This window comes from Stegodyphus dumicola, chromosome 9 (assembly GCF_044657685.1).
Source record: "Stegodyphus dumicola isolate Sdum_Otavi_A_Nest chromosome 9, ASM4465768v1".
NCBI classification, from domain to species: domain Eukaryota; kingdom Metazoa; phylum Arthropoda; class Arachnida; order Araneae; family Eresidae; genus Stegodyphus; species Stegodyphus dumicola.
Window position 1 is genome coordinate 71,300,379 of NC_140776.1, and position 144,179 is coordinate 71,444,557.

At 32.2% G+C, this 144,179-nt stretch overlaps 2 protein-coding genes and 1 long non-coding RNA gene across 13 annotated transcripts in view; 1 reads left to right on the top strand and 2 right to left on the bottom strand.

Moving 5' to 3' along the window:
* Positions 1–15,051: 15,051 nt before the first annotated feature.
* LOC118199241 (clavesin-1-like) lies at positions 15,052–84,892 on the bottom strand. Of its 6 annotated transcripts, none has more exons than XM_035371043.2 (7): positions 84,656–84,892; positions 74,949–75,167; positions 32,318–32,504; positions 27,491–27,736; positions 24,220–24,413; positions 18,840–18,950; positions 15,052–15,472 (listed from the first exon to the last, which is right to left on the bottom strand). In XM_035371043.2, exons 3-7 carry the CDS (start codon positions 32,478–32,480, stop codon positions 15,299–15,301), a joined length of 888 nt encoding a protein of 295 aa, XP_035226934.1. In that variant the 5' UTR covers positions 32,481–32,504; positions 74,949–75,167; positions 84,656–84,892; the 3' UTR covers positions 15,052–15,298. The 6 variants fall into 6 exon arrangements, with proteins under 6 accessions (XP_035226934.1, XP_035226937.1, XP_035226938.1 ...); XM_035371046.2 differs by lacking the exon at positions 84,656–84,892 and adding an exon at positions 84,482–84,637; XM_035371047.2 differs by lacking the exon at positions 74,949–75,167.
* On the top strand, positions 28,263–90,570 carry LOC118199242 (uncharacterized). The gene is made up of 3 exons (XR_004759914.2): positions 28,263–28,574; positions 56,467–56,608; positions 90,395–90,570. It is a non-coding gene; the product is annotated as an uncharacterized LOC118199242 (long non-coding RNA).
* Positions 90,571–103,050: 12,480 nt separating this feature from the next.
* The window catches only part of LOC118199239 (alpha-tocopherol transfer protein-like), a 61,569-nt gene continuing 20,440 nt past the window's right edge, over positions 103,051–144,179 (bottom strand). For 2 of the 6 annotated variants that reach the window (XM_085823600.1, XM_085823598.1), the window contains 5 exons: positions 134,279–134,499; positions 117,964–118,209; positions 112,368–112,561; positions 109,459–109,569; positions 103,051–104,824 (listed from right to left, as the gene is read on the bottom strand). In XM_085823600.1, the coding sequence (XP_085679726.1) occupies positions 104,645–104,824; positions 109,459–109,569; positions 112,368–112,561; positions 117,964–118,209; positions 134,279–134,441 (894 nt within the window). In that variant the 5' untranslated portion in view covers positions 134,442–134,499 and the 3' untranslated portion in view covers positions 103,051–104,644. Of the gene's footprint in view, positions 104,825–109,458; positions 109,570–112,367; positions 112,562–117,963; positions 118,210–134,278; positions 134,527–136,826; positions 136,981–144,179 lie in introns of those variants that run through there. The other 4 variants (XM_085823596.1, XM_085823597.1, XM_085823595.1 and 1 more) reach the window with 3 other exon arrangements.

The window sequence follows — 144,179 nt, forward strand, 5'->3', positions numbered from 1 at the left end:
AAAGTTACGTACAGCGCATTGTTTCTTTGCAACTTCAAGGTTATTACAGAGCATTGTTTCTGCACAATTTCAGTTAGTTAAGATTCGAACTTCTAGCGTAGCGTACATGTTTTTGATCCCGTATGGTCGGGAATTTATCATTTTCGATTTAGATTTTTAGTTATATTACAGTCCAAAAAATAAAATTGGTTGTTGTTGTTATAAAGTTGCTTTTAATATATAGTAGAACCAGCGACCTCAAAACAGTTAAAACTGACCACATGGGGCATAATTTTTTATTGTATATGGTAAATGCAACTTATGTTATAAAGGCGCTTAGATCTGATTGACGGGGGTGTGATTTTTATTTATGAGGAAATGTTGGAAAGCAATTTATTCATAGCATGTATGTTTAAGATGTTGCTGTCTTTTGTGATAGGGTTAAGTAAAAATATACAGCATTCGGGATCTCACATTAATGACAGGTATCAGTGAAGAACAAAAGTCTTGCACAAAAATAGGCGAAATGTTCGTTACCTGAAAACTACGGTTTAAAAATTGCTAAATGGTTTAATTGTGATCGACGTTTGGTCGAAGAAAGCACATTTTTTGTCTTCGTGGGATCTTATCTCACTCCTTTTTCCAAACTTTCCTCAATAAAACTCTCAGACGATTTATTTAAATTTTTTTCGGCTAGAGTGAGTGGATTTCGTTATCAGTTTGATAGAGGGTTGCAACGTTAATTATCTTGTAGGGTGCCTGTTCCCAAATTCTTTTCTATGACTAGTGGAAAGAAGCTTCCTTGTTTCTTATTATACATGAAGGAAACGTTGACAGTCAGATCTTACAAGCAGATGTTGTTCGAACATTTTTAACGGTATCTCGCAGCTAATTCTGCTTTTTTGCTTTTGAGCCCTCTTATAGGTAATAGGGAGAAATGAATGTTTATGCTTCTTGAAATCTGGAACTGAATCCTATTTTCTGATAACTTTATATCCATGCGGATTTCGGGGCGGTGCGGAGAGGTTGGGTTGAGGCTTTAAATATTATCGGAAGAAAAATGTGATAGTGGTATTCCTTTGGGGTCTTTATTTTACAGTTTGCATTGATACATATCCTGTGTTAATTTGAATGTCTAAGAGGATAGTGTTAGTAAAAGTTTTGATTACTAGAAGTCAAGTTGTGCCATAAACCACGATTATGTTTATTATAATAAGGTGAAAAGCCTTTGAATTTAATCAAGAGAACGAAGTTTATGAATTGTAATACAAATGGCCCAAATATCAGCTTCACAATAATGTCCTTCTTAGGGATTGAAGTCGTGTGGGAAGTTCATATCCCAGTTGAAACATCTCCATTTATACATAGTGCTTCATACGATATTGAAGCGTTCCTTTCAGTGTTAATGATGGATACATCATATGAAGTTCTGGTACCAGATATAAATTATATATTTTAGTTTTAATTCTGTTGCTGTCGTTGGGAAGTAATCAAAATTCGAGTAGTAGTGATTTAGTCGTGGTGGAGAAATACGCAATACAGAAGGGCATAACTATCGTGAAAACATATTTCAAATAAGAGTAACTTTCAATGGTGCACCTTATTAAGAGATGATAACATAATTTTTGTGGCCTCATTTGCAACCCATGGGCTCTGATTTTGATGCTGAAGAGATAGTCTCCCAGCAGAATGGCGCTACATGGCATACAGCGCGATACTATTGCGTTGAGACAGCAGAAATTTCGTGGGCGGTAGATTTCGAGAAATAGTGATCACAAGTGGTCACCATGCAATCTTATACCGAGGGACTTTTATTCCTGGAGATTATTAAAGACTAACGTTTGCAATAGAGGCACACCAACCGTTCCTTAATTAAAAAAAAAAAAAAAAAAAAAGATGATAAGACTGCGCGAGTGTCATATAAGACGTGAGGACATTTGGTCAGATATTATTTGTTTAATCCAATTATTTACTCTTTCACATTTAATCCAATTATTTACTCTTTCAGAGTATGTCACAACTTTGCCAATTCATTCATAAATTAAGGTTCATTTTGCAAATTTAAATCCTCCGTTACTTTTTTAATATCCTATAATAATAAAATGTGTTTCATCTGTTTAAAGAGATCTTCCGCTGCCTGTGTTTTGGCCCTCTGTCTGGATCAATAGTAGAAGAAATTTCTCCGCAATGCGCCCACCCAGATGAAGAAAATAAATAACCCTTGCCTTTTAATATTACTTCTCATCTTCTTTCAAACAAATAGCAACGACAAGAAAGCATTGTTTGTGTTACTTTTTTACATAGATTACGAATAATCATGACTCCAGGTTTAAAATTTGAGACTCAGCTTCTGTTAGAAAGTTGAAAATTTCTAAATTTTGCTTATAGTGATTAAGGAATTTTATCATGTGAGGTCGATAATCAAAAAGACAAAAACTTCTTTCAAGAGACCCAATTAATTTCTTTTCTTTCTCACAATTCAATAAGATAATAAGACCAAATTATAAACACATGTACGAAAACAAGTGAAGTGCAACAACATTTTGTAAGAAAATAACATCAAAATATATAATTTTTAAATTAAAATAAAGGAATATTAGTTGTTTATGCTTCTGATCGAAATTTCATAATAGAAGTTAAAACTAAAATCTAAAAATTTCTAAGCATTCTTAACCAGAGTATAAAAAAATATGATTTTGTTCATTTATTAATTAGTAGAACTGGCATGCCGGTATGCGTTTCTCATTGCATTTAGATAAGGCAGGCTATGAAACATGCTGCACCTTTAATGAAACTGAGGAAAACACAAAAATTCTCTACATTTCTCGTGTATGAATCTGATATCAGCTGTCCACAAGCTAACCTATCAGATGTAGTTTTTTTGTCGCAAATATCCCTCACCAGTTAGTTCTCGTTTTGCATCAATTGAATTTGCACCATTTCCTCAATCTAATGGGATACCGAGTGCAAATAATTGCTTTGTATCCTTCTTGTCTTTAAGGAATCCCTCAGGTCTGTTATTTTTTTAATAAATAAAGCATCCGTACTAGTTTTGATTTTTATTGCTTTTCGTATTGCTTTACAAGAACAAAATCGATTAAACGGACATTCTTCTTCACCTTTTCCTACATCTCAACAAGAATCAAAATTTTTCAGCTTATCACAAGACAATAAAAGGTTTACATTAAGAAATGTACTTTGAATAGTAAAAGGATTACTATTATTCGAAAATCTCAGCCAAAATTATAATTTGTTTCTTAAAAAATGGAATTTCGTATAAATTTGCTTGACACAAATGAAAATAAACAAATAAAACAGGCACAGATAAAAGGGCTTACAAATATAGAATTAAACATAAGATGCTCAAATAATCTGTAAATACAGCTATAACATTTAGCAAAATTGTAACTTTTTTTGTGTCATCCATTACATACTATACTTTTTTTTTATTTTTCTTCTACTATCCAGATACTAACATAAAATAAAACAAGTCAATTTAATATTACATTTCTCTTCCCTTCCTTGAAATGATCTAAGTTCTGTCTTTCTAGTAACAGCAATGGGTTTTAATAGATTTCACTGATGCCTTTTCTGGCTTTAACTCTTTTAATTTAAAAGGTATAAAAATTTTAGAATGCTACGCAAATCTAGCAGTTCCTTTTGTGAATAAAAAAGCTTGGCGTGCAATAGTTTTCATCTGATTTGTGAACTTTCATAGAAGTCTAATTTCTGTTTGTGAAGATAGTTTTTCAAAGAACTGTCAATCTCAGAGAAGTTTGAAAATGCTACTACTGTGGAAGATCTAGTAAAATAAAATCACCATATGACCTTTTTCTAGATGGAATTGAATATCTTCCAATATTTTAAAAATAAGTTCAGTTCAAAATATCTTCCAATATTTTAGTTCGGTTAATATTATAGCAAGTTTTGTTTATGTTAGATTTTTCATGTTTATTTAATGAGCAGATGGTCACTAATTGCGACTGAAGTCATTATATCATAAAGTAGTGCAGAACAGAAACGATATCCAGTATGTGAGAAATCGTAATTGAAATAGAATTTTAATTTATTGTTGCGAAACGGAACATAAACTGTACTTATGAAGAAACTCCTACAACATTCAGAGCAGCTGAAAGAGAAAACAATAGAAAGAAAATGGTGGATGTTTCTTTTTAAGATAAGGTCGTGTGACGTGTGTTCTTTTAGAAACTCAAAGAATAGACACATGTCATTTCGTATCTATGGAAATGCCAAAAGACTACAGCAGACTACTAGACAAGACTATTAGCAGAAGATTAGAGCAGACGACTAGACAAGACTATTAGCAGAAGACTAGAACTCATGGTTTAAGCATGACAATGCTATGGGTCACATCTAGCTCGAACTCTTGAATTATGTAAAGAAAAAAAAAGCAGCTGATTGTTTGGTTGATCTTCCTTGCAATTCTTTCAATACTTCAAGTGTAAACCAAATTGCAGAGAATTGGACTTTTATCTCTAAAAGCAGTAATTACGTGCACATGAAGAAAACATAAAGAATATGCCAACAGAACAATGGCAGGATACTGCCATATTATAATTCCTGGGATTCAAAAGCATACAACACTTTTTAAAATATGCTCAAAAAACTTATCTGAAATAAACTGAGCATTTAGAAACTTTCTGAATGTCCCTTGCACGCAATGGAAGCAACTGAAGAAAATTTGAACTCTTGTTTAATGGAAAAGCTGCAGAATTTATACTAATGTGCATTATTCAAAATAGATCTGTTTGTAGTAACGCAAACATCTGAATGATCCGGCAACAAATCTCTACATATAATAAAAGAAAGAGTCTGTGTGTGTGTGTGTGTCTTTCGTTCGGCTAATAGACCCACGGCTACAAAATTTGGTACATATGTGCGTCTAGACAAGAGCCAGTGCACCTTGAAGCGATTTTTTTAAAATTCGAATTAGAATTTTTTTATTTTATGTTTTATGACTTAATCGTGTCATTTCGAGACATAATAGGCTATAGAAAAGCGAGATTTTACTCTACACACTCCATTTTCACATCGTCATGAAACGTAGGCACTTAGCTATTTTACGAACTTAAAATAAATTTCGTGTTTCAATAAATCGATTAAATGCGAATTTATTTAATAAAGGGAGCTTAACACCTTTTCAACGGGATTTTTTCTGAAAAAGTTTATTTTTAAAAATGCACAGTTTATTTTTCTTTGATTTTTGGACACGTTAAACTTTCATCCTTGCGACTGCTTTTACAAAAAGAATTTTGGAAAAATGATAATATTTTGTGTTTTTTTTAAAAAATTTAAATGGAGCTTCCGAGTACACTTCTCACATCTCACATCTTTAAAAATGTGATTTTGGCAACAATTTTCCTGTCTTGTTGATAAATTTTTGATGAAATCGCATCATTTTGAATAGTTTCATTCTTTTAGAAATATGGGTTTGGCAACAATTTTCCATCGTATTTCTTATGCTACTGTTTTTGAGAGATTGGCATATTTCATTGTCTTTTTTTTATATATATATAATACATTTTTATTGATTTTTTTTATAACGTTGTTCTGCAGAGTAAAATTCTGCTCGGAATTTTATGTTTTTTGAGTTGCTTTCATGTTATTGTTTGCTATTTCACTGTTTGTAAGATATTGAAAAGTTTTGCACGATTTTTTTCCTCCAACGGAAAGTTGGTTAATTTTTTATTAGGATAATTAATATTTGTATTAAGGGATATAGCTTATTTCATTGTAATTTTTTTCTCTTGAAAATAAGATAAAATATCATTATACTTTGCTTTTCAGAATTTTTTGTTTTTTGTATTCTTTTATGTTATTTATTGCTCATTTCACTGTTTTTAAGATGTTGAAAAGTTTTGAGTGATTTTTTTAGGAAGCAAAGTTCTTAACCTCCTTTATACCATTTGAGTTCTTAAAATTTTGCAAAGAGAAGTTGGTTAATTTATTTATTGATAATTGATATTTGTATTAAAGGATATTGCTTATTTCATTGTAATTTTGTTATACGTAATAACTTTTTTTATGAAGTTGTACTGCAGAGTAAAATTAAGCAGTTTTTAAATTTAATGTTTGGTGTTCCCTTCAGACATTTTTCCGGTACATTTAAAAGCCAGACGAAGGCTGGCGGCGAAGCTGCTAGTATAAAAATTTTTTCCTTATTTATACAATGAACAAAAATAAATGAAAAAAGCTATTAGTTGTTTAGTTTCGCTTTTTTCCCAGTAAGTATTGTTTGTTAACAAGCTTTATATTAAACTGTATTAAAGAATATTTAACACCTGATTTTTGGATGAAACTATAAGGAGAAATCTTAACGATTTCGTTAAGATCTTATATGGAGAAATCTTAACGAAATTGCTACTCTATATTACAAGCAGAATGAAAGTTTATGAATAAGACTAGCAAGGAAAATGTCTTCTAAATATCCGAATATTGCTCAAACTTGAATTAACTGAGATGAATAATAATTCTTCTCACACATTATTAAGGCAATGTTATGGGTATGTTTTCAAATCTCTCTAATTTTTTTTTTTTTAATTTACGTGCATAAGCGGCGAAACAGAAAATGTTCAGCGGCACGTGTAAATGTAAAAGCTTTCAGAAATGAAAGGAAAACGCCATTTTAAGAACTTTATTGTACACAATATTGATAACAATGACAAAAATAAAGTGGACATTCTAACAGAATTGCCTTTTAATTTCTCAATGGTCAAACAGTGTTTCAAGTATGTCAAACAAATTACCCATATTTAAACAGTATATTACGAACCACAATTGAACACACACGAAATAAATATGACAAACTAAATTTTATTATTATACTGCAATACGAAAAATGGAGCATTAGCACTCCAAAAAAATGCAATAACATTTTTATGGTTGTCATTTACGAATTTCTCTTTCTTAAATGAGTTTTGTATGATTATCACGAACGATATATTGAAAACGAAAATTTCAGGTTTCACGCTAATTATTTCACCTGATTGAATAGATCAAAAAATTGTGCAAGCAAACTATTTCAGTATTTCAATTATTAAATCTATTTTAGCCGTTTTACAGGACTCTGCTTAAACATTTTCTAAAAGAAATTTTTAGTGGGTCAAATTGTAAGTTTATGAAATTCTGAATGTGACTATAAAGAAAATATATTTTGACGGAAAAACATTTAGCCTAGTAAATATAACTCAGATTTCGTAGTTGAAAGTTATGAACAAACAATACTTAATTTTTAAGCTGATGGTCAACGCATACGCTATATATTGTTGCGTGAGTACGGGTTCGCAATAGAATGAATGCACAAGTCCTGTTGGTTTCTAAAAACCACCAAGAGGTTATTAAGGATGGTTCGATTAAATCTCTCTACCATGCCGTTTGACTGAGGATGTAAAGGTGTGGTTTGGGTTTCTGTCAATACCGAATAGCTTCCAGATTTCTTTAATTGCAGCCGAGGTAAAATATCTTCCTTGATTGGAATGTAACCGAAGAGACCTTCCGAACGTTAAAATCCAATCTTGCATCATAACCTCTGCTACGGTGATAGTATCTTGATCAGGAATAGGATATGCTTCAGGTCACTTGGTGAAGTAATCAATGAAAACGAGGATGTATTTGTTGCCATCAGCAGTTAGTGGCAGAGGTCCCAAGATGTCAAAGGCGTTACGTTCAAAAGGTGCTCCTACACTGTAAAGTTGCACCTTGCCTTGGCTGCGTTTCTTCGGCCCCTTCCGACCTGCACAGGCAACGCAAGATCGCACCATTTTTGCACACCATTCTTTGCATTACTCCAATACAAGCTCTCTCGAGCTCTCTGCAAAGTCTTCATTATTTCGAAGTGGCCTCCTGTAGGGCTGTTATGTAGTTCTTTAAGGTGTTCGAGATCCGGGATTTCCATCCTCCGATTCGAATTTCCGGTACAAACACCGTTTCGAATATGGAGTGAATCCCAGAGAGCAAAATATTCTTTTGTTGTAGGACTATAGATCAAAATGTCCTGCCAGGTAGGTTTTCTGTTTGAAGACTCCATTAAATCAATTATGTGCTTAATCTCGCCGTCTCTCAGCTGGTCGTTCTTGACTTCTTTGTCATTCTATTGATCTCGATTAGCCGATGTTGATGTTGTAATTTGTCGTGCGATTGGATAAATCTGGTCGTATTTCGCTTCGATCGTGGAACAATATCGACAGCTTTCTGAACAAGGTCTTCTAGACAGGGCATCGGAGTTTCCGTCGTGTGATGATCCCTTCCGGTGACGGATAGTAATGCTATATTCCTGGAGTCTCTGTATCTACCTAGCAATTTGATCTTCAGAATTCTTGAAATTTAAAAGCCAGGTCAACGAAGTATGATCCGTGCGGAATAGGAATTTCCTGCCGTAGAGATAATGATAGAAATGCTCTACGGCTTTAATTATGGCGAGCAACTCTTTCCTGGTAACACAGTAATTCCTCTCCAGTTTCGATAGGCCTTTTTCTCCAGTAGGCTATGATACGTTCTTGGCCGTTTATTTCTTAGGACAAAACACCACCGACACTCTCATTGTTCGCAACGTGTAGAGAAGAAATGGTTTGTCGAGCTGAGGATACGTCAGAATTGGAGCGTTAAAGCGTTCTTCAAGTTGATAAATGCATCCTCACATTCCTTGGTCCCCAAGAACTTTTGTTTGCTTTCTGTCAGTTTGTGAAGGGGGCTTGCGACGGAAGAAAAGTCCATCACAAATCCGCTATAGTAGGTGCAAAGTCCAGGAAACTTCTTAGATGATGAAGATTTTCGGGATGTCTCCAGTCTTTAACTGCTGACTCATTTTCTGGATCTGTACACACATCTTTGGTAGAAATGACATGTCCGAGGTAAGTCACTTCTTTCTGAATAACCTACATTTGGCAAGACTTAACTTTAGATTGGCTTCTTTCAGTTTCTGAAGCACTTTTCTAAGATTTTCTAGGTGTTCTTTAAAACTTTACCCTACGATGATAATGTTTTCCAGGTATATCAGACAGGCTTTGTAAGAAAGTTCATACAAAACAGTCTCCATGAGGCGCTCGAATAATGCCGGCGGATTATAGCGTCCGAACGGCGTGACCTTGAACTACCGAAGTTCTTGTCAGGTAGTAAATGCCATCTTTTCTCGATCATCAGGATGTATATCTATCTGCCGCTTTCCAATCTTTAACTTACTGAGCGGCATGACCGGCTTTATGCGGTCATGAGAAGTTTTGTTTCTTGACATATATTAGCATATAAGTTAATATATTTAGCTTTCTTACTTTCTTTAATAATGCAAATATCATCTTAATAAATATAATTTTCTAAAAATAGAGACTAAAATAAGTAACTATACAAATTCATTTAATAAATGCTGTTTGAATACCGTTCGGTAAAAGTTTACAATTGGGTACCCTTGTTTTTTTGCGATTCTTTCTTGACGCCAAGATCCGCGCCAGGAAAGCATAATTTCAAGATGGCCGTTACACAAAACCAAAATAAAAAGTCAAAGAATTGTGCAAACACTACATGTACACATCGATCAGTTTTCACTTAAAAAACAATCCAAAAATTGCACAAACTAGGCATTACGCACTACCTTAAATTTGTCCATGTAGGCATTAATAATCTATTTTCATTAAAAAAATCAGGAAGCTAAAGCAAAGTTAAAACTATCATGGAAATCAGAAATGAGGTTTCATCGCCAAAATTTAAAAAAATGTTTATCGCTAATCGAAGGAGCACCCAATTCTACACTAGAGCCTACCGATCTTCATAACAAATCTAAAATCCTGCGCTGCTCAGAGAATCAAGTGTCGAAAAGCACTTGCTTCCAGAAAGAGTGTTCAGAATATCGTCAGTTCTAGGAAAAGCGTAGCGGTCTTTCTTCGTAGCCTCATTAAATCGGCGACAGTCAACGCAAAATCTTGTTGAACCGTCTTTCTTTCTGACGAGAATGATGGGAGATACCCATGGACTCGCTGAAGGCTCGATAACATCGCTTTCTTTCATATTCTTTAGAAGTTTTCCTACCTCATCCTGTTTAGGTATCGGTGAACGTCTTGGATGTTGCTTAATTGGTTGATGAACCCCAGTATCGATTCTATGCTGTGTCAAACTGGCTCGAACCACGTCAGAAGATGAGCGGGAGAAAACATCTGGAATGACACGTTCGGCAGCATTCCTCTCTTCATTGTTTAATTGTTCATTTTGCAATAATTCTGATGTAATGCTTTCTGAAGACAAAGATTCTGGGGTGTTATTCTTTTGTTTAATACTGGTCACTGGAGTACATGCTGCAACCACTTTATCTTAATAACTCTAGCCTTCTCAGTCACATTGGCAACTCTCGCCGGGATAGCGGTCCTCGATAGGTCGACGAGAGCTAAGGGTATTATTACTCCTTTCGGGCTGTTATAGTTCTTGGGACATTCTATGATGCCGTAGCAGAAATTTCTATTTTTGGTTATTTTTCGCTAAGAAGTAAAAATTCTGCTCTTGCGGGTATTGTGATATCTCTTGAGCAATGATTTTGAGGATAGATTTCACACCTTCGTCATTAATTCCGAATAGGTCTATGTCCTCAGAGGCAGAATGCAGTTCGTTATTTTTAAAGTCTGAGGAAAAATTGCATTTCCTTAGAAAGTCCAGTCCGAGTATGCAAGGATATGTATCTCTGCCACATATGCCGTGTAGTAGTTGGCGGCACTTCTAAACGTGATGCTAACGCTAACTTTCCGGTCAATGTCGATCTTTCATCTGGAGGGTAACGCAGGGCGGCGTCCAGATAGTTTACCTTCCAATTGTTGAGCCAAATAACTTCGGATGATGGTAATATTGGTTCCTGTATGGACCGTCATATTGCAGGGAATTCCATTGATATGACCCATAAGGAGGAGTCTATTACTGCCGCCTTTTTATTCCAGAAAATTGAAGTGCTTTAAAATTGAACTTCTCATTATTTGGAAATCTTCGCCCCACGAGATGGTCTATTCGAATAGCTTCGCCCCCAAGAGATTAGTTCTCTGTTTCTTACTAGGAGCGGTCTTAACATCCGTGCCTTGTAGTATTCTGCAGTTTCTTTGTATGTGCCCTTCAGCACTGCAATTTCTGCATTTTACGGCCGGTTTCTTGTCACTAATATTCCGTCTCAAGGTATTTAGTTGTCTGATTAAATTGTCTAGACGAGCAGTGACTTGATCCACTAGCTCATGGGCTCAGCAGATCTGATTGGGCGTTGGTCTCTACGAGGTACTTGCTGCGCTGCCTCGAATTTCATGGCGTACACCAGAGCGCTTTTAAGTCCTTGACAGCTGACATTCGCAGTGCTTTCTGTACTTCAGGATCAGGGATGCCGTCGATGAAGTACTGGAAGGAAAGGATTTCTCTTGTTTCTGTCGGGCATTCCGAAAAGACGAGATGAGACAGCCTTCCGATATCCCTGGCTAATTCCTGGACTGTTTCCGTGGTCTGTTGTTGTCAGGATTTTAATTGAAGCCTGTAGTCTTTGAAACATTTCTCCCAAAAGCTCAGCTGAGGGACGAACAGGCATCGGTGTAAAACCATCAGTATTGCTCCCCGTCGTCGCTACTAATTTCTTCAAGCTATCAATTTCTTTGGAGACTGCAGAAATCCTGTCATCAATTTGCTGTTCGATTTGTTGTGTGATGGCAAAATCTCTTCCTTCGATTCGTAGTTCCAAAACAGAAAATCTCTCTTCCATTTATTCTCTGACAGAAGAAACTTTAATCGGTTTGTTGTTCCACGCCCGAAACTCTCTCTTCTATTTGTTTTTTGACAGAAGAAACTTTTTCTTCAATTTTTAACTTTATTTTCAATCGCGTCTATTCTGCCTTCCATAGCCTCAAATTCGTTTTCTATTATGCGGGTAATTTCTGTTTTTATTTCTTTTTGTCCTGATTCAATCTTTTCTTGAGCAGTTTCCATCTCCTTGAACGGCTTCCATCTGTTCTTGAACTGATACTTGACCAGATTTCATCTTTTCTTGAAACGCAGCAAAGGCCGCCACCAACTGCCTTAATTGTTCTTTCATCGCTCTTGTTACTAGCATTCGACCCTACTCCTGACACCAAAATCTATTGCGTGTGTACGAATTCGAAATAGATTGAATGCCCAATCCGATAAAATGTTAATACAATTTATTCTTATCAAAAGAAATATAACAGAACGCTGGAATTTTCTTCAGACATATTCGTATAAGTGTTCACATTATCAGGCAGTAAGTAACAATCAGTAGAACGCAAATACGTTCAACAGAACGCAGCACAAACAGTAGCTAAACTATTAAAAACGTTTAAATGCAACGCAGTTCAAAGAGAAAGCTAATTCAGATATCTCAGTTTTCGCGAAAATAAACAAATCGCATCAACAGTAACTAAGCAACCGAGCTGAGATGTCTCTCTCCGGCTTTTTAAAGCTTCCAATCGGTCGCGAGAGAGAGCTAGTAATTTCTTTGTTTCTCGAGATTTCTGGAAAGCAAAAGTGTAGAATTACGGTTACAACTAACACAGTATTCAATTACATTTATTCAAATTAAATATTTACCAATATAAACTTTTATTCAATGTTAAATGCACATGCTCTTATATTATTAATTTTTCGGCGCAGGTTTCTCTTAAAATGTATAACGCGCTGCATTGCACAGGGAAATAAAATGATTTTAATTATAATTCTGCTAAAATTAGCTATCTAAATACAAAATTCGTAACAATATATTTCGGAATGTAAGCTGATCTGCTATTTACAAGTTAGAAAGTAAGATTTCATTGTAAAAATTCAACCAAAACTGTGCATTGTATTTTAAATACTTTTTAGTATATTAGTGTGAAGAGAGGAATAAAATATATATTAAAAAGATTAAATATTAACGAGAATTAAATATTAGAATATATAATAGAAGAATAGAATTTATATGTAATGTTATTTTCATTTAAGAAAAAAATAATGCCTGTGCAAATATTTAAATTAAAATTGCCCTATAAGCCAAACTACTTGTTAAAAGTTTGAATAATTATTCTTCTAACTTAGCTAGATCTATAACACGAAATGGATGTGAGTGCCAATTAATCACCAGTTCTAAAAATTGTAATCATCTACTCTAATAGGCCAGAAACGATTCTTCCAGCGTTCAAAAAACGTGTTTCATCTAGCAATTCTATGAACGGAAATAAATATAGTCATATTCATACTTGTGAAATAAAGGAAGATGCCATTTACACAGATTACACTGTATTCACTGTAGTAAGCAGAAATAGAAGGCTACTGAAAAATTTCGAAGCGAATGCTGATACTGAGAAATTTGAGTAAATGTTAAAAGAATTAAATCAAATAAGAACTAATGAAAATAAATAAGAACTTTTCAACTAATTTACAGTTAGTAATATCTTTCAGTTATTCATCATTATAATAGAATTATTTGTACGTAAATATTTTTAAACTCATACATATGCCGACCTACTAAGTTCAGCTGCAAGACATTTTCAAAAAATCTACATGGACGTATACGGTAATTTTTATATACGTCTTTTGTGTGCAGATATCTCAGATTCTTATAAATTGCGTCATACTATCATTAATAATATGATTAGATGCTAATTCGATAATTAACTGACCAGAATGATTAACATGGTTAAACGTATAAAATATATATGAAGTTTAATTTTTCATTGCAAGAAAAGGATCATGTATGCGTGTAATGTTAATTAGTTAATAGAATTATTGAAAGCTTTACTTCAGAATTTTTACCCATTTCGCATGTACGCCTATTATTTATCTAATTATCAGAAATGTCAGAATTTGTTGCTTTTTTTTAATTCGTAAGCTCCATTTTTTTACCCAAAGTACTGTTTATTCAAAACAGATGATGTGTCTTAGGGAGCCAATTTAAAATTTCCAGTTGGGTGAACTACAAGGTTGAGCTTCCAACCAATTCCTTATATTAATTATGAAATGAATTATCAGTAATATGAAGGTATGTCAGCGCTTTCTAAAGAAATGTATCGAAACCACAAACAGAAATTAGAAAAAATTTTCCCAGTTTAACCATTCTCTTACTTCAATTTTCTTTAAAATATCTTCTCCACTTGAAATTTCAATTAAACTTTTTTTTACTAGCAAATTTGTTTCTGATCTACTTTATTTTTTAATCATTGTAATCGTTTTCATTGTATATTTGGAACATTTTAATACAGTACCTATCAAGTAATACTACAATATTCTGTGTCCATTGCATTATATATAAGACACTTAAAGCGGAGGGTTTGAGGGGGGAAGTACTCATTGAGAAAACTGAAAATTAGTTCATAAATCTGTAATATATCTGTAGCATGTTTTTATCGTTAACATATTCCTCCTGATTTAAAGCAAGATGATTTCCATTTTAGATTATATTATTTTCTTATGACATTGCGCCAAACTTTCTGTAACCTTGCATCTTTCTTTGACAATTCTGTTTATTTAAATGACAATTCTGTTTCTAGTTATCTGTTATTCTGTTCAATTCTGTTATTATTGTTTCATTCTATTTATTTATTCTGTTATTTCAAATAAAGGGCTTATTCCCGCTCTCCAGCTTTTACCCAAAATCTATTCAACTTTTGATATGAACGTAGGAAGCTTAAATACGGATATAAGAAATGTTGGGGACAAAAAATTTCATCACTCGCAGCCAGACAGACATTATTGTAAAAATAGTAAAAACGCCTTTTGGAGGCCCTAATTTGTACTTATTCATTGAACACTCACTATGGAATGTTTGAACCGAAAATATTATTTCCCTTACCTATATATATATAGATTGACGGAAGGTGAAAGGAAAAGTTGTCCTAATATTTCTATAATTTATTATTTATTCAGCATATTGTATGTTAAATGACCCAGCAATACCTAGAATTTTGATTTCTTTTCTGATATCTAATTTATATTGTAGGAAAGAATAAAATAAATGAAAATTTTAATTATCAACAAAATATGTAAATTCAAATTCTGTAACTAGTAAAAAATGTCTTCTTCAATTTTAAGGTTATTTATTAAATTACAAAGTCATAATTTTTTATCATAATAAAAGATTTTATTATGATCATGTCTTGTTACTATATACATGGCAGATTAAATTATTTCGCCTTTAAATGTCTCTCTTTAGGCACGTATCTGCAGTGATGTTACAGCTGTATTTCTTGTTGTTTTAATATATTTACATAAAGGGCTTGTAATCAAAAGATAAATTACACCATAATTTGAGGTTACTCGAAAGTTTATAAGAATACTGGCACTTTTATATTCAACTACCTAAGTTTCACTTCCTAATTGGAACTGATTCGCCTCGGAGATTAGCTATTTTTTCTGGCTCCATAACATCTTTCAGCCATTTCGTCATGTCATAAGAAATTATATCACCACCATATTTCATGGGCAAAGCAGAACGAGGAAAATACTTCAGAAGTTTTTCTGGACTAGAGTGAAAATGAATCTAAAAATAAATAATCATTTTTAATTCATTGAAAAAAAGCATTAATTAAATTGAATTTGAAAATTAATTAATTGAAAAAGATTTAAAAAATATGTTATTGGCACCACGCCCAAACCACGAATCTACATTTATCTGCAGTTTTAAAAATTTTCTAATGGCATCCAATTCCTTGATTGGTTTCGAAGTTTTATATGGTGCTAAAAGCGAGAAAGCGATGCACACATAAAAAACTTTATGCGGAAACCATTATTATTTTATTTTGGAAAGGAACTTCTTGTATATTGCCCCCAACAACGATTTTTCAGAATTTGAAATTTCCAGCGCGTGGTGACAATTACATAGTCTTTATTTCTTTTTTCGATGACACAAAATCCACATTTCCTATTTGCTTGTATTAATATTAACATTTTCTTCTAAGAAATTATTTCATTTAAAATACCATTTGTTTAATTTATTAGTCAGTTATTTTCTGTCAGTTAAGAATGATTAAACTTCATTTTTAGTCTCTTATTTAATTCACATGCTTCTAATGCTAATTTTATACTGATATATCCAGTTCGTCGTAGCAGAAAGAGTTCATGATATTTCATTACTTTCTGTAATGCAACAACATTTTGTTAAATAGAAAAAAATTATTTCGTTTGTTTAAATACCTTTAAACTTTAAACTTTGCTGCAAGGTGCCGGACAAAATTAACAAAAAAAAAAAAAAAAAAAAAAATCAAAAATCAAATAATTCAAAACATTCAAAATCTATTTCATAATAATCAAATATCATATCGACATTCTTATAAACATTCGTATAGTAAATCTATCAATCAATCGTATATCATATCTATCAATCAATCGTATAGTGGTATAGTACAATTTAACTTTTAAGGTTTGCGTTGTGAGTAACCTATGTAAAAGGAAATATCAATAACTCCAAATTCAATTAAACTCCATGTTTTTTAAAAGTCTCCCGGCTCAAACAAATGGAGGGACATGACAGACCACAGTAAATTATACGCTACATAAATACACAAATGCAATTAAATTTTTAAACACACATTTATTAAATTCTTGACTATTTTATATAATTAAATAATGGATAACTGCTCAGCAATGCATATTTTTTCTAAGCAAAATAACACATAATACTACACCAAATTACAGCTTATATTAATTAAGATTAACATTATCAAATTCTACTGTATCATAAGTGTAACACTAGTATTTTCTCCCATTTCATCTTCTAACTTTAAGTATTTATCATGGTAATTCACTTTAAGAACACTGATAATTTTCACATCGATTAATTAAATTAAGTAATTGCTCAAATTTCAACAAACATTAAAATGACGACTCTTACTTGAGTATTAAGATAATTATTGAAGTAAAGCAAATAAAAAAAAATCACTCACGGGGTGATGTCCAAACTGCAACACTCACTTTACTCGGGAATACTTTCGTATACTGATTTAATAAGGTGATTTGACAGCTCCACAGATCGTCCAGCGTCCAAAGTTTACTCGAGCACCACATTATTCCTGCTGTCCTTTATTCACAAAATCATCGTTAATGGAGGCAGACAGTTCTTGCGAATTTTAAAGATGACTTGGTTGCAACACCATTGAAGCTGTCCTTACAATGAATAAATTCCAGAGCATGGAATGATGAAAAACAAATCGACGCAGGCAGAATAAACAGCAATGCACACCTTAGAAGGGTCCTACACGAGTCTCTTTCATTCTGGAAGCCCCGAAACTCACCATAAGCGTAGAGCACCTTTGGAACAAAATCTAATTAGGAAGTCAAAGCCGGTAAAAACAGGAATACCGCATCAGGATGTCAGGATCACCAAGAGAATCTTCCGAACAATTCTTGGGATAAGAGAAATCGAAATTCTTCTGCTGAGCTCTATGCCTTATGCCAACGCAAATTCTCGCCAGCTAAAAGCCGAGAGAAAAATCATACCCTCTGCCGGCTGTTCACGCGGCTCGCGAGAAGCAAGACCCGAAGGGTCAAGCCCACACCTTTTCTCCTCTTACTCTTCTTGAAAATCAGAATCAGAATGAACTCTAGCCTGGTGCAAGCACCCAGGAAAACTCGGTTTCTCCGCCTCTGTGAGTTCATAGGCTTTCAAAAAAATCATCAAATTAAATCTTACCAATCCCGGAATTTTAAATTATCTAAATTGAGAAAATGACACACCCATGACGAATCAAACACCAGAAAATCTGACAATGCAATCCGAAAAACATCTGCACTCACATAACGTGAGAAAAAAAATAGACCCCCCAACTAACAAGTGAAACTAAGCTTTTACGAAAATCCAATTACCAGCCACCCCCACTGTCTTGAAGTAATAAAACTGCAAACTTACAAAGCGACAGGAAAGCGCTTTCCGTTTCACACGCATTAGCTAAAAGGCGACAATACATACCCTACTACCTTCATTGTTGGAAAGGTCATAAACCAGATGTGTGTCCTCGCAACCGTCTCTCGCCTTTGTACAATTCCCACTCAAGAATAATGAGTTAAATAAAGCCTTAAGAGCTTAAGAATACTTTTTTCCAGATTAAAATACACATGAATACAAATAAAAATATTAGAATAATAATAATTTAAAACACATATTAATAATTTAAATTTGCTACATAACAATTTCGAAAATTTTGCGACTATGTATTATAGAGACTTGGCTAATTACAGCCTTTTTTTAGTTAAAAGTTTTTCAAATTCCTGATTTATTTCATAAAGAGAATTAATTTTTTTTTTTGTGCTTTTAGTTCTTGTCATAGCATTTCTTAAAAAATGCAGCAGCAACAGTATATTTTTGATATCGTTTACAATTACACATTGATTAATACTATTTGTATATATGTTTGAACTGTTTTCGAAAACATAGCTTATAGATTTTAATCGTTTGTTTTATTAAAAAAATTGAAAAGTAGTGCATTGAAGTCTGTAATTAAGATCTTCAAAAATGTAGTTCTAACAGAACAAAACTATAAATTGTATGAAAAATGTCCATTTGAAATGGGAGCAAAGGGGCTTTTTTTAATTTAATGTATGTGCTTTGAAAACATTTATATAAGCACAAATCTTAAACTAACATGAAAGCATAGAACTGGGGTTTAATTGAGAATAAACTTTTTTTTTTTGTTTAATATACTTTTACATGAAATCTTTTCAAATATTTTGGACGTGGAGCAGAGTAAAATGCAATTACAAAAAGGAAATAGTTACAGTACGTAATATCATTTCATAACATTTAGTGTACATAAATGTAACAGTTACAGTACGTAATATAGTACTTCATAACATTTAAAATATATTGATTGAAATGATTTGTTACTTAAATTTAATAAATAAATATTGCCTACCCTTTTCTTTAGCTTCTCTGACAAAAACTGCTTTATGATAAACCATCCAATCTTTGATGTCACAGAGGAGTTTATGATATGAATGCTTATATATCTTGCAGGAGCACACTCCTATTGAAAAACAAAAATCTTCCTTGGAGAAAAACGACATTCAAGTGATTAAGCATGCTATATTATTCTTAAAGTTTAAAATTAATTCTGCTTTTGATACAAAAGGCTTAATCCTATTGAAATATTTTGATATCTCAGACTTTAATTTTTCAAATTAAAATTGAAATAAAAGCTTGAAATTTTAAGTCAAATAATGCACACACATAGTACTGTTCATAGTTACATTATACATAAGCATGAAAACGCTTTTTATAACACGATCGTTCTCTAGGACTCGAAGCCAGGACAAATTACTAGCAGTAAGTAGTTTTAACTATTCAGTCACTGATAGCACAAAAAGTTTGAGAGATTGTTCATAGTTTTCAATTTAGGAAATGAGTGAAGCAAGACAGACTTTTACAGTATCCTAAATTTAATAATTTTAATTAATTTAAGACGGCGGTCATAACTGAGTTCATTTAATTTTATTTGTTATGAAAAATCTTGTAATTAATTCTTGATTTTAAGTAATTTCAATCAATTGCTTTTTATTTAGCATTTTCTGTAAATATTGGAATTAAACTACGCTGTTAATTCAACTATTTCGCTCCATTGCCTTCTTAAACTTTTGAGTGTTTGTTGTAAAGTTTATTTCGTATAGATGGCGCCACCTTCTGATAACATTTTTATCATTTTTCGTTTGAAATATATTATGCCACTGAAATAAAATTTTAGAAGCACTACCTCTTCTATTTTATTCCTAAAAACTTATATTTTTTCATTTGCATTTAAATCAACACTTTGAACGGCATTTATTATTTATTTATTCTCTTTTATATAGTTTCTGCTGTCATTATTGCTGCATATCGTCTTATAGTGCCACTAGATGGCAGCATGTATAGGCTCAATGTTCTTAGGCGGTTCTCGTTCGAATTGCTAAATATTTTAGTGATAACGCAATATAATAAACCCTTTGTAATGAATGCTATCGCTATCACAAATGTTGTCTTCTAACGAAATCAAAGTTTTGCAGGTAAAATGAAATTATAATAAGCATGTTTCTGTGCTATTCAAATCAAAAGTTATTATAATTTCAGAAATACTTTATGAAAAGCAATTTATATTTTTTAACGTAGGACTACATTCCTCAATGACGGTATCAGGAACAAAAAAAATTTTTAGAAGCGAAACATGTTTTAGTAGAACACGTGTCTTCCCAAAACCCGAAAAGTTAAAGTTTTCGTTTAGGGCTCATTTCATAATTAAAGGAAACCATTACAAAACACAAAAAGGAAAAACTGAAAATTGGAATTGTGATTCAGCCACAAAAAGAATCTCATATTTTGATAAAAATACACTGATGATATCCCAAGTGCGTGCGCACTAGCCACATTATAGCACCGTTTAGTTCCAAGGAGGCTAAACTCCTTGTTTAGTTTATGTTGGAGTCGACGGCGACTGCTTGTGGGAGCGACGTACTGATTTTGTTTGTATAAAAATAAATGAGTCGACGGCGACTGCTTGTGGGAGCGACGTACTGATTTTGTTTGTATAAAAATAAATATAAAATGTCGAAAAATAGAGATGCTCTAAAAATAGAGCACAAGAAACATTTAAGAAAGATTTATTGAAAGAAGATAATGAGGAACATTTAGCTGTAAAAGGGAAAGAAGGCAACAAGCTATAGTATGAAAATATTAATAATAAAATAAAATAAGCTGAAGGTACTTCAACTTCTTCTACTGCTGCCAATAATAAACTGGCAAATTTCGGTGTACCTTTCCTAGATTATAGTGGAGAGATTCTTCAACAGGTTTGTAGAATAAAAAACATTAATCAGTTGTGTACACAATATTTTATCAAAAACTTCAAAGATAATAAATTTGGACATGTTTGTGACAGATTGTGGTTTATGAAAAGCATAATGCCGCCTAGTACAAATGAAAAATTCTTAGCTTTGTTGCGAGCGTCGAGAAGAATATACCAATGAATATTATAGACGGTTTAAAATACCAATGTAAAAAGATATGAGAATGAAACCACATTTTATTCTTACTATGTTACCAACCAAATATCCAAGTACTTTAGGTAATTCATATATAGATCTTAGTTTTACAAGAAACTTCAGTGCCAAACTATTGAATTATATTTTTTCTTTTTCGTATCATCGACAAATTTTACATAAAGATTTCGTTACTCCACATTGTATTCATAAATAATGTTAAGAAATAAATAATGAATACATTACTATTAGTTTCCTCTTATTTTTCCTCCAAATTTCCTTAAACATTTATTCTTTAAAGTAAAAAATAACATGTAAAATAAAAAATATACACTTAAAGTCAATGAAATAAAAATTAAGAAACATTAAAAATCTCAAGAACAAGTCCTACGCATCTAAACTCAGCGGCCCTTTGGAACAAATGTAACAGACAGTGTCCCGTCAATCTATTCTTTTTTTTAAAATTTATTTGAGCTTAAGATTTTGATTCATTAATTCATTTCATTGCCATTCGCCACTTCTTTTTTTTTTAGTATTGGAGATATAAGGCAACACTTTTTTCGATTTAATAGAAGAATTTTGCCAAGTATTAAATGTAAGAACAATTCTCGTCATAATCATGAATTTCCTTATGAAATGAATAACAGCAATAATCTTTTTAATATGGCGCCATCTATTGAGCAAAATTCCAAGCAATAAGAGAAGTAATGTAAAAGAAAGAAAAAGTAATGTATATCTTGTTTTTGCCTTGTGTATTCTACCCTTTACATACTTTCCCTAGCTTTTAACACAAGGTTCTGAAAATTTTTATTTAAGTATTCACATAATTTTGCTGTTCCTCAAGGCGTTCAGAAAGCGGGAAAAAGAATATAAAAACTACAGAAGCAGTTTTTAAAACGAAGACTTTGCCGAAACCCCCTCCTCCACCTGATGGTCTCATAGTCACCTAATGGTCTCATCTCATAAATGATAATGAATGGATGTCGTCCGATTGAATGAAAGAGAGGTCGAAATTGTAGGAGCTCGTAGTCTGGTTCCCCCCATCCCTACACAAGAAGTCACCGCTAAGGTTAGACAGCTTGCATAAGCATCTCGCAGAAGATTTAAAAAAAGAAAAAAAAGTCGAAAGTGCAAAACAAGTTCCTGTTACTTGGATAACTTTTGCAACCATTTATACGTATTAATTAATTACATTGTATTTATACGTATTTATTAATTTTATACGTATTAATTAACTGTCCAAAGACTGTCTCCGAAAATTTTATAATGAGTTGTTGTCAGCAAGGCGGTTCCGTTTTACCAGAAAAACAGAGAGCCCTTCCATTTAATGGAACCGGAAAAACAGAGAGGCCTTCCACTGAATACATATGCTCGTGAAAATTTTCTGCATCAGCTTTTATTGATGAAACAATAGGAGTGAGTAGATCCATGAAAATAGGTAAATGGAATGCTCCTGCTCGCTCCTTGCTCGTGGGAAAAGACGATGAAAATTGACGATGGTGACGATCTAAAAGCTGTAGTAGATGACACAGACAGCATTACCAGCAATACTGGATTAGCTGAAGCCTAGGGTATACTGTAAAACAATCATAGAGAACGAGATTCAAGTTACAGGGAAACTGAAATAAAGAAATCGTATTAGATATTGCAATGTTAATTTAACTATTCATTCTAATTGCAATGTAGAATACTTTAAATATCGTTTCATAGTTATCAGTTTCTTATCCAGAACTGCTTTTAATTAGCTATGTTTTTAATGTAACAGCATCTTTTGTAAGTTAAATTATTCGCGTATTTTGTCCCTCTGAGTAAAATTAATAAGAAAATTAAAGGGAGAAAAATACGCGACTAAATACTGTATACGAGTTAATCCTCAGGTTCTGCTGAAACATCTGTTTTTGACTGATGGCTGACAAACTTTACACAAATAAAGTCGTTGTTCACAAATTTGTCTTGAACTCGTTTTAAAGAACAATTTACTCTCGTTTTCAGTTGGACGAAAATGTCCCATCCCACAATTCAATTATCGTCAACCAATTTGCAGCAAAGAAACTGTCACAATTCTGACCTCCCCATTTTATCAGATTTAGCACCTCCATATTATTTTTCCTCTCTTAAAATAAAGCCCGACATAAAAGTATTGGGTCAGTCCATAAATTCGTGCGAATTTTTTGATAAATTTTTAAATAATATAAAAAACACAATTTAACATTTTAATAAATTATATATTTTCCTCCATTATCTACAATGTCTCGCCATCTTACAGGCAGCTTAGAATTTAATGTTTTTCCCAGTGAAAAATTTTATGAGGCACGAAATAAATGAAAATCACTTGGGGCAATATATGAGAAGTAAGCAGGGGTGTGGCAAAAGCTCCCAATTAAATTCACTAAATTTTTGCAGCGTTGTTCGAACCGTATGCGGTCTAGCGTTATCAAGATGAAACAACACTTTCTTGATATTCACCAGTCGTGGGCGTTTTTTAATCAATTCTGAGTTTAGACGGCAAAGTTGTTCACTATAAACTTCTGAATTAATCGTTTGATTTTGTTCTAACAGTTCAAAATGTCCTGAACGGGGTTCATCATCAATGCTGTTTTTTCCAACTTAAATTTTTTTAAACCATTTCTGGGTAGTCCTTACACTAATAATGTGTTCACCATGTACACTATTAATTTTTATCGCTGCAAACCTGGCAGATTCACAACACGAAAATAAAAAATGTCGCACAGCAGTTTGTACTAATTATCTATATTAATCTTCTATGGGTAGTAAAATGCGTTCAATATTTACGAAAGTTGGTGTTGAACTGAATAATATGTTAGTCAAACGATGAAAAGTTTCAACAGGTTCAAAATTGTATTGTTTTAGTAAATGCGTCATTGGGAATTCCACGTAGACTCCGCACGAACTTATTTATTGACAAGTTGTTTTAACGGCACTGACGAGATTCAAAAAAGTAAAGCCAGACACTTAAATAATATTCCAAAAGCTGAGAAGAGAACAAGAAGAAGAAATCACGAGAATCAAGGGGGAGATCAAGCAACTATATTAACGCAACAAACATTACATAGATTTGCAAGAATTACATCCTGAAGGCTATGTGTACTGTTTTCTTCGAGTTTCGTTTTGTATGAATTTATTCTAAAGCTTTGAAAACACACTATTTATTTTAGCGTTAAAAATTGTTCTAAATCTCTCCTGTATTTCCCATGTTCAATATTCTGATGGCAAACAACTCAAGCTGGTGATAATAGTAAGGTTTTAGAAATATCATGAACAGCTTACCTTTCCGCCATAATATAACAAATAAAGGTTTTCGGGTGTACAGTATTTGAGATGCTTGATAGGATTACTCTTAACGTCTGCAATTATCTTAATTCCATTTATCTGCGTCATAGGACTGCGTAAAGATTGCCCAATATAAACAAGTAGTAGACGTTTCAAGGCTTCAACAGAAAGCTCATCAGGATTCCATTTATCTGAAAGAGGAAGTACTTAGCAATCTTCGTTACCAACGCTTTCAAGAAAAGGAGCTAATTATCCTCCACAGGCTCTACAGTTATTAAGCCAAATAGCTAATTAATCACACACATACACACACACACACACACACCAAAAAAAAAAAAAAAAAAGACTGCAAATGAATGTCAAAAAACAGCTACATTCTGCTTAATAAGAGTGAATGTAAATTGTTCACTGACCTTTTACACTACCGCTTAATCCTTTTTATTTCCTTTAAAGTAATGTGAATGGATTTACTATATTTGAATGTGATTATGTTTGGTTTTGCATGTTTAGTGCAGTTACAATGAACCTTTCGTACTATTACATCTGAAAGTGACCAGTATTAAATAACGGGAATCACAGTCATCTTTACGTAAGAACAAAATTATCTGAAACTGTGAATGGACACCTAAAAGAATTCAACATACTTATATAAATAATTTCTAACGTTTAAAAATAATGCATCTCTTTCTGGGAATGTTCTTTTCATAATGAAAGTGTTAGGCAAAAAAATCATTAAATTTATAAAATAATTGATTGAATTACCAACATTCATAGATAACTATATTCAGAATATACATATTTAAAACAATAACACATTTGGGAGGAAGAAATAATACTATCTGCATGGTTCATTGTAATTTTCGCTTTTGTTTCCTGAAAAGCCATTTATTAGAACGTGTTGTCTTTTTAGAAAACACGAGATAATAGGAATAAGAAGCCAATCATTTAGATGGAAGCATCAGTTATAGAATTATCTAACTGAAAGTAAATCTATAATTTTACATTTATACACTCAGTTATCTTGTTTCAAAATCTATTAATCTCCATATTGCGAAAAGTTAAAGTAATCTTTAAGTATGTCATCGTATAATTAAGATGGCCATCCAATAAAATACCCTGCAAAGTTTCTAATTCTTTATACAAGACATTCACTTGTATTTGTTCTTCACGCATTTACATTTATATTTCCAACATTTTACTTCTTTTGACTTTTCAAAAGTTTTTGAAAGCTGATCTTATTAATGTACAAATATTGTTTACAATATATAACAACTGGAATATAGATAAATTCTAATTAATTTAGAAGTTAGAGTTATGATTATAAAATTAAAATTCTTGAAGCTTTTATTCGCTAAAAACTCTATCTACGTCATTAAGCATACGACATTTTATCAAGAACTTCATGTTATTCCTATCAAACCTGAAGCATATGATAACTGAGAGTATAAATCCTATAAATCTTCAAACAGTGTGCATAATCAAGTAATGTACTTTGACTTCATCTATCCTATTAATAATACACACAAGTGCAATATAACTTAATTTATCAAAGAATATTTTATTAAATCACAATCTTAGTTTTCATTATAATTATCGTCTCAAGAAGTTTTTTCTCTTGTAATCAATAAAAATATTCATGCACTAATTTCTAAATAAATGCAATGATTATTGTTAGACAATTACTATTATTAGACAAATATTTTACATACTGCTAAAATGTTTGTCATAATATTTAATTCTGTTGATAGCAATTTAATAATACTTCAGTCTAATAATACTTAAGTACATTTATAGTAATAATGAATCATTGATAGCAATTTATGCTTCAATATCTTTAATTTAAATTTTACATTTATATTAGTAGTTCTGATTTATAGTATTCGTTAGAAAACTGTAAGATTTTGTTTTAATTAATCCAAATATCTTATTACTTTCCCTTTTCTGCGATTTTTACTTTTATCAACTTCCCCCAGAAGGCAAATTAGTTAAATTATAAACAAGCCTTAAACGTTTTTGCGTGTGTTTGGTAGTGTAGGCTAGCATTGACTCTTCTTTTGTTTTTCTGCTGTTGCCAATTTAGCATGCTAGAAAATTTAGTTTTGGTTTTCTGCTTGCAGCTATTTCTTTACGAGCAATTAGTCGAAGGAACGGAGCTTTAGGCCAGCCATCATTAATGTCGTGTTCACTGTTTGATTTAATTTGAAGTTAAACTGTTTGTCTACCAAAATCTAACACAGCGCTTTTTAGAGGTGTTTGCATTATTAGATCGGCGTGTTAATAATAAACAACTTTGTTTTGGGTTTTCAATTGGTTGTGATCAGCATAAGAAGTCGGACAGGAAGGAAAGTCGTCCGGCGATCTTATGTTTGTATTGCTAATTTTCTAATTTAAATTTAATAGCGTTAATTGTATAAAATTAATAAAATAGTTAGTTTTTTTCACTTTGTAATTTGTCAGGGCAATAATGTTAATTTAAATTTTAAAGGAAGAACAATGATTTAATTTTGTGATGATCATACAATAACTCATTTTGATTTTTACCTCTAAATTCATCGAATGAGAACTGATCTCGGATGCTATTATTTTTCTCTGAAAATAATACCTTTTCATTTTCACTTAGAGGTGTTGAATAAAATTTTAATAATTCTTCAATTGTACTTCAATTTTATAATATATAGTACATTTATTTAGATTTTACTTAAAACGATATGTAACTATAACTATTTTGCATCCAATTTTTAAATTAGAATTATCTAACTGGAATTGCTTTTTCATAGAAATATGTGTAGAAAATATGAAAAACATGGCTAGCAATAAAAGTATTTATCATCAATTTGAATTTAAAATACATTTATTGAAACCTTAAATTATTGTTCAGTGATTATTAAATTAACAAATTTCACTTAAAAATTATAGAATTGGTTGGACGTTTATTTTTTTGCTTTTTTGCAAACATTAATTATCGTTAGAAATAGAAAAAAGCATAGGCGTTTTCTCCTTTCAAGGTTGCTGAAAATTAATTGCATGAGATAAAAATTCATTGATTGTTAGTTCAAGTTCAAATGTTGGTTTCATTTACATATTTTTCTGATATCAAGTTTGTCTAATCATTCCATTTAATATTTTTAGCTTTAAAATTTCCATATAAAATATTTATCGTTTCTTAAAACTCTTTTAAGAAGTAAAAAAACAGTTACTTAAAGCTTTGTTGGTAAATTTCATTCAGGTTCTCTATGTCTTTAAAGGTTTTATCTGTAGAAAATATTACCTAATTGTACAAGTAAAATTGCACATCCGTCTGGACACCTCCATGGAAGAAATGAAATAATTTCGCTGGTTATTCCCTTGACACACTCTTCAAAGTTTATTTTCTTGAAAGAATCTGGATTCTGCTTTCGAAAATTATCAAAAATTTTTAAATGAGAGTAAGTTCGAGACAAATTAAATTTGTTAAACCTCAGGAACACAAGTAAATACATATCTTCCAATTCTATGGCAGCTAAGTCTTCATCATCTGTTTAAAGAAAAGGAAGAGACGTAAATAACAGATACAAGAAGTCAATAACAGATACAAGAAACATCAATTTTAGAATTATAAATTGCATACAAAAATTTATACATCATTACAAAATAAGCATTATTTGTTACAATCTTTCTAAATATAAGTGGTATATATCATATCCGTGTAAATATGAAACAAATGCAAGAACAAGCAAAGAAATTTCAGGTAGTCAGCTATTAAGTGGTATAATAAAAAGTTTGAGCACGATTTTTATGGTCTGATCCAATCGATCAATAACCAAAATTGTAATTGCGTACTTTCGTGGGCACTTTTCAATTATATAATTAGTTACATGGATCTAGGAATGTAACATTGTTTAAGAAAAAATTGAATTTCACTGAAAAACTAGACGTAGATAATAGAGATTTTACAGTGTTTTATTTTAAAAAATGTTTTTGAATCCTAATGCTAGTTAGAGGCTGTATAAGTATAAATTCAATTAACAAAATATTTTTAAACACTTATTATCCAGTTCCCCAGGTGATCCGCCACAGAATTGAGGTGAAAGTAGAAGTCCAACATCCTTGAGGATCTGACAACCATTCTACTATGAAATACATAGAGAAGACGACAACAACAAACACTTATGATATATTCTTGTGTTCATGAAACTTCATGCATCGCAACATCCATAGAGAAGGAAGGAAATAAAAGGTCCGAAATGGTTTTTGTATTCGCTCCCTTGAAGCAGTGACAACCCCCTTCCGTGTTTATCAAAACATTCAATGACTTAGCACTAAGATAAGACTTGACTAGGTGGAACTTGATCTAGGTTTTGACATGTTTAGAGGTAAACATTTTATATTACATTATAACATTCATAAATGTAAGTATGTGTGCATATTTTCTTTTTCTACAGTATTTAATTCTTCTACAGTATTTGATTGATTTGAAGTATGTGAAAGAATACATTTTTAAACAACATTTCACTCTGAACGGAATTAAAAACTATACTTTTGTCAACCTCAGAACAGTTTTAACAAATTACGTTAGAAAGAAATTTTAATGCAATTCGATTTTACTTGTTGAACGATTACAAAATTTAAACGTCAAAGTTTTATTATTAATGTAGTAAAATTACTCTTATTTTTTTCTATATGAAGAACCTCTTTTTGAAATACTTTCTCAAATATGAGATAATATCAGCTTCTGAGCTATTTTTTAAATCAAAAAGCACAGTCACTCTACAATTAATGCTATGTTTGGCTTATTTCAAATTACAGCACTTTTTATTTTATTTTTTATACATAAATATGTTAAATATTATTGATGATTACTGATTTTCATGTACTTAATTTTCTATAAGGATTTTGTGAAGGGATAAAAACGTTTTTTTTAATATTATTTAAAACTAGTAAATGAATTATTATAAAATATAAAGAAATTATTCTTTTAATACTTATAAAAAAATTCTTCTATCCCTTGGATTCGCCATTGCACATTATAAAAAAATTCTACCGTACTACTTCTTTTCGTAAGCGTCTCGCTTTACAACACCTATTAATAGATTGTTTTCCAGTACGTACAATTCTTGCTTAAATAATTTTACAAGTGTATTTGTCAAGCGAATTTCAGTTTCTGTTTACAATTAAATGTTAAGGTCATTTACATACTTAGATAATATTTGTAATCAATTTATGTTTAGATATATTAATTTTATTCATAGTAATATTCGCAGGAGTTGAATTAAAAACCTTCTTCGTTTCCAGATACATTTATGAATAATTTTACTTATTTAATCAGCGGCAAATGCATTTTTTAAAGGCATAAATGCTCGTATTTATTTAATATTTTTCATTTTAGGCACAGAGAAATAATTCTTTTAATACTTGTCAAAAAATGTTATGATCTTTGAATTCAGCAATACACATTCTAAAAATTCTACTTTATTTCCTCTTTTAAGTACGTATCTCATACACAGTAACTCCTACTAATGTTACTATGAAAACAAAATTTAGTTATTAAATATATCTAAACATATAATGATTATAAATATTATGTAAATATTTGACAAGTACACTTATAAAATTTTTTAAGCAAGAATTGCTGGTACTGAAAAACAGTCTATTAAAAGGTGTTGTAAAACGAGATGCGTACTAAAAGAAGTAGTAAAGTAGGATTTTTAGAATGTGCACTGGTGAATCCAAGGGGCAGAAGAAATTTTCGATAAGTATTAAAAGAATAATTTCTTTATGTTTCATAATAATTCATTTACAAGTTTTAAATAATATTAACAAAACGTTTTTAAGACGTTTCTAGTTTTAAGACAGTCTCCAAACGTTTTAAACGTTTTCCAGTTGAATAATTCTTTCTTAAACAGTTTCGTAAACATATTTGTGAATTCTAGGTACATTTATAAATATTTTAATTTAATATTTGCGCATTTAATTAGAGACAAATGTACGTTTTTAAAGGATATTCATAAATACTCATATATATTTAATATTTTTCATTTTCAACTGTTAATATACTTCAAATATTTCAAATAAAACTGTTTATGAAAAGCCGAGACATAGTCAAGAACAAAGCTCAGTTATAATATCAAAGCAAGATGTTGAAAAGATGTTATTCACATGGTTTGAAACAAACCATACAACTAAGTGGGCACAAGGAATAAAATTCATTTAGTTTATGAAAAATAGAGCACATGCCTCTCGATCGGATAGAGATCAGAATCCATATGAACCCTATATTTAGTTGTAAGGCATATGAAGCTATAGTTAGTTGTAAGATCTTTGCTGTTTTAAGAAATCAGTCTAATGATGATTTTCAAATTCAGGTATTAATCTCAATTAGGCATGAGTATACAGGTGCAATGAATGATGACAATATACAAATGTAACTAGGTCATTCGAGTGAAGACTTAGAGGGAATTATTGTTGCAGGTCCAACAAAGAAAAAAAAAAGAAATAAGAATGTAGACAAATAGAAGAGGAATAGCATATTATGAAATAAAAACAAACCGGCATTAGAAGGGGGAAAGTAAAACTTTTCATTGTTTTCGAAATGGTATTGCAAAGAAAACAAGGAAGAATATTCTTTTGCACCCGATGAAGTCTCAGGAAAGTGTTCAAGAAGCTGTACGTTTTGTTAAATATTAACTAAATAAAAAAGCTGAAAAAATATTACAACTTTCAAAATAAAATTTTTTTATATCAAATGTAGAGCAAACCGTTCGGATAAGATTACGAGAAATACAAATGGGTAAGCTGTAATATTATAGATGTCGTATTTTCTGAGGAAAATGAAAACTTGTATAAACTAGGTACAAAAATGGCTTTTTAGAATAGCTCTAAATACAAGAAACAGTTTTACTGTAAGGAAAATTTTATTTCAATTAGTGAAGTTGAAAGTATCAAACTAAGTCTTAACGGACTGTAAGAATTTGTAAGAATTCAAATTTAAAAAATGGTCAAAGATTTAATACTTCAACGCTGCAAGCAGTTATAACTCTAATCGTTGTAAATGTAAAATTAAATTAAAAAATCCTCTATAACTCCAAATGCTATAGGCGCTTTTTCTGCCAAAATATAAACAATTTAGCAAATTAATAATAATATTGTATTTGTAATGTAATTTGCTTGAAGTTTGTTATCTATTAGAAATGTAATTATGCTGTTGTAATATTTCACTTGTAATGTAATGTACTTGTACTGTTGTAATTAATCGCAGAATCTGGGTTTTCAGTTTTTTGTGCCTAATTATAACATTGACCAAATTTTGTTGGTAATTATTATTATTTAACGCTAAATGTGATTTATCACATTTATCAAAAGGCGGGGTTGTTTTAAATACTAATCGGACTTTTTACTTCAATCGTATGTTTATGATAAAGTATAATCATTTTTCGAATTTGAAATTATTTTGATTTCTAGCTTTTCATTTTTGACAGATATAAGGTTTCAAGATTAAAGCTTGCAGTTAAAAGGTCATTTAGATAAATTATATGGTAACCATACAAAGTTCTTTTCAAAGTTTTAGCTTGTTTACACAGAGTTAATTAAGCTGGCATTGCAGTGAACTATCTGAATTAATTTACGGGTAATGAATTCCGAAGAAAATTAGTCTTTCTGAGGAAAAACCATTTTTTTCGTTCTTTTATTTTACCGTTGCTTCACTTTTTTCTATTGCACAGACTATTCTAAGAAACTAACAGAGTTAAGTTACAGTGATAGCATAATAGACAAATAATTAATAATAAGCGCAATAAAACTGCAAAAAAGAATAGAAATACAAAATTAAATAATATTAAAAAATAAAATTTTAAATTAAAAAAATGTAAAAATTTTAAATGGCAATGAATGCTCTAAAAGTGAAAATTAATCAATAATAGTTCAGATAAGCACAGCTATGTCTTAGCGTTATTTTTCAGTTATATGAACTCGTGTCTAGCTATATTAGTATACTGAAATATAAAACAGTTTAATGTTTCAGCAGAATTATTTAATAGATGAAACTACAATAGTAACAAAAGTGTGAAGATGACATTTATTATCCAAAGTTTATAAAATTTAATATGAAATCGCAAATAACCTTTGATCATTTCTCTTAATTGCTTCATACTTTGTTCCACACGGTCAGGAGTTTCATTCAGCTTTATCTCAGCTTTTTTCTTGAAGAACTCTGGGACATAATCAATATGGAATGGTAAGATATTAACGCCAGTATCTTCTAGAGTAGATTTCAGAGCACGCATATTCTCAGGCAAAAACTTATAAATCTGAAATTCAAGAAAGGTATGAAATGCTTCGCTTCTGGGGAAAAAGCCATTAATTTATATTTCAATAAAAACATTTTTCCTTGAATAACTGTTTCATTCGCGTGTGCTTTTTTAAGAAAATCCAATTACACTTTCTAAAAATGTTTTTAGATCTTCATTTATAGCATAAATATCTTTCAAAAGTACGTCATGAAATCTTAAATAAGTATACAAGAAATTGCATTGAGTGCATCGTTCCGAAAAACTCTGATTATTTTATCCTGTCTGGGTTATCGCCCGTTTGGACTGAAAAAATTAAGGAGCTATTGCAAATTAAAGTTGGGATTTTAACTTCTTATTTTTTCTTATCTATTTTTATCTTACATGTAAATTTACTTATATTGTTACAGCCACAAATGTAAGGTAAAATTACATGCATACTCTTACAACCACGGATGTAAGATACAATTACATGCATTCTCTTATAACCAAGGATGTAAGATACAATTACTCTAACAACCACATTTTAAACTATAATATAATAAGCAGTTAAAATTTAACGTGTTAAATTATAGGTATTTTAGGAACCTTATAATAACTACTGTCCAAGCGGTAAGAGCGCTCAAGACTTGTAGTTAGACACAAATTTAAAGCTCGGCGAACGAGACAGGTGCGTGGGAGTCTTCGTGGTTTTATCCATGCGTAACGCGAATACGAACTAGTTTCTCTTAAAATATCCTTCCCAAAGTCATCCGGCCTTACGCAGCTCCCAGTTTTTTCCCATAAATCTGTCTGTGATATTTGTTTAGTCTGTGGTATTTGTTTAAATAAATATCATCGCCCTGTATTACATGTAAATAATAATACAAACCTTAGGAAACTTACTTTAAACTAAAAATATGACTAAACGGCCATTTGCAATTTAGAGTGATTTAATCTCTTATGGTAATGTTTTACACAATAGTAATTTAATTTTACCATGAGTCACTATGAGTCAGTTCTTAAGCCGCTATATTTCTGTGTAATCCAATGTAGCCAAAGCGGAAAGCATGAGTCTAAGACACCACTAGCATGAAGAAATGCGTTGGAGGGCTGTCGAAAGGGTGCAAGACATTAGACGTTGCGAGAGAGCTGAATGTGCATCTTAGCGTAATTAGTAAGCTGTGGAATCGTTACCACAAAGACTAAAACACATGTAAAAGGCACGGGTCTGGATGGTGGAGCATTACCAGAACTGCAGCCGAAGCCCACTGTTGCTGTGTGCAAGACGCTGTGTGCAAAATGTCAGAAAGACGCAAAAATGTAAGTAGATCACTAACAGCACGACAGCTGCTTTCGCATCGCTTTACTGCTGCAGAAAGACCCATATCCCGTCAAACTATATCGCGTCATCTGCATGAAGGTGATCCATACGCCCGACGACCTATGCTTTGCATTCGTTTGTTCCCATCGCATGTCAGAGTGCAGTTGAATTGAGTTCATGAACATCGCAGTTTGACACCGGCGTAATGGGTCTACATAGTCTTTACAGATAAGTCTCAATTTAACATCCCGAACGACTTTTGAAGATATGGCAAGAGGCAAGGACACGCTATCGGATACCAAATTGTCGAAAGGAACCATTACAAAGAAAGAGGCCCACTTGTATGGGCTGGGATAGGCAATGAACTGCCGCACCGACCTCTACGTGATTCTTTGTGGTTTCATCACAGCCGTCGGATATCGTGACGAAATTCTACACCCTGTTGTGCGTCTTCTTATCGCTGCAGTCGGTACTGACACGATACAGATGATAACGCCCTCCCACATAGAGCTCGAGTGGTGAGGGTTATCTGGAGGGTGAATGTTTTCCTGCTAGGTCATAGGACGTGAATATCATACAGCATGTGTGATGAGACGACGGACAGCAGGTCGCAGTGTGTCGTCAGGCACCCTTCACGAGCTCGGACATGCATTACAATAACAATGGGCTCTATTACTACAACAAGTGATCAACTACACTATTGCCAGTTTGCCTCGCCATTGTCAGTCATGCATTTCAGCTAGATGGTATCATACCCGTTATTAACGTTATGTTTCCATTGAACATTCTTCCGATCCATTTGGTCTTTCGCGATGCAATGGTCGTAATACATGTGTTTCTGTATGTCTTTGCTATACTGTTTGCTGTGTAGTCTAAGACAATGGCTTAAATATTTGATTATAATGGTGGCGTACTAATATTTTTCCTCTGTTGGGAAACCTAGAGTGTTTTAACACTCCAGGTAATTTTACGCCTTTGATCCACAACCATTTTACATCATCAGTGTAGTCATCATTAGATTAGTTTTCATGTATAAAGCTGCTCAAAATTTTGATTTTATGATTCGAGATATCAGTGCGAAAATTCGTCATATCTGCACTTGAAGTTAGTTAGTTACTTTTAGATGGGGATGTATACCCGTTATTGTGTTAATCCAGGGGTTCCCAAAAGTTTTCAGTATGTGGCGCACTTGCAGTTTTTTTATTTTCTACGGCGCCCCAGTTGCAATATTTCTACTACAACGGTTAATCAGACACAGAAATAAAAGCGACATTTTAGTGGAAAAGTATAATTTTAATTGATAAGAAAATATACGAATTAAATACAGATAAAAGAAATCTTCAGTGGCAAATTAGGAAGTCAATGTGACAGGTGATAATGTGACAGTTTTTCAAATTGCGGAAGGCTTGATACAGCTATTCTCATTTCTTGCTCCACAATGATCTTCGAACGGTATTTGGTCCTTAATACAGGAACTGCTTCAAATTCATCTTCACGTTGATAGGATGTCGCAAAGGTAATGAGGATACTTAAAGCTTTAGAACTTTAGAAGCTGTATAATACACAGTATGTATTAGCTTTAGAAGCTGAATAACACATAGTATGTATTAGTACAATGTAGGGAAACTATCTTAAGTACCACAATCTTTCAATTTTCTTATCCACAACTTCAACGTTTTCCTAAACTCTGTAATCTTTTTTACAAGTTTGGAGATGCGCATAGATTGCTTTGTACAGGCAGATTCAAGACATTAGTTTCTCAGGTATGCCGCGCTAATATACTAGCTTTAGCAAAATGTCTGGTTAAGCAAAATTACTTAGCCATCGCATGACCTTCCTCTTGCAGAAAAGTGTGAATTTCATGATGCAACTCAAACGCACAAGACAGGACATTGTCAAGTGAAAGCCATCGTGAATAGCAATAAGGATGTATGTTCAACTTACAGGTTTCTATGACACATTCCAACGCCAAATTCAATTAAGGATTGAGCGATTCCGACGCAAATGCCTCTCAGTAGTCTACACAGCACGCGGTAATTTGCTGCAAATTAGTGTCTACAGTCCTTCATAGTGATCGAACACTGATCGAGTGCCATCAGTACATACACCAGCGCCCTATTTCCAAACTAATTCGTTTTCCGTTATAAACTAGTCAAGCATTTTGAACAAGTCAATCCTTTGGGTTTCCGATAATAATCTTAGAACAGAAGATCTTCAACAATAACACTACCATCCAGGAAGTGTATATAATATATAAGATTTGCATTTTTTTTACAGTAAGTAGCCTCATCTAATTGCAGACTGAATTCATTTCATTTAATTTTCGATATCAACTGAACATTGAGTTCCTGAGCTATATATTAAATGCAAAGACTAGTGTTGTTGGATAGAGGTATGTTAGAAATGAATTTTCCCGCAACTTTTCCCACTAATATTAACCACGTCGAGAGGTAGCCGGTAGAATAAGTTCTGTGACAGCGTGCGGTGTTTTTCAGTTCGGTCTTCGCAGACTTAATAGAAGACTTAATAGTTCGGTCTTCGCAGACGGTCATTAATATGCGTTATTCGGAACTAACACTTATTTAGTGGATACAGTACTTTGCTTCGGTAAATGTTGCAATTTCTTACCCCCCTCCCGAAAAAAAAAAAAAAAAAAAAAAACACCCGCTAAATTTGTCGATGAAGTTAGGATGAATGGATTCAAGATGTCGCTTTAACTTACTTGGGAGCATAGTTTCGAGTGCAAAGATTTTTTAAGCAGACAATGCATCTGCCATCGTTGACTTTCATCATTGATTACTTCTATCGAAGTAAAATAATAAAAGTAACTATCATTGAAGTTACGGCATTTTTACTTCTTTTCTCCTCCGCCACTTGGCGATGCTTTATCATTCAAATTTGAGCGGTCGTTACTATAAATTTGTTCGTTTAATAAAAGTCTTTTCATTTTGCGAATCATATCTTTCATTTTGCATTAAGGACTCGTCGATTTATTGCAATATTTCGTCGAGATCACGACTTTTTCTTCATAGACGTATAAGACTGTACGACTTTCCCGCACGCACGAATTCGATACTAATAGTCGCGAGCGGCAAAAAGAAATGCCAACAGATGTCAATGCTGAGAAGACAAATATTGCAATCTTGTGACAGTAAGTAACAGATGCAAAAAATATACGAAAATAACTTAATACAAATCTGACTCAGTAGCATGGAATTATTTGAAAATTGAAAGAACTAAATGATAAAATAAAATGAGGCTTTAAGAAATGAAATTGATAGCAAGAATTGCTTTATATTAAAATAGAAATAAAACTGTTAAAAATGTAATTTAAATGGTATTATATGCACAAAATAAATATAAGTATTGAGAAAAACTTCAAGAACTATTGTCTCAAGAAATGGTATAAAAATTACTGAAACGTATTAATGAATGCATAATTAATGAAAACTTAGTGAAAAGCATTAATGAACGTATAATTAATGAAAAATATGACCGAGAGTTCAACGCGCCTTGTCTGTCCGTGATACAAGGCAAGAGGCGCTTCGCGACGCACACTTTGGAAAGCCCCGTATTAGTCATTTCGTTTTCTCGCTATTCTATTGCAAGTTCGAATTTGGTATATTACTTGATAACAAAAAAAAAAAAAAAAAAAAAAAAAAAAAAAAAAAAAATTGATGCGATAACTATTAATGCCTGCCATCATAAATACAAGCTGAGTATTTTAATAACAAACTTCAGAGAAACACAAACCTGCACTCTTTAGAGATAATGGATACCTTTTTCATTAAACATTTATTTCATTTTAGCCACTTACCAAACATGCCATCATAACTTATGATTTACAGCTCAAAATATCCTGTGATCTTACAACATTAATTTTATTACCATAATATTTCATATGGGTAATACGTTATATTTCTTCATAAATACAATGCACTTAATAATTTTACGTGAGACAATGAATTTATTTCGGTTGCTTATAATGAAGTTGGGATCACAGAAAGTTTTTGCAGAACAATTAGTGAGGTTCAAAACAACATTTATCTTATAAAAAAAAGATGTGACATTTTCATCGGTAAATGATTTGCATTTTCATTTCTTCTTGATTTCAGTCAAAAAAAACGGGGGGGGGGATAGAAGATCCCAGTGTTCAGATAAATTCCGACAATTTATTGCATGGTTTCATATAAATGCTAAGAAAATTAAATAGCAGGCTAAGAAAAAATGAATCTATATATATATTATAAATTATTATTTATTATTTTACATGTATTATCAATTATTATTTATATGTATTATCAAGGAAGTTACGTGTATCGTAAACTTATTTTTACCATTTACTAAACTTAAAATACAGAAAAATTTATAAAACATCACATTTTATAATATATACCACATCAATGAATTATAAAGTAATACTTGCTTATTATAATTTGTACAAGTGTTGCATGCATAAATGGCTCAGAAAGTCCTATGGATATTGTTATGAGTGTTTTCAAATATCCTGTTGATGGTTTTAAATATTACAGTTTTTCGCAGAATGATCAATGAGTTTAACACAGCATAGTTACAAAAAGGAAGGTGTAAAAGTTTTATTAGTAAACGATTTGAAACTGCATTTATTCTTGATTTACTTATGAAAAGAGGCGAAGAGAATTTATAACAACTTATTTCGGAGTTCACTACAAAAATGTTTATACAATTTATTCCATGGTTTCATATAAACGTTAAAATGACAATCTAATCTAAAACAAGATTTAGATATACTGCATCAAGTATTTTTCCAATTTACCATAAGTTAAAAAGTAGAAAATATTTTAAAAACATCGCATTTTATAACATATACCATACTGATGGATTACAAAATTTTACTTACTTATAATTCATACTTATTATAAATTATACAAGTATTGCATTCAGAAATGACTCGAAAGCTCCTTTGGATATTTCTATGGGCGGTTTCAAATATTACTATATATTAGCTCTTAAAAACATACCGTAAGGAAAAAGAAATACTAAACTTCCTTATTCAGAGAGAAGCAAGTTAGCTTACCTTTGAATTTCTACTGTTATGCACTTAAGTTTCCTATTTCTAACACAGAGAATTCAAGTAATTACCATACGAGTTTAAGTTGACAGTCTTTTATATTTCGTTAAAAGAAAATAACATTATTCAAACTTCTGCTATGCACTTTGCAGTTTTCAACAGTTTTGAAACGTTCAGCTGATTTCTTTTCAGGTATAAAAGTTTTGTGGAAAGGCGTTATTTTGAACCTAATTGCATTAAGAAATGAATGCTCGCAAACAATAAAAGGAAAAGGCCCGTGACATCATTAGGATTAATTTGATCAAAACACCTTCAACAAACCATGGATGCAACCACCTTCGAGAAACCAAGATAAAATCATATTTTCCTTATACATGACGTTAAAATGATGTTGATTTTGAATGATAACAGAAAGGAATTTCATTGTGCATGACATTCAGTATTTAAGTTTAATTTTCTGACGAAACTTTTATTGTAATTTGAAACCTGAGGAAATAATTCAAGGTAATAAAATGTTCGACAGAAACTCACCATAAATCCTGATGCATAATTAATTTTGATGTGTTATTGCACGCAGAATTGAAATCGCAACCACAAATTCATCGAACTATATATAAACTTCCATACTTAACAAAAGAAATGTGAGATTAAAAGAAAGGCAGATTTGAAACTGTAAATCTTTTACATCTGTCTACCAGTACAGTATACAGAAATCTACTGCAACAGCGAGTTGAAAATTGCATAAAAGTTTGAAATTTAAAATTAGAAAATAATATTTGTTTTTTCTTGAAATTCAGATTTTCTACGACAAACGATGGTCTAATCATAAGTTTGATCGAATAAAGTCTGAGGTATTTTCTCCGCCTTTCCAGCATGCCTTAGTGGTGTAATGGTAACACAGGGCGTATTCGAGAGGTCTAAGTTCGAGTCCGATGAGGGTATTACATATTTTTTACGTCTCCTGCTTTAAATTAGCTTAATGACTCTACAAAACTAAAGAATCGAATCTCAGATGTATTAGACAGCTGTGAGTAAACCAGTACTTTCATATTTTCTTCACCAAATTTTAGATATTTGGTGATTTTCTAAAATGCTGCAATCATCTGAGCTTTCGGAAATTTTGAATAAATCCGTGAATTCTGATTTTTCTATTATTTTTTATTTTGTATTCCAATATTTAGATTACTTTTAAATTTATGTAATTTTACCAAAATATTCGAACTTCGTCTACTGATGTTACACAAAATAGATCTCGTAGTTGCTAATGCTATGTCGTCATCAAGAAAATAATTTAAGTAATGCATGTCTATTTTGTATAGGTAAACATAACAATAACGATTGTTTTAAATTCTTTAAAAGTTCACTGACACAAAACGTATTAAAAACAAAAAGAAATCTGAAAGGTTTCAGATTTTAAATTACGTCCAAAGAGGCGTTTTTTAACGTTTTGTACCTTTATTTATTAAATACCATGTTCTTTGCACTTAAACCATAAAATTCAGTTCAGTAGCATAGTCTCAAAATAATTTAAAATGAGCATATCTTCAGAATTTCCGATACACAGTTCCGCGCTCCCTGGAGATAAAGAGTTTAGTCGTAGAGTGTTGCCATTGCTCACTTTAAAATCGTTGAGTTTGTTACTCAAAAATTTGTTAAAGTTTTACAAAATATGAAATCGATAATAACACAAATTTCAAATTTCAAGTTTGGTCTTCCACATGCCCATATTCGTAGAAGAATTACGTCATTCAAAATTCGATGGCTCTATGTACCGTTGTTTTATCACAATACGAGAAATAGACATACATTTATGCAGATTTTTCATTATTTAATTTCTTCAAATATAATGCAAGAGTCTAATATTTGGTGGCAACAGTTTGAAAAGTGAAACGAATATTTGTAGCGATTCAATGCAAAATCGCAAAACGAAACCAATAGTCCTTCAGGAACAAAGCCCCTTTATACTAATAAGGAGAAAAGTTCTATTTGATTCTAAAAGATTTTGTTTTGGTTGTCTGAAATCAGGGCATAATGTAAAGAAAGAACTATAACGTTTCTGCGTTAAATTCAAAGAGACATTTTTTTTCGGTAGTATATCCGAGCACAAACCCTTCGAGTTACTAAAAGAGAATGCGTAATGTATTGATACATAATATTCAAGTTCTTTTTTAATCTGAAATTTTTTATCAAACATCGTAATAAAGTTAATAAGACTAATACTGAGTGTGAGTTTTGTGCATTAATCGATACGGAATTACAGAAGTCACATATTTTAAAGACTTCATCTTTAAATATGAATTACGAGCTAATTAAAGAAGGAATTGCACAAAATTTTATTCGGAGGGACAGAAACAAATGAATCGAAACCTAAATTTTATAAGATTTATTTAGGTATACTTTATGGCAAGCATCTTTTTAATCTGGAAGCACTAGATCAAGAAATGCTTTCTGGTGACATCCCTCGAATTAACTATGGATCCAGGATTTGACAACTTAAAATTTCTGGTATTCTTATAAGTGACATGATGCAAAAAACCCAAGTTCTATTTAAATATTAATTAGATCAGATATAGCAAGGAACATCGTTACAAGTAAAGGAAAGAATTTAAAGAAGGTTTAGTTTCCATAAAAATTAAATTAGGCTGGACATTAATAGGAAAAGATACTGAAAGTCACAATAGAAGGAATATAAATGTGACTCGAGCCTGTGTGCTCGCGAGCTTGATACGGCTCTCGCAAGCAATTTGTGCGGCTCCTGCATATAAAATATATGCATGAAATATGGTAAAATAAAATTATTTATTGACCAAAAGGAATTAATTAATTAGTTTAGACTCTTTTTACAAAGTTATCAGGGATTTATTTCTATTTAAAACCTCCTCCATTACTTCTATAATGATGTAAATATGAACTTGTGGCTTTTAGAAAATCTAGATGCGGCTCTAGAACATTCTTGAATTCAAACGTGCGGCTCTTACTAACATGAAGTTTGGCCAAGCCTGATCTATAGTGACATTAGAAGTACTTTTATAGGATAAGCTAGTGCTTTAAATAAGTTTAACTGTAAAGAAATTGAAATTTCAGCTCTTCAAAGAAGATCCGGTGGAAGTTCATTCCTCCTTCTGCATCATGGGGGAGTGCATGGTGGAAGGAGAATGATAGGTGTTTTTAAACAACTGGGGCTAAGAAAAGTTGTTGGGAAAGCTGTACTGGGTTTTGGAGAACTACAAACATTCTCTATGACTGGGAAGGAATCATTAGCGCTTGACCCTCTGACTTGTAATTTCCGAAGATCAAAGTAATCCAGTTCTCTTGACTCCTAATATGTTTCTGAATGGTGTTGAAGAATTTGGAGTACCTATCTTAGTTAGTAGAAGACTTAACTTAGTAGCAATTCAGAATCTCAATAAACGATTTAAGTACAGACTAAGATTGAGAGAAAATTAATAGCGAAGATTTCGTAGTGAATACTTAAGCCATTTGAAGAAGAAGATCAATGAAAGATTGTCGAAGAAAATAAAAGTCGATGACATCATATTCATCTGAAGATCTTCATATAAAAAAAGTTTAGACTAGACATTTGCGAAAGTGAATGAGTTTCTTCCAGAACACGATAGTAAAATTAGACTTATACGTGTCAAGACAACATCGCGTATATTGTTACAAAAAATGCAAAGAATCTGTCCGTTGGAAATTGTTGGGCATCAAGATGCTGCTGAAGTAACAGAAGACTTAGCTCAGTCCAAAAGAGAGAAGAAAGAGAAGGAAAGAGAAAAGGTAAAAGAATTTTGTGAGACTCTACCAAAGCATGCGGTAGTGAGATTAAAACTCCTAAGAGACTGAATTTATAAAATATTGTTTGTTTGTAGTAAAGTAATTTTTAGTAGTGTAGAATTCCTACTTTGTTTAAGTATTAGTTTGTTTCTAGGAAATAGAGACTGTAATGATAAAACTTATGCCAAGCAACTGTTTTCTGTTAAGTAACTTATGCCAATTTTTTTTTTGGCCTTAAGATTTTTTTGCCTTAAGATAGGATAATGTTGGCTATCGATCAGCCACGCCTTTTGAAGTTACTTTACTTGGTTATCCATAAGTGAAGTGCTAGATGATTACATCTTTGTGGCAGAAGCTACGATCATTTACTTACATTCTGTGAGACTCTACCAAAGCATGTGGTAGTGAAATTAAAACTCCTAAGAGACTGAATTTATAAAATATTCTTTGTATTGTAGTAAAGTAATTTTTAGTAGTGTACAATTCATACACTACTAAAAATTACGACGGAAACGGTTTATTTGTATTACTTGGTTGCAGAGGATTGCCAACAGTGTGTTTTCTTCTCTCGTAAGATAGCGGCATGTGAAACCGAAATGTACCTGCATTCTTGAAAGTAAATTTATGTTTTATTACTCTTGCCACAGAACATGATCCGATAAAGTCTGTTTTACCGAAAGTAAATGATCGTAGCTTAATCATCTAGCACTTTCGCTTATGAATAAATGTTTATCTCTCGAACCAGTGGAGAACATTTCAAATTTAAAGCACTGGGTAAATTGTTATAAAGAATTTAAAATCTTTATCCGAAGCTTAGAATCGTTAAACGATATCTCTGCAAGTTATGGATTTATACTCTTTTTCCCGTAAAAATAACAGGAAACACTGGCGTAGAAAGAAAATTGAACTTTCTTATGAAATATTAAAGACCCTGAAAATGCATAATTCTTGAAGTCGCCAACATTCGGCATTACATTAACAGATACCAGCGGCGCCGACGGAATAAGTTATATGAAATGCATGTTTTTCATTTAAATTGCAGTGCAGAAAAAGGCTTTTAAAACGTGTCGAATCATTTTAGGAAATGGACTCTATAGGAAGAAAATATTTCATATCAGGAACAAAATGAACTGGCTTTACAAGCATTTCGAAACTCGATAACTCTAAAGGGAGATCGATGTGAAGTTAGACTTTCATGAAAAGATGAAATATGACTTTATATGGCTATTTTTGAATTTTACCTGGCAATTTAAATCAAACTTGACTTAAACACAAAAATAAAGGCAAATTTGAAAAAATAAAGAAATATTTGACTTGACATAAGAGAACTTATGCACATCATAAAGGAATAATAGACAGTCAATTTCAGGAAGGCTTAATTGAAAAGGTCGATCCTGATACTGCATCGGGGAAAAGAACTTATTATATTCCTTACCTTGCTGTCTTCTGTGAAGATCAGAAAGCGATAAAACATCTCATTGTTTATGATGCTTCTTCAGAGGAAAAATTATGAATTTCAAAAGGTAATTTATTTCAAGGACCAATTCTTCTTCCTCAACATTTGGAAGTGTTAATAAATTTCCGAGACTTAAGTATTGTTAATGATTTGAAGTCTAAAGGTGCACTAGTTTACACGACTACAGCAGCTACAGTTAAATTTGTACTTTTACATTATTATTAAAATTTTTTATTATTACTCCTTAATAAATGTTTTTTTACAATGCATTTCCAAGCTGTTCGATTAATATTAACTTTGAAAGACGAGGATTAAATATAGACCCGTTTGTTTAAATAGTCTTTGCTAAAGCATCAAGATTAACAATATTGGTTTATTCCATATCAATCCTCCGTTTAAGCGTTACATGATGTAATAGATGTACTTAGGGAAAATAAAGGAAATACGTAGCCTTCGTTTCATTTGATGTCTCCAGTACTTTTGTTTCTATAAGATGGCAGTATCTCTTTTGGGCTTTTTTTTGAGACAAGAATACCTGGTTATTGTTGTTTACTTGTCCATGTATTTCATGGAAGAATAGTTGACAGAGTCTCAACGAGGTTGGATTTCTACTTCCATTCTAATTTTGAGGGAGAGCAGCCATGGGGAGAACCAAGGGTCTCCCACTCCCCTTCCCTATCACCAAATCACACGAGAGGGCTTTCGGCTTGCCATATACGTAATTAGAATGCCTCCATGCCGCAAAGACACTATACATTCTCCGGGATTCGAACCCGGGGCCTTTCGGTACCGCAGTAGGCTCCCCTAACGACTAAACCGTCTGGTCGGCAGAATGCTTGGTTATAACTACTTTTTGGAGGTACTTTGAAAATAGATTTTTTATTTTTATTACTAAGTTTAAAAATATCGAGATAATGATGCTGGCTTGCAAAGAATATTCCGAGGGTTCTTGTTGCTCGTCTTTATTCCGTGGCCTCATAATGGACAAACTGTTGCAAGTTCCTTTCTCTGATAATATTAAATTTTCTGCTATGCTATTGTTATTCTCTTTATTATATCTAATACAGCTGTGGAAAGAATCGAAGAAAACTCAGCTTTAATTTTTTTCGAAAGGCGACAAAATTGCGTAAGACTTCTCATGTTCAGATTTGGGAAAAGACTGATTAAATCAGTTCCTTGTCTGAAATATTTGGAGTTTGCATTGATAATGAATTAAATATTAATGAGCATTTGAATTAACGGCATAAAAATGCAGTAATGTACTTGTGCGTTCTATAAGTAATTTTATAGCTCAAGTTCTTTTTATTAAGGAATATGTCCTTAACAATATATACTTCAGTGTGATTTTGTCTGCTATATTTCATGGAACTGCAACATGGGCTGAAGTACAGTAGAATTACGTACAATTTAATGCACAGACACGTATATTTTCAGCTATACTTGCGGTCAACGTGCCATGAGCTAATTTCTGTTTAACACATACTTTACTTATTAATTTAGGACTTTAGTTATTCTACTTTAAGAGACAGGGAAAGCGCATCAGCATTATTTTCTACAGCTTTATGGTACGACACAAGAACTTGGTTTAAATGCGAACAAATTTTTAACTAACATACTTAATATGATTTATTCTAAAAGTAATATTGAGCACACACACAAGCACAGCTTAGAGGGAACTTGCGGTTGGCCCAGTCGTTAAAGCCGCTATACACCAATAATTTGCTCCAGACTAAAACTTCTGTAAACAGGCTGGATGCTCAAAGTTTCCATGGTTTTTCTTATGTGTTCTTATGTGTCAGAATGGACAATCATTTCTATTAGAAAATACCCACTAAAGTATCTCTCTGTATAGGCCAGTGTGCTGTCAAAAAATAATCTAAACTCTAAATTATGTTTTAGTTCCACAATAAACACAAGAGCATTTTTGGAATTTTTTATGGTGTGTGTGTGTGATTATGGCAAAGCCTCGAGGGCTATCTGCCTAAGGGAAGGGATGCCTTCGTGGAGGACTTTCTAAGGGAAACTGGCTCGTATACACGTTACACATGGGGAAAACCACGAAAACGCCCATGCAGCCAGCCCGTTCGCGGGATTCGAACATCGGGCCGAACTACCAGTGTTCAGCGACTTTACCGCTCTTCCGCTGGTGGGCGGAATTTTTTATATTTTCCGTGCATTGACAAGACTTGCATTATTCTCAGTATGGCTAACTGATAAATTTTAGACTATATTTCTTATTATAAATCTCATATTTATAAAGAAAATTAGGTTTGGAAGTATTAATAGTAAGCAATAAAACTAGTCTGCAGAAAGTTGCGAATGTTTAAAAAATTGATATATGAAAATAATGTTAAAAATAAGAAAGCTAAGCAAAACAAAGTGAATGAACAAAGGAAATTCGTACTTACCTCTTTCCATATAAATTCTGAAAATTCCAATCCGCGTTTTAGATCGTGAAAAGAAAAAGCTCTTTATCTGCGCACGAAATTACTTTCGCTTTCAGTTTTCCTCCGGATTTTCAAATGTGTTGATAATGATGCTCTCTCATTCTATTCTGGTTTTACTGCCCTATCACCTCGACCTGGAATCGGCTATTGGAGGGTTTGCTAAGATCATTGCACTTTCTATTGCTTCAGGCTGTAGTTCAAGGACAACGAGCAGTACCGTTACTTTTAAAAATTTACAACTGATATTCATACATGACATTGAATCTAGACTATTAGATAAAGTAATATTTCTCTGAGGTAGCGCAGATTGAAAAGTATTTTTCTCTCGCTCATCATGTATATATGTAACGTGTTTTTAAATAAGTTTATTCTTCTTTCTACCATATTATCTTTTACCGGCTACAATATTTTTTCTGTATCGTCTTGAATATTCAAGAGAAAGCTTTGAATATATTTTAACCTTTTCTATCTTTTCTTGAAATCTGTCCTAAGCATGAAAATCCCTAAGAAAGAATGCATTTAAATGAAAATCGAACAATTGCTTTATTTTCTACTAATCGTTCTTCGTCATTATAAGTTGCTTAATACATTCTCTTTAAGAAATAATTACACGTTCATACAAAGATTGTTGCTGTAAACAATGAGAACAGAAAGTTATCTAGTGAAAGAGATAGAACAGTAGATTTGAGAAACCGAAAATATCACAAAGTTCGGCGACGAAAAAGTAAAAATAAATTTTTTGTAAAATGAAATAGAACATATGCTGCGCAAGGATGGCATAATTTAAAATGTCAAAATTCGAAATGTCTAGCTTTTAAAACATTCGTTCTTTTTAAAGTGTAACTAATTAAAAACCAAATTTAAAATGCTTTAAATTCCAGTAGCCGTATTTCAAGTGTATAATTGCTATACGGGACTAGAGATGATTGCGTCGTATAGTACGAGTGTATGCAATGTACAGGGCAGGAAGAACTAACAGAATTATCACTTTTTCCTGCTTTTTCCCTTCATCATGATTTATGGTAACCATTCTGATCCAAATCATCAAAAAAGTTATTTCTCAGATATTTTACGAATAAACCTCTGGTAAACAAACAAGGGTATAAATTGGGCAGTTTAAGAGCATTTTACAGCAAACGAGGAGCAACTAATATTACTAAGATATCTGTTTAGAACATTATTTGTGAAAAGAGACGAACAACTATTAGACATAAAGAAGTTTAATAACGTGTTGAAGTTTCGGAGAACTGTAGCATGAATCAAACATTTCGTTTGCAAAAACAAACAAGAAAACTGTCTACTAACGGTGGTCCATTAAGTGCTTCTGACACTCAAGACCTTAAAATATTTTGTGTGTGGAAAGCTCAGATGGGTTTCTTTGCACCTGAAACTAGGGCATTTCAGTCTGGCAAGTCAATTCCTCCGAACTCTATATTTTCAGCTTGGCACTGTTTCTTGATGAAAGCCAATTTTTTCGAATTAAAGGAAAATTAAAAGAAACCGAACATACAGTTGACGAAAAACGTCTAGTTCTTCTTTCTAAAGACTCAAAATTTACTAAATTATTTATAAAGAGAGAACATAACAACATTTTATGCGCACAAAAATCATAGGAAGCTGGCTAATATGTCGAAACATTGCAGTAAAACCAGTGAAATAAATTACAGCTCAGTTACTTAAAAGATCAGCTCATACTTTCTGTAATTGCAGAAAAACCAGTGTGGGTTTCACAGGTTCTGTACGTCAAATTTGGAAATTACATCCAAAAGTCATACATTATATTGTTTGCTTGTGCTGTTACACGAGTATTACATCTGGAACTCTTTTCCGGTATGTTTGCAAAACAAATTCATTTTGACACTTCGACGTTTCATCTGAAGAAGAGAGACATGTTGTACCTTTTATTTGGACAATGCAAAAATATTAAAATATCCTGCCAAAGTTTCACAGGTGCGGGTAGAAGCAAAACCAGACTATAATTTTACAAGTTAATTAAGGAAAGCACCTTCAAATTTTTCAAGCAAATTAAAGCTTGAAATGGAAATTTATTATAGAGCTTCCGCCATGATAGGCAGGATTCTAAAAACGTCTTTTGAAAACCATTAAAGAACCGTTAAAAATATCCTGAGCAGATATGAACTTAACTTTGAAAAATTCATTACTGATCTCATGGAAGACGAAAAAACTGTGAACAGACGACCTTTTACGTACATTTATAATGACTTATTATGAAACCGAATCACATACACCAGCTCATTTTCTATTGAGTGGACATAACTGATAGCAATACAGCTTTGCTGATATTGTTATTCAGTTTTATGTCCTAGCAAAGAAAAATTAATATCACAAATGAATACTTCTCCAGCAAAGAAATTTTAATAAAAACAAAAGCAGTATCAGAGAACATTTATAAACAGATTTTAGGGAAATGAAAAAAGTCGATATCTTATTTTATTTATGAAATACTCACTTCTTCGGTACTTTTGAAACTAAGAAAAACCTTGACTTAAGGTTGACTGATGATGCAGTTTTACTTAACGAGCAACCTTATTTAAGTACCTGTGGGATTTCAGCCGCAATAGTTCAAGTTTTGAAAGGGCGGTGAAGTTCTTGCACGATAATGCGTGATGAAACTAAAAGACGGAACTTTAAGGAGACCTGTAAAAGTGATATATCCCCTTGACTCAGACTAAAAAATGAATTAAACGACCAAATTTCAATAAATATTTTTATATTTCACGTATAATTAATTATGTAACTTGAATTAATTATCTGAATTTAGAATTTAATACTTGTAATTAAATTTAATATTTATTTACTGGATAATTTTTAAATTTTTGCGCTGTTGGTTATGTTTGTAATTTTTATGGAATTTCATTTTTTCCTATTATGTTTACATCAGCTGAATGTACTTGATATTGATCTGTAAGTTGCTTTTTGCATTTGAATTATTATTTTTTTTTTTTGTATGCCGAAATAGGGATATTGATTTCAAAATCATCATGTGGGAAATATTGCGAAAATCCCCAAAAGGTTAATTTGTAATGCCGTTCGAGGGTGCTTCTCTTCTGCATGTTGAGAATTTTCTGCTTTGACGATCTCGCAGTGATTAAGATATTGATCAGCGATAATTTCCTGCTAACTGAAATAAATGTTTTTTTTAAATATGTTGCCTTCTCTTAAATTTTATTGAAGTTTAGAAGAAATGCTTATAAAAATCATTTCATCATTCTGGTAAATGGAATCTATATAGGAGTATAAAATATTTCTGATCCAGAAAAAAAATGAATTTGCTTTTGCAAGTATGGGAAAAGGCCCATCAGAAGCCGAGCGGTAAGTGCCGCTGAACGCTAATAGTTCGGTCCACGTTTCGAAGTGATGTATGGAGTGATAAATCTCGATTCCGACTAATTAATACCGGTAGAATCCTGAAAATATGGCGTCAGACTCATGGAGCCATGAATCCTGTATGGCTGATTGAAACTGTACAAGGCAATGGTGGCTTAATCATGGTCCGGGGTGTTTTTTCTTCCCAGTGTTTGGGTACTTGTGTAAGGATCCTAAGTTTTACTAACGTTTATTTTATTTTAAATCTTTACTATCACTTCTTATTTTCTACTTCCGGCCAGAATTAAAAGCTTTAACTTATTTATGCAAATTTGTCTGGCCAATGCCAAGTACTTAAGTTGTGGCTTTTTGCCAAGCGAGAGAGAGGAAGGAGTTAGTCGAAGCAGGCCGCTTGCCTTAGCAGTTTTACTCGGTTGCTGGTTGCCTTCCAGGCCAGAGGTTTAATCCTGTTAATAATTTTAAACGTATTGTAGTGTTAAGAGTTCTCTGTACTACATACGGCTTCCTGTTAATATACGGCCAATCTTCCACGTAGGCCCTTGTTTATTATTCCAAAGTTAAGTTAGAGTTTAGTTAATATTTTTATATTCTTACGTTCAGACCACAAGTGTTTGGCCTCTGTATTTAATTTAATAAATTTTAATTTAATAATAGTGTCTAATTTAAATAAATATATTTTAAAATACGGGGCGCCCCTAAAAGTTATATCGGATAATGGTCCTCAATTTGTAAGTAATATATTTGAAGACATGTGCCAAAAACTGGGCATACGTCATTTAAAAATGGTCCCGTATCGGCCGCAATCAAACATAGCGGAACGGGTCAATAGAAATATAGTGAAAATTATCCGTAGTTATGTTAAAAATTTTCATGAAAGCTGGGATAACTATGTCAATGAATTTGCTTTCGCGCTTACGACCGCAAAACATGATACAACGGGCAAAACTCCTGCTGAGTTATTTTTAGGCAGAAAGATTATAACGCCGTTAGATAAATTATTTTATGTGCAACAAAGAGCCCCAGAATTTAAAATGGGTGATATAGAAAAACTAATTAAGGAAGCAAAGAAGATTACGGAAGTAGCACAAAGAAAACAGAAGCTCTATTATGATTTGAAACGACGGGGAGTAACTTATAAAGTAGGAGATGAAGTATTAAAAATTAAGCATTCACTTTCTTCAGCACCAGAAGATAAAACCGCCAAATTGTTTCCACGATTTGAAGGACCATATGTCATAGAAAAAATAACTCACGCTGTACTGGTGTTAAAAGCCAGGAATGGTGAAACATGCTCCGCAAACATTGACCAAATAAAACCATACTATGACCGTAATAAAATGCAAATATTCAAAGATCATTTGCAGGATCCGGCACGGCAGGCACTGCAGGCACAAGCTCCAGAGGTGGAACAACGACAAGTACAAGGGCAAGCCATTAGGAGGCAGGAGCAATTGAAAAGAAAGTTTCCCCGTTGGAAAATTGAAGGTAACAAGAAAAAGAAGCCGTTGCACCGACCACAAAAGAGAGCGCACGACCAGCCCCAGAATAAAGAAGGGAGAAGTACGACGAATGCAAAGAGAGCCAGGAGAAATAATGGCAACTATAACCCGGCTCCCAAACGGAAGATCTACTCATCGGACAGGACTCTACGCAGCAAATGTCGCCGAACTGCGGAAGGACCACCAGCGGCGGAGGAAAAGATACAAGGAAAATTTGAACGGCCAGCAACGAGATCCAAGCAGGAACGAGAGACAAGTGTTCCGGTTCCGCCAAGACCAGCGGCCATCAAACGGCCAAGACCACCGGCAGAGGCGAAAAAGAAGGTATTCAAGGGTGACCGAACTGGAGGGAAAAGAAAGCTCCTAGAGGAAGGCACTGAAGGGCGAGCCCGCACAAGAAGGAGGATAAATCAAACAAGAAACTTCGCTACCTTCCAGGACTGGGCAGAGAAAAGAATGTCCGAATATCACAAAGATAAGTAAAATTTTATGTTACTTTGCAAACTTAAGTTAATCTTTCATTCTTACTGCAAGTGGCAGATTTCAAGACGTTTTACCTCATGTGAGGTCTAACCTTATCGCCAAAAAGGCGAGAAATGAGTTGTTACCTATTTTGGTATTATGTTTTTCATTTACTCGCGAGTAAAACTAAAGTTGATGTATAATAGGAATGTGTAAATACTTGAATATTGTAAAAGTTATTGTATAAATTTTATTTAAAAGATTCTGGCAAGAAAGAAGTTTTAGTCTGAAAGACTTTTGAAATGTAATATTTCAATGTAGAACAATTGGCACTTGCTTGGAAAAGAATAGAAGTTAACAATGTACTACTAATGTATGTTTTAAAATGCGTAAAATTAACGGCATGTTAATATGTTCTTATATACAATGTGAACTGTTATTTTAAATGTTAAGAAATACTGTGATATGTTAAAAGTGAAAGTAATGCCAAAAAAAGTTTAAACTTATTCGTGTGACTGAAAAAAAAAAAGAGAAAAGTATTGTGAATATGTGTTAAAGGTTGAATGAATGTAGTTAGGCTCTCTGACGCTACACTTCAGAGTTAGCCACTTTCAGAATAGTACCTCAGGGTTTAGAGTTGAAGACAGGGTGTGTTACGAGGTCTTGTTATGTTGAATTTTAACACGTCAGTGCTTTGATTGTAGGCGGCAGTGTTGAACACGTTTACATAAACACATTCGTGTTTGGTGTTTTCTCTTACAACACATGTCAGAGAGCATGGGGAGAGATAATTAAAATAAAGTCATGAATGAAATAAGAATGTTAAGAGAAATATAAATATTCATGTTACTTGCCATTTAATTGTGTAACATTTCATTAAACTAGTTTTCCTTCCAGATCTCTGGAAGGAACCAGATTTCAACTAAAAGCTCCTGTTTAGACGCAGTACAGATGAAAAGTAATCGTCCATGGAGCTGATAATGTAAAAAACAATTTTTTTTTCAAATTTCTAGCTTCTAGTGAGAAATGTTTGTAAAAGATTGGCCTCGCGTTAGATTCTAGAGCTAAAAGTTTTCAACAAGGTCGTTTTAGACCTCAGTTTCAAACTAATTAACTCTGGCGGGAAGTATGTAAGGATCCTAAGTTTTACTAACGTTTATTTTATTTTAAATCTTTACTATTACTTCTTATTTTCTACTTCCGGCCAGAATTAAAAGCTTTAACTTATTTATGCAAATCTGTCTGGCGAATGCCAAGTACTTAAGTTGTGGCTTTTTGCCAAGCGAGAGAGAGGAAGGTGTTTGTCGAAGCAGGCCGCTTGCCTTAGCAGTTTTACTCGGTTGCTGGTTGCCTTCCAGGCCAGAGGTTTAATCCTCTTAATAATTTTAAACGTATTGTAGTGTTAAGAGTTCTCTGTACTACATACGGCTTCCTGTTAATATACGGCCAATCTTCCACGTAGGCCCTTGTTTATTATTCCAAAGTTAAGTTAGAGTTTAGTTAATATTTTTATATTCTTACGTTCAGACCACAAGTGGTTGGTCTCTGTATTCCGAAGTTCGGAAATTATTGTAAAGAGTGAAAAATAAAGTGTTTCGTATACCCTTCCTGTGTATCTTGTCTACTTCCCACATTTATTGAACATAGCTTTAGTAAGCTCCCTGTTCCGAGTCAGGTCTTTGCATGTTCCCAAAGCAAGTAAGGCGGAACATTGAACCTGATACTTGTACCAGCCTCTCTCAATATGATTCGGTACGTAGAGTTGCTGGGCGATCATCTCCATCCATTTATGTTGTCCTGTCTTTCACACGGAAATGGAGTAGCCCAGAAAGATAACTGCACCTCTCACAGGTTCCGGTTGACTATTGCCTGGTTGGATGAGCGTTCTTCTGACTTCTTTGTCATAAATTGGCTTCTTAAAAGCCCTGACTTAAATTATACTGAGAATCTTTCGAACGTTTTGGAGAAAGGTTTGAAACCTCATAACACAACACTAGCGATTCTTCCTAAATTATAGACAGCTCTATCCTATGTTAAGCAAACCATTTCCGTAGAATGCTTCCAGAAACTTATTGAATCTATGCCTCGTCGTTTGGCAGCCATTATAAAGGACAGAGGAGGCCCAACTCCTTATTGACCAGCTATCCCTAATTCAGTGTCCCTTTGTTTAACGATGTATTAGTACTGTGGTAATTCAACGTATAGTAACACCACTTTTTATGTAAATATTTCTATATTGTCATATATTGCATAATAAGCATTGGTATTGTAAGAATCCGCAATACGTGTGTATTCTACCATTTGCCCCTATTTGACAATATTGTTTTTCTGGACAGTTGCGGGATCCGGGTAATACTCGAATAGTCAGTGAAAGCTGCCCCGTGTCGAACCCTGGTCTCACCTGTCACCTGTCTTCCTGGGTTTTTGTCTTCTTATCTCTTAAAACCGCACGCCCCTGCATGAGAAACTCTGAGCCTTCGTTCTATTAAAATTTTATCCACTGTGATTTGTTTCTGTCCCCGTTTTAAAATGCTTCTAAAGCAAGACTGTATTTGCATTGTCATTGCAAATAATTATGTACAGCTTGCTATTGCTTTGTCAGGTGATAATATTTCATAAATTTTGCATTTTACCAAATTTTACACGCATTTTATGGATTAGATGACTAGAAATTCCCTTCCCTAATCATCTGACGACGTTTTCTCCATTATATTAACTGCATTTTGGAGTAGTATTGGCTTGTTTGTATCTCAAGATATTTTTAGTCCTCCAAGACATTTTTCATTTGGAAAATCTGTTCGTGAATCGCTCCGTTCGTGATCCAAGGCGTTCGTAAATCAAGGCACCTCCGTAAATAGCTTGGAAAAAATTAAATATTCTCTTTCTCCTCTTTTTATAGTTATGAATATTTGGAATATTTGGTGCGATGAATAATATCTTAAAATTTAAAAAAAACTCAGCTTTTGTGTTTTCCGAAAGGTGGCAAAACTGTAAAGCCTCCCACTTTGAGATTTAGAAAGGGGTTGATTAAATCGATTTCCTGTGTGCGATACGTGAAGTCTATAATATATATTAAATTAAACTTTAAGGAGTATTTCAATTATCTACATAAAAATGCTACAATACAGTGCTACAAATTCTACAAATGAGTATTTTAAATGCGATTTTGAATGTTATATTTTATCAAATTGTCAAATGCTTTGTAGGGCAATAGAACTACAGTGAATCCGTTTCAAACTAGAGAGTCTGGTTGCTCGCAATAACTAGAAGTTCTAGGACAGTTTGGCGGGACTACTTCATAACCGTTGCGCCATAATTCTGTTACGATAAGTTTCGTAGTAGTGTTCTAGAATTTCTTAATTAAATGATAATTTTTTTCTAATATTTTAATAATTTCATTTTACCTGACAGTGAGAAATTTGATATCTGCATTGATGATAGAATTTAGAAAACGGCTTTAGGAAACGGCGGGGGATCGGGTTTGGGATTTGTGTTTATAGAACCAAGATGCTTTAATTAATTTAAATTAAATATATATTAATTCTATTTATCCAACTAAACATATTGATCTTTATTGCTAATTAAACATGATAAAGTCTCCAGACTCCTCATAAATTATGTATGTACGTAGATGATCTCTCTTTTTGCAATCCCTCAAAAACACGGGGGACACAAACATTTTGATTTATGACTTAAAACTTCAAATGATTTATGACTTAAATCTCAAAAATTAACTCAAATACATGATACTTCCGTTTGTGGGGACAAGATACATGTCGGTGTGTTTGGCCAAAAACGCTGCATCGGGTTGTACTTCTGGGAAGTCTTATGTCCAGGGATCTAAAAGAAAGGTATTCACATCATTGAGAAATATCAGCTTATTGGTTGTAAAAGTAGTTAAGACAATTCAGAAATTGTATTTGTTTGATGAAATATTGTAATAATTGAAAAGGAAAATTACGAGTTATATTACATGTTTTTGATATTAACCTGAATTTCATTGGACTTTTCTAGCAATCTCTATAAGGTCTTACTGTGTAATATTAACTCAAAGTCCTTCAAATCCTATTAGAATGCTCCGTCTGAAAATGTATGACAAAGTGTTGTGAAAGTTTTAAAGAAGCCTTTTCATTTTAGGTCGAACTGATTAATGCCGTAATATAGCAAATGATAGAGCCGGAGGACAGAAAGTAAAACTACGAGCGCCGCTGCCAAACGTTTATCTAAAGTATTTCAAAACTTTGAAATCATTTGAAGCAACTCATTTGCATTTTGGTCGGGGTAACGAAAGTTAGATGTTATAATACACATCCAAATAATAAAAATTTATTAATTAACATTAAATACGTTAAATCTTCACCAATAGAGATTACTGACCTAGAAAAAATGTAAGCTTTGTTAACTTATGAGTGATTGCCGACACTACTTTTAGACATTTCTGTTAACTAAATTAACTAAGGATAAATATGTTATAGATGTTTCGAAGAATGTTTTTGAGCTTATACATGATTTCAGTTTTTTTATATATATATAATGTTGTTTATAAATAATAATTACGAATTGATACATGTTTCAATACATAGCGCTTATGTTTGTTTTTGTCTTCTTTTATGTTTTTTACGTGACTTTTCTTTTGGTGAATAGGTTCAGAATACTTTAAGGACGGTTTCGCTGTGTAGGAAGGCTGTACTCTCTCCAATGAATAAATGAATAAATGTGTATATGGAATGGTTTGGTATGAAAATGTATTATCTATGTAGCCAAAAAAACGTTGCTAATTGCACAGGTATGTAAACAAAATAACATAATAATAAGTGATTGCAGACGCAAACTTTTCAAAGGCTCAATGTAATATATTCGATTGTTTAAATGCATATACCCTTTATATATATACATAATTATACATAAACATGGTGAAGGAAAGCAAAATATATATATATATATATATGAGTAATTGTGAAGTGGTTAAATAAGAGAGGTATAATTAGGTTTGTTAAAACTTGACATTCGTAATAGGAATGTTCTTTTATTAATTCGTTGGATCTATATGCCTTTAGAAATATAAATATTGCCTCAGCGATATAACTCGTTGCTAATTTTGAAGGTTATTTATATCTACTTTCTTAATTAAAATAATTTTCTCCTTTGCAGTTTACTATGATCTTAAAATAATTTTGGATTGGACAGTACATAGCACAAAAGAGTTACAGAGTTACACGGGAAGCCATGAAAACCCCATGCAAGCTTATAAGGTATTTCTCCCGCTTTCCTACCTTGACTTCGTGGTGTAGTGATTCTACGCGATGGGTCGGTATTCCAGAGGTCCGCGTTTCGATTCCCGGCGAAGGCGAATGCTAATTTTTCATCTCTCCGGCTTCCAAAAATAACCTAATGTCTCTACAAGCTATCCACCTCAGACATTAACAGAGAAATCCAGGATGAACTAGTGATTTTCGTGACTTAGCCCTTCTTTTATAGGTGTGATATAGTTCATTCAAGAGTAAGAAAGGACTATAACTTAATATATCTAAAAATAAATCCGAATATCATTGCGTTTTTATATAATAATGATTCAATAGGCATCATATTCATGTCAAAGTGACCAGATGTACCGAATGGTGAGTGGCAGTCTCAGATTTCAAAGTCGCGCAACAGATATGTCCTGAAAAAAAAAAGAAAGTTTTGTAAATGTTATCGATTTTTTAAGAAATTGACATGAATGCTGTTAGTGCCTCTTTATTAGATCATGACATTTGTTGCATTAGAAATACGTTTCATAATCAAATTATGAGCGTTTAACGTATAACGTTTATAGTTCCTATTGATATCACAATTTGTACTTTGTAAAACGGAAATTATTTACATGATATTCAGTGAGAATCATTTTAGAATGCAGAATACACGGAAAATAGCTTAATGTTTGAGGGGGGGGGAGACGATGAGGAACATAAAAGCGTTTGCACGAAGGAAAATGTTTTAAACAATATATTCGATGAAATGTCGTCTTTAGATAGATGAGTAGCAACCATGAATTTAAACAGATGTAATGAACAAAAACTAGGTGAAGTGGAATGAGGGTTTTCTCATTTTCAGCATGCCCAAACTCATTCTAATTCGTAAATGATTAAATGCACACAGAAACGATGATAGCTAGACAAAACCTATTTTTCCAAAAGGAACACTTAATAGTTCTGGAATTTTTTACAAAAGTACTCGTACAGTTCTTCTCAGTGCGACAGAGCACAATCAATAGTTATCATGTTAAAATACTAAGAATTCTAAACACAATGTAATACAAAGCGCAACTAAAGAGAGAAGTTGGCACGGAGATCTCTCAATACTCCGAACTCAAGAGTGAAATAAAACCTGAGAACTGATGAGCTCTGCGGGCTTATATAGTTTTTCCTCGGCCTCCGAGCAATTTCCAGTACCTTTGATTTCTCGAAATTACTGGAAAGCATATCCAGTTACAGTTACATGTAGGGCCGGATACAGTTACAGTTATACAGGGATCGGATGCAAATGACGCCAAGTTTGGCGATGTTTCGTGATGTCTCGCCAAATTTGGTGAAAAATATTAGTCTCTAAAACCATCACCAACTTGACACTATCTCTCCAAAGCCCCAATGTTAAATGGACCCAGCCGTATAATCTTACTTTTCCCGCGGAGTTTCGTGTTCTCGAAGCAATTCTTGACATACTGCGATTTACATAATAATGTCGCTAAAAGTACTTACATATATATAAAATTCGTAACAATAGGGATTATCATTATTGGTTACATTCTCTAAGAGGACGTTTTCCACAAATGACCAGCTTAGTTTGGAAACATGGCTCGTCGTCTTTAATAGGCTTCTCTGGAATATGTGAGCAGTTAAGGAAAAAAAGAATTGTCATGTTAAATTGCTGGATATAATAATGTTGTCTCTTAAACAATATCTTACTCGTTTTTACTTTTGATCAAGAGAATCGTCCCGGCACGGATTGGTTTTTGAAACAATCTGGCTCGCTTCACTGGTAATGGCACAGATTGGTTTTGCAAAAATTACATTTTACCTACACAAAATGATTCATGTGAATGAATGTAAGTATTTGGGGAAAAAGATAACTATACAGCTCAATATAGTTTATTAAACCAATTATAAAATTCATGCTAATAATTAATTACTAATGACTGAAAACAATATGAACCTAATTCTTGGAACTTTCCATTATGATTTAGATCAATTAATTGTTAGATTCAATTTATCCTTAAGAGAATAAATATTTTCGATGCCCGTGCAGTTTGTGCCTTAAATGTTCTTTGCATTGACACAGTTTACTTAATGATATTGTTTACAATTTTTGGACACACAGAAATAATCCCTATATGAGAGGAAAGTATGATAAACAAATCTATTGCCGTTTATTTGAGTTTTCCCCCCCTTGTCTTTAGAAGTACGAACTCGAAAAAATTTAGACCTTCTGTTTCATGAAATAGTAATTCATTACCTTCACTGTACTATAAAATAAAAGTATACAATTCAATAATAGATATACATTCATAATAAGTAGGCATGGAAAGCAGAACACTTATCTTGGAATAGCTTTCGCAAGATCAAATTTCTTGAATGGTACGATGATTAGATTATGTTAAAAGGAAAATATTTTTTTTAAAAGCTTACAGTTATGGCATACAGATAAGTATAACACTGTATGCTTATTAGACTATGAAATGTAGTTCGAAGACATCGTGAAGTTACGAGTACGTATCATGGACTTATTCTTTAAAATATTGTATATATGTTACCGTGAAAGACCGAAATTGGAGAATGTCGACTTTCACCGGAGAATGTTAACATTCACCAAATACGTTGGTGAAAGATCGAATATTGCACTAAATTCTTGTATATATTCGGACCGTCACCGGTGTATGTCGACAATCACAGATATGCTCTGGTGTAAGTCGAAAAGAGAGGTCATAAAGTGCCAAAATAGTTTAAGTTGTTGCAATAAATAAGATTTGAATCATATAATTTAGTAAGTATTTTATTACTGTTATTTTATTTTCTCATTTAGAACGTACTGTATAATTAAGTAAGTTTTTAACTTCTATTATTTTCCTTTCTCATTTTGAATGTATTGTGTGTTTTAGGTTCTCATGTTCTTAAGTTTTTATTTCAAGTCTCAAGTGCGTTTATTTGCGACTGAATTACGGAGAAGAAAATATAATATACGAACTCGAAAAAATTTAGACCTTCTGTTTCATGAAATAGTAATTCATTACCTTCACTGTACTATAAAATAAAAGTATACAATTCAATAATAGATATACATTCATAATAAGTAGGCATGGAAAGCAGAACACTTATCTTGGAATAGCTTTCGCAAGATCAAATTTCTTGAATGGTACGATGATTAGATTATGTTAAAAGGAAAATATTTTTTTTAAAAGCTTACAGTTATGGCATACAGATAAGTATAACACTGTATGCTTATTAGACTATGAAATGTAGTTCGAAGACATCGTGAAGTTACGAGTACGTATCATGGACTTATTCTTTAAAATATTGTATATATGTTTAACATTCACCATTAGTACATGGTGGATGTCGACATTGACCGGTGTAAGTCAGAAATAAGAGTATTTGGAAAATATTTCGGACATACACCAAGATACTATGTGAATATTCACATTCACCGGTGAAAGTCGACATTCTCCAGATTTTGGTCTTTCACCGTAACATAGACACACATTACTTAAACATGGCTTATCATAATATATGGGATAAGATTATGCTGCATGTAGTAAACTATTTCTCAGATGTATGGATACATCATATTACAAATTACCACATGTGGCACATGTTTATTCTGTATATGGTAAGTTGTCTTGTAATGGCACTCTAATTAGATTGCGGGGGGTGATACGGAAATGTTGGAAAGCAGTTTCTTAGTTATGTATACATTTGAGATTATTTTGTTTGATGGGGTAAGCAAATATATAGTACTTAGATGTGTCGTCAATGCACAGGTATCTGTAAAGGATAAATCCCTCTCACAAAAATATCTGGACAAATGTCCGTTTCCTGAAATATATAGTTTGGAATTGTAAAATGGTTCAAATTGCAACTGACTTTCGGATGAAGAAAACGCGTTTTTTGTCTTCATGAGACTTACCTTAATCCTCTTTCGATGCTTTCCTTAATAAAACTTTCATCTGATACATTAAAGGTTTATTTTTTTGGCAAGAGTGAGTGGATTTCGTCGTTGATGTAATAGAAGGCTGCAACGTTAATTAACCTGTAGGTTATCTGTTACCACGTTGTATGTGACTATGTTCTGTGTGACCACTGGAGAAAAAATGTTTAAGAGTAGATTGGATTTTCTATCATGCATGGATTTGCATTTAACTCAAGTACTGTTCGGACATTTTTGACGTTGTTGCGCAACTAAATTTTCTTTCTAATTTTGAACCGTCTACATACGCCATAGGGAGAGATTCATGTTTGTTCTTTATGAAATCTGGAACTGAATCTTCGCGTTTGAGAATTCTGTATCCGCAGAAGCTTTTTTTTGGTCCCCCCCCCCACAAAACTTAAAAGAGGCTTATATGAGGAAATGGAATATTTAAATATTGTTGGATAAAAATTAGGATGATTTTTCTCCATCAGAGTGCTAATTTTACGATTTATATTGTCCTCTCTTTCGATCTGAATGTGTAAGAAAATTTTCTAGCAAACGTATTGACTCTTGCAAGTCCAAGTTATGCAATAAACCCTTATTATGAGTATTAAGTTAAGGTGAAATGGCCTTTGAATTGAATGAAGAGGTATTTAGATACCTAATTGTCCACCTAAATTGTCATGTGTTACCATTTCATTGATAACCAATTTAGGAATTGATCACATATGAGGTGTCCAGACTCTAACTGAAAATTTGCATAGCGCTTGATATGACATTTGAGCGCTGCTTTCTGTGTTAGTGATGGTTACGAAAGAGGAATTTTCGGTAACCGATAAAAGTTATGCATTTTGGTTTGTTTAACAATTTTAAAAGTTTCTTCCTGTCTAAGAGTCACTGCTGAGCAGTCCCTTTATAAATTTTGATCATTACAAGACGTTAACAAACTGAAGCAAAGTAGAGATAAGATTAAATCAAAGAGGCTGTGTAGTTACGAGCCCAACAAAAGTAGAAATGAACGCTGCTTAATGGCATTTGTAATCTATCTACTACTAATATATATATATATATATATATATGTAAGAAAAATAAAGAATATGTAAAAGACTGAATTAGCAGCGTAAATTAATTTCCCTTTATTCTAAAAATAGTAGCAATCTCTATCTGCACTGCGTCATTTCGAGAAAAATCTATGTCATATGACTCTTACGTAATTCTGGTGATGTAAATTGAAATAAAATTCAAGCAGTCAATAATAATTTTGCAGCAATATTAACTATCCAATCAAAATGCTTTGAGAACCAAAACTAACTCAGTCTGACTTGTGATTTCATGTGAACATTACGCACTTGCTTTCCACGATTTGGCCAAGTTACACTGCTGTCTGTCTGCTGCTGTTTGCTTGCTACAAAGTTATCAAAAATGTAAGCCTTTTGGAACAGGCACACCCTACCACAACCTCTCCATCGACCTTTTGGCTCGCTGTATATTTAGAGTGCTTCCATGCCACAAAGACACTATACATTTACAAACATCCATGCCTTCTCCGGAATTCAAACCTGGGCCCTTCGGTACCGCAATGGGCTTCCCTAGCCACTATATCGTCTGGGTGGCTTTGAAGATGAAGTGTCAGTATTTAGTAAACTTGCAGTATTAGTAAACTTGTCAGTATTTAGTAAACTCAATCGGTTGCTGCTTTATCAAATAACAGAAGGAAAGATTTATAGGAACTTCGTTTTCGATGGTTCTAAAAGCTGATATTACATATAAAAAATTTCTTCGGTCTCTGAAAAAAAAAAAAAAAAAAAAAAAAAAAATTGACAGGCAATTTTCGGCTAAATGATGTAAAACGTAACACTAAAAATTATCTGTTTAACTTTCAGCTTTTAAAATCATTTGCTGTGTGTTTAATAACATTTTATATTGACAGGCGTATTTGAATCTTCGGCTATACATTTATTTAAAACAAAACACAGGCTTCTATTTGAATGGTAGAACTATCTTATTTTGAATTCACTGAACCAAAACTAGGAGCAAATAATAATTATTAAACTAATATGTTGTTAAATATTTGAGGAGCAGAGTAATTTTCTGGAAATTTTATCGAATAAAGACAATAAATAATTCCGCCTATATTTATGTGGGTGCTTGTAATAACTTCAATGCATCTAACTTTTTATAGTGCCTGCATTTTTGTATCCTGTTATATAATAATTAACACATAAATTTAAACTGCTTAGTCCTTTAAATGATGTCAATTTTTAAATATCATGTAGAATACCCGAGCATATTTCATAACATGTAAAATGCAAATGAATTCAGAAATTCGCTTACGTGAGTTTAATAAATAAAATTAAATCTTTACTAGAAAATGCTATGATGTTCTATGCAAAAAGTATTATGACTCCTTCCATGCACACGTTTTTCAAAGTTAAGATTAGAGAGCTTATTAAGATTAAGATTATTATTTTGAATAAAAAAGACTGTTCATGTGAGTAATTAGAGCACCGCATAAAATATAAGATTGCTTAATTTTGTTATCTGATGCTGAATCATGTGTACGCCCACACCGGAAAGCTGAGGTCTATGATTTATCATCGCAGACTTTTAAGCTTTTTTCTGTTCTGCTTTTTGCATGTGGCAACAGGGATAACGGTCGATAGAATACTGTGTTTTTGACAGCCATGTTGAATAAAATGGAGCATAAAAGTGTTTCGATTTCATCTTAATATTATCGTAATTTGAGAATAATTTGTCTTTTTACACTAAGCAATTGTGAGTGAATTAACAACAAAATTAAAGAAAAAATATCTGAAAAGTTTCATATTTTAAATTACGTCCAAAGAGGCGTTTTTTTAACATTTTGTGTGTTAAATTTATTTATTAAATTTCATGCTCTTTGCACTTAAACCGTAAAATTCAGTTCAAGAGCAATATTGCAAAATAATTTTAGATTGAGCCTATCTTTAGAACTTCCAATACACCGTCTCACGCGCTGGAGATTAAAATGTTTTTTCTGAACAACGCTGCCATTGCTCGCTTTGAAATCCTTGAGTTTGTTAATTAAAAAAAAAATCCTTAAGTTTTACAAAATCTGAAATCGATAATAAAACAAATTCCAAATTTCAAATTTGCGTTTCCAGATGTCCATATTCGCAGTAGGATTACGTGGCATTCAAAATTGGATTGTTCTAGGTACCGTTATCACAATGCGAGAAATAGACATACATTTATGCAGATTCTTATAATTTAATTTCTTCAAATATTATACAGGGCGATAATATTTGGTGGCATCAATTTAAAAAGTGAAACGGACATTCAGAGTGATTCGAAGCAAAATCGCGAAACGAAACCAATAGTCCCTCGAGGACAAAGCCCCTTTGGACTAAAAAAAAAGATACGAAGTTCTTTACGTAGGAGTTTTACTAAATATATTAACAAAATATAAATTAATATTAAAACTGTTGAAATTAATTTAATGTGTCGGCTGAATTACTGAAGCAAAAAGAAACTGAGTTAAGGAAGCTTATTGTTGAAATAGAAAGTTTAATTACTGATACTAAAGAATTAGGAAACGAAATAGATAATGTTCAGGAATAAGCAGATAAAATTTATTTATGGAATAATAAAAGCATTTACACTTTATAAATTGTTTTTTAGAATTTTGAATTATTATCAATGCAGTGCACAACAAAATGTGACGAGTTTGATTGCTTTTTGCTTTTCATAATGAGAGCACAAATTCTAGACGAAACATTTTTAGCATTCGCTGACTCATTTCTTTTAGGGGTAAATTGTATAGGTGGAAACACACACACACAAGGTAATTAGAGTTGAAAAGGTAGGTTGTGTAGGTATTAAAGGTGAAAAAGTATTAAATCACTAAGTAGCAAAAATGGATTTGAGAGTGTAATTTGAGAGCAGTTGCTTGGCAATATTAAATTACCAAAGTTAACATTACCGACTTTTGTAGGTAGTGTTATAGAGTGGATAGCCTTTAAGGAACTGTTCAGTTCGTGTGTAAGAAATAGTAAAAATTTATCTAATGCTAAAACATTGCAGTATTAAAAGGCTTCGTTGAAAGATGAAGCGTATCGTATTATTCAAAACATTCAAATTTTTGGTTGTAATTTGGAAATAGCATGGAATCTTTTAGACTAAAGTTACTCATATAAGAACGGATTGTCATATACATTAAACGTTTCCTAAGTTTACCAACCATTCAAAATGAATTCACCTGTTGCTATTTTAAATTTAATTGATCACATTAATGAAGTAACTAGCTCATTAAAAGTATTTAATCAAACTATTGATAGTTTTGGTTAAACTTTGGTGATTTATTTAATTAAAAAAAATTAGATCATTCTAAAAAATCATGGTGGGGATGTGAGCTAAAATGTAATGAGATTTTGAAACTTCCGACATTAATTTAATTCCTGAAAAGCACTGAAAACGCACTTCAAAATAACAAATCAACAACTAATAAGATACATATGTGTTTCATATGTGTGTATGTCATATGTGTTTCATATGTATGAAACATATGTGTTTCATAGTAATAGTAAGGCTTTGATAGATACTTTGGGTTGTGGGTATTTCAAAGATCATAGTTTAGCTAAATGCTCGAAATTGCTAAATTTATCGGTACAGCAAGAATAAACTATCTAAAATCTAATCATTACTGTTTCAATTATTTATCTATTATGCACTTGTTCAAAAAATACAAAAGTTTAAATACATGCCAATTTTGTTTTAAGAGGCTTCATAATATTTTGCACATTGTAAGTAATTCAAAGAACAAAACTCCTTTAAGGAGTATGGGTTAATGGGTTATTCAGTTATGGCAAAGCACACGAGGGCTATCTGCCTAAAGCCTTTAAGGAGTATGTCTTCCTACACAACTTATCCCTAAAAGAAATGAGTCAGCGAATGCTAAGGATGTTTCGTCTACATTTTGTGCTCTCATTACGAATCGAAAGAAAAAAGTAATCAAACTAGTCACATTTTGTTGTGTACTGTATTGATAAAAGTTCAAAATTCTAAAAAACAATTTATGAAGTGTTAATGCTCATATGACATAGGACCTCCCATTGATTGCGAATGCGTTCGTCTGAGTCTGACTGTTCAACTGAATTCAATGTTCTTTGGCATACTTCCAAAAGCGAAAGAGTCAGGTTGAGTTGTTCTGTTCCGGAACACCGGAACAGGCATAAAAACCTTAACCGGAAGATAAGAACAACATAATTCAATCATTTTTAAAGCAAAAAATGTACAGTTTACAAACATATAAGAGTAAAGAAACTGAGATCACTGAGCCGGGTAACAGAGTGGATATATATATAAATATATTTATATACATTCGGTGCGGCCGATTGCAACCACAATACGAGGTGCACATCTACATGTTATAGCAGTTCTATATACAAAATTTCAACGTTCCGAGGCTACTCGCTTTTGAGTTATGCGAGATACGTACGTACGTACGTTCGTACGCACGTACGTACATACGTTCGTACAGACGCCACGAAAAATTCTCTTCAGAATTAATTTTAAAGCAGTTTTATAATTTTTTTTTGGAGGAAACGCGTCTTTTATTCTGTTCTTACGTACAGATATCACGCAAAAACATCGTTAAATTGCATTCGATAGCGGTCAAAATGGATATTTTCGTTGAAATATGCTGCCTGAAACTTTTCGCGATTACAATACTTCCTTTTTACTTCGTACAAGGAAGTAAAAAAGGATAAACATTATTTTTAAATTTTGGGACCATTCTAGTAAGAGGTTGATAATCTTACGAAGCAATGAAAATATTTAATGGGTAAATTCTTCCGGCTGTTTTCGAAATATGTGTGAGTAAAGAACGATGTTTCAATGGTTGCGTTTCCCTTTGTAAAAGAGTATTTTAAAGGACTTATTTGCAACTTGTAGAACTTTAAAATTTCTCTAACATATAATTTTCTTCGAAAGAAAAGATTAATATAACTTTTTAACTATATTTCTCCTTGCAAAGAAATTTTTTATTACGTTAATATAATACCTTTACAATTAATATTATCTGATGTGTAAAATACTTCTGTAAAACACATTTGAACACTTCTGATGTATTCTATCTTCGTAACTTCGTGTGCATCGTAAAGTTAGAGAAACAAGATAGATAACAAATATTATGAATTGAAGAGTATAACATCATTTTGTTACAAAATTTGAATATTTTTTCTTTTATTCAGGGAAATATGATCTATGCATATCAGGAACTGAAACCTTCTACTCGACATATTTTTCATCTGTAGCCCCACCAGCGGCCGAGCGGTAAAGTCGCTAAACACTGATAGTTCGACCTGGGTTCGTTCCAGGCGAATGGTCTGTCTGCCTGGGCGTTTTTGTGGTTTTCCCTATGTGTAACGTTTATACGAGCTACTTTCCACTAGAAAGTCACGAAGGACTCTCTGCCCTTAGGCAGATAGCCCTCGAGTGCTTTGTCGCAATCAAATAAACTTAATCATATTTTGCCAGCATAGAATCAAATCTTACTAAAGTTGAAGATTAAGGGACTTACTTGAAAAGTTAACCATACATGTTTTAACTATTTTTAATAATATTTAAAAAACATAACTTCTTTGATTATAGTTTTATTTCACTTTTGTAAATTTATTTTTTTATCTATAATCATTCCATAAAGTTACTAATATTTAATTATTCTATTATTATTGCTATTAGGAAAACATTAATATCGTATACATTTGAAAACTTACAACACAATATATTAAATATGGTACAAACATTTAATAGTTACAAATAAAGTATAATATAGACGAAAGAGTACAAGTAATTTTAGATACTAGACAAACAAATTAAATGTAAGATTATTAGGTTGGTTAAGTAAATGTATTTCACATATTATAATATTTTCTGTAGTATCAGAAATGTAACTAGATTCCGGGCATGGTCCAAGTGTCCCCTACCACCAACTCCTCAAAAGAACTTCCGGCTCTCCATGTAGTTTGAGTGTCTCCGACACTATACGCTTGCAAGCATCCATGCCTTCTCCGAGATTCGAGCCTGGTCCCGTCGATATGGCAGTCAGCATTGTAATGATCACACTAGAAATATGCTCCCGCTTTCTGTTTAAAAAACACTGTAATTTAATCCTGAATTTATGCATCAATCTTAGTGTCTACTTAAATGAAAATTCTCTTTTACCTTTCACCTTTTACGATCTTAAATGTTATGAAGAATAGAAATTGTTCTTTGAATTTGAAAATATTTCTGTTTTCAGATACCAATTTTATTTTTGAAAGATTAAAACTAATAGAGTTCGCAGATCGAAGATCATTTAAATAAATTAAATAATAGACAAATTAAGTTCTTTTCAAATTTTAAAATTATTTATAGGTAGTTTTATCAGGTTCAATGTTCCGCCTTACTTGCTTTGGGAACATTCAAGAACCTGACTCGGAACAGGGAGCTTACTAAAGCTATGTTCAATAAATGTGGGAAGTAGACAAGATACACAGGAAGGATATACGAAACCCTTTATTTTTCACTCTTTACAATAATTTCCGGGCTTCGGAATACAGAGACCAACAACTTGTGGTCTGAACGTAAGAATATAAAAATATTAACTAAACTCTAACTTAACTTTGGAATAATAAACAAGGGCCTACGTGGAAGATTGGCCGTATATTAACAGGAAGCTGTATGTAGTACAGAGAACTCTTAACACTACAATACGTTTAAAATTATTAAGAGGATTAAACCTATGGCCTGGAAGGCAACCAGCAACCGAGTAAAAACTGCTAAGGCAAGCGGCCTGTTTCTACTAACTCCTTCCTCTCTCTTGCTTGGCAAAAAGCCACAACTTAAGTACTTCGCGTTCGCCGGACAAATTTGCATAAATAAGTTAAAGCTTTTAATTCTGGCCGGAAGTAGAAAATAAGAAGTGATAGTAAAGATTTAAAATAAAATAAACGTTAGTAAAACTTAAGATCCTTACATACTTCCTGCCAGAGTTAATTAGTTTGAAACTGAGGTCTAAAACGACCTTGTTGAAAACTTTTAGCTCTAGAATCTAACGCGAGGCCAATCTTTTACAAACATTTCTCACTAGAAACTAGAAATTAAAAAAAAAAAATTGTTTTTACATTATCAGCTCCATGGACAATTAATTTTCATCTGTACTGCATCTAAACAGGAGCTTTTAGTTGAAATCTGGTTCCTTCCAGAGATCTGGAAGGAAAACTAGTTTAATGAAATGTTACACAATTAAATGGCAAGTCACATGAATATTTATATTTTTCCTAACATTCTTATTTCATTCACGACTTTATTTAATTCTCTCCCCGTGCTCTCTGACATGTGTTGTAAAAGAAAACACCAAACACGAATGTGTTTAGGTACCAGTGTTCAACACTACCGTCTACAATCAAAACACTAACGTGTTAAAATTCAACATAACAAGACGTCGTAACACACCTTATCTTCATCTCTAAACCCTGAGGTACTATTCTGAAAGTGGCTAACTCTGAAGTGTAGCGTCAGAGAGCCTAACTACATTCATTCAACCTTTAACACATATTTACAATAATTTGGCTCTTTTTACAGTCACACGAATAAGTTTAAAATTTTTTGGCGTTACTTTCACTTTTAACATATCACAGTATTTCTTAACGCTTAAAATAACAGTTCACATTGTATATAAGAACATATTAACATGCCGTTAATTTTACGCATTTTAAAACATACATTAGTAGTACATTGTAAACTTCTATTCTTTTCCAAGCAAGTGCCAATTGTTCTACATTGAAATACTACATTTCAAAAGTCTTTCAGACTAAAACTTCTTTCTTGCCAGAATCTTTTAAATAAAATTTATACAATAACTTTTACAATATTCAAGTATTTACACATTCCTATTATACATCAACTTTAGTTTTACTCGCGAGTAATTGAAAAACATAATACCAAAATAGGTAACAACTCATTTATCGCCTTTTTGGCGATAAAGGTAGACCTCACATGAGGTAAAACGTCTTGAAATCTGCCACTTGCAGTAAGAATGAAAGATTAACTTAAGTTTGCAAAGTAACATAAAATCTTACTTATCTTTGTGATATTCGGACATTCTTTTCTCTGCCCAGTCCTGGAAGGTAGCGAAGATTCGTGTTTGATTTATCCTCCTTCTTGTGCGGGCTCGCCGTTCATTTCCTTTCTCTAGGAGATTTCTTTTCCCTCCAGTTCGGTCACCCTTGAATACCTTCTTTTTCGCCTCTGCCGGTGGTCTTGGCCGTTTGATGGCCGCTGGTCTTGGCGGAACCGGAACACTTCTCTCTCGTTCCTGCTTGGATCTCGTTGCTGGCCGTTCAAATTTTCCTTGTATCTTTTCCTCCGCCGCTGGTGGCCCTTCCGCAATTCGGCGACATTTGCTGCGTAGAGTCCTGTCCAATGAATAGATCTTCCGTTTGGGAGCCGGGTTATAGTTGCCGTTATTTCTCCTGGCTCACTTTGCATTCGTCGTACTTCTCCCTTCTTTATTCTGGGGCTGGTCGTGCGCTCTCTTTTGTGGTCGGTGCAACGGCTTCTTTTTCTTGTTACCTTCAATTTTCCAACGGGGAAACTTTCTTTTCAATTGCTCCTGCCTCCTAATGGCTTGCCCTTGTACTTGTCGTTGTTCCACCTCTGGAGCTTGTGCCTGCAGTGCCTGCCGTGCCGGATCCTGCAAAAGATCTTTAAATATTTGCATTTTATTACGGTCATAGTATGGTTTTATTTGGTCATTGTTTGCGGAGCATGTTTCACCATTCCTGGCTTTTAACACCACTACAGCGTTAGTTATTTTTTCTATGACATATGGTCCTTCAAATCGTGGAAAAAATGTGGCAGTTTTATCTTCTGGTGCTGAAGAAAGTGAATGCTTAATTTTTAACACTTCATCTCCTACGTTATAACTTACTCCCCGTCGTTTCATATCATAATAAAGTTTCTGTTTTATTCGTGCTACTTCAGTGTTCTTTTTGGCTTCTTTAATTAATTTTTCTCTATCACCCATTTTAAATTCTGGGGCTCTTTGTTGAACATAAAATAATTTATCTAACGGCGTTATAATCTTTCTGCCTAAAAATAACTCAGCAGGAGTTTTGCCCGTTGTATCATGTTTTGCGGTCCTAAGGGCGAAAGCAAATTCATTGACATAGTTATCCCAGCTTTCATGAAAATTTTTAACATAACTACGGATAATTTTCACTATATTTCTATTGACCCGTTCCGCTATATTTGATTGCGGCCGATACGAGACAATTTTTAAATGACGTATGCCCAGTTTTTGGCACATGTCTTCAAATATATTACTCACAAAATTGAGGACCATTATCCGATATAACTTTTAGGGGCGCCCCGTATTTTAAAATATATTTAATTAAAATAGAATCAGTAACTAATTTCGCGGATGCTCGTTTTAAGGGAACAATTTCGGTCCACTTACTATAATGATCAACCATAACAAGGAGATAGCGACTTTTATTTAACTGACTTTTTGGGAAAGGGCCCAATAAATCGATGCCAATTATTTCATTTGGAAAATCGGATTTAATACTATTTAGAAACCCGGCCGGGCGGAAATTAATATAATTAACTGCTTGACATGTTGGGCAGGACTGGACATACGCCCTAGCTAACTTTTGCAGTTCAGGAAAATAGACTGCCTCGCGTACGCGTTGGATAGTTTTTCGAATACCAGCATGAGAAGCTAATGGACTGTCGTGTAACTCCTGCAGGATATTTAATCTAAGAGTAGCTGGGATAACAGGTCGAAATTCGTTGTTGGAATTTGTAGTCTTTGTATAAAATAATAGACCATCTATTAGTTCGTAATGGGCCGCCCTATTTCTTATCGCCACAATATCTTGATGGCTAAAATTTTCAGGATCCTTTAAATAATCATAAATATTTTTAAATTCAGGATTCTTACCCAGTTCGGTTATTACAGTTTCTCGGGAATTTATTGTACACGCTGTGAACATTGCCACCTTTACAGTATTACCTTCTTCATCTATTTTTATTCTGGATAGGGCATCTGCTACGATATTTTCCTTTCCGGGGTTATGCTTGATTACCAGATTATATGCTTGTAGCTTGAGTGCCCATCTTATTAACCTTGGGGATAAGTTTTTCCCTGAGTACAATCTAGTTACCGCCGCATGATCAGAATACACTGTTATTGGCGCTCTTCCAAAATAGACTCGGAACTTTTGCACTACTAACAGAACTGCAAGTGCCTCTCTCTCGGTCGCGGAATAATTTCTTTGTGTTTGATTTAAAGTTTGACTAAAAAATGCCACGGGCTGCTGATTTTGCGAAAGTACCGATCCTACCGCATAATCCGAAGCATCCGCTGAAATTTCTAAATTCTCATCCTTTTCAGGAAATTTCAACACAGGGGCTTGGTTTAATTTTTCGAAAGCACTATTGGCTTCGGCCGTCCACGAGAATCCTGCCTTTTTCCTTTTTAATTTTAACAATGGTTCAGCAATAGCTGTAAAATCTTTTATAAAGGACCTATAATATGAACAAAGTCCTAGAGAAGAAGAGAGCTTCTTCGCCGTGTTTGGAGTCGGATACTTTTGTACAGCGATTATTTTTGATTCGTCTGTCTCGATTCCTTTTTGAGATATTTTGTAACCTAAATATTTTAATTCAGGGTTTTCCAAAAAACTGTTTACCGATGAGTTTCCATTAAATGTTGCTTCTGGTTTCATCGCTGCGCGCATGGTCTGGACGATGTATCCAAATCCTTCCAGGGCGGCAGCTGGCATTTCTGGATTCTGAGCCGCTTCTGCAGTCAGCACAGGTTCTTCTTGAAACTCGGCCATGGTTATTCTTCTTCGTTGGGCGCCACTATCAGGTTCAATGTTCCGCCTTACTTGCTTTGGGAACATTCAAGAACCTGACTCGGAACAGGGAGCTTACTAAAGCTATGTTCAATAAATGTGGGAAGTAGACAAGATACACAGGAAGGGTATACGAAACCCTTTATTTTTCACTCTTTACAATAATTTCCGAACTTCGGAATACAGAGACCAACCACTTATGGTCTGAACGTAAGAATATAAAAATATTAACTAAACTCTAACTTAACTTTGGAATAATAAACAAGGGCCTACGTGGAAGATTGTCCGTATATTAACAGGAAGCCGTATGTAGTACAGAGAACTGTTATCACTACAATACGTTTAAAATTATTAAGAGGATTAAACCTCTGGCCTGGAAGGCAACCAGCAACCGAGTAAAAACTGCTAAGGCAAGCGGCCTGCTTCTACTAACTCCTTCCTCTCTCTTGCTTGGCAAAAAGCCACAACTTAAGTACTTGGCGTTCGCCGGACAAATTTGCATAAATAAGTTAAAGCTTTTAATTCTGGCCGGAAGTAGAAAATAAGAAGTGATAGTAAAGATTTAAAATAAAATAAACGTTAGTAAAACTTAAGATCCTTACAGTTTGTGTAGCCGAAATTAAAATTAACTACCTGAATTAATTTACAGGAAATTTACTCAGAAGAAAACTAGTGCTTTTCTGAGATAGCTCTTATTTTTAGTTTTGGTAAACTCTAGCTGCATTTTTTTGTGTTTCATAAAAGATTTTGCGAAACTTACGCTAGTTATTTAGAATATTTCATAATACCGATGAATTACTAAAAAGCATAATGAAAAAAAAAAAAAAAAGAATGTAAAGAAAAAAATTAGTAATAATATTAAATTTGAAATGAAAAATCTAAAATTAAGAATAAAACTCCGAAAATTGGAAATTCTCTAGTCGGAAGCAGTTTAGAGAGAGAGAAAAAGCCACAACATAGCGTAATTCCTCAGGTATCTGAATACCTAGATTTTTTCTCAGGAATCAGATACCTAAATTGTTTGAAAAATTAGTTTCGAAAATTATTTATGTAAATAGTAAAACCTTCAATTTACAACATCTCAAATTTTACAATATTCTGTAAGTAGAAGTCCGAAAACTCGATCTAATGTGAATTTAGAGGATGTCGAGTTACCGAAAATGTAGAGTTTTATGGAAGAAAGGATGGATAATTCACAAATTTCGGTCAACACCGTTTAGGTCTTGACCATGTAGATACCATGACAAAATTATTAATACTTTCATCTTTGTTCAGTTTCTTACGGCATGTAACTTCATTTACATTGTTATGTTGATTTGAATTTCTATTCTTCTTCTTGTTAGACATTTCTAGTTGCACAGAGAACCTAGCATTTATAATCCGGGACATGAACTAAGAAATTCTGTGCTGGATGAACTGAAAGTTTTCAGTTATAACAGCGTACAGCCATAAATCTTCAGGTGAGACTGCTAACAGCTAGCTGCAGAAAAGAATGTGAATGGTAATCGACCGTGACTACCCGACTTTCTCGAGCTATTTTGTTACTGAGATGAGGAATGGATGGAATTTTCACGAAAAAAAAAAAAAAAAAACTGTCAGGAAAATTAAACGGACTCCAAGGATGTGGTCACAAAGAGAAACAGGCAAAAATTGCGAAATCCTTTGAATTGAATAGGAAAACATGCAGATATTCATACGCATAAATCAGTGCTGTAAATAAAATACTATAGTAATTAAAGGTACTTATATTGTTTGCCAGTATAGGCAATATTGGAAATTATCATAGTCTAGCTAATAATAACCCTCCAGAATATTTCAAAAATAATGTTTTAAATGACCAGCAGCTTTTAGTGATTAAACAGAAAAAGAAATCGTATATTTATACGAAATAGTGTTCAGTTGATAGGATTCTATTGTATTTTATTGCCGCTAAACTCATGCTTAGCAATATTAATAAATTAAAATATAAAATTATTAAGAATTTCAGAAAATTTTATACTAGATGAAACTACAAATAGCAACAATTATGAAATATTGTTACTGAAATTATATAAAATTGAATATGGAATCGCAAATAACCTTTTATCATTTCTCTTATCCGCGTTATACTTTGTTTCACACGGTCAGGAGTTTCATTCAGCTCTGTCTTAGCTTTTTTCTTGAAGAACTCCGGGACGTAATCAATATTGAAAGGTAAGGTATTTACTCCTGTCTCTTCTATAGTAGATTTCAGAACATGCATTCTCAGGCAAAAACTTATAAATCAAAGTTCCAAGAAAGGTATGAGAGGTTTCGCTTCTGGAAAAAAAAAATCATCAATTAATTTTCGAATAAAAGTATTTTTCCTAGGAAAGGTGTTGCATTCACATATGCTGTTTTAAGAAAATTGAATTATATGATTTTCATTTATCCTATGAATACATTGCAAGAGTATGTGATAGAATCGTAAATAAATATGCAAGAATTTGCACTGAGTGATTCTTTCAGAAAAGCTTTGCTTATTAAATTAAAATCGCTTATTGTATGTGAAAAATTACTCAAATTTTAGGATCATAAATGAGCTACATGAAATATACATATCATTATACTGAAATTAACAGTTCATTAAAATTTCAAGTCATTAAAATTTCACTATTCATTAAAATTTTGACCTGACTGCACAAACACAATGCAAGCTGAGCCCCATAAAATACAGCTGGTACTTAAGATATGTAATCTGTGCATATTATAATTTAGATTCTGATTGTACAGCTGATAATGATGACAATCGATTTATGAAGAACGTGATTGATATTTACAGATGTAGCAGCACATCGGGTTGAATATTTCTTTTATTGTTGCATAATATTTTTAATGCCGCCATGGATAACTTGACGCTAAATGTGCGCCTTTTCAAAAATAGATACAATGGCATATTTACTCTTTTGGGAATGTTTGAAAAGAGATGAAGTAGCAGCAGACAATTAGCTTTCAGATGACAGAAACTGAGAAAGAATGCATAGTTTTACAAGAATTAAAAAATAAGAAAAATTACTTTGATTTTTTTATTTGAGTCTCAGCTCACAAAATTTTAAATAATTCTTTCCTGAAACATTGTACAAGTACCGAGGTCAGCGTTGTGTCAGAATTATGGAAAAAGAATTCCTTTTAAAGTGACGCAGATTAGAACGATTTTTTACAAGCAGTAACCATTTTAGCATGGAAAGAAGAAATAGCCAAAATACGAAAAAAAGTTAAGAAACTATTGCAGATCAAATTTATTATTTTTTTATCGATTCCTGTTTCTCACATATTAGTTTACAAGTACAGCCGTTACGTTTTACACAACTTCAAACTATAATACAATAAGCTCTTAAAATATAATTGGTTACAGGTATTTTAGGAATCTTACAGCCTTTAAATGGCAAATTGGTATTTCACTGGTAGTTCGACTGAAGGCTGCGAATTGGAAAGTTCATGAGAAATTTCGCGATTTTACTCATGTGTAACGCGAACATGAACCAGTGAAATGTGTCGCCTTAATATATTTCCCTTAAAATGTTCTCCACGAAGGCATCCGACCTTAAGCAAACACTATGTATATGCCCTGCTATAATTTAAACAATCAAACTTTAGGAACCTTACTTTAGAACCAAAAGGAGACTAAACAGACATTTGCAATTTAGAACAAGAAAACGAGTAATGTTTGGTTAACATTTTAAACAATACTGATTTAATTATGTTCTTTTTCGCATAATTTGCTGCCTTGAAATTTTTCTTATATTGTTTCTACCAACTTATCTATTATTTTTACTTAACAGACAGCATATTATCAGGCATTATAAATTGCATACAAGAATATATTATAATATAAAATCGAGGTAGGAGGCGAAACTTCTATGATTAGTATGTCTTGAAACATGCGGTTCTCCTCTTTACTGCGTGCTAAGTAGGCTTTAAAAGAGGAAGAACACTTCTTGTTACGGTCAGTTATGAGTTTTCATTAATAAAAAGGATACCAATAACATCAACTTTATGTTTTCAAAATTAAAAAACAAATTATTGTCCAGAGGACTGATATTTTAATTTTCCATCAGTATTGTAAACACAATATACTAGTAGTGCTACTACATTTATCACAGTATACTAGTAGTGTCACTACTTTTAATAAAGTATACTAGTACTGCTACTACGTAGTACAGTAGGAAAGTGAAATTCCACTTTAACGAATTATAATGTCTTAGAAGCTGTTAAAATCGTACATATATATAAATATATATAAATGCACATATGTATATATATATGCATATGTAAAATATAAAATATGAAACAATATTATTAAATTGAATTTCAACCAATTTTCAATAGACTTTTAAATTCATAAATTTTATTAAACACATTCCGTCTTTAATGATACACACTGCACAATTTTTCGTTACTTTGCAGCATACTGCGTCACCCTTTCCCTCCAATTCCTCTGCACTAGGAAAACTCTAGCCCAGTCGCTATATATGACTAACTTCTTGAAAAGATGGACTTATAAATTTTCAGCTACTTTTGTACGATGACTGAGATTAATGTCGCCAAGACAAGATAGATGGCGCCACCTCCCAATCATGAATACCCTGTTGTTTCTCCAACTTCATGACGAAGAAGACTGCCTCTTTACGAGTGGTGTCATACACCGGAATACCTGGTCCTAAGACCTACCTCCAACAAGAAATAATCTCTTGTGAATATATCTCTCGATATACTAAACTAGATAAAAGTCATTAGAGGTGAAGAAAAACTCTTAAAATGTTGAAGTAGGTGTCACTCGCGGAAAACATTCTCAACTACTGAGAAAATGAAGGCACAGCTGTCGTGCTGGTAAGCAAAGATGCGAAAACGTTAGGAAACAAAACATATTAAGGCAATGTGAAAATTTTAAAGGACATCATAACAATTTCAAAATTGGTGTTTTTCCTAGTCAACCACTATTTTACCAATATCAAATTAACTTAGCTAGAGCTAGTACAAGCTAAGCGACACGTTACCAGCAGGAAGGTAAGAGGATGCGTAGTCATTTGCGGTATTATTTAAGCTTGCAATGTCTTTGTTTTAATCCTGACCAGTAATTGGGCAAAATTCTGCTTGTAACTGTTTCTCTATTAATGTTGCTTATGTTAAAGCTTAATGTTTATTGTGTAACTGTTGCTCTATTAATAAATACTTTTTAAAACTTCTCGGCGTCTGGGTATGTAGAAGGACGATTATAGTTAAACTTTTGAGACAAAGAGCGGATATCCTGTAGCTTAAACAGTTGACGTCGTAGGAAAGAATCCGACAATATTATTGGATTCAGCAGCTAATTGTTACTTAAAAGCAAGTAACAGATCTAAGACAAAGAAATTGCTGTTCCCCTATTTATTTATATTTTCTTTCGTATTGTGCTAATTAATTCATTCAATATTTGCTACATGAGCAGTTAATTTCAATGATTACAAGATAATAGAAATAATTCTAAGAATGTTTTAATTTTACATAAAAAATTCAAAAATATATTGCTTTCAAACTAATGTAAGCAAACGCAAACTGAAATTCGATGGGAATTTAAAATTGAAATATTTTCTGCAGTTTATTTCAGCTTTCTCCAGTACTGAATAATTTGTTTGAAAATTAACTTATAAATGCTTCGTTTAAATTGCTTACTGATTGGCAACCTCATTTACTTTATCTTCTTCTTCCAACGCTTCATTTTCCCTTTATCTTTAAATTTTATCTTTAGATTTATTTTAAATAAGCACTGGCACTGAGGAATAAACCTTCTTTTGCTATATTTTTTTCAGGGGATAATAAGACAAACATACTAAAAAATAAAATGCGAAGTAATCAAATAGTATGCTGAATAATATTCACTTTTGACATTGGATTTTTCTTTTGATAAAAAGTATTGATTACAAAGAAAGTAATATTGAATAGCTGACAATTTTCTCTTGCAATTTCGAATTGAAAATTTTCTTTAGAGTAACAAATAACGTTAATCACGCAGTATGCATCTACCTATATTTAGTTAGCTATTTTTTAGATGGAGGGAGTTATTTGTTGTTTAATCCTTTATCTTTTCCGCCATTTTATCGCATGTTCGAATTCAAAAATAACTCTTTTATGGGGCCATCTAAGAAATAAATAGCCAATTAAAGCTGTAGATCGCATATTATACGATTTCCAAAATGTACATAAGGTAACTAACTAAAAGTGGCAGCGTATTAGAAATAATTGTTTAGCATAGTAATATTAAAAGATTCAGAGAAGAACAAATCTGCACTATTTAGAGGAAATGGAGTTTTGTCGTAAAACATCTATTTCATTTTAGCAATTTACAAACTTTCTATCACCTATATATATAAAAAGCAGAATGTTTCTGTGTTTGTGAGTTTGTTTGTTCCCGATTAACTTAGGCAGTGCTATAGCTCTCGTCCCCAAATTTTCTAGAATTCTTTTCTGGGTTTGGGGAAAGGTCGACGTTCACTTTTTCCAAAAAAAGAAAACTCTGAAAACGTAATTTTCGCCCTCATTTTTTCGAGTTGCAACAATCTCTCACGCTGGCGATAAAAATATGCTTTATTTCGAGAAGTGTTGCCACTGCTCGCTTTCAAATCGTAGAGTTTGTTAATAAAAACTTTCGAAGTTTTACAATGAAAAAATAGTATTGTCAAGCATTAAATACATTGTTCGCGATTCCAAAAATTCATGGGAAACCATTTCGACTATGTCCAGCTTGTTCGACTTTAATCAGCCGAGATATTAATTAAAAACTGTGAAAACACTAATTTTCGCACTCATTTTTCCGAGTGGCAACAATCTCGCCCTTTGGAGATAAAAATGCTTTATTTCGAAATATGTTTTTACTGCAAAATATATACATATAAAGAAGAATGCCTGTTTGTATATTTGTCTGTTTGTTTGCACTATTAATTTCTGATAACTCTGAAAACTTTTTGCCATGTTTAATCGACTAAAATTGAATATAGGTGAAATATTGGATAGAATTTGAGCTTTTACGACCATTTGATTAGAAAAATGAAAATCATTAAAAATTGCGTGCCATTGTTGCTGCTATAATGAGGGAGAATTAGTTAATGTTTTTAGCGAACTTTTTTAAGTGGGTTTCATATCGTATCAAACAGAAAAATGTATGATTATCAATCGTATGAATCGTATTTCTTGTATCGTTATTAGAAAAAGATTACAGCGGTATCGTTCTCTCTGTTTGTTAGATACGAGGGCATTTCGAAAAGTAAAGATACACCGTACGCCAGAGGAAAAGAAAAGTTTTGGTGAGAAAGTTGGCAACACAGGTGTTAACCTTGAACCGTTAAATTTCTCCTCGCTATCGTTCGGCATTTCAACATTGATTCTGGTTGGAGTAGGTCATGTTTAAAATGGCTGCGCCGATTCAGAATCCCGCCAATTGCGAATTGCGCTCCGTCAGACGTTTTCTTCATGCAAAAGGTCAGCGACCAGCGGATATTCACAAAGAAATTGTTTCTGTTTATGGGAACATTATGAATCGACAAAATGTAGTCGTCATCTCTCTGAAGGTAGGACCGATGTTCATGACGAACAAAGAACAAGTCGGCCATCTGTGATCTCGGATGCCCTTTGTTGTGTAGAGAATTTGTCTGATCGCGTTATAAAAACTAGGTCAATGATTTTCTGATTTACGGAAATCTTAATTTTATTTGATTCTGAATTATTTATTTTAATGCTTTAATTTTGGGGAAAAACAGATGCTTCTGGGAATATTATTTAGTTTAAAAGAATATTATTTATTTTTCTTTTATTTGCAATTTTTGTACGAGCTTTGATTCATTGTGAAAAGAAGCAGGGAAAGGGAGGCAATTTTGCTAAGTCATGATTTCGCGCGCTTTGTCCTTTAGAATGTTCTAGAAGAAATTTCATTGTGCAGTTGACCTTAGGACAGGAAGTACGTGACAGAAGGGTCAGAGGTTACCACTTGACATTCGATGTAAGTCATTCAGGTTTTGGCGATTGAGGGTCCGGTTGTTGGCTAAGTGAAGAAGGGCGCGCATGCGCGATCACCCTTATTTCCGCATTCATGGTTGAACACGCAAATTTTGCCAAAATTAAGGGGGCGATAATTGAAGCCATAGTGGGAGCCCGCGTTTGTGGAGGAGAGGAAGAAAATTCGAGTTTGAACCCCTTTTCGTGCGAGACTTGCTTGCGGAGCTTACTTTGGACGTCACTCTTGAAACTTGCTCTGGGGTTGAGCTTTCGAAACGATGTAATTTACGAAGAGAGATGCTCCCCGGCCGCGTTTTGACTAAGAGGCGAGAGACTTTACTCACTTACTCTTCTTACTCTTGGAATCACTTACTGGGTGGACTTGCTTACTTTTGGGCTAAGATTGTAACTTCGATCTTGCTCTTGGGATGAGCGAGTGAAGGCGAGCTGTAATTGCCTAGAGAGACGTTTCCGGCCGGGAGCTGCAAACATGCTCCCCTGCCGCGTTCTGGTTAAAAGGCGAAATTGAACCCGGGCGAGTGATTTAAGACTTTCAAGACCAGGCGGACAGCCGTGCTGGGCAGCAGTGCTCCTGTTTCTGTTTTCCAGAGTAAAAATAGCTTCGTCGTTATGAAAACCAGTTACCTGCGTGTGTGTTTCGCCAATAGTGCCAGGACAGGACGATGTCCTCTGAAACTTCCATTTGTGACCGTAAAAATCAGCCCCGCCGACGTCAACGCTTATTAGGATACGAGTCCTCCACTTCAAGACGTCCTTACAAGATAAGTTCTATTTTTTGTGTTTGAACTTTAAGTAAGGTTTCAACGACTTCCTTGGAATGTAAAATAACAACGTCGAATCTTAAATTAATTCTCAGGCTTTCAATTGTTTCCCTTTCCCCTTCTTAATTGACCGAGACAAACCTTAAGGTCTTTATATGAATTAGGATGTAATAATTTAGGTTGTTTGTGTAATCTTCCTTAGAACAGATATGAATTGCAAATAATATGTTTTCCTTAACCTCTTAGAAATTATAGAACGGGTACCCGTTAAATTAAAAGAGTCATGTAATAGATTTGAAAATCATGAATTTAAATGTAACAAAAAAATGGCAAATTGAAGAATTCACCTGTGTCTAAAATAAGTAAATTGAAACTAACAAAAATAAGTAGTTTGACTCCCTGATTAGGATAAGATTAATTTTTAATTGTGAGGAATTTGAATAAACTGGTATTTAATCTGGAAACCTATTACTTATGTTTTCTTTATATCCTTTATGTGTTTTTCTTATATATAAATATTGATTTTACATGTTATTTATTTGATCCTCTCACGGCGCGGTCCCGGATGCATTTTCACAACGCAATGCATTAAAAATTCACTTATACGATCACTAAAAGTTTGGTAATTGGCAAACTCTTAAGAGTTTAGTTTCTCAGTTGATATTTAGTTAGTTGCGGTTTCACCTGTCTGTTTCTGCATTAGTTCCTCCCTAAGAGGAAGTTGTAACACAGCATTGGTGCCCATGATTTTTAGGCAAAGTATGGTAACAAAACATAGGTTTTCTCTCTGAGAAACAGAACATTGGTGCAGTAACTATTTAACACCTTCTTCAGAGAACAGAGGAAGCAATTCGTGCGAATAGACGTCTCAAATTGAAAGAATTTCATCAGATCATACCGGAAGTGTATATGACACCTCTTTATGAAGTTGTGACTGTCAAGTTAGGGTACAGGAAATTGTGTGCGGGCTGGGTTCCAACAGGCGGCAACCTTCTATGACTGTGGGATACAAAAGCTTGTGCACCGACTTAACAAATGTTTGGATAACGGGTGTGATTATGTCGAAAAATAATAAATAATCCAGTTAATAAGATGTAACTGACGTTTTCTAAATAATTTTTTTTTTAAGGAATGCGAGCCATTGTATCTTTACTTTTCCAAATGTCCTCGTACATACATTACTTAACTGGCATCGGGTACTTCCGCTAGTAATTTATAGGTTGCAGTTCAAAATTTTATTATGCAGCGTTAATTTTATTGTCTTAATTTTTAACGTGACATAATATCTTACTTTTCACCATGAATATAATATGTTTAAAAAAATCGAAAAGTTCCAGACGCCCAAATATTTTAACTTTTTGTGTGTTACTTTTATTTATTAAATATCATGTTCTTTGCACTCAAACTATAAAATTCAATTCAATAGCAATATTGTAAAATAATTTTAAAATGAACATGTCTTTAGAGTTTCCGGTACAGTCACGCGGGCTGAAAAAAAAAAAAAAAAATTCTGTGCAGTGTTGCCATTGCTCGCTTTGAAATCAGTGAGTTTTCGTTAATCAAAAATTCGTTAAAATGTTACAAAATACGAAATTTCTACATATAATAAAAGAAAGGGTCTGCATGTCTTTTCGTTTTTGCTGCGCGTAAGCTAATAGACTCAGGGTTACGAAATTTGGTATACAGGTGCATCTAGACAAGAGCCAGTGCACCTCGAAGCAATTTTTTCAAAATTCGAATCAGACTTTTTTATTTTAACTTTTCGATTTTATCGCACCATTTTGAATAGTTTCATTCTTTTAGAAATGTGGTTTTGGCAACGTTGCCACTTGGAAAAATGAGGGCGATAATTCTGTGCAGTTATTAAATATAATGTTTTTCTTGGATACTAGACGTTTGTTGAGAGAAAACAACGGGAATTTGATTAATTTATTTATTAGAATAATTAATAATTGTATTAAGGAATATTGCTTATTTCATTGTAATTTTGTTACATGCAATACATTTAAAAATTTTTTTTGAATGAAGTTGTTCTGCAGAGTAAAATTCTGCGCAGTTTTTAAATTTAACGTTTGGTGTTCCCCTCAGGCATTTTTCCGGTACATTTAAAAGCCAGTCGAAGGTTGGCCGTGTAGCTATTATACTATTAGTCGATAATAAAAGAAATTTCAAATTCCAAATTAAGGTTTCCAGATGTCCATATTCGGTGGAAGCTTATCGTTATTCAAAATTTGATGGCTCCAGGTATCCTTGTGTTATCACAATGAGAGAAACATACATACTTTCATGCAGATTCTTCATTATTTAATTTCTTTAAATCTAACACAGGGCAATAATATTTAGCAGCAACAAGGAACCTACATTTCAACTCAAAATGCCAAAACGAAATTAATAGTCTTTCTAAGCAAATTGCCCCTTTGGACTGATAATTTTGGGTTAGATCTTGAATTTATTTCTGTTGCGTGCGAAACTGGGATTACTGAATTTTTTTTTTTTTTTTTTTTTTTTGGAGGAATGATTAGTGAGGTTGAAAATAACATATATATTAAAAAAGAAACTGTAGAATTTGCATTAATAAATGATTTCCAGTTGCATTTATTACTTATTTACTAAAAAGAAGGGAATGAATTTCCAATAACTTATTTGGAAATTCACTACATCCTAAATTCGGACAATTTATTTCTTAGTTTCATTTAAACGCTGGCAGAATTAGGTAACAACTTAATATGAAAACAAAATTTATATATACTGCATTAAATATTTCTCCAATTTACCATAATTTCAAATACAGAAAATTCTATAAAACATCACTTTTAGACTAATAAATTGCAAATTAATACTTACTTATTACAAATTTTACAGGTACTGCATTCAGAAAATTCAGAAATACTTTAAAAACTCCTTTGGTTATCCTATGTATGATTACTGTAGTATTACTGAGTATCAGGTGTTTAAAAACTACCGTAAGACAAAAATTCAAACTTTTTTTTTAATTGAGAAAGGAGTAAGATAGCTCACCTTTGAATTTCCCAATAATCTGATATGCACTTTAGTTTTTTGTTTCTAAAACAAACATTTGAAACAATTACCATACAGTTTCTTGTAAGTTCAAAATCTTTATAGTTTCTATAAAAGTAAGTATAATTATTCAAAATTCTGCTACACACAGTTGCCCACAGTTTTTGATAGTTTTGAAACGTTCAGCAGACTCCTTTCTCTAGGTTTTTACTTTCCGAAAGACACGGCTGTTGTGAAAAAGCGTTCTTTTCAATCTGATTACATTCAGAAATGAGTGTTTGCAGACAATATAAGGAAAATCTCGTTAATCACTTTTCACTTGAAGTCAGAGTGATGTTGATTTTGATAGTCAAAGTGATGTTGTAATATTGTGAAATATCAATATACTTCACCTTCTGCAAACAAGTCTTATTTCCTTATGAAACGTTTATTGTAATTTAAGGCTCACGCTAAAAATTCAAGGTAGTGAAAATTTCGACAAAAATTCAACATAAGCCTTATTATGTGGTATCTTCCATAGTCTTTTCTATAGAAGAGTTCTAGTCATGATTTTGATATGTCAATCCAAAAACGTATTTCAACCAATTTCAAAGCAGAATATAAAATAAAAATTGCTCATTTTAAGGATTACGAGTAGTTTGTTGTTAAAATAAAACTAAATACCTCACTATTATCTCCAAAGCATTACTTACTAATAATTCTGCGAATATGACATAAAAATATCAAGACACGCTTTGCATTTAATTTAGGAAAGCAGTTCGAATATTTTACTTATTGGACCTTTTGTTCTATGGGGGGCATTATAAAAAGCTAAATACAGCATATATCCTATCCAAGGTGCTGAAATATGTTTTAAAAAATTCTAATTTATTTTGAAACTGAAATATCTTCCTAGGATCAACAATTAAAGAAATGAAGAATCTCGTAATGTGTATTGAACCACTATATTAAAAGAAAATTAAATCCTGTTAATGATCTCGAAGAAAATTCAAGTCGGTTAAGAATATCATTAAGTGAAAGGGAAGAAAAATTTATTATCCAGATGTTAAAATACGGATAAGAAATATCTGTATTTCATTTGCTTTGTTTTTTCTTATTTTATTTACAGTACTAGTAAATACAAATTTGTAATTCTTGCATTTTTTAAATTTAAATATAATTTTTAAATCAATTATTGCAAGCGTTTAATAATTTTGGTAATATAGGTCCTACTATACAGTAGGTAAACTACTGCAATTTGTAAAAAAATGCTCTTCAAATTCATATTATTAATTTTTTATTTTATAAAATCATTCCATCAAATTACTTTCATCCAACATAACTGACATTCTGGTACATATGTTTAGGTGTAAATTTAAAATGGAAGGAGCTCGGATTTTCTATTCAATTTTTTTTAAATTTTTGTTTTGAGACAGGTATTAAATTGGATCAGTTAGTTTGTTTAGCCATTAAGAGTTTTCTATTTGAAATTCCTTGAAAATGTATTGTATTCTTGCCAATAGTTTGAGTCTTCAGCTTGCCGAGCTGATGCAACAAGCACTACATCCTAAGAACATGGGAAAATAGGAGAAGATGCGAAATCCAGCGAAGCCATCCAAGATAATGACTAACTGTTGTCACCAATTTTCAATTCACATGTCACTGTAAATGTATTAAGAGCTTCTAGATTGAGTTCCTTGAACAATTCCTTGCGTATTCGCCAGAAATCGAATCCGAAAGCACGGAATACTGGAAACGTGCTTACCGTTAACTCGGATAAGGCACATGGAGGAAATATAATGAATTCGTTAGGAAGCTATTACAATCTCTTTGTTAAGCGTTGTTTAAAAACGTGCATTATGTAAGAAATTTATCTGGAAATATATTTTAATCGCCAGTAGAGGGCGTAAATCTTTCATGATGTATACTTCTTGTTCTTAGTTCTGGCAGCGCCAGTTGAATGTGTGTTAGGATTGAATAAACTTGGAAGTATGAAACCTGATTTGTATGTTCATTTACTTTGTGATTTTGTTCTGCGATTTGAATTGAATAATGTTTCTTGAAACAGGATAACATGAAACCTTTTAGGTTCTATTATATTATTTTATACATTATATGACAACAAAACTTAATAGCAATAAAAATGCACAACGATTCTTAATAAAGCATGCTATTAGAAATATGAATTAAACCCAGTTATTGACCAAAATACATGTGAAACGTTTGAATCATTTGAAACGGTAATAGTAAGTTGAATTGCAAATACAAAAATCAATTTGATAAATGAACTATTTTTGCAAATGGAATATGAAAGTTTATTTTAAGTATTAAATTTTCCAGAGTACAGATTAGAACAACGTACTGTTATTTCAGGAATGGGAATATTCAGCACCGCCGTTTTGACGTCGTCGTTTCGCCGTCATTTTAGTTCGCCTTTGGGGCATTTTACCATCAAGCCGATTTGCCGTCAAGATGTATTTTTCTTAACATGCCTATATTATAGCTTGCCATATTATATTCAGTTTATTTAGTTCAATAATTTTGTTTACCTCTTATGTACCTCTGTCTATATTAAATTTTAAAAGAGAAAACCTGATATGAAAACCACAGGATTTCTTTCTACGGCCTATTAAATTATATACATATTTTGCTGCACTTCATTTAAACTTATTTCTTCGAATTTCATTAGAAATATATTTCTCATTCAATTAATTCAGTTCTCACTTCGAGACAAGGCAAAAAATACATAAAACTCAAAACGTCTTCATTAAAAATTGTAAAATGCAGAAACACGTAAAGCACTAACTGCAGTTAAAAACAGTTTTAAAAACAATTTTTATAATTAAAATTAAGAGCTTCTAAGCAAAAGCAAGCAATTAGGCCAAAGGGGAGGAAAGCAGATTTTTCGGTGCACAAAATTTAAAGTGTTCTTATTTGCAAAAAGACACTAAAGTGAGGTGCACTAACTGAATTAATTTATTGTTCTACTACGTATTTCCAATGTAAACAAATGATTGCCTCGTTAGGCTTAGTACTAAATAAATACTACTAATACTATACTTCGTACCACTTAGATTAACTAAAGGCATAAAAATGGTAACCAGAGCATAAGGAAAACATAACTCAGTCACTTTTAAAGCAAAAAATGCACAATTTATCTACATATAAAAATGAAAAAACTGTACTCAACGAGCCGGGTAACAGAGTGTATATATATATATATACACTCGTTTTTGAGTTATGCGAGATACATTTATACATACATACATACGTACGTACGTACGTACGTACAGGTGTCACGAAAAAATCTCTTGTAAATTCATTTTAAACTCTTTTACAATCCGTATTGGAAAGAAAGCGTCATTTGTTCTGTCAGATGCCACGCAAAAACATCGTTGAAATGAATTCGAGAATGAATAATGTTTCGTTGAAATATGATACTCAAAATTTTTCTCGATTATAAAACTTCCTTTACTTCAAGGAAGCAAAACGTTTTCGGAATTAAACATAATACTTGAAATTATTAAAGTACTACCTAGAACTAAGGATTCTTTCCAGATGAAGAGTTTATTTGGATGATTTTTCTCAGTATGATAATTAGGTGTACGATATGCATACCATAAGATGCAGGGCCCACCAGCGGCCGAGCGGTAACTACGCTGAACACTGGTAGGTCGGTCCGAGACTCGAATCCCACGAACGGGCTAGCTGCATGGGCGTTTTCGTGGCCTTCCCGATGTGTGACGTGTATAGGAGCCAGTTCCTCTTAGAAGGTCCTCCACGAAGGCATCCTTCCCTTTAGGCAGATAGCCGTCGTGTGCTTTGCCATAATTAAATAATTCTATCCAACCAAAAGATGCAGTAAACACATTTCTTTAAATGGCAAAAGTTTAGAAAGGTGTTTTACCATAACTTTCGTTGCAGAGCAAATTTTTGCATACAAATTGTTTAAAAATACTTTCAAGAAATCGAATTTTAACATAAAATCACAAACAAAATTTAATTTTTTACTTATATGCACAAATACTTCCTTAAATATTGCCTTAAAAATAGTCAATTTATTTTCAAATCTATAAATAATTTAATTTTTATTATAAATGTTACATTATATTACTTTTAATTTAAATATTATGCCTTATTTTAAAGTTTAATCATAATATTATGGTTTATTTATAATTATATATTATTTTTATATCAAAATATAAGTTATTGATATTATATATTATAAAAAATAATATATAATAAAATACAGCATTATATTAAAAGTAATGTAATGTAAGATTCATTATAAAAAAGTAATATTTTGAGATTTCAGAATATATCAACCGTTTTAAAGACAACATTTGATGATTGTCTTCACATATTGAAAAAAATTGAATTTTGTTTTTGATTTTATATTTAAACTCGATTTTTTGCAAGTCTTTTAAAACAAATCGCATGCAAAACTTTTGCTCTGCAACCAAAGTTACGGTAAAACAACTTTCAAAACTTTTGCCATTTAAAGAACCAGATATTTTGTTAAACTTTAAGAAATTCCTTGCATTAAAACCTCTTGAATAATATATAAAATGTTTTTTGTATACAATTTTATACAAATACATCGTTATAGATTACATTAAAGTTAACTTATTAGTATATTTAGGTGTATATTTATGAAGTTTAAGAGAGTCAGTTTCTAGAGAATTTAGGTATTTTTTGGAAGCAGGCAAGATGAAAAATGAGCAATCTCCTTCGCCGGGAATCGAACCACGGACCTCTGGCATACCATCCCAGCGTGCAGAACCACTACACCACGAAGGCACGCTAGAAAGGCGGGAGAAATACCTTATATACTCCCTCTTTTAAAGGGCGACTGGGGTTTTTAGGGGACCCAATCGCCAAATCCTGGGTGGGGAGAAATCATCATCCTTTTAATTCGGGCGCCACTGTAAAATCTAGTGATTGAACTTCTATCTGAATACGGGAGTAGCAGGAAACTACTACACAGGAGAAGGATTAAAGTAGCCTTTATTAACTCTTTAAAATTTACAATGTGTCAACTCGAAGCTAATAAACTTCGCCTCTGCTTGGGCGGTAACTCAAAGTCTAAAAAAACTAAAACTTGAAGATGTTAACAAACGATATAACGAGAATGCAGGGCTCAGCGAAATCCCCTTCGAAGCTAGTGACAGCAAAGCAATGCAATTAAGCCACCTGAACCAGCAATAAGCAAACTTACCTACAGCAGAGACAGCGGCTACAGCCTAACTCTTTCGCCTACGAAACTCGGCTTTTGACTACTTCCTTCAGAGTAGAAAATGTGCATTCGTTCACGCGCGCTATAACATTTACCTATTCTGGCAATGACAATTAGGGGAATGAAGGCCAATAGGAAAGTTTAAAATAAAACTTTGATTTATTAGTCAAAATAAATATAAATCCCTACAAATTATTAACAAGTTTCCTAAGTATTTCCATTTTCAAGTAAGATTTCATAGAAATGTAAAATTCATGCTTTCATAAGTGATTTCTTTAAACTAGCTGATTAAAATTTTAAGAAATTTTGACGAATAGAGTAAATATATTGTATCTGCATAATTTAGAGACCAAATGATTATCTTAGAGGATTTGACCATAACTGTGAAATGTGATAATTTTCATCTATTTGATACTGACGTAATTTTCTAACTATGTGTAATTTCTTTATAACCAACATTTATAAATAAGTAATAATATATATTTTAAGGAACTTTTATTATATATTTCATTTTTAATTGACAGCAAAATGGCAACGACTGAAAGTCCTGGACCCTACCAACCGAACTGTTGATCGCAATAAGCAAAGTATTTTCCACGTTTTCGTATACAAAAGGCAAGACCTGGGCAATACCCGAATGATAACATTAAGAGCGATCGCAATAAGCGGCGTCTACTGTATATATGAAAAGTTTTTGGTATGTAATATATCATCTATATAATAAAATTTTCTTATTGCATGGATAGGTAATTTTTCGTAAAGGAATATTTTTCAAAAACTTCATGTCATGTATTTGATCGTTGAATAGATACTTCTCTTATATATTATATATATTTATTTATATATATATATATAAGTAATATTTTATTGTGTTGCTTGGAAATTATGTTTTTTAACATCCGATGCTTTTAAATCCCGATTGTCATAATGGTTGAGTGGAAAGACAGGAAGAAGACGCTGACAAAACTAAGTTCGACAAATCACCATCTTTATTTTTAGGCACATCAAAATCATTTCTTTAAAGGCAATATACGTTTTGATCATAAGCAATTACAATAATTTTTATATAAAGCATAGCAGCGCATAAATGTTTGCAGGAGCGTCTTGCCAGGAGGAAAGCGTAAGCCAAAGTGTCGCAGCACTTCAGAGGAAGAAGGGAGGGAGTCAAAAGTTTCAATTCGAGTTAAAAAGTTTTAGTTTGCTATTATAGTGATTGGGCGACAGAGGTATCTACATTAAGCATTACCTAAGAACGCATGATTAATTCGATTGACCCAGTTTAGACTTATAGCGCTATTTTTAAGATAGAGCGAGGAAGTTCTAAAATTAAAATAGAACTCGAAGAGGTTATAGCCAATTAATATTAGAAGTTTGCATTCATATTTTTTATCTTGCACACACGCATTTATATATATATATATATATATATATAATTATAAGTAAGGTTGTAAGAACAAACGAAAAAAGACCAATTTTGGTCAAAATTTTACACATTGTGCTGCAAAATTAAGGAAATTAGAAGATAAATTTTAGTATGCACGCCAAAAAGATGCCAAAACCTGTGGCTCCGTGAAAACTCCAACATAAGCATATTTAGATGCTATGAAATGTGTGAAAGAGGAGAAAAAAATATTTGAATGTTTACAAGTTAAATTAATAAAAAAGCTATATGCTAAACAAATTAGGTAATTTTTAACACAGTAAAAAACAAATCATTTGAATGAGGTAAAATAAACATAGTAGCCTATATGTTAAACGAAAAAAGTAGATTATAAAACACAGTAAAATACAAATCAATTGATCAAGGTCAAATATAAAAAATATCAAAATTAAGAAGCGGTAAATGGTTAATTAGCCCATTTGGAAGTACATTTTGGCTTGTCAAGGGAAATTTTTTAAAATGAACTTCGAACCAAGCTAATTCCATTACGCGTTTCGTCGAAACAGACAATTGAAACTTTGCGCGACAAATTTTTAATGAATTAAATAAACTATGTCAAAAAACTTTAGTCTCAATTCTCTGTTCCAATTTTTCGACGCGTCCACATATACTGACACACTAAGGTGTAAAAAATGGAAACGCAATTCCGACGTACAGAATAAATAAATAGCAGTATGCTGTTAGTCAAAATATACAAGAACTTATGGGCTGGACCTGCGAGCTTAAAGAATTAAAACCTTGCAAAGGAACCGTAAATTATATTTAAATCAAAAAGGAAAAATAATAAATAAGACGACAAGCAGCATGGGTCTTGCCAAGACCTAGAAAAACTTTTAGAGAAAAATTATAAAAAACAGACCTGAAACAAAGCTGTCTTCTTTGGTGACGAGGAAACTCGAAAAGGGCTAGCAAACCCCCTAGCACTTCCATTGCCCTCCAACTTGTCGGATGACGTAGAAAGGGGGAAAAACAATGTTACTGGGCAATAGCCAATGCCAAGAGACTGTCCGTTGGCGGCAACCTGACTCATAGCAAAAGGGGGTGAAAGGCGTTGAAAAATGTGGAAAAAGTTCAAAATGACGTTTTGTCATAGTAGTTTGAGGAAAATGGACTGGATAAAAGTAAAAATGGCTAATTCAGCAAAAAAAAAAAAAAAAAAAAAAAAAAAAAAAAAAAAAAAAAAAAAAAACCCTAAAATGGCCTCTAAATTAAGAGAAGTAATGATAAAATAGTAATTTGTTAATTAAAGACGTAATTCTTCAAGCTGCCAGAAACGAAAATCGCCCGTAAGTTAATAACAGAATAGAATTAGCCGTCAAAGTATTTTTAAAAACTATTTAAAAATAGTGCCAAATTTTAAGAGTGCTAAATTTTGTGCCACATTTTAAGAGGAAAAAAGACGTTGTGACAAAAATTATCTGTACATTTATACATTAGATCTTCAGAATCAACCATCCACTTTATACCGTCTCATTGGGCTTTAAGTATAAAATTTCATTATCTAAGTCAAAAAATCTAAAAATTGGTAAGGCTAATGCCAGATTTTTTAAGGTATTTTTAATTATTTTTTGAGGAATGAGGTTATTTTTCAAAATTTTCACGTAGTACTTCTTCTTGAAGCTGTTTTTCTGTATTGCAGATTCTTTTAATTCTAAGCAGCTGTGAGTAAATTGTGTTGAGGATGACTCTTTTAGAAATATTGGAATTCCAGTTAGTTAATTTAAGTGTTGAAAAATTGAATTCTCTTCTTTTGTCATAGACTTTTAAAAAATTGTAATCTATAATATGCAAATCAAGGTAGACTGTATTATGTTGCACGGTATTTGTAGTATTAAGGTTTAGGAATGAAGGGTAGATATTAGCATTTTCTATCTTGTTGAAGTTGTTGAAGGCTATTACATCCTCAATATATCGAAAGATGTGTTGATAAAGTTTATGGTCTTCCTTACTGAGTGAACGTATAAAAGTTAATTCTTTTGTAAAAAGGAATAATTCACAGACAGAACTTGAAAAATTACCTCCCATTGGAAATCGCTGTATTTGTTTAAAGATGTTATTGTTAAATTGAATAAAATTATTGAAAAGTACGCATGAAAAAGTTGCCATTTTTCAGTATTTATTATTGTAGAAATTTCTGGAAATAATTCAGGAAAAGCAAGTAAACTTTTATGAATTTCTTCAAGTGGTAAAGTAGTATAAAAGTTTTCAAAGTCGTAGCATTGGATACGTTCTATTTTTAAGTGTATTTAAAGTATTTAGAACCTGTTCGTTACTTGAAATCATCCAGTTGCAATGTAGATCTTTAAAATCATAATTATTAATGAGGTCACGAATTAGACGCAGTTTTTGTGCAAAGAGATAATCTATTTCTTTAAGATAACTTTTGGTATTATTGGCAATGAACCTAAATTTGATCGGAGTCTTATGAAATTTTGGTAGTGCATATAGATTTGCAAATCTCTTATTATATTTCCGGGGAAGGATTTTAAGTTTTTTATGTAGTGTATTAAATTTAATGAGAAGAATCTTAGTGCTTGTAGTAATCTTTTGGTAGGTGCAAGTGTTATTCAATTCATTATTCAGAAGGTCGAAATAAAACGTTTTTCAAATAACACTAAAATTGTTGCTAGCTTTGTCGATCTTTGTCATGATAAAGTTATCTTGCTGTTTCTGAATAAGAATTTCTAGATGCTTTTTATTGTGTAAATAATTGAAATTGGGTAACTTGAAAAGCATAAGCTGAAATTCTTTAATTAGTGCAGCCTTCCATTCAAGAAAAGTAGTAGTAGGTAAATTGGGTCTATTACTAGCTAAAATGATAAATTTATCAAAATCATTATTGAATTGTTTAAGGCTAAATTGCTTAGTAATACTGGACGAAATTTAGTATCAAGTTGCATAAGGTCTCGCAATTGTATATCTTCAATGATATTGAGATCTCCAGTAACAATATGTTGGTGATAAGGATCTACATATTTATTGTAAATAGGAAGTTGGCAATGACGTATTTTTGAATAACTGATGAGTGGTTAAATAAGATAGGTACAGTTAGGTTTATTAAAACTTTACATTCGTTATAACAATGTTAATGTTTTAATTTTGTTGCTTCTATGTTCGTTTAGAAATAAAAATGATGCGCAGAGATATGATTCATTGTTAATTTTTAAACGACCTTTTAGCTTCCTTTATAAAGTAGAATAACTTTCTTCTTTTCCTATTTAATATAAACTTAAAATACTTTAGGATTGGACTGCGCATAGCATATGGAATGGATAGGAAGTTATCTTTCTAAGAGAAAGAACTTTGAAGGAGACTTTATAGGGACACTAATCCATATTTAGGTTTTTGCACAGAAAGCCATGAAAAATCCATGCAGCTCTCTAAATTAGGCGATAAAAGAGAAACCCAGAATGAACTACCGATGTTTGTTGTCTTCAGATATTTAGGCTACTTGTGAGCTATGGTTGGTTCATTTGAGAATGAGAACATTCGATAGTTTAATAATATCTAATAATAAATCTGCATATAATTTGATGCAATTATGACTCAATGGCTGTAACACTGGCGTCATTAATAGACCAGACGCCTTGGAACGTTAGCTGTAGTCTTAGATATTAGTATTCCGCTTCAGGATATCTTCCAGAATAAAAAACAGCGGATTTTGTAAACGTTTGCAGGCCTTTTTGGAAATCACCATGAATGCTGTTAGTGCTTCCTCGGCTACTACTAGCATTTGTTGCATAATAAATAGATTAAATAATCCAATAATCAGACGTTTTAAGTGTATAGTTTTGTGAACTGATTTGTTCTGTAAAAGGAAAATTGTATAATATTTAGGTGGCAGAGAGGTAGAGAGGTATATACGCGCGTTTATATATAATAAAAATTAACTGTATCTCTATATTTTTCTACTCAATGAAATTAACTATACTAAATAGTAGCATAGCACTTATGGCATTTGTAATTATACTTTATATCTGAGAAATTTAATACAAGTGATAATTTAAAAATTTTAAACACGATAACATAGATATAAAAGTAAATTTTAAAAGTACCTTATTGAGAAATAGCAAATAACTCTGAAATTTAGAAAAAAAGGTATTCCATTACATTCAGGCGCTTTTGTAATTTTAATTTTCTTGCTTTAAACGAAGAAAAATCGACCCCGATGTTTTCAGAATCTACTTGTTTATTTAGTTTATGTTTTACAGAGAAATTAATGACAAATGAAAGTTTTTTGAGCCAAAATAAGATTTTGCATATATTTCTTTCATTATTAGTATAGATCTTCTGACTTTGATCCTAACAATAGAAAATGTCAACGCTACGAACATTTTGAAAAGTTTTTGAATTCAGATATGAGTGGACTAAAAGATGAAGCCTTTCGTATGGAATCGAAATCCTGGTCGAAACCCTATTAATTCAGCGATCTTTATCACTCGGCTACTACAGTCGAGCCTTCCATAAATGACGAATAGGTGTTTTAGGAATGAGTCTTTCTTCCAACTTAACAGATATTATTCTTATTGCACTACGAAATTCAAGACTCTTTTGTAATTTCAAAAGAGTGAACGGTCACAAAAGGGGTTTGTCAATGGTTTTTCGAACTTTGTTGCATCATTTAGTTTAAATTATTGAGATATTTTCCCCCTAAAAAAGCAACAATTAAGTAAAGAAAATTGTCATTACCAGAAGAAACATGATCGCGGAATTTTCTTGCATCGAAGCTGATTATTATTAAAACAAAGGAAGATCGTATATCTTAATAATACATCAGGCCATTTGATCGACACTCAGTTGTCCGACAGCTCAATTGCCCAACGCCAATTACACGGCACGTACGTTTGCCCAACAGGTTACTTTTCTTATTTACCTCTTTTTTAAAAGGCAAAAAGACATTCTGCTCTTTTTACCAGTTCTTTTCTTTCATTATGCTCCTTGTTTCACTTGTTCGTCTCTTTTCTTTGAATCAGTTACATGCGAAAAAATTTCATAACTATGCAGTTAATTATTATAACTCATGCAAATATCCTTAAACGTATATGTGTGGGGGTTATTTAATTTTCGAATATTTAATTTATACTTTGTATTTCTGAAGAAACTCTTTTTTCCGAGTTTTTGTACACTTATTCTTTGTTAATATTGCTTTCCTTTCCCTGAAAGTTCCTCCTATGTACTATAGTGAGAAAATTAACTGGGAGAAATTGTGTTTTTCACAGAATTTTTAATTCGTAGCTAACTGGTGTGAGCAGGCCGTTTAAAACAGTTTTATCTTCTTTAATAACATCTGGATGCTGGCTTTTCACTATTAAGAATAGGTTTAGACAATAAATTAGGATTATTGCACACTTTTTTAATTTGTTTCTGTGACAAGACAAAGTTAATTTGGCATACTTCCTAAATACGTTTTGAATTTGCATATTTTGATGTGCTAAAAATGGATATAACGCCTAGAAAGAGAGCAAAGATTATTGCACTTAGCAGTCGTATATCGATGACTGTAAGAAATATTACTTCCTCAGTTGGAGTAGGAAAAATCGAACATTTCTTGAATTTTGAAGAGATATAATGCAACTGGATCATCTCCAGAAAAGAAGAGCAAATGTAGAAGGAAAAGCATAACAACTCCAAATCTAACCTATTCCTATTCCTTAATAGCATTATTGATCAAACAGAACATTAATAAAGACCCTAAAAGAGATCTATTGCAAATTGGTATTGATATTCTTCATTCAAATACGCGGCGTAGACCTTTCACTGTGGATTTAAATATAGCAACTTTTAAAAGCAACGTATATTTCGTTAATTCGAATTTCATATAATATGGTCGAGTTTTTCTAAAGCGAATGTTTTTTTAGTCCAAAAGGCTTTGTCCCTGAGGGACTATTGTTCTCATTTTGAGATTTTGCGTTGAAACACTATAAATGGCTTCAAATATAAACTTGCGATTTTGCGTTGAAACACTATAAATGGCTTCAAAATGTTACCACCAAATATTATCGTCCCGTATTATATTTGAAGAAATTAAATAATACAGAATCTGCATAAGTGTTTGTATGTTTTTCGCATTGTGATAAAACAATTGTACCTAGAGCCATCAAAATTTGAATGACGTAATCCTACTGCAAAAATGCGCGTCTGAAAGCCCAAATTTGAGATTTGGAATTTCTTATATTATCGATCTCATATTTTGTAAAACTTTAACGAATTTTTACTGAACAAGCTCAAGGATTTCAAAAAGAAATGGCAGCACTGTACAAAAATAACAACCAGAAAAACAAAATTGTCTCCATTCCGCGAGACTGTGTCGGAAATTCGAAAGATATGTTCATTTTAAAATTATTTTATGATATTGCTGTTGAATTGAATTTTATGGTTTAAATTCAAAGAACATGATATTTAATAAAATAAGGTAACACACAAAACGTTAAAAAATGTGGGCGTAATGTAAAATCTGGAACTTTCAGATTTTTTTAACTATATTGTATTCATGGTGAAAAGTAAGATATTATGTCAAGTGAAAAATTAAGACAATAAAATTAATGCTGTGTAACAAAATTTTGAATTGCAACTTATAGATTACTAGCAGAAGTACCCGATGCCAATTAAGTAATGTATCTAACAAACAGAGAGAACGATACTGCTGTAATCCTTCTCTAATAACGAAACAAAAAATACGATTCATAGTCATATATTTTTCAGCTTGATGCGATATGAAATAAGCTTACAAAATTTAGATAGAAAAATAAACTAATTTTCTCTCATTATAGCAGCAAAAATGGCACGCAGTTTTTAATTATATTCGTGTTTCTAATCAAATGGTCGTAAAAGATTGTTGAGTGCGCACGGGTTCGTTATGAATTGAATCCACCAATTCGATGAAGGATCAATACAATTTATTATTATCACAAAGAATAAAAACAAAAACAAAAACAAATTAAATTCCCTCAGATATTCGTAAAATATCTCAATATCTCACAGTAGTTATCTTTTAAAATATTAAAACCGTTTATCAGAATTCAAAACAGAGAAACGTAAAGAAAGCTAATCCGCGAATTCGCTACATTAAACAACCGCATTTTTCTAAACAAACTGATAAAACAATTAACTAACTAACTGAGAGATTTTCATGCTGCTTATATAAGCTTTTTAAATGCATGAAAATGTTCTAGCAATTTCTCGAAATCAGAAAGAGATATTTATTTATTATATGTTATTATTTATTAAATGCTCTTGTATTTTTAATTTTCCTGCTTAGCTTTCTCTTAATATTCGTCACGCGATACCCTGCACGGAGAATAAAACAATTTAATTTATAATTCTACTAACATTAGCAATTTAAATACCAAATCCGTAACACTGCTCCTTTCTCAAGGACTGCATGTTCCGGGCAGTACAATGCCTGGACATGAAGCCAAACTTACAACTAAGGGATCAATGCAATAATAAACATTACATTACAATAACAAACAACATGAACAATAAATGCAGTAACTAACTTTAAACAAATCAAATGCTATCAAATACACATTTAGAAACAAAAAGGACCATGGTCGTACACTACTTAGAAATTCTTACACTGCGTACTATGGCCATAGTAATGAGCTAATCTGTCGTAATGAACGATTATAGGTTTAGAGTTCGATGACTTACGGATCCGAACCACGACGTCATTCAGCTTGTTTACGACTGTGTGCGGACTGTCCCAAGGTGACTGTAATTTCGGACAGAGTCATTTCCGTCGAGTTGGATTCCGCAATCACACCTTGTCTCCTTCGTGAAATTGATGTCCAGTAGCTCTTGTGTTGTATCTGGTCTTCACATCCTCCAAGTTGACTCGCTCTCGTGCAGAACGGGCCTGGACTTCAAACCAGGCCTGGACATCCTGGATGTATTCCTGAGGCGATGAAGGAGCATTTGGAGTGCGACCAATCAGGAGGTTACAAGGCAGACGAAGATCTCGACAGAAGAGCATCTGGGATGTTGAATAGCTGGTAATCTGGTGTTTCTCTTCCACCTTAGTATGATTTCGGCGGCTGTCTGAGCAAGGTCTTTCAGACAAGATGTCGGCGTTTCCAGGTAAGGATCCTTTCTGAGGATGGATAGTCATGTCCTCAAATGCTGAAAGCTGTTTGTTGTTTTTGAAATCTAAGGAAAAATTGTATTTCATTAAAAAGTCCTATCCGAATAATGCATGGATCTGTAATATCCGCCACATATGCCGGGTGATGGGTAGGCGGAACTTCCAAATGTGTGGTTCACGCTTAACCTCTCAGCTATGTCGATCTCACCACCAGACGCAGTTTGAAGGGGTAACACAGGATGGCGTCCAAATACGTTTATCTTTAAACTGTTGAGCTTAATCTCTCCGAATGATCTCTCCAAAAGGTTGTAAATGGATTGGAGATAAATATCGATAAACTCTTCTGTTTCTTCTTTGACAGAATCAACTCTGTAACCTATTTGTTGTTCCACGACCGAAACTCTGTCTTCTATTTGCTATTTTACAGAAGAAACGTTTTCTTCAAATTATCCAACTTTACTTTCAACCGCGTCTATTCTGCCTTCCATTAGCCTCAAATTTGTTTTCAATTATGCAAGTAATGTTCGTTTTCATTTCTTTTTGACCTGCTTGAAAGGCTTCCATTTCTTCTTTAACAGATTTTTGGCCCAGTTTCATCTCCTCTTGACCAGCATCCATCTTCTCTTTGACTGCTTTCATCTCCGCTTTAACGGAATCTTTCATCTCTTCTTTAAATGTAGCAAAAGCTGCCATCAGCTGCCTTAACTGCTCCTCCATCGCTCTTGTTATTGGCATTCAATATCCCACTTCTGACACCAAAAATTGTTGCGTACCTACGGGTTCGTCATGAACTGAATAGACCAGTCCGATGAAGAATGAATAAAGTTTATTATTATCACAACAAATAAAAACACAAAAAATGTTTAAATTCCCTCAGATATTTGTAAAATATATCAATATCTCACAGTAGTTATCTTTTAAATTACTAAAAACATTCAACAGAACTAATTCAAAACAGAGAAACGTAAAGAAAGCTAATCCGCGAATTCGCTGCATTAAACAACCGCAGTTTTCTAAACAAACGGATAAAACAACTAACTAAATGATACTTTGATACTTTGGTGTTTTTCCTGGCATTCAGCAGGATGATTCGTTCCTGCTCTGCCAGTATCCTCAGAGAATCTCGACTGGGCCTGACATATGTTGAAATCCGAGGATGAGAGTTCTCCATACGAGTAAAATTGAAGAGGTGATACAAGAAGAAGCCCTTGATGCGTTGCAAAGCAACGCATGAGACTGGTCACGTGGTGGTGGCGAGTCCGAAACTTTTAACTTTCCAACTATTGTACAAAGTAAAACATACAACAGCAAAAGAAGAATCAAGTAAAATTTCACTATTTACATTATATACAATAGACAGTCAATTTTTTAAGAGCGAAAATAAATATTTGCGAATCTACAGGCATCTGGGGGCCAGGAGCTACCAGCCGATCAGCGGCAGTTGCGAAGTCCAGAGTTCAAACGACAGAAATATCATTTCGCACATGAATACTGGAAGAAACGTCCAAAATATAGAAAGCAACCACTCAAAATGTTTATAAAAATAGTTCTCCGAGTTGGTTACATCAGAAGTATTCCATAGAGCATAAAAACAACGGAAAGTATGAAAATACTTTTCTGCCGAGTCCAGGGGGTCAATCTACTATTAGCCCAGGCAGGAAAGGCTAAGTCAAAAATCGGCCGGATGGCCGAGAGAAAAAGTCTTTTCTTCAGAAGAAGAGAAAGTTTCTCACTTTTGAGCAGGGGGAACCCCTGCTCAAAAGTGAGCTCAAATTTTTTTTGATATATTCTAATTTTCATTACAGCGAAAATGTTTCCCTGAACGAATGCTTGATTTTGATCACATTTTCTGTATATTCTGAGATAGCTGAAAGATGATCCTGTATGCTTTTCCCAAAACCTGTGACATATGATCTTTCCAAGTAAAGTTATGATTGAATGTGACTCCAAGATAATTTGCCTTGCTAATTCTTGGGACAAGGATGGTTGAAGAGTGTGGCCTGAGTCTTTATTTCCGCTCTTTTCCGATACTTCCTGTTGAGTAGAATCTTGTGTTTGGTGAGCTGTATTCTGGTTTTCCAGCGGCTACACCCTCAATAATTGGAATCATTTCTTGAAGTTTGACCAATGCATGGTCGGGGCAATGTGACTTGCAATCTAACTGAAAGGTTTTCATGTCGCTTATATAAGCTTTTTAAATGCACGATAATATTCTAGCAATTTGTCGAAATCAAAAAGAGATATTTATTTATTAATCGTTAAATGAGCTCTTGTATTTTTAATTTTCCGGCTTAGCTTTCTCTTAATATTCATGACGCGCTGCCCTGCCACGGGGAATAAAACAATTTAATTTATAATTCTACTAACATTAGCTATTTAAATACCAAATCCGTAACAATCTCAAGTTCCGTCCAATATTTCACCTATATTCAATTTTAGTCCATTAAATGTGGCAGAAAAGTTGATCATAATTGATCGGAAATCCATGCTGCGAACAAACAGACAAACACACAAACAGGCATTCTTCTTTATATGAATCTATTTTTCAGTAAAAACATATTTCAAAATAAAGCATTTTTATCTCCAACGCGAGACTTTTGCCAGTGTCTTGGGTTGGTTTCCCACGAATTTTTGGAATCGGGAATGATGTATTTAATGCTTGGCAATGCTATTTTTTCATTGTAAACTTAGAAATTTTTATTAACAAATTCTTTGTTTTGAAACACAGAATCAGCACCTTGTAAGAAAAAAAAAAAAAAAAAAAAAAAAAAAAAAAAAAAACATTTTTATCTCCAGCGCTTGAGACTGCGTATCGAAACTTCTAAAGATATGCTCATTTTAAAATTATTTTTCGATATTGCTCTTGAACTGAATTTTATGATTTAAGTGCGGAGAACATGATGTATAATAAATAAAGGTAACACAAAAAATGTTAAACGCCTCTTTGGACGTAATTAAAAATCTGAAACATTTCAGATTTTCTTTTCTTTATTTATTTATTTGTTTATTTGTATGATTTCATTCTTAACATTCTAATAGATCAAAGAAAAAAAATAATTTTTTCACAGCTTTTAAGTTTATTATGCCTCGATTTGCATCAGATTATCAACCTAAATGAAAACAAGTATTGATTATAATGATACTAGAGAGGAAAAAAAAAAGAAACAAAAACCATAATCGATCAGGATGATATTAAACAAAAAGAGAATATCGATTATATGACGATCCTCGATCATATTCGATTGTTGCATTATAGTGCCATTATTAATATCATTTAAGTACACAAAAGTCTACATTTTGTTTTACATTATACATTTTTTTGATATATTCTAATTTTCATTACAGCGAAAATGTTTCCCTGAACGAATGCTTAATTTTGATCACATTTTCTGTATATTCTGAGATTATTTTAACTTGAGAAATACAAATTACATGATAGAGAATCTCTTACACAATAACATCTAATCTTTGAATGTATGTATTGAAAGCTCTTTGTTAGGAAAATACCATTTCCCAACATAAATTTTATTTATCCAGTTTTTCAAAGCTGTTAGTCGTAACTGAGATACACATGCTATAATTTTTACGTAAATTTCCCTAAATTTTTATTCAATTTATATAAAAATTGCACTCAGAATGAAATCAAAATTTAGAAATGAGTCACTTAACTTATTTTTTTATTATACGAAAGACAAAAACATCTTGATTCCATGGGTACATGGAAAAACATGTTAGACAATCTTACATTGGTGGATCTTACTTACATCGGTTCAGATTTTAATACCTGTTCTTTAGGCTGCAAAAACAACACTATAATGAATTTGAAAGCGCTTAAGAAGTAATATTTAAAATTTTAAAGCTATAATTTCTAGCTATTTAATTAATATATTTAGAATATCATATTTCTTTTAGTTTAATCATTAATTAACATTATTTCTTAGATATATTGTGCTTGCAAATATTTTTTTTCTCCTTTACTAAAAATTTTGATTCAGTTAGTTAATTTGTAAACTATTTCACATGTATAATTTAGATGTTTCTTAATGTTTGTCATCATGATGAACAAAGTAAAAATATATTATGCTTTGTTATTTCCCAGCAATCAAATATTGCACTGCTTTTCTTTCCTGAATCACATTTATGAAGTATTTAAAAAACTGTACATTTGTGTCATTTACTTCATACCATTAGTACAACATAACAGTAACTTTTAAAAAATTTTAATATTGTTTGTATATTTCAAAACATTATAAAAGTAATAGTAATAGATATTATTTTAATTACAGTAATAAGATAAGTATAACGGCAATAATAATAAACTAATTAGAACAAATGTAATATTTAATGTGACATTTATCTAAGAATGAAAGAAAACTGTCAATGAATGCTGGAAGACAATAAATAAACGAAAAGGTGTTACTGAAGTAGAGATAATATATAAAACAATCACAAAATAGTAGTTATTCATCCTGTTTTCAGTCAAAGATCGGCCCTCTGCTGATCTTTAATTGAAATATGTTATTAATATAAGCAGATTCTATAAAATTACATACGTTTCTTTTTCACAAATGACAAATGTGAAGAATGAATTGTTCCAAAAGATATATGCCCGTCAGTTATTTCCTTCATTAATAAGAAATTATCTTCATCGGTAAGACTTCATGAAAATATAAATAGTAGTATGTAAGAAACGTTTAACTTTCTTATGTTCATTCTTGATGAAATAAAGTATCCATAACGACATAACACATTTTTTAAAAGTACCATAAATTAAACATAAATTAAAAAAAGTTTTACGGTGCCATAACTTGCATTTGTTAAAACTTGACTGCTGGGTAGATTATTTTTGTTCAAGCTCTTAAGTATCAACTAGTTGTTGATATAATTATATTATAGAAGGCCTTTTTAAATGCTTTACTAACACCTTATTTTCTTTGCTTTTAACCTGGCATTTTTAATCACAATGAAACAGGTCACTGAATTGTTTGCTATTTACAGGAAAAATATTTGGAGTTCTTTCAAATTCTGTGCAGATTAAAACCTTTTTCTTGAATGAGTAAAATACAGTAAAGGCATATTAAACATATTCATTCAGCATGCAATACTCATACCAATATTGCGATGTGTTTTTATTTATTGTTCGCATCACATTGTTTGTAACAGTGTGCAGCAGTTATTGAAGTCAACTTCCTGACTTGTAGAAGAGGAAAAAGATCGCGTTAGTGGGAGAGATCTGCTTTGGGTAAAAAATCATTTAGCCTTTTTCTCAGGAGCAACTCCGCCTCCAATAGTTGCTAATTTTTCCGGCTGCATAACACTTTTAAGCCAGTTTGTCATATCATAATCTTCCAGTTCACCACCGTAATGTACGGGCAAGACTGCACGAGGGAAAAAATTAAAGAGCGTCTCGGAAGTAGAGTGAAAATACATCTGCAAAAGAAAAGTGAAATTTCATTTATGGCTTTGTTAACAGGCTAAGAATGCAAATGAATAAGTGCAAATAAATTAATACAGTAGCTTATGAATTGCAAAAGAGTATTCATATACTTAAGTCCTCCATTTCTGAAGCCCTGCACTGATCTTTGAGAGATCTCTTATTTTAAAACAGAGAGTATGCTTTTTTTATTTAAAAATTTAATTAAAGATTTATGGTTCCCCTCGAAACGCGTTGCTCGGCCTGATAAATCCGCCTCTGTATACGTTTAATACAGTTAGTTGCTAGATAAGAAATTCTTCATAAAATAAATTACATCTCCCATAATTTGCTTGACATAGTAATGATTTCTTTGAAATTTTAAAAGTTCTTAAAAAGAACACTTTTTAAGCTTCTTTTTTGCTTTATTTTATTTTGAAATTAAATTTTTGAGAAAATTACTCCAGACAACGTTTCGCAATGTTTAAGCACACCTATTATATGCTTATGTTTGGAAAAGTACAAACGACGAGGAAGAAGTGTGGCAACGCACACATTGCAACAGATGAAACTTTTCTAAATGATAATGTTTACTGTAAAATCTTAAAACGAGAAAAATTAGCTGGTCTCAATTTGAGGAAAAAGGAAAAATCAAGTTATAAAAGATAAAAGTCGTTACCCAGTTGGGCTTCAGAACGTCTTAGAAACTAGGAGCCTCGATGTTTTAGCAAAAAGTAAAGTTTTCCAGTTTATTTAAATTTGCAAGGTAGTAAGGGGATTAGAAAGTAAGAACTTAAAATAAAAACAAGAAAAAAATTACAAGATGTTTCTACATATTTACATTAAATTTCTTATTGTAATCATCCAACTATTACTTCTGATAATTATCATTTCAATTTTGATAATAAATTAAAAAAATGTAGTTAATACCAACTTTCCTTAAAGAGAGAAATTTTGAATGAAGGTGCTTTATTCTCTAAGAAAATTTTGACCACGTTAAGTTATCTCTTCTTGGGAGTTATCGACATTGTTGCAAATTGTGTTGTTTCTAAGGAGTTGCGTATGTATTGTATTTACACTGTTGGCCATTAAAATTGTAACACCATGAAGGAAAGCTAATACAGAAAAGATATTTATTGTACCTAAACAGTATAGCATAAAGATAAAATGTTTAAATTTGTAAGCAGTTTGGTGGTTTACAGGGGTGCAAAATTAATAGAAGTAGCTGGCCTTTACCCGCTTATGCATGGAGGCGAACCGATTTTGGATGACATAAACAGGCAACTCATTCCATGCTGTTTCATGTCTGTGCCACACTTCATCAACTATATTAGCTGAAGAGGAGTGGCGGCTCAGTCTCTCAGCAACCCATGGTCAGATGTTTTCAATGGTTGACAGATATGGCGCTCTGAATCATAAAATTGACAAGAAACACTAAATCAATATGTTAATTATGCGGAGCACACACCTCGGACATCTCAGCTCAAGACTAACTTAGATAATTAGGACTATGGCAACAGCCTGCCTATATTCTTTAAAAATTTTGCTTTTGAAATTAATGTATAGATCAAGGACTCGAAAGACAAGATTGATCCAATAAAATCTTCAAATGCAGTGTGTTTTTCCTACACTCATTAATTGTATATTTGAATTACAAGTTTGTGATAAGTAGGTTCAAGAAGGGAAGGTCAACTTATGTTATCAAACTTAAGTTTGTGAATGATATTATTCTTGGTATGGCATTTTGCCTTCTTAATTTTAATAAATGTTCAACTTTTCATGTGAATATTAGGAAACAGATATCTGTATTTATGTTGTAAGGATTATGTTAACTTTTTTAACAGTTACATTTTGAGTTGAAACTTCTTTCCTGTCAAATTCTTAACTTAAACTTATTACTTCCGGCCAGAACATAGTTTTGGAATCACGTCTGAATACATAATGAGGAAGAGCGGTATTTAACTGCGAATTTCTACTTGCTGAGTTAGAGACAATCAGAGTTTCTGATTAGGGCGTGTCCGCCTTTTTGGCTACTCTCTCTCAAAGTGGTTATCGCGCTCGGCCTTACTTAGGCCCTTGATAGCTTAGCAGTCATCTCGTGTTTAAGGGGCCAACTCCATTAAAACTTTGATAGCTTCGGCCATATCTCTTTAGATTAGTTTTAGTTTACTTTTTATTCTCTTAAGTTCAAGCCCAAGTGTCGGCTTTTATTGTACACTCCAAGACGGAATTCTGTTAAATCTTATTTCAATAATAAAGGGTTATTTACCCTTGCATCCTGTTGTTTCTTTTCACACGAACTTAAGCGATTATTCGCTCAGTAGTTCTTAAGATTCTTCACGTTCAACTGTAAATTAGCATTTACATTGTGACGAACTCTACATTGTAATCAGCTGTGTGTTTGAATCTCTCCCTAGTGATCAGCATTAAGTGCTTAAGATGTCAGTTTTACTGAGTGTGGTGCTGTACTTTACAGTTTATGTTCACTTTAACGTACTCAAGTCTGTATTTATTACTTCTATGCCTGTACTATGAAGGTTAATTTGTACTTGCTAGGATTTAGACTACATAACATTACTTAATGATCAGTTTTATGTATTATGTTCATCAGTTTTAGTTTTCATGTATTACGTATGCATTTTTAAGTGTTATGTGTGCAGGCATTAGGGATCAGCTTTCTGTATTTCTGTACTCAGTATCATGTTAGTTTTTCACTTTAATATTCAGTTTTGTACTAATGTATGTATTATCCTGTCTGCAAGTACTACGAAAGAAAATGTAGATGCATGGTTCAATTTGTAAAACAACTTCAGTTTAAGTTTGCGCAAAGAACTAAATTATGCAGGAATTTGTTACCTTAGTGATAACAGGTACACAATCTTTTAAATGTTTTTATATAAGAGTCGGACAATGAAGAATAATCTGCGTTAAATTACGTTTGAGCGCTAGTATTTTTTTAAAATCTTTTTAAAATTTAATTTAATTTAATTAATTAATTTATTTTGGAGTTTACTATGTGCAATAATAGCCGCCCAGACGGTATAGTGGTTAGGGAAGCCTGACTGCGATACCGAAGGGCCTGGGTTCGAATTACGGAGAAGGTATGGTTGTAACTGTCCATCCCTTCATAGGAGGCGATAGTGGCCCACCCATTAGGTGCCTCCATAATAAAGACCACCACATCTGGCCTTGTATAGATTAATGGACTGTGTTACACTCTAACTGTTCACAATCTGACATTGGAAAAAAAAACTATGTGCAATAATTAAATAGGTTACGTCTTTCCTTCATGCAAGACCGACGATTTTACAAAAGCTCAATAAATATATGACAGTTATGTCGGGATTAACATCCGCATGTAGACATTTGGAAAGTCCAGAAAATCCACGGCGTTTTAATGTTTCAGGCAGAGTCTACCTTTCTTTACTTTATCTAACACAAGTTTCTGTCTATTCTAACAGCGATTCTTAAAAGTCTTTTGATTGCTTAATTTTAAGTAGTTCCTAACAGAATACTCTTTCGCCGAACAACAACATCCAAGCTTACATGTAGACTTTATGAGACTCTTAGTCATCTATTCGGCTGCATTCCCGGAGCAGAGAGCAGATGGTTTCTTCCAGGAAGATAACACACTGTGAGGCTAAGGCCAGGTCAGTGGTCTTTCTTGGTGGCGCTCACTCACTCACCCTGTGTATCGAGGAAGATCAGAATATGACGTGGATCATGTGGTCTTGGATTATCTTATTAGAACATGCCGTTTGGAGGCCTCGATGATAGGGCGCAACTACTGGACATAAGATGTCAGAAATGTAACCATCTGCATTCACATTTCCGTCGATCCGAACTAGGGATATGCGTGTCGTGCATCCAATGGTTGCATTTGGCGCACCAGAGTCGCCATTTCTCTCTCTATATATACATAGCATTTTCAGTGCGAACGCTATCTTTTGAGATGTGGGTTTCCCGAGCAGTTTGTCGAAGAGATTTTCGTGGTGATAGAAGGAGTGTTTCCTGCACCTGCTCTTTTTTCCAGGGCTCGTGGATGTGTGTGGTAGTCCAGAAGGTTTCTTGTTAACGTTCTGGATGGTTTCATTTGTTCCAAACCTGTCTCTGATGCGAGCAATGGTCCGACTTGTTGGTGGCGGTTTTGTGAATTCCCTTCTGTACCGTCTTTACACTTCAATGGCGTTTTCTGTCTTCACATAACATTTCAGGACAAACTCCGTCTTTTCCAAGCTAAGTTCATTTCCTGCTATGCTGTGATAAATTAATTACACTTGCAATTCATAAAAGGCAGCATGTTAGCGACAGTTAAAGCGTGAGTAAATTTTTTAGACACCCTGTATATATATATATATATATAAGATTGACAGAAGACTTAGAAAACGAACATAACGCTATCTATTTGCCCAAAGTGAAATTACGTTTTTACCAACCAAATAATATTAGAAAGAATACTGTAAGAATAATATAAGGAAGGATTAAGCATTTCATGTAGATTTCCATTCTGATTCCACAAGAAAATGCTCTTACTAATGCATGTGCCTAGATTATTCCTTTAATTTAGTTTGCTGTGCAATGCAATAGATGGAATTGGAAAATACACAAAAATATAAGTATCAGAGGTATGATAAAGTTAATAAAGACCTACTCTTTTCTTCAATTTGGCGGACAGAAAAGGCTTGATCAAGAGCCAGGCGGCTTTGAAGGTCGGTGACTGATTGACAATATGAATTTGTTTAAAACGCCCAGGAGAACATTCCTGCGATAAATAAATAAAAGCTATAGGAAGATGATGATCATTTAAGGTAAATATTTAAGACACTAAACAAACATAAAATTAAAAAAAAAATATTGGTCAAGTTTATAGCATTTCTTTTTCAAAATCAGTTTCAGAATTGCAAATTTTACGATTATAATACTTTTATATTAAATTATCCATAAAAAGTTCCATGTATAGATCGTTCGGTTTTGTTATGAGAAATAGATTGTTTGTACTAAAGCTTTATTTTCACGTATAAACGTACATTCGTATTTGTTACTTGTATGTTTAAAGTCCCATTATTTTCTTATTTCGAGGATTATCATATTTTACATTTTAATCAAGAGGTATATTTATTATTTAAATATATATATAATTAGTATTGTTTTAATTAATGACTTTAATTTCTTTTTGGACATAAATATATCTGTTTTATGCCAAGACATGAAACAGACTGTACTTCGGTAATGCTTGTTACAAATTAAAATTTGTAAAAACAGTTTAAGGTTTGAATATTAGCGAAAAAAAAAAAAAAAAAGATAAAAGGAAAAGTCTGAAAAGGTTCAGAAATGAACAGCAGCCCCCTAAGGGATTGTTAAGGTTTCATTACGCTCTCGCTGAGCTCGCAGTCTACTAAGTCTGCTTTTGCGCTCACTCCTGCTGACCCATTTCTTTTGTCTTAGCTTTATTCTAAAGCACCGTATACTTAGCTCTAAGCCCTTCAGCAAAATTATAAAAATTTTAAAAGCAGTATAGCAGCATATGTTTAATATTCCCGATGCAATGTTTGGCATATATGTTACTATTTTTTCAATCTTTTCGCAGTTCATCATATCAGTGCTATTTTCTTAGTAAAATGGTTTGCAAAACTTTTTTTCTCTTCTTTTTATTAACTTTTTGTGTGTTAACTTTATATATTAGATATTATGTGCACTTAGCATAAAATTTAGTTCAGCTCCAAAATCACAAAATATTTAAAAACAGCATATCTTTAAAATTTCCGATGGACAGTCTCACTTGCTGGAGATAACAATGTTTTAATACGTACAATGTTGTAACTGATTGCTTTCAAATCGTTTAGTATGTAAATCAAAAATTCGTTCATTAAAGTTTCACAAAATACGAAATAAAAAATTCGGGCTTCTAGGAGCACATGTTCGAATGGAGGATATTTTATTCAAAATTAGATGGTAATACGTACCTTTGGGTTTTCAGAATGTATGGAACATACGCACATAATGCAGATTCTTCATTATTTAATTTCTTTAAAAATAATACAGTGCTTTAATATTTGGTGGCAACAGTTTGAAAAAGCGATACAACCGTTTATAATCGACTAAGCAAAACCTCAAACCAACGTCTATTCGCGCTATCGCGTTTTTGGGCTAATAATACCACAGATATGCTTTTTAATAAGCAATACCTTCAATACAAAGGTATGGTTCTTTCTGAGGACAGGTATCAGATAAAATTGGAAACTGAATATTCAACTGAGAATATATCGTACGAAATATATCTGTCAAGGATTTAATTTAAATCTTCAAGAATTTTGAAAGAGTTTTCTTGAAATTAAGAAATTTAAATTTTAAAGAAGTACTAAATTAAGTTTACAATATACCTGAAATTATATCAGTTTTCATATTTTATGATTGCTGCTTTAAGTAGTAAGTTTTTGATATGAATTTTTATATCCATGATAATTTTTTTTAAATTTATTTATCGCTACGTTTAGAATTTAATTGAAATGATTTTTGAGTTGAAGCACGCGGAAAAAAAATGAAGAAAATGAGACCAAATATGCTACTTCATAGATCGTCTATTCTTTCCTGAATCAAGAAGATATTCAGGTAGTAGGAAATAAACTGTATTTATGCAGTACAATTACAAATGGATTTTCATGAATTCGTGTATTAGATTCAGTTGTATCTGAATAAGTATTAAGATATTATCACCATCAAGAGAAAGGAAGAATTCGATTAAATGAATACGAAGAATATTTGATGCACATGATAACGGTTTTTGCATAATACAGGAACTCCGTTCATATCTTTGGGAAAAGAATTATGTGCTTTATTACCATTATATTGATCGTTATGACATATATTTACGTACAAATAAAGGGTTATCTTGCTCCATATTATTGGTCAAAATTTGGAATACATTTTGAAATTTTCGTGCTTTGTAAATCTGCATGTTTAAAAAGTGTTACTTTTTTGATAAAGACAAATATATGCATTGGATGTGCTTCTACATGAACTGAAAATGAATTTATAGCAAGATATGATATGGGAAACAATTTATAGATACCCGCAAAATGAAAAGGTGTATGTTTATTTAATTAAATATAAGTGCCTTTTGCGTAAAATAAAAAGAAACAGATTTAATTTTCTAAACTGAAAGCGAATACATTGCTGTTGCCAGAGCCAAGATTGTGAATAACTTCAATTCAGTTGTAATCAATTTCTTAATTTTACTTTATATACTATGTTTGGTTAAGGAAATGTATACCTTTATTGATACTGTAAATATCGGAGTATTAAGTGTCGTATCAAATGTTACATTTAGTTGTTTTCTATTTTATATAAAGTGTTTGAATTTGATGACGTATACAACGGCATGTAAATATAAAATTTTCAAAATGTTTCCAAAATTGTGGCCTCTATTAGGAATAATATTTAAATGCAGCAGATATAATATCTTTATTTTTTTAGTTCTTTTCTCTTTTAAAATTAAAAGAAGACTTGCCATAAAAAGCTAATTATTCAATGAAATACAAATCATATTCTGATGCCTTTTACCTGCGTCCCATGGTACAGCAAGTACATGTTTTGTGGGGTGCAGTGTCTAATATGTTTGATTGGGTTGCTTTTGACATCAAAAATAGCTTTGAATCCGTTCACCTGCGTCATGGGATCACGGAGTGATTGCAATAACAGAACTACTACCATTCGTTTTACCTCTTCTGGCGGAAAATCTTCGGGATCCCAGTTATCTGAAGAACAAAAAATAGATGCAAGTCAGCTAAAGGAAAACAGCTACAGAAAATTATAATACCAAAAATTGTGAATGACGACTATTTTTATTAGAAGATATTGTAATCATTTATATGATAGTTATAACTCTAGTACATGCAGTTTTTTTAACAAAGCTAGAAGCACTTAAGATGGTCTTTAATAGCACTGCAGAAGAAAATATCGTCGTACTGACTATAACCGTACACCCATCCTCAGCTCCCTTTCAGCTGAACGTCATCTAAAACATCCTAACTCTAAAAGTGAAATACATCTTTTTATCAGAATGCTTTCAAGAACAAACATTTCAGAAAGCGAAGCATAAACATAACGAACTTCCTGTCCACAAGACGCATGGAGCTATGCAGCAAAGCAACACTTGATGGAGACTCTTGAAGGGCCTCACCAAGGCCCAGTGAAGGGTGGCTAATTAGTGTGGCTGAACAATACCGACATTGCCTATGGTTAAACAATGGATGTCCACCACACTTCACCCTATCTGTATTCATATCCATAATATTAACTGCAATCAGATACATTTACTTAAGTTAACCCATATTGGACCATTGTCCTAAATATAGGACAGACCAATTAAATTTCATTATTTAATGAAAAGAAAGGTAAACAAATAAGATGGACTTTCGCATAACTCCCTTGAAATAGATGTAACTGTCATATTCAGGCTAAAAAATGGACTGTCATAATTTATTTCATTTAAAAAAGGGCTTTAAAAATAACACTTTAAAATTATTTATTTTTGAACCGTTATTTAGGATTTAAATCTATATTTTCCTAAACAGATGTATACATTTCTGCTAGTAGATTTATAGTCTTATTTATAGAAATAAAAATATCTGTGAAAAAATTATCATTTTGGGGTATTTTATTTGCATTTTATATATGTCCTGTAAATAGGCCCGATCCCCAACATTTTTTTTGCTGGTCACTCCTCCAATTCATGGATCACATTCCTTCAAACCAATTTTGAACAATAGCTATTCATACAACGACATTAGCGTGACATATTGAAGGGTTCGGGAATAGATTATTCTGCAGTTTTCTTTGGGTATCTTTTGTATTAAATTAAAAAATAAATTAAAATATTACAAAAATAAAGTGTCACATAACCCCTAAATAGGTTTTTCTGGGGTTCATCTTTGTGATGTTTCTTGGCAATAGTAGCAGCAGGTGTACTTTTGTTTAACACAGATACACGTTCTAAATATAAATTAGCCTGCAAAGTTTATTTTTGACCTTGGATCCTGATGGTTTCCCTGTGAGCATTCAAATCTGTAACGTCAGATGAAACTTTTCTATAGAGCTGCACATGCGTTTTTTTTGGGGGGGGGGTGGAGAAACAATCCAGAATATTTTTTCTAAAGTAGATCAGTTACTTGCCTGTTTATTACTTGAGTGGAAATTTCAACTGTCTTTGAAAGATCAATATTGTTAAAATGGCAAGAAAGTTTCCAACAGCTCTAGAGGCTCTTGGATATATGAATGAATATATGAATTCTCTGTTTGAAGAAGAAACTGAATAAAGCAATATAAAGCAATTCCAGTTACAAGATAAATGCTTTTCTGTTCAGAGACTGTTATTTTGCTCTATAAAAATCATACCTTTTTAGAAACTAATGCTGAATATAAGCTGCTGGCAAGGTATAATTCTATATTTTTTTGAATTATTTTGCATCAGATTCTTTTTTTATTATAATAATAACCTTATTTAATCCAAACTAGCGTATTATTCCAATTTACTTTATAATGCATCAATACTAACTACTGAAAGGCTAAGAATGAGTCCGTTACTAGCATGTCGTGCGTAAGCTTTTTAGATGACATCACTTAACGCCAGTCGTCAGTATCCTATAAGTAAGTTTCAAATCTATTATTAGCCAATATATTAATAAAATGTAACAAATTAGCAAAAATATGTAATAAAAACATATAAAAGCCGATATATAATAAAATAAGCAGCAGTATTTTTACTCCTGAAGAATAGGTAACGGCATCTGATTGCCTTCGAAATCGTAAATTTTTATTCAAGGTTTGTTCAAGGACAAATAAAGTTGTGTTTTTTGCCTAATTTAAAATTTTACATAGACAAACCTCTTTTCTATGTGATTGCAGTTAATGATATTCACTTGTTAAGCTGTGAATTTAAAGATGCATATGTTGCCCTCCCCAGAATTTTTAACTACTGCTGTGAACTACTTAATGTAATTCACTTGCATAGTCATGGCATGATAACTAAGTATTGCACTTATATATATCATATAAATTATATATTCTAGTTTCATTACTAAATCATGTACTAAACATTAAACACATTGTACGGTTTCCCCTATTTTGCATAACAAATTTATTTTAAGTGTGATACCTTTCCTGAACTCCTCAATCTTCCCTCGCATTTTCTCGCCAGGATATAAATTTAAAGTTAAGTAGTGAAGTGAGTATTTAAACGGGTGAATCTCTGAGTTTATTCAGGATCAAATACAAAATGTTGTAGAAGAAGCAAGTGATACTATAGACAAAAATGAATTTCTTTTCCAACTACCCAGTAATATTCGACAACTGATGAGACAGCTAAGCTGCGTAGGAAATGTTTATCATCTCACGTGGGATCCGCCGCTAGCGATAAATTGCCTCAACAAGGATATCAAAAACGCCGTAAAACTGCATAAGGAATAGTGTGTGTGTGTGAGTGAGTGATTATGACAAAGCCTCGAGGCAGATAGCCCTCGGCAAGGGCAGATAGCCCTGCCTAAGGGCAAATAGTGGAGGACGTTCTAAGGAAAACTGGCTCATATACACGTTACACATGGGGAAAACCACGAAAACGCCCATGCAGCCAGCCTGTTCGCGGGATTCGAACCTCGGACCGAACTACCAGTGTTCAGCGACTTTACCGCTCGGCCGCTGGTGGGCCGCATAAGGAAGAGATGTGGGGCGAAAAAATTTCACACTCAGCATTCAAGATGGTTCTCTTTGCACTTTGGACTTAATTAAAAACTTTAAATTAAATTACCTCTCAAATCGCCCGCTCTATCCACAATGGAAAAGTGGCTACTTCAAATAAGGATAAAGCAGATATGTTTGCTCCACACTTAGAAACACAATTTACACCAAATAAATGGCCAGTTAATAGAGACTTTGAACTTTTCATGTTACTACGTGTACGTTACTGGCTTCTTCTGCTAAAAATATTCCAAAATTCGCCACTCCTGCTAAAGTTGCACAAATAATTAAAAAACTAAAGACGCGTAAAGCGCCGGGAAACGATGGAATAACAAACATTGCAATCAATAAACTGCCTACTAATATTGTTTGTAAATTGACAAGCATTTTAAATGCATTTATGTTTCATTCCTACTTTCTAAAGACATCGAAAAGTGCTAAAATGATTCTAATCCCAAAGCCTGGTAAAGATCACACGAAACTTGCTGGTTATTGTCCGATCAGTTTATTACTGGTGTTTGGAAAAATTTATGAAAGGATATTACTTTCTCGTATGCAACCTTATCTTACGTCGTTACCACCAGAGCAATTTGGATTTCGAGCCAAACTTTAGACTACTGAACAACTAGTGAGAATTACAGAGTTTGAAGGCTCTGCGCTCCAGTGTTGCTTTCCTCATGCTAGATGTGGCGCAAGCTTTCGACTGCGTCTGGCATGAGGAACTTATTTCTAATATCATCTGCTGTCATTTTGACAAAGAACTGCTTCTTATGATTCAGTCGTTCATCATTAACAGAACATCAATGTTTGTGTTAATCATGCAAACTCCTCCAAAGATTTATTTTAAGCGGTATTCCACAAAGCTGGAACCTAGGACCACTTTTGTATCTATTTAATGCCGCAGATTTCCCACAAATTCAGCAAAATAATTCTACTTTAGCCTCCTATGCGGATGACACTGCCTTAGCGGTGACATCCGCAAATATGAACCATGCTGTCGGCAAACTTCAAAACTTCATTCCCCGCATTGAAAAATGGTGTACACCGTGGAAAGTTCAAATCAACGCGTCCAAATCACAAACTTACGTTTTTCAATGAACCTATTTCTGTCGTCTCTCAAGCAAAATATCTTGGAATATTGTTTAACGATTGTCTCACATGGACTCACCACGTTAATAACATACGAGACAGGGCTCTAAAAATCATTAAATGTCCTTATCCCATCAATGGAAAATATTCTTCACTAGGTTTGGGTAAGAAGAGACTCATTTAGCTTTCTGTTATTAGGCCAATAATGACCTATGTTTCATTGTCTGGACAACAATTACTAACCAGGAGCTTAATAAATTACAAGTGGTGCACAACAGATACCTGCGTATCATCACATATGCCCACTTTTCTGTAAGGAACAGGTGTCTTCATGATGACTTTAAAGTAGAACCCCTTGCGAAGTTCTTACACAAGATTAATAATCAATTCTATCAGGACGCATAAGTTTGTAACATTATGAATCATTTCAATCTTTACAGCTATGGAATTCCGCAAGAAAATCGGCACTTGCGTCTTTATACAGCTTTTATATTAAACGAAAACCGACCTACATAGGATTTAAAATTGTTATTACATCTCCATATTCTATAAGCATTCTAAATCTTTTCCCCCAATTTTTGTAGGACTTTTTGCTATTTTAACATAGCATATACTTGTAAATATTATGTAAAGAGAGGTCTATTTTCTAGGGAAACTATGTATTTTATATTTTATGTACTGTTTAATTCTGTAAAATGTGTTTTCACATCCCTCACGTGACAAAGAAGTCACTAACTTTCATCCTGTTCTCTGAACCCACTCAAACATTTTTGTACTTGCATCTATCCTTGAAGCACCTGTGTTACAATAGCCGGTAAACAGCTTGCATGCTTGGCAAGCTAGACGCGGCGATAGGGCAACTGGAATTGGAGTTTATTGATTTTGCTAGCCAGCGCACGTTTCGTTGTTGTCTCTCTGTTACGCTAGTAAGCCTCTTGGCCATTTCGGATTATCGTCACGCCTGTTAGATTTTGAGTCAACCTGTTAGGCGTAACTTAAGCTGCTAATCCAGCACTGTTTTATTTTAGATTTTGATTTGAATTATAGTCTACGTTTCAGTTTCACCACAAGTTGACGGTGCCATTGTAAAGCAAAAAAACTGTGCCTTTCTTTTAATTACCTGATTTCAATAAAAGGTTATTTTCACCCTTCTTCTGTGCTGGTTATTTATTCACACCTGTGCGAGAATTCGCCAGGTTCATTATAGGATCTAATTTAATTTATGTGGAATAGCAAACACAGATCTTACATCATAATACTTACAACTCTATTTGTCTTAGTAATATGCGCATTTTTGCAAAGTAAAAATTATCACATATTAAATTAGAAGTTTCACCTAGTTGGATTAGAAAAATAGCACATCCATCTTGGCATCGATATGGTAAAAGAGTGACAATTTTGTTTCTCATCGACTTCACAGTTTGCTCGAAACGGTAGTTTGTGAATAAAGCAGGGTTTCTTTTCCTGAGACTGACGAAAGACTTCAGTTGTGAAAACGCCCGAGCAACATTGAATTTGCGGCATCTCAGGTACTGGAGTAGAAAATCGTCATCGAAGTACAAATTGGCAAGAATCTTGTCGTCTATTAAAGACAAAAAAATGGAACTTAATTCATTAAAAATGCATACAAATTTTATTATTGTTCATAACAATTTGAAATACTGTGCAGAATTAAAATTAATTTCTGGTATTTGCGTGCGAAAAGTTTTATTCAAGAAAAGAAGAATAAATGTTGAAATAATTTAATATTCATATCAAATTATATAACACAGTAAAAATTAACCAAAACAATAAGAAATGCACTTTATCATACAAATATTTATAGATGCAAAGTTCTCAAAAATTTTTACACAAAATATGTGGTAATTCAAGTGTGAAGATACACTGTAGACGCTGTAAAATTAATTCAATTTTTGAATTGCATATTCACAACGATATCACTGATGATTTTTGTATATCTAAACTTCTGTTTAGAACTAGTGCCCTTCTTGTTATTATAAGAAATCAGCATTGAATGTAGTTTGAATTTTACATTTCGAATGGCTACCATTTTACTATTAATAAAATTAAAATAAAATGCAAAGGAAAGTAAGTCATATTTTTTTAAATTAATTACAAATTCTATTGTCTCTCATATCCTGAAAATTAATTTCATAATGCATGCATGAGAAACGATGAGTAATATAGGCAAATATGCTAAATAAATTTAGCAAGTTTCCCTATATTTTTTCCTAATAAATAATAGCGTCTATATCTCTTTGAGAGCTACCTAACTTCTTTGTTTCAAAAACAACCGTTTTATAATGATTTTGTTGCGGCGAAAGTACGTAAGTTTAGGCTTCCAAAATTTGCAAAGAAATTAATTTGGTGCAGAATATTGAAAATGATTTATTTATTATGCAATCGAAGGCTTTTTGCACTAAAAGTCTATCTGACTACAGTAGGATGAGGTTTTGGTTTTGGAATGCTTTATTAAATGTTTTCTCCACAGAAAAGTAATTTGCATTTGTAATTATCTCATAAGGAGAATTAAAAAATCTTCATACAGCTAGCTTTTCAACCATTCGAAATTGAGCTATAAGTGAACTATCAGTGTACTACTATTTTAAAAACTTGATCGTTCATAATTCTTTAAAAAGAGAATGCTTCGTCTGAAAACTAATAATGACACCTAAATGGTAAACCCTTTCTTTTACTAATGGTGGAATATCCCAAACTCACAATTATAAAATTATTTACTCATGGCTTTTAACGAGCAGTTTTCACAGTCTCTCTCGTAGGCCGCCAACGGCAACTCACACCAAAAGTTACGTACCTGCATTGCAGAGGCGCAGGCGTGAACGTACCGCCCGATGTTACGGTTAACAACGGGTTAACCTTCAAACAATCGTAATTAATATATATGTATATATATATATATATATATATGAAAAATACCAACACGAAAATCAACACGAATTTCAATTGCATAGCAATATTATATGCGGAGCATATTCAGTACTGAAATAACAATAAAGACAATACTCCTTTTTGTAGTGGTAAGATACATAATTTTGTAATGGTCATTTGAAAGTACCAGTCTAAATTTTTACATTACATAAACGAACGTTTCCATCTTCACCATAAAACATTTTTAATATTCTACCATCTGACTATTCACAATAAGGCAAATTATCCGTAATTATGACCATGTAGCAATTATTTATTTATTCCTTAAGCTTTGGCATAGGTCGATTTTGTAAATGACTTAAATAATTAAAGCCCAAATCCCTGCTCAACAGTTGACGATGTTCCTCATTACTGTCCCGTGTAGGATTGTTATTCTTTGAGGCTTTAAAGCCCCAATATTGTCCCTCTATCAAGCGTAACTCTGTTGCTATTTGCATCGTTTTCTTTTTTAGTTTTCTCAAGTGGTTTATGTTTCGAATTAATCGTCCAGATATCAATGCTTAGCATTAGATAGATTAGCTTAGGTCTAGCTGATCGTCGTCATCTTAGCCTTAAAGGCCATAGTCCTTTTTTGACGGACTATGGCCTTTAAGGCTGGATGCCATTAATTCCATTCTATTCTAGCTTTAGTTGCCCTCTCGTGTATATTAAACCTTAAACTTCCCATTAGCATTTTTTTTTTTTTTTTTTTTTTTGTAGAAGGGGGTAAAGAGATGAGTTCAAGAGAATGCTAAGCTATGTAGTGATTCAAAACTGTTATTCACTTTTTTTGTTTACAATTACTTTTAATACTATAGCATCTTTTTCTGGTTTCTTGTCTTACCTCACAAGCAACTCCGACTAGACGACTTCTTCATGTCGTAGAATAAAAATATGGAAATTTGAGTCGCAAAATCAAAATACGGAAAACAAATCTGTTAGCGCAATACCATATATAAATCTAATGTATACCCTAAGTAGAACTTTCAAGTACATGAAAAACGCAAATTAAATTTCGTCAACCGCTCCAATAAAAAAGGAGATATGGAATTGTGCCCCCTTTTATTTTATTTTATTTATTTATTTATTGCAGAATGCACATTTGTTTAAAGTATAATAATATATTTTGTGCTGTTATATTGTTATGTAAATGCAAAATTTTCCGTTCATTTTGAGAAACTGTGGGGCTTTAAAAAATATAACTTACAACCTTAGGATATTTCTGAATATTTTTACGGCAAGGAAAATGTAAATTTTGAAATGGTTGAGAGAATAACAATAATCAGCATTATATGATTAATTAATAGTTTTCTAGACTATAACTAGGCATAATATCCCTATTTAAGGAGAAATTTTAAAATGCGAATTGTCGGTCTTATTTATGATGTGTTAAATATAGTAGCAGAGTAAATTTAAGTTCTTAAGATATTAAAAATGATTTCTTCAAAAAACTGCTCTACGACTTTCTGCAACTTCGACGTGAACCGCAGAAGCTGCTCAGAATATTACTTCATGAAGTAAAGAAACTAAATCGTTTCTCAGAATGTTTGATATGAGACCTTTAATGCCACTGAGAAGTCAAATTTCACAACCTGATATTGTTGATAAATTTCGTAATCTTTTCGTTATTTCAAATTTTAAAGTTGTTTTGTTTATCTTATATCTGTTTTCATAATTCCTTTCGTGAAAAATACTCTACTTGAGCTCTTGCCAGTTTAGATTACCGTATAAAGTTGGAAAAAAGTTTGTAAAATTTCATAATATTTAGCATTACATCATCTATTTAAAAAAAAAGCGGAAATCATATTGCACTCATAGTTTTAAATGAATATTTTATATCAGCAGAGATAGGCTTCACGAAATGCTTATTGAAAAAAAATTTTTGAAATCAAACATACAATTATTCTTTATTACATATAAGATTTGAAACATGCAACCTGACCTATCTTCCTTTAAATAAAATAATGTTTCCTATGCTATCCCTTTGTTGCTCAATGTTCCACTACATGGAACACCCAACTTGAATCGCTTCTGAAACCTTTAAATTGAACCATAAATGAATAAAAATGCCTTTATAATATACTTCGAACTTCTCTTTTTAAATAGTCGATGGCAGCATATCACAAAGAGACCCAGAATTTTCATTTATGATGTGTTATTAAAATCCACTTATTTTCTAGTAATTTTCTATATTTTTTTGGTGATACAAAAATATTTGTTTGAAAAACAATTTCTGTGTAATTTTGATGGTTGTACTCTATATTATTTGTTATATATTGTTTTACATTTTTCATACAAAAAGAATGCGCAGAATCATTGAATAAAACGGGGTGTTCCATTAGCGGGAACAGCGCCTTTAGCAATCTCATGCTACTACGCATCACAATATCTGTCTTAGGAGAAAACATCTGTTGAATATGTTTTCTATTTACGTTGTTTTGGGGAAATGAATTCAAACAAAGCAGTCTTGAGGGATGAGGTGTGGTTTGTGCTATGAAAGCCCTAATAGGGTCATCTTGAAATTTTTGTGAGCAATTTTCAGGTGGGATTTTTATCAGTAGCTCGAGTCATCTTTACTTGGAGCTGCGCGAATTTTTTGCTGTCGCTTTTTAGTCTCATTCCCGTTTATTTTGAATAATTGTGTAGATATTTTTTGTGTATGTATATCTTGTAGCTTATTTTTCTTTACTGTTATTATTGTTAGTATTTTAATTGTAGTTAATTTTTTATTATTAATTTTCCATAAATGGCGCGGAGAGGTCTAACTCTTTCCGAAGCGCTAAAAGTGCTTCATGAATTACCCTCTTATTCTGAATCAGAGAATGAAGATAGCAGCGATACTGAGATATATGCTCCTGAGCCACTTGTGTAATACTATTGTGGTATGTCGGATGAAACTTATTTGTTTGATGAGAAGGTTGATGATCCATCTTACCTAGGCCCCTCTACGCAGCCTCAAGTTTTTACTTGAATTTTAAACATATTGTTGCACGGAACAAGAAGCCGCACAAAACAAGTTTTGTGTTCCAAAACCTGCAAAGTTTGTTTGTGCTTCTATCAAAAAGGTGCGACATACTTTGAACAATTTCACAAAGCTAAGAAATCGAAAAATTTGTAAATATCTTTGTATATAGGACTTGTGTATATACATATATTTATCTCATTTATCCATATTATTCAAGAATGTTGTGTATATCAATAAAACCATGTATACAGCCATAATACAGTGTTTTTTCATTACTATAAAAACGCTCCTACTCAATTCCGTGCTTCACGGCAATGCTCGCTTAGTCGCACTTATAAAATCTCTGGCGGAGCAGTGTTCCACCTCATGGAACACCCACAGAATTAAAACGGTAAGTGCAATTTATACAAAAGTTTACCTTTATACTCCTTTAGGCCTAGATAGACTGCATGCGACGTTTTATTTATTTATTTATTTATTTATTTTGCTGAAATTCCGACTTTAAAGTATAGTGCACCACAAAGGGCTATAGCAATCGTATTTGATGATATATTAGTGAACTTAAAACTCTTTGAAAATAAACATGCTAATGTCTTCATTGCATGTTAAACATTATTTCGAAGATTACTGTTAAGAAAAGCAGAAGGCTGCGAGAAGTTATAAACAAGCGAGAATTTTTTGAAAAAGGATAGTGTTTAGAATTTCTATAGTAATATGTAAGTGTTTAACACTTTAGGATGATGTTGCGCTTTGTCGTTACTTTTTCTATTATAGTCAGGGGTCACAGATTCATGTCACAATTTCGGCATTCTTACTCATTCAAAACGTTTTCTTAGTAAATTAAAAATAACGAAATTAAGAATCGGTTAACAAATAAAGCAGAAAACGATACTCTCGATATCGCATCGGAAAATTTTAATTTAAAAATGGTATATATTTACGACAAATGGCGTTTTCAAATTCAACATCAAAAACATGGATGTTAAAACACGATTTAATCATTGAATTGCGTTCTTCTTATGCCCAATAGATAGGGTTCTTTCATTAAATTAAACAGTTAAATTGATGTCATTTTCAAAATTACAACATTTGCGGATATTTAATAAGAAATTGTATGATGCCATAAAAGCTATTGATGGGCTGTAGTATATTCAAAAGGGAAATAATACAGTAATTTTTCAAAAGCATTCAAAAGATAAATTAATGTTATATGCTTAAAGAGCACTAATTACATACTTAGTAAGGGACCCGCAGTATGTTGGTCCATAAAGTAAATTACAGCAAATTATATTGAAAAGCATCAAGAAGTTGGCAGACTTGAAAACAAGTTTACATAATTTCCTCTTCTACGTTTACTGAAAATTGTGTGTAAGCAGTTTTTATATTCCATTTTTAACCTAAATTTCTTATTAAACTATTAATCATAGGCTTGTTTTTGTGCTATTCTGCATAATTAATACCCACAACTCTCATACCTAGGCTCTACAACTTACATATAAAGACAGCTAAGACCCTGTTTAAGTTATATCTACAATTATAGATAATTATCTTTAAAATAAGACAAATCTAAATTCTTCTTCATGACAGGTTTTGATTATTTTAAAAAGTACTTTTATTTCTTCTAAAATAAAGTCTGAAAGTTTTCCTTAAACTTCAAATTTAAATCTAAACGAGTTTAAACGTTTAACTTTAAGCTTTGATTTATTATCAAATGATTTATTATCATTTCACTTATCAGCTTATAATATTGCGACAATATTTTTTTGACCTTAGATGGATTGTTATAAAAATAACTGTGAGCTTGAAATTTCGTGTGCAGATATCAGATAATCCCTCCATTTTTTATAACTAATTTTTTTACGTTATTGTTATAGTTTCCAAAAATGACTTGTTATCCATCATGATAAAGTATGAAGGCCGTTCAAACTTCGAACAGTGGCTTGAAACGCATGTGATGCAAGTACATGTTGTGTAAACATCTTTTTAAAGGCAAGGACATATTTTTAAAATGTTATCAAAGTTTTCGATATTTTTAAAATAAAGTGTGCAAACAAATATCGCTACTGAAGTAAGTAGCTATCACACTAGAAAAACGTTCCTTCTTAGACGTCGAAATGTCGCAGAAATATAAAACTTGCATTTTTATATACTGCACGCAATTTTCTCAGAAAATAAAGTGTTAATGTTAGAGAACGAATTTTAAAATTTAAATTTAAAATAGTTATTTTTCGGTAATTTATTTTTGTAAATTCAACTAATGTTATATTTTATTGTTCAAATTGTATGTAGTTATTTTGATAAGACATACATCTCAGATATTTTTAAGATTTAGATTTCAGATTTTATATTAATGAAGAAACTGGATTTAAAAAGAACTAAAAGATTTACTTACAACTGTTTGTAACATTGATTTGTTATTGTTGTAGTGGAAGAATTATTAAATGCACTATTTAATTATAATCAGAAATCAAGAGGAAAATTCCTAAACGCAGCAATTATTTGCATATCTAACACCCCCCCCCAGTTTATCTTCTAAAAATCGAAAGAAAATTAGGCGATGAAATTTACCTATTTCTGAAGAGAAGAAGGGACTTAGGCTCACAGGAATTAAGTTTGCTAATATTATTGCTGTATATTTCAAACGGGTTAGGGTCAGAGCTATTGGAATAAGGCAAATATACCAGAACTATCTGTCTAAGGGGAGAGGTTTCTTCATTAAAATGTTTCTAAAAGGAAACTGACTCATGGTCACGTTACGCATGGGAAAAACCACAGTATATTTCAAAGAAATCATTTTATATTTTTCTTTTCAACACTATTCGTTTAACTTTGCCGAATGAATTTTGTTATAAATTTATACCTTATACGAACTTGCTATCATAAATAAAAAGTTTCTAAAATATGTGCTGAAAAATGCAAAGTTAAAAAAAAATCCGAAGATTGCGAAAACAGATTACTTTATTTCTTTCAGCGCTAGAAATATGAAATGTTTCTTTTCATTATGAGATTTTTAAGTCCATGCAATTGCCAGACCGTACGATTCGCAATAGGTTTGCTACTTTTGACAGATCTGTGGTATTAAAATGCGATTTTTCGAAATTTGTGCTACTCCATCATTTTCTGTATTACTTCGTGTGACTTTTAAACATTCGTTACTATATCGTAAAACGCTTATATGTTAAAATAATGTATATATTAAAATTATTCATGTTTGAAAGAATATTTAGGCTTAAATAGAAGTTAGCATCTGCTAATCTTGAGATCATACAGCAGGTGCAAACAGTTTTTAGCTTTTAGTCTCTGGGTATTTTCATGTGTTTGACTGATTGCTTTGTTTAAATATTTGGTGATCTGCAAGCAGGCATGGAGATTGTTTGTCGGATTACATCTGCTGTGTTAACTAAAGTGTGAATTATGAGTAATATGAAAACGTTTGATGGCACCTTTCAGAATGCTTGGCTTGAAATACCCATGTTTGAAATTTGGTTATAAAAAATTAAAACCGACAAGATTAAAACCTATTGCAAGCTATGTAAATGTGACTTAAGGGTACACAAAACTTATTTAATGAAGCATGCTACTTCTTTAAACATAGGCAAAAGTCTCAACAAACCCTACTTCAGAGAAGTATAAAAATTGCATTTCAAACAAATGAACAATATAAGTGAATTTCAATTGAAACTTTCTGCATTCATGCATCCATACGCCTATCAACCAATTAAATGAAATTTTCAAAAAGGAAATGTTTTCAGTTTTGTCATCTGAGACTTTATGTTTTGACAGAACAAAATGTAAAGTATTGATACAGGAAGTTTTAACTCAGTTGCTCAAAGACCAAGTCACTGAAATGAGTCTGTATATGTTTCATGTTGTAAGGATCTATGTTTGTGTGTACGTTATTTTAATGAAAAAGTAAATAAAATTGTGACACGGTTTTTAGGACTTGTTGAAGTAGTATAGACTAATGCTAATGCACTGTTTATGCAGGCAAGATATTTTTTATGGAGCATTGTTGTTAATTTAAGAAACTGCTTTGCTGGTGCTACTGATGGAACATCTAATCTATGCGGAATGAAGCACTCATTGTTTTTGCATTAATGGAGGAAGATGCCCTAATTTGTTATTAATGAAATTTTACTTCCATTCTCTGTACTTAGCTAGAACTCATGCATTCCATGCATGAATTTTAGCTAAGTATTCATATGCATTCCAAGCATTATCATCTAATATGGAATGCAGGATCAGAGTAACTTGTAATTGGTTTCATCGGTCTGCTCTAAGAAAGGAATCTTATTTCGTTTTATATAAGGAAATAAATCATAGAAAAGATCCACTCTGATTGATTCCTTTCTGTGCAACCACACGGCTAGCAAAGAGCAAGTGTGTCAAAACAGATCTTGATCGGCTGGACACTTTAGAACTTCATTTCCTGATTTCTTCATCAACATGTGATAAATATCTAACTAGAGAACTCGAAAAAATGTGAACAGATCCAACAAATTAGCCCAGTTCCTTTTTTCGAAGCCCAGTGTGAAATTATTTCACATGTGATAATGATGTGAAATTAGAACACATTGTAGCGTCCCTTTTTAGACTTTGAATGAACCAATTTACTTTACAAAGTTAACATGTTAATCACTGTAAATTCCCAAGTACACTCAGGATTTGTCTATTGTGACAACATTTCTCCATTTTTGTCCAGACAAATGTTTCGCATAAAGAATTCTTCAGGAATGAACATTATGTTCATCGTCTTTCTCCATTACATATCGCAGAACGCACTGAAGAATTCTTTCTTCTAATAGTGACCAAACAACTTCATAATTTTGATGCGAAACTGGGATTGACTATACGATTCAGAGTGCATCGCCTCTAAGTGCTGATAATAAATATTGAAGCTTTTGCCCTTTTGACAGATTATCGTTGTTATGTACAGCAGCCTTAAATAAATCATTAAATGGTATCCATTCATAAACATTACCAGTAAATGTAGGCAAGCTCATTTTGGAAGCTTTACATCTGGGGCTATTTTAGAACAATTATCAACACTTATTTTACCTTGTTCATTCTCAGTACTTTTCACAAAAAGTTTCACATTTAATTTATGTAAGAATGTTTTTAATCTTACTTCGATTATTTCCAGACTAATCTCCATCTCTTCCAAATCCGATTCTGCTTCTCTAATATTCACTTTTACAGGCAATTTGAAGTAATCCTTTTATAATTCAGCTATACATTTCTTCACGGTGCATATAGTTTTTAATTTTACTTCTAATTCGGTTATAATATCTTCTATTATCGGTTCAACCACCGATTCTACAAAGGTTTCCAAACGGGTGATTTTACCCTTTAGGGTAGCTTTTTCATGTTTTAACGAATTAATCTATTATTATGAACACAGGTTACACAACACAATCGCTTCCGAAGAAAAGCTCACTTTAGTTTTCACGAATTCACTATTTAAATGTCACTGATTCGTTTCTAATTCGGACTCGATGGCCTATGAAAATTCATATTATCAATCTTCAATAACTCGAAAATAACTTCATAAAATTAGGACTGTAGCTTTTATTTCACATCTCTGTAATTACTTTAACACTTTCGCCACAAAAGCGTGAACATCTCACTTCTCAAAAGCGAGAACACACTCTGGGTTTTTCTCTTTTTGCACAACACTGCCCTCTAGAGGCATTTTCTACATTTTGCAGTTCATATAACAGGGAGGTGAGACTGAACATGAGCTTTGTTCAAGAGTGGTTGTGGTAGTAGTACTTTGCAGTGGTGGTACTAAAGGTTTTCAATTTTTATTTAGATGGTACGCATTAGTCAAAAGGTTGAGAACCGCTGATCTAAGTCCTGAAGAGTCCGGATCTCGGACTTTGGTACTGTATACAAATTATATATATATATATATATATATATATATTATAAAAACAAAGTCAGAAGTAACTGAAGAGTAGGAGGAGGAATTTTGATGGCGTAGAAGTGTTGATCCATAATGACTAGGAAGTTGGAGGCGAAGGCAGATTAAATCTTCAGTTTTATTTTCAGCAACATGTTGCGACTACACACAGGTCGGCACATTAAATATGCCTGTTCCAAAAGACTTAGATTTTTGATAGATTTGCAGCAAAATAGAAGGAGCATACAGACTATAGTCGAGCTAAGACAAAGCGTAGAAACCAAGTGCGTAATGTTCAGGATGAAATCTTAAGTCAGACTGAGTTAGTTTTAGTTCTCAAGGCATTACGATTGGACAGTTAATATTGCTGTTAAAATTACTATTGGCTGTTTGAGTTTTAGTTTCATTTACATCATCAGAATTACGTAATAATCATATGACATAGATATTTCTCGAAATGACGCAGCGCAAATAGAGGTTGCTATTTTTAGAATAGACAAGGGAAATTAATTTACGCTGCTAATTTATTCTTTTACATATTCTTTATTTTTCTTACATGTTCTCCCCTACAAGAAGAAAAATTCGTAGCGACAGAGAAGCCTTTTTAAAGAGAAAGCGTTAAAACACTAGCAAATGGGGAAAAAAAAAAAAAAAAAAACATAAATCTTAAAATTTTGATCCTGTAAAAGTATAATTTATAAATACCAATTTTCTAAAATAAATTTTAATTTTTCGAGTCCTATTAAATTTTTCAGCATTTCAGTCCAAAAAGTCTTTTTTGTTTGAGAGTTCACATAATCATAATTCTTCAGGGAAGGTATTTGTTATCACAGAATATCACAAAATAAACTCTTACATAGTCATTACTTATAATTAAATGTAATGCACATAAATATTTATGATACTAATTTCCATATTCATAAATTATATTTTAACAACATAAATATTATAGGAGTAACAGTTTCAGAAATTATGGTTTCATCGTTATTATCTTTCATTTGCAATTCCTGATTTTACCAAACTGGAAGGCCTGGCAATACTTCTAAATAAACATATCCATCAATAGGGTCTCTTGAGCTAACCAGTGTGTTCTCTGCACTGGTGGCTTAGGGTGCCTAGGCAGTTACTTGAAAAGGCCGCCATTTCTTGCATAAGGTAACTGGCCTTTGAGAACTGCACTAATACATCCCATAATAAAAAAGTATAATAATAATAATATAAAAAAATTACGTTCAGTTATCAAATGAGAACCTTAAACATTATCTTATATGAAGATGGTAAAAGGAACAACTGTACAGAGGTAATAACAGCCCTATGTTTAGGAACCAGAACTCCCTCAACATACTCTATACTTAACATACAATCACCCATAAATTAACATGCATTTACCATAATTTCATATTACGTATCTGTGCTAATTTCACTTATTTTTTACATCTACTCCATTTTTAGCCGGTCCTGCACTCTACCTCTGCGCTATCGTTTCATCTATTATAAACAGGTTTTTATTCTTCACTTTGGAATAGCATCTGAGTGGTGCGGAAACCGACGATCAGTACAATGCCATCTATTTGTGACGTTGTCAAATGCTCATTATGAGTATTATTTAGTTTAACCTCGATAATAATGTAGTTTTTCGAAGTTTTAGATTTTTTCCCTTTGTATATGCCTAGTGATCTACCTTGATATAAAATTCCAAGTATTTAAGTTGTAACACTCTCACTAGTGTAAATCTCAGTTACTGTAGAAAGTGACGAATCTTAAGAACTAGTTAGCGAATAATCGCTTAAGTTCGTGTGACAAGAAACAAGATGGAAGGGTAACTAACCCTTTATTATTCCAATAAGATTTAACAAAACTCCGTCTTGGAGTGTATAATCAAAGCCGACACTTGGGCTTGAACTTAAGAGACTAAAAATTAAACTAAAACTAAGATTAACTAAAGAAATATAGCCGAAGCTATCAAGATTCTGGACTAGTTGGCCCCTTAACTCTATTTGACTACGAAGCTTATCAAGGGCCTGAGTACGGCCGAGCGTAATAAGAGCTTTGAGAGAGAGAGTGGCCAAAAGGTAGAGGCGCGTAAATCAGAAACTCTGTTTCTCTCTCGCTAAGACCAAAGAACTTCATGGTTAAATACCGCTCTTCCTCATTATGTATTCAGACGTGATTGTAAAACTACGTTCTGGCGGGAACTAGTAAGTTGAAGTCAAGAATTTGACAGGAAAGGAACTTTAACTTAAAATTTAACTGTTAATAAAATTAACATAATCCTTATAAAGTCATTTAGAAGTGGTCTAGTTTTTTGATCAATCAGTGAGTGATAAAAGTGACGCTTTTCAGGCCTTAATAATTCCATAAGTATAAGAGGTCGATTAATGAAAGTCTGGATTCTAGGTGTTCAAGGAAGCTCTATTATACATACAAAAAGCAAGTTGTGTAAATCTAATAGTTTTTGAGTAATGGGGGGGTCTAAAGTAGCTCGAAATGGTTCGTATGAGATACACATGGCCGCTGTCTAACTGTTTTCTTTTCCGTCTGTTCCGAACTTGGCTGACACATTGCCGTGCGTCTAAATAGTAATGAAAAGAAAAATATTGTAAAAGTGTATAAAATAGAGTTATGCATTTTAATACTAATAGCGATGAATTTATTACTCTACAAATTTTGTTTTTAAGACAGTTTTTCTTCCATTTCTGTTGTGATAATGAATTCATTTGTAGCCTGTGCGCCATATATTGGTTACTCAAACAGAAATAGGAATGAAACTCATTCCCCTGGTTATAATATTGCTAAGAACTAAGCAATTGAAATGACTTAAAAGTCAAAGCAACTTCAGGTTTCTAAATAAAAACACAAAGAAATTTAATAATGTCAGAATATAGCTTTTATTTATAATTACATGATACCAAGCAGAGCGGTTAGTCCACGAAGTCCACCAAAAAGAACAGAGAATTCACGCAGAAGAACTAACAATTAAAATACAGCAAAATCCAGTGAAAAAAATTAACTGCTAACCACTCAAAACTAGTATAAAACCGCTAACTATCCAAATGTGAGGAAACACTTAACAAGGGATATAAACAAATAAAAATAAAAATAAAAACCTAAATTAATTAATTGAATAAACGGATATTTAAACAATGAAAAATTAACAATATAGTTTTTTAAATTTTTGTGTAAACGAAAGATACTTAGTTGACTCGACTAAGAATCGAATTACAGTCTGTAACTTGCAGAAACATTGAAGACTGAATTACGCCAGAGGTTATGTGAAGATACTGAACTAGGACGTTCCCACAATCATGTGATCTCTGACTGCCGTCAGGGTGCTACGTTTTTCAACTTTTTAAATTCTTCTCCCGCTACTTAGTCGAAAAGGTTCTGGCAACACTAAGGCAATTAAGAAACAGCGTAACTTCAAATTTTTTCATTCTTTTTTACCTTTTGATTATTTTGAATAATAATTCGTCGTATTGGAAAATTCTAATTGCAAATAAAATTTTGGAAGAAAATATTAGCAATAAATAAATACTTAAAAAAATACTTTTCCTTTGTAAACATTAACAGCAAATTATTTAAAAAGAAAGAAGTAACTTAATATACATCGTACAGTGGGATGTCTCGTGTACCTCACGCAGATGCAATTTGAAAAATGTAAGCTAAATATCCTTTATGAAATACATACTCACCGAGGTAGGATATTAATTTGTTTTCATTATGAAGTATTATAAATATATAAACTATGTAATTAGTATAGATTTCATTTACGTCATTTTTCATTTACGTAAAAGCAACAAGCTTTCAAATAAAATTACCTGTGGTTGATTCCGATAGCCTTAGCAAAATGAAAGAAATTTTTAAAATTTAGAATAAATTATTTAAAAGATATTATACGCATAAGCAATTTTCTTATATTTTATGTTATTTCTGAAATGTAAGTAAAAAAAATTAACTAATCGTTTAATTCAATTGATCATTCCATTTTCCACAGGAAAACAAAAGAAAACAAAACAAACAGAGAACAAAAGAGTCTAAATAGAGTCTAAATCTGATAAAATCTAAAACCTAAAAATAACTCATTTAAATTTAAAATACTACATAATGCATCGTGACATTAATTTATTGGAACATAATTTGAAAAAAGCTTAGTTTTAAATCACGTGAATAAAATAAATGGAGGCTAATAAATTTGTGTTATTTAAATAAGACGTATTCATTCTTAATAATATCCAATTTATCTGAGAACAGTGGTATGAATCCTCTTTGGCTGGTTTCTTTCAGAGAGGAAGTGGTTGGATTATTGAAAAATAAGTGGGTGAAATACGAGCATTCATTTTGTTAACGTGTGTTGTACTTGTATAATTAGCCATGTTACACAGCACATCCTAGTGTACAATGAAAAGTTATGGCTTATTATCATGAAACTACAAAGTATCCATCTTAGCACAATTAATTACATAACTAGTAATTATGGCACTTATCAGTAATTCTTGATAGAAATATATTTCTATCAGTACCATTTGCTCAAACTGATAGCGTGAGAGAGACCAATGAAAATTTATAAATCCTCCAACAAAATTTACACTTTGAAAAATATAACTGAAATAGTTGTGGATACTAAAACAGTTGCTACTAGCCTTGAACTAAGCTGTGTTATACATAACGTTTTCATTTACATCACAGCAGAGACATGAAAAACATTACATTTCGAATGTACTAACAAGAACGAGTTTCATTAATGTCTGTAAAGTTTGATATTAATCAACAAACCGCATGTAAAAATTGAAATAGGACACGTACTTTTCGCTATTTATTAGGATTATTTGTTAAAGCAATGGGCAACTATTTTTATAGCTAAAATTCGCGTACTCGAGAAAACACTTTCTAACATTGGAAGCATTGAACTTAGCGGCGATACTTGTTATTTTTTCACTTATCTCATTTATATGACGATCAGAACAAGGCCACGAAATTTATCGTCGTAAGGAGGGCTCACTGCGTCTCTCGTGGGCCTTGAACGTTATTATGGATCTTGTGCCCGTTATAAATAACTGAATGACTTTGTCCATATATGCCTCAATTTGAAGAAGAATCCAAGGATTTGGATCTCCCAAATGGAGAAATTATAACTCCCTTGTTTTCAAACCTCTTTCTCTACTATTCAACGTCTCCAAAAGACTTTTAATATTAAGTACAAAGGCACTATACACTTACAAGCTTTCAAATCTTCTGCATTATTCGAACGCGAGCCAGGCGAGCGGAAGTTAGCAACGTTAACCCGATACCGACCAGCACTGCGCAACGATCCTTTGAACTCAGAAGAAACCACAGGATATAATATAATTCTTAAAGCTTTACTTTTTTTAACTTCTTCCCGTATTCCTTCTTTGCCAGTCTTTAAATAATGAATGTAACAAACACGTGATAAGAGATTTTATCAGAAAAGCTTCGATATTGATTGAATCAAAATTTGAGATCCTAGTGTAATTGTTTGCTTCTGCTAAGTTCTTGCGATAAATGTTCTTGAAGAGAAGTACAGTAAAAAGCTGTATGTCTTTACGTTTTAGATCACAGATTTCCTTGATGTACATTTAAGTTTATGCATATTCTTACAAACTTTATGTGTTGCAAAAAGTCGATTTGTGGCTGGTAAATTCAGATTGAATATTCGAATTCAAGCATAGAAATATCGGCAATTTCACATACTTCGATTCGTATAATTAACAAAGAGTAATTTGCTTTTTCTAAGAGTTTTTTTACATTAAATGGATATGAAATAAAATCTAATTACAAGCATTTATATATATTTCATTCAACATGAAAAAAATAAGATCTATGGAATTTGGAACTCACTTTTTGCCATCTCTTTAATTTGCCTCAACCCTTGTACTCTTCTTTCGGGAGTATCATGCAATTCTACCTCAGCTTTCCTTTGAAAAAATTCCGGAAGGTATCCAACTTCCAAAGGCAGAATTTCTACTCCTATTCGAGCTGTGGATGGGTCCCGGATAAACATATTGTATCCAATATTTTCTATTGCGAAAAACTGAAGTCTTTGGATTCAGAAAACTACACTGAAAATAGTGGTGGAAATTTAAGTCCTAGAAGTAAAACATATGTAATATATGAAATAAAATTACATTCCTTTCTTCAAATAAATGCTTACGTACATATGCAAAATAAGAATATTTTGATTTAAATAAGGAGCCAATCATGCAAAAGAAATAATATTATAATGTAATAAAAATAACGTTTTAAAAACCATGCATAAGAAAAATAAATTTTATAAAGCAACAACGATAACATGTTGGTTAAGGTACCGCCATATGTAAATGCGAAAAGTAAATTAAAAGCAAAGCCTAAGTTAGAGTAGTTAGTTGATTGTTCTGTCACGTTTACCCGGAAAGAAATATATCCTATAGAGTTAACGTTTAATAAAGTCTAGACATATTTATCTTTCCTGCTTGTCTAATAGATTCGTAAAATGGTTTCTCTTGAAATATCTCAGGGAAAATATAAAATAATGCTTTTCATAAATCACTTTTATTATCAAGGAAACAAACATTTATTCGATTTTGAGAAAGAATGTCAATCTTTAAATCTTTCATGAATATACAAGCACAGTTGCTTTCAAATTCTTTTGAAAATTTTTGTACACAAGTACTTGAAACAAATAAAAATCACGAAAAGATTTAAATTATGACGAAAATTTCGTTGAATGAGTTGTCATAAATTTATTATTCTTATCCCAAACAGTCTTTTGTTGAATCATACCATTACAGAAGTAAATTGAATGCACGAAAGATGAAGGAAAACGCAATTAATGCCATTAATAATGTTTTTTATTTCTTATTGCCTGTATTCTTGTATGCAAATATATATATATATATATAATGTTGTATGAACTTAAATCCATTTAGTGCGAATACAAGTTATTATTACTTGCGCAATTGCTGCAAAGTTAGTTAATAATAATTTATTTCCTAAACAGTATTGATTAATTATTCATTAATTGATTACTTCAAAACATCTTTCAAAATATAACTTACCAGTATGGATGCACACTTTTAAAATAATTCTACTTTAATTAAACTTAGGAGATAATATAATCAATTAATCAATACTGTTTAGGAAATAAATTATTATATATATATATATATATATATATGCGCTTCTTAACATGAATTTTTTTTAAAGTTGCGTCAGTGATTGCCCTAAGCAAAAATTACCAGTTGTTTAGAAAAACAATTTTATCGCGCACTTTTTAATCAGTAATAAAAATAATTGTGTTTTACTTGTTCCTATTAAATTCAACGATATTTAGATTTATATAAATTATACAAACATTCTAATGTGATTTATACATCATACATTTCTACCATAAGCTATCTTTACGGAACGTGATTTTGCCGTTCAAGAAATAAGAAGTAAGCCCGCGTTGGTAACGTGTTTACCATATTACTTACTTTGGCATTGTTTCGATGAAACTATCCAGAAATACATTCAAAAATGTACATATTCATGTGCAAACTTACTAATGATGATTATCAGGCATATGTTTTTACACAGCAGGAACAGATCATGATGTATATCTTTAAAGATTACATTTCATAAAGTAATAAGGAAGTGCGTTGCTTATATGTGTGCACAAAGGTTTAATAAAATACTTAAAAATTAAAAAGGCTAATTCTGCGCATTCCAAAGTAGCAGAAGAAAAGTTGGAGGAATATTAACATATAACGCATCGAATTAACAGTTCGTATAGAATAGGTTTTTGCAAAAGAGAATGAATTTAAAACATTTTTCTGGAAATTGTTGAAACATTTTAGCTTCCAATTTTCACTTCCTTCTATCTAATTATTTTGAGCGCTTTATTACATATAATAAATATTTAACACAATATGGTTGTGTTGTTATACATATTAAACACGAAAACAACTTGATAATTATGCAAAATCTAGATCACAAATTTATAATTTTAACTTTGGGTCTGAAATAAAATGTTCTTCCGTTTACAAGTTTTACACTGGTAATAATAAAGTAACTATCATTTGAATCACATGTGGCAATATATTTACTATTTATTACATAAATATATATTATATTTATATTTATTAGACTTCTACGTTTATAAATTATACTTAAATCCACCGAAATCTAATAAGATTCCGTTGTTATAAGACATGAAGAATTACTATTCATAATTTAATTCTTATTCTTTCAATATTTTTCTTCATTTATTATATTTATTAACAATTTAGTTACTCTCCTTGTTTTGTACACCGACCGATTTAAACCTGCAAATACAAATTTACCTGGTTTTACGCTTCGAAAGAAGTTTTCTGGATAAAAACAAATTTTATATTCATAACAGTACGAATTCATTAAAAAGTGCAATTACCTTTTCAGAATTCTTTTCTTCAACTATCTCAATATTAGCAGCAATAATGAAATAAAATTATTCCAGAACGGAGTTAGCAAGCAAGAATCATTCTATACATCGTCTCTTGATTCCAAATTTGTTTTGAAATACGAAGCCTTGAAATCATATCAATATTTTCTTCAATGCAATTTCACCCTCCCTTTTTTTATGACGAAATCGATTGAATAAACATCGATTGACATATTGCCAACTGTGATAACGATTGTTGTTCATAGCATCAAAACGTTCGATGTTATCAATTTCGATGTTATTTATACTTATAATTCATACGTTAGTTTTTAATATTATATATTTTTTATTCTTTGTTCTTCTATAGCCAATTTATTTATATTTTGTTTTCCCCTTTAACTGGTTACGGCAAAACCCAAGGGAGGACCACCTGTCTTAGAGAAGGGATGTCTTCGAGGAGGAATTTTTGAAAAGAAATGATTCATATTTATATTCAGGGACTAAGGCATATGCGGTACATGCAGCGAATGTCTGTGAATTTTAAACTGCGAAAAAAGAATTATTAATTTTTAACAGTATAGTAAATTCCTTATTTAAATATACATCTTTGAATTCTGGAGAAGAAATGGACAGAAATCGCTTGATCCGATATGGGTCTCTTCCTGGTGTTAAAAAAGAGTCAAGATACTGGGAGGCAAGAACGCTCTTTAGGCAATGACTTCGATGTTTTTATTCTTTGTTCTATTGTTTGTAACCTCTGTTTATAACATTTTAGATCTTTGTAACTTTTTGCTTAGCCATTGGAAATAATATATATATATATAGCTTTGCATTGAATCATTAATTTAATTTAGAATTATTAATTTTTAAAACATAACGAGTTGCATGCTATTGTTCTGATTCTCCCTCTGCGTGGTGTCCAAATACCTGCATCAATAACAAAATAATTTATCTTATGCAGGAAAGTCTTTAAAAAAAAAAAAAAAAACTTTTCCTTCCTTCCCTGACGTAGCGTGAAAGAGTAAGCAGATTTTTTTCCTATCTACATGCTGTTAATCTATTACACGTGGCTTAGAAGCACTGAATTGTGGGTGCAATTTTTGATTACGTTTTAGGGCATTATTATGCAGAAGCTAGTTTTCTGCTTCGAAGTTAGCGTTTATATTTAGTTTAAAATTGGCTTATTCTTATTTCTATTTTTTCTTTCAAATTTTTGTATGATAATGTACTAAATTTAAAATATTAAGTGAAGCATCCTTTTTAGAAATTCTGAACATTAGAGAAATTACAGATGGGATTTTAAAAGGATTATTTCAACCGATATTTAGATTTTTATTCTCTTCTGAAAAAATAAAAATTGCAAAAGGATCAACTTTAAAGTGCATATATAATATACACGAAAGTAAAAATACAAGAAATACTCAAACTATGTATTGCATGAAAACTATCTACTAATAATTTATGATTTCGAAAACGCGTTTGTGTTGCTATGGTTAAATATAAGTTAAAAAATTTAACGATTTCACTGTATTATCAGTATCTATTTTAAGACATGAAAAATATCGTTGTAATCAAAGCCGAGTTCAGTCCATGTGTGGCTCTCATATTTCGTAATGTTTTTAGTGAAATTGTAATTTACACTGAAACTTTAAATAGAACTAATTTCGTTGCATAACTAGCACATCTGACTTGCAATGTTAATAGAAAATATTATTAACTGAATAAACTAATACCACATTTTATCTAGCAGTTATAAAATTGACTTTGGTACAGAATATATAATGACTACTCCATTTTTATGGGAAGAGCAAATTGCATGGAAAACCTTCAGCAGCTTAGAAAGAAAATCCTCCTTGATAAAATGAAAACCCATCATAAAGAGGAATTATTGGCTATATTTGTTTGGTAAAACATCTTGAAGAAGGTGGATGGAATTTCGGATTAGAAGCAAATCGTATAAAAATGCGCTTATATCTCAGTGCGAAGAATACTAATAGAAATATTCACTTTTGTTTTATTTTCTCCCTAGAGCGTGAAGTGGTTAGCGAGAGCAGGCTACTAATCTGAATCGCAGGGTGAGGGTTCGAAATTTGTGTAAGCATTAGTTATTTATGAGTCTTTTGAGTCTTGTCTCGAGATCACTATCAGATAGCCCTAGTGGGGCAACCCTTATAACATTCTCGGTGATAAGACTGCTAAATGACTGATCGGTTCTGCGTTTCTCGATAAATGCGCGAGAAGTTAGCATCCGGCTATTTGATAAAAAGAAGGGGAAAAAAAAGAAAACTTATCTTCTATCCTCTGTAAAATGTATTCTCATTATTAACAGGAAGGCTATTATTATGACTTGCTATTATGAACTTGAACACCATTCGTTCAGTTATTTAATATAATAGTTTCGACTTTATATTTTAGCTTATTAATAATTTACTCATTTTCGTTTAATTTTTGTGATATTTAATTAATTATTTATTTACTGTCAACTTTATTTATTAATACTTTTATCCCTTCATATTTTATTTATTATTTATTAATTTAATTTTGTTTCCGACAACATTCTATAGAGTTTTAGCACTTCTAACTTTAGAAATGAAGCTTTGACATTAATATTAGAACACATTTAGAGCTTAAAGAACAGATAATAAGCAAATCAAAATATTGATAAATTATATGCATTCACAAAGGAAAAGCTGCCTTTGGAATTGATCAGCATTCTGGTTCCACAAATGGATAAAATTACATATGACTGGTAAATTTAAGTAAGAGTAGAAAATGTAGGCAAAGTTTTTAAGAATGGCTATTTCTTATTACTCGAAATTATTTTTAAAATTACGTTTAAGAACTATATGAGTACTATATAAATGAAATAGCGATTTCTCAGTTTATTTAAATAAAACAAAATAACCGCCTCAAACAGAATGTGTATAAAAAGGGTGAAAACAATTATCTGTGTAACGAATCTGTAATACGTCCAAGAAAATTTGCAAAACGCTTACGAGCTCTCTGAAAGCAGAGACATTCCATCTTCTAATTCGAGTTTCCTGAAATTGAATTATGATCTTTTATATGATGAATATGAGCATTTCATTACTTTACGTGTTATGTTAAATTTAACAGTATATTAATACGCATAGCCAACTTTCGAAAGCACGTAATTCTAACTTTCATTAATATAGTTAATTATAATTATTTATTAATTAATATAATATTCATTAATGTAGTTTTTTTTTTCAATTTGGCGTCTAGCATTATGCCATTTTATAAGTATTTATGAATAAGATTCATTAATATAGTTTTTTTCGATTTGGCATCCAACATCATGCCTTTTATAAAAATAAAGAATACGCCTTTATTTTATATTACATATAAGACAAACTACGAAAACACCCACATAATCTGCAGTTTGGGAGAACTCGAAAGCTTGTAATGTAAGTTATTTTCTCCCTCTTTCCAGCATGCCTTCGTGGCGTAACGGTTAGCACACTCGGCGCGTATTCGAGAGGTCCAGGTTCAAGTCTTGGCGAGGGCATTGCTCATTTTTAGTGTTTTCTACTTAAAAAATCTTAATGACTCTACCAACGAGTACTACCAATGATTAGCAGTCTTATTTATTCAGTCACTGATGAACCTCATATCTTAAAATACTGGGACCTTAAAATATTGGAAAAAGATGTTAAGCAATAGTAAAAAAAATCCTTTGAACATGACCTGAGAAAAATGGAAGCAAGACTGAAGATAATTTTTGAATGTATATTAAGAACAACAGAAGAAACAAACCATTGTTAAATATCACTCATTCTATATGCTATTTCGAAATAAATATTTCTTATGCTTCAGTGTATTAGAAAAAAAGCTTCATTATATAGCTTACAGTTAAAATTAAAAAAAAAAAAAAAAAAAAAAAAAAAAATAATTTAAGCTAAGTATTTGCTGTAGGCTTCCTAACCATAGATTAAGTTCCTCAAAGATATGTACGTGAAAGCTTGTACCTGAGATAAGTTGCTGAAAGTGGCAATGCAAAATGATATGAGGAATAATAATATGAAATATATGAAATAATATTATGATATTATTTCATCATAAATTGCGTTTATTTCACTGGAGTGTTTGTGTCTGCGTGTTTGTAATAAGTATTCCCCTTCAGTGTCAATGGCTTCTATTTATCAATATATAAAATCCAAGGGAGTTCAAAATGATGAACACGTTTTTCGATGTGTTTAATAAATATTATTATTAATAATAAAAAGGATACGCTTGTATAAAAAATTATAGATAAACAAAAAATAAAATATTTACTAAATAAAAATGATGTTAAAGAATTAAGTTTTCGAGAGGAAAATAAAAAAAAAAAAAAAAAAAAAAAAAAAATTAAAAAATACATTAAAAGAAATTTCTAAATTCAGAGCCATGAATAATATATGCTACGAGCTACTTGAAGTATAACATTAGGATCAAAACATTTTTCCAGATCTTGTTATGAATAGCAAATAGCTATGGAAAATTAAAAACGAGTGAATATAGTGAAAATATTATAAATTGCAATAGCCACTGTGTGAAGGAAATAAAAATAAAATTTCTCTTTCTACATATTGAGTTTCAATCGATCTGTTTTAATCTGTAAAATTAAAAGTTAATGAACACATAAATTTAAATAATTGCATGGGATATAAAATACATGAAGCCATAAGATGAGAAGTCTGGAGGTTGATATGAAGCAGAAAGTAAAGAACGTTGAAAAATGGGAGGAGAATATAAAGTGATATTTAGGGAAAAAATACAGAAATCTAGAGTTTTATATTTCTAAAAGTGCAGGGTAGTTTTAGAAAATTCTAAAAAAATTTGTTTAAAAATTCAGAAATTTAGAAAATAGAGTGAAAAATCCGAAAATATGAGAAACATCTGTTATAACAAGTCATGAAAATCCGATCTTTACAAAAGAATGAATGAATGATGTATAATGGAAATTATTCCTTTTTCCCGCTTAAGAGAAAACAGGCAAGGATAAATTAAAACAAAGAACTAGAGAACAGAGGTAATAAACTTGTGAATTAACGGATTTTCGGGGAATAAACGCTTTTAATTAGATCTCAGAAGAAATATAAATAACTATACCTTATCATTAATAAAAATTAAAAAGGCATTTCATTCAGTTTTGATTTAAAATTTACTTACTTATATACTTAGACTAAAATCTCGAAGCAAATGCCTTTTTATTAGCTTATTAGCTAAAGGTCTAGAAAATTCACCAAAGAAAATCAAAAGCGTGGTGCACAAGAAACCAGTTACTAGATTAAATGAGCAACTATAAACTGTAAATATACACTTGTTAAAATATTATGGAAGAGTGAACATACCCAAGGACATCATCCATGTTGCTGCTCATCAAACGGGCTTAAGTAGTTAGCTACACAGTTATATAAAAATATATAGAGGTAACTCGGAAGAAATGCGGAAGAGTCCAGTTTGATCGCTTTAATGTTTTTCAAAATCCTTGAAAAACTATTTATCCAAATTTTTATTTCAACAAAGCATTTATTCAAACTAGTAAGATCAAAAGTATCATGAAGAAGCAAATGCGTCAGATAGGAAATTAAGCAATGGACTATTGGTTACAAAACTTATGAAAGTGACATTAAATAAAGATTTTTACATATAATGAAGCAAAATACTAGAAACAACAAAAATACAAAATGACATCTATTTTGTAAAATAAATAAATAAAAATGCAAATTGAAGTATAGAATATAATACAGAATAAGCAAAGAAGCACCCAAGACTAAATCAGTATATATAATTGGTATTTTAAAAAGATCATCAGCCAAATATTACTTGAAAAGTTAGTTATAGACAAATAGAGATAATATACGATATTAAATTTTTCATTGAAATTATCTTTGATAAGCACGCCAGTGAGTATTTTTTTTCTACTCAAGGTCTTTTAGGCAAAACCCATTTCTACATATAACGAAAATGAAGGAAAGTTGTCAAAATATTAAAATCAATTTCACGCCGATTTGAGGATGCTGAAAAAGTTACATAAAATGTTTTTGAAATTTAGCATTTCTATGATTCTAATCTAATTTTTATAATGCAAATAGGAAGCACCCTTCTCCTTAATTCTCACTAAGACACATTCCTTTAAGACCGGCATACAAATTTATGCTCCGTAAATTCTTAGTAAAAAGCAATCATGCGAATAAAATTAAAATAATTTGAGAGCGGATTTTTGTAATCCATTTCTTAAATCAGAATCCTGGTCTGCGAGCGACTGTCAAAATATGTTTAAGCTAGCAACACTTTTTAGGTACTTGTATATGTGTCCAAAATTAGTAAACCTTAAAAAAAACCTGTACTTGAATCAATTTGCTGTGTATATAATGCAGTATAAAAATTAAAATACCAGTTTCGAGACGATTTAATTTAGTGTTTTCGTATAAGGACTGCAAAATAAGCTAAAAGTATAAAACCATGTTTATTTTTGGTGTTCAAACGGTGTCTGTGGTTTTATTAAAATATATTAAATATTTTAAACTTTTCTGAATTAATATTTAGATTTACTGATTTTCTGGACTACATCAGGGATGACGTGCAGAGACAAATAACTTAAGAAGGGGGAAAAATTTCGAAAAAAAAAAGAAATTATGTTTCACAATATTAGATAAAAAGCATCAAAATAATTATAAATCTACGTTGAATATCAATAAATAAGCAGAAGGATCATTCATTCCGTGACGAAGCATTTTGCGTCGTTATACAAAGCGTAGTGTTATTCTACTGCTAAACACAGCACAAGAAATAAGAATATTTTTTAGCAATTTCCTAAACTTCGTTGCACATTTAATAATTAGAAGATAATTACCTATTTAAGAGATAGAGGATTAAGGTAAAAAAAAAGAGCGGCTTAAAAAGATGGCAGTCTAAATATACCCTACGTATTCCGATAGGAGCTTATGTAAAAATGCTCATTATATACTCTAAGACAGCGGTTCTCAACCTTTTGACTAACACGTACAATCTAAATAAAAAATTGAAAATCTTTAGTACCACCACTACAAAGAACTACTACCACCCCCACTCTTGAACAAAGCTCAGATTACATAAATTTACGAGTTTTAGAGAAAAAGCTCAATCAGGATGTTGGGGTCTTAATTTTTGAATTTGAGAGTTAAAAATACGTTGCTTCTTTACGTACCACCTATTTTTCTTTTATTACGTACCACCAGTTATAAACCCCTGCTTAAGATATTCAGGCATAAATCTTCCATAATATATGATTTGCAAAAGGAAGATCATAAATCCTTAATGCTTACTTTGTAACGCATATAAATAAATTAATGTAGTATTAAAAGCTCATTCATTTTT

Coding starts and splice junctions, on each gene's coding strand:
- LOC118199241 (XM_035371047.2), bottom strand. CDS start 32,480: ATGCGTGCTCTGAAATCTACTCTAGAAGATACTGGCGTTAATATCTTA. Junction 24,414..27,490: donor AATTTTACTTGTACAATTAG/GTAATATTTTCT, acceptor TTCCTCTTTCAG/ATAAATGGAATCCTGATGAG. Junction 15,473..18,839: donor CAGAGAAGCTAAAGAAAAGG/GTAGGCAATATT, acceptor ATTTATTTTTAG/ATTCATTTTCACTCTAGTCC.